General features: G+C 39.5%; 2 protein-coding genes and 1 non-coding gene across 3 annotated transcripts; 2 read left to right on the top strand and 1 right to left on the bottom strand.

The window, feature by feature from the left end:
• Positions 1–25,923: 25,923 nt before the first annotated feature.
• On the top strand, positions 25,924–25,996 carry TRNAG-UCC (transfer RNA glycine (anticodon UCC)). The gene has a single exon. It is a non-coding gene; the product is annotated as a tRNA-Gly (tRNA).
• Positions 25,997–38,733: 12,737 nt separating this feature from the next.
• Positions 38,734–92,563, bottom strand: ZC3H6 (zinc finger CCCH-type containing 6). The gene is made up of 12 exons (XM_060027362.1): positions 91,880–92,563; positions 72,774–72,954; positions 65,873–65,995; positions 59,758–60,034; positions 57,152–57,285; positions 52,093–52,209; positions 51,356–51,467; positions 49,020–49,129; positions 47,760–48,013; positions 45,402–45,913; positions 44,847–45,080; positions 38,734–41,974 (listed from the first exon to the last, which is right to left on the bottom strand). The coding sequence occupies exons 1-12, from the start codon at positions 91,909–91,911 to the stop codon at positions 40,509–40,511; spliced, it is 3,552 nt and encodes a 1,183-aa protein (XP_059883345.1). The 5' UTR covers positions 91,912–92,563; the 3' UTR covers positions 38,734–40,508.
• Positions 92,564–100,581: 8,018 nt separating this feature from the next.
• On the top strand, positions 100,582–134,197 carry ZC3H8 (zinc finger CCCH-type containing 8). Its single transcript, XM_060027367.1, has 9 exons — positions 100,582–100,745; positions 103,886–103,982; positions 112,639–112,876; positions 113,770–113,909; positions 115,963–116,085; positions 116,485–116,598; positions 117,609–117,716; positions 118,974–119,023; positions 133,590–134,197. Exons 1-8 carry the CDS (start codon positions 100,603–100,605, stop codon positions 119,001–119,003), a joined length of 993 nt encoding a protein of 330 aa, XP_059883350.1. The 5' UTR covers positions 100,582–100,602; the 3' UTR covers positions 119,004–119,023; positions 133,590–134,197.
• The last annotated feature ends 9,982 nt before the right edge of the window (positions 134,198–144,179 follow it).

Genomic DNA, 144,179 nt, shown 5'->3' with positions numbered 1-144,179 from the left:
AGCACTTGGACTTTTTTACATGGGCTTTGAGGTGTGGAGATTCCAGAGAGTTTGCTCCACTTGTGGCATATTTACAGGGTCGAGGGACACACATAGTGCAGGTGATGAGCAGGTATGTGGACCAAGATCGAGATCCTATTTTCCGGAATGGCCTGAGAGTCTTGATCCAGCAGCTGGAGCAATCCTCCCGGGTCCTGGGTGAGGCTGGGGAGCACTGTTCAGGCGGGCACAGCTCTCAGGACACAGATGCGCTATTAACCTTGGCGAAACATGTGATCTCTTCAGCTCAGAGCATCCGAGAGGGGCTGGATGGAACTAACCACCCAGATATCCTCAGTCCCCTTCGGGACCAAGTCCAGAGGTTTGACATGGCTGAGAGACAGCCTTATTTCATTCTCTCCAGCCTCCAGGATTGCACAGCTCCTGCACTGAAACACCAAAGGGAGCCTGGGTTGAGGAAAAGCGACCAGGGCACCTCCTATCCACCTAGGGATCATCTTTTTTGCCCCTTGATTTTTGACACCGGTCTACAGAAGGTGGGCTCTCCACTCTCTGCCATCAGCAAACCCATGCTTGCTGTAGACAGCCTGAGCCACCAGGGAGTGACCTCAGCTCACACCATCCTGCAGGACCAGGATGCAGCTGTGGAGGCAGCTCAGGAGGCCCTGGCTGGAGAGGGACCACTGGGGTCAGAGACGATGACTGGACTCCAAGAAATCCCATCACTGGCACCTTCTATTATTGACCTAGCAAGGGAGATAGAACATTGCACAACTGCTAGAACGGACAGGCTGCTGGAAGTGGCTCTCCAACTGTCTGGGAAGTCCAGGGAAACCAGGCAAAGTTTGGTAGCCATAGCTGGTGACTGGTATTCTCTGTGTCAACAGCTGTTTTGCAACAACCCAGCAGCTGATTTTCAAGAGAACATGACAGTGTTCATGGAGCTTCAGCAGAACTTAGCCTCAATGGTTCAACTAGCAGTCAAAAGTGGACCCATGGATTCGGGTAAGAAGGATTCTGACTCAGCTGGGCACCCAGAAGCGCATTTACAAGTGCAAGGCAGATTGGAGGAGGCGGAGACCCATGCCAAACAGCTTTTGGACAAAGTTCTGGCCTCTGATGGTTTCCAAGCCCCCAGGTCGGGGGAGGAGAGCATTGAGGATGGGTGCCTTCTATGGTCAGTGGCTGTCCAAGACCTGCTCCAGTGCCTGGAGAGGCTCAGCGGGAGACAAGGCCTGTTCCTACTGCCCCTGCGACAGGCTGTGAAGGACCAGCAGGGGCTGCAGGAAGGGTTGGCTCAGGCAGCAGATGTTTCTCAAAGGCTCCAAGAGGCTGCTAGGCTGTCTTCTCTTCTGTGTGGGGATGAGCAGGTAAAGAGTGAGATCTCCTTTCTGTGCAGGGAGGTTCATGTGCTCACAGATGCTCTGCTGGATGTGGCACAGATCCTGGCCTCCTTCCCCAAACCATCTCCCAGCCTGTCCACCCGCTTTGAACTTCTCTGCTTGGAGCTCACCCTTCAAGCCAAGGCCCTGACTGGCCACCTCAGCAGCATCAATGCAGACTATGAACGTGTCCTCCAAGGTGCCTTCTGCCCGAGGCTCTCTGTGTGCAAAGACCCCCAGACCCAGCCAGAAGGCTCTCTGGAAAGAATGGTGTCTGGTATCCAAGCTGTGCAGGGAATTGTGGCTGGAGGTCAGGAGTCTGGGCCCTGCCAGGAAGACCTTCTCATGGCTCTGGAGAGCATTCTCATCCTCACCAAGGAGGTAGCCCAGCGGGTCCCTGTGCTCCGAGAATGCCCAGAGGACTGGCTTCAGCAGGAGTGGGCAGCCAAGGCCCACCATGCTGTGGCCCAGCTCCAGGCCTGGAAAGGTGGTCACACCAAGGCTTGGAGACTCCTGGCCCAGTGCTTGAAGCCCAGTGATGAAGAGGACCCCACCCAGCCCCAGCTCCACCGTGGGGAGGGTGCACCAGGAGCCGCTGAAGCCAGCAGTGTAGATTCCCAGGGTGCTGCTCCAAGAGACACTGCAGGGAGCTCAGTGGGGACCTGTACTCCGGATCCAGGCATCACCGGGACAGCCGCAGACCTGGGCACGGTAGGAATCACCGGGACAGTCGCAGACCTGGGCACGGTAGGAAAGTCAGCATCTCTCCTTCTCCCCCACCTCAGCCTTCTTTCTGGTCACCAAAGCCCCCCGTCAAGTTCCAGAAAAAGCTCTCTTGGTGCCCACGTGTGTCATTCACATCTGGCAGGCAGCACAGGGCACCCTTTGAGAATCCAAGGTCAGGAACCACACTGCCTGCACTGTGTCTGCCTCTACCATTTCCAAGTTCTGAGATCTCAGAGAAGTTTCTTAGCTATTTTGGACTTTAAGATCCTAGTCTAGAAAATGGGAACATTGATACCTTCCTGGCAGAGGGTTGATGAAAGCATCCATGGAAAATACTTGCACTTGCCTGGAACATAATTAGTACGCTGTGGTAGGGCCTGTAATGATTGACTTCCATGAAGTTTTTCCCATGGCCCCATCTGGAGGGGGTTCCCCTTGCTGTGACTGACAGCACTCCTCCTGTGGATCCGGCTACTTCATGCCACCTTGACCTCCACGATGTTACCTCCCTGCTCCAGTCAGGGGTTCTTTGGTTTGCAAGTGGCCGGAGTCCAACTTGAATCCTCGTAGGCAAAAAGAAAGATCTACCGGAAGGCTTCTGGGTCTGTTGAACACCTTCCACGTATAGTCGTTTCCTTCTGGGGCACCAGACAATGTGAGGGATTGTGGAGCCCAAACATTTGATTTACTTAACATCAACCGTGGGAGATATAATAGGTTGGCAGTGACCGCCCAAGAAGTTCCCAGGTAGATGTGCTCAGCCCAGCGTTTTGTGCATAACCTGATCTGTCCCCTTCGTGACCTTATGCTTGGCTGCCCAGACTCCCCCCCAAACCTTTCCCTGGGCTTTCTCCCAAGATAAAGTGGACCAGACAATGTGTTTCTCCACCCCATTACCCTTTACTTCATCTTTCTCATTAAAATGTCATTACCATGAGAAAGGCCCTGTTCCCAGATTCGCTGGGAGCCCGGCAGGCACAGTTCCCTTGCCCCTGCAGCCTAAGCCCTCTTTGCTCTGCCTCCCGCTGTCTTCTCATCTCTCCTGTTCTGTGGCTCCTGGTCTCATGAGCTCAGACATCCTGCCAGCTCCCCCTGATCTGTGTTTCCACAGGGCCTTTCTGACACATACTTAATGCCGCTGACTTCACTGACAACACATTCTGTTTCTCTCTCAGTTCAGCTGACACAGTCCCTTTCTCAGCAAAACCTCCCGACACGAGCATTTCAGAGAACTGAGCGCCCAGGTCAGCTGGCACCCGGAATGGTGAGAAGAGCAGGCTCATTCAGCCCCCATCACCCCTCCTGTCCGCGAAGGGGTGTCACCTCTCCTGTTACAGGCTGCTTTCCTCTGGGTGGAGAGCAAGGCCTCACATTCCAAGGTTCCTACCCCAGGGAAGCATTCTCCTTCATACACATAATTCCAGTGCATAGAAGGGGACAGTGGGGACAGTGGTCCTGCTGGGCTACCCCCGGGTGGGAGGGCAATTGGAGAGGGGAGAATCACCATCCATGGTGTGTGTCTGCTCCACTGTCCCACTCCCTGGGGCTCCTGGGGGGTGGAGACACCCTCCACACAGCCCAGAACAGCACCTCAGACTGTGAGCCCCTGAGGGAGGGCATGGCCTTGGGAAGGTGCATCTTTTGGGCACTTGTAAGTCACAATCTGGAAATTCTTTATTCCAGTTATGGGCTCTCCAGCAGAGTCCTAGCCTCCTTCATTACTGAAGAGCCTGGAGACACTGCTAGCTTTGGATGTTGAAGGTCCCTGACAGTCGAATACGAGGCATGAGTTGAAAAGAATATTTCCTAGTTGCCTATCCCTTGGCTCAAGGCCCACCAAATCCCACATTTGCCATTTTCACCCTGGTTTTTAGTCACTATGGTTGAGTCTTAGTCTCAGCTGAGTTCTCACCTTTCTCTTCACGTCATATAATCCCGGGCCCTGTGGGCAGCCTGCTGGACCTGAGTGTGTTGGTCCTTCTCCAGAAAAGGCTCCGACTTGCCCCTCCCAGCAGTCAGGGGGCATCCCAACCTGTCTAAAACGAGGCCAACAAACAGTTTTCAGAAGGTGAGGGATTATTTAATTGCAGACATAATACAAAAAAAGCCAGGTGACTTCTCAATATGCACTAGCACAGAAAGTCTAAACTCTCAGCCGCTGAAGTTCAAGGGCTTCATTTTACTCATCTTTAGATCCTTCAGGACAAGCACGGTGTCTGGGGCATCGCAGGTGCATGGTAAGTGATTTAGATTGCTTGCTGGGATGCTAAAGACAGCCTAGAAGGGCAGAAGGGGTACAAATCTGGGGCAAAATGGTAATGGGAGGGATAAAGCAGATATTCTAGATGTCTCCTGAGAGGAGGGTGGTCTTGAGTTGAGCTTCAGAGGCAGTTTGGGATTTGTATTTGCCAGGGAAGAGAAAAAGGACATTGCAGGCAATAAGAGCTCTGAAGTGAACTTGGTTTGCAAGTGGCTGTGAGCCCGGGGGGCGCATACCTATGCTCAGATGTGCTCCCAATGTGGAAGTGAATACTTTATGGCTGGAGAGGAAAACAGCCTGCAGTTAAGCCTTCACTATGGATGCCCTGTGCCACCTCCAGCCACCCACCTGGCTGGTTGCTGTTCTCGGCATCTGGACAACTTCTGAGTCAAACCCACATGATCAGGGCTTTCCCCACATGCTCGGCGGCTGTCGCCTCTGCTTGCTCCTGGGCCAAGCTTGGGGCCAAGCACCACGATGTGGAGCACCCACACCCCAGGGCAGCTCACTTAGATCCCAGCCTCCACGGTCTCCTGGTCCCAGACTCACATACGTCCCGTCCCCTTGTCTGTCACTTGGCAACCGCTCGCTTAAACACCCACCTGAGCTCTAGAGCTACCGCCAAATGATGTGATTCATCCAACCCCTTCCTTGGATCATTGGTCTCCTGATTCCACATCTTTAGCCCAGCACCCTTCCTGCGTGCTCGGCAGTGAGTGAAGCATGACAAAGACTGGACAGTGGCCAACAAGGTGGGGGTGGAAGGGACACATGCCTGGAGCAGTTATCCTTTGATTTCCATTCCTCTCCTGGTGAAATATTTGCTACATATATAGCCTCAGACCAAGCAGGATCGTGAACTTATGTCTCCCAATTTAGATAGAATTTGCTATCACACTCATACTTCCAACAGCTACGTTATGACCCTTCTGAGACATCAGTATGCTACGTTGGGGTCTTGGGGGAGAAGTCAGGGTGTAGGAAGGCCCAGAGGTTCCTCCCACCCATGTTCTCCTTCCCACCTGCACCCAGGGCACAGGCCCTACCCCCAGGAGCTCAGGATCTGGTGCGTGAGGCCAAGAGATGATCAAGGCCACTCTTGACACTTTGTTATTGGGTTTACCTTCAAGGGCAGTACACCTGGTCTCGATTCCAGAGTCTGGAAAAGGCTTAGCGGAGGCCTCATTTAGGGTCCAAAGAAGAATAACATGGTCTCGCCCACTTCTGGTTGGCAGAAGCTGCTGTTTTTCTCACTAGAAAATAATAAGCAAGTTAATGGGGGAAAAATAATTATTCATACCAGAACTGTAAAGTCCTTTCACATGGAATAATTGATATGAAACTGTCCCAAAGTAGGGACATTCAAGGATTCCTGAATTTCTTCAAGGAGCTAGAGATTCTCCCAGGTAAGCCCTGAAAATTCACCAAAGGAAAGAAAATGTGATATTTTAACTATACTGGGGATCTGAGTCTGCCCGGTTGCAGTTTATGCAAATTCTGGGTGAAAGGAGCACAGAGCAATAGGGATTCATTGTTTCCTCTTCTCACTTTTTTCCTAGGTATTTGGAGGAGAGTGTCAAGAGCTGCTGTCATGTGGGGATCAGGAAACCCTCTTGATTCCCACTCTTCTTTTAAAAATGCTGAAGAAGCCATTAACATCCCCACTGCAGTTAAAAGATCTGAGCATCTTGAATTTCATCAGTTCCACCCTGTCTTCTTCTTACAGCACCAGCATAGCGGCACCCCTGGCAGCTCCCCCGGCTGTCCAGCCTGGCCGCACACTGAGGTGGACCTGCCTCTCCCAGAGGATGGTAGCGTGAACAGTGGGAACAGAATCACCCAGGTTACCCAGGAGATGGCCAAGGAGGTGTTCCTGATGGCACAGAGTCTGAGGAGGAGAGGATGCATCCTGGTACTTGACCTTCAGTGGGTGGTGGGAGGATTGGGCACCACGGGGGGAAACGGGTCTCCCAGCTGCTGCCCCGCAGGAGCCAGGACAGAGGGGCCACGAGCAGGGGCCATCGGGCACATAGCATTTTTCAGTGCTGTCTTCTCTCTCCATCTGGGCGTATCCTAGAGCTCACTTCATTTTTCTCTTCCCTCCTCCTGTGGGCTCGTTACTAAGGCTTTCTCTTAATCCATCGGGGAAGATAATTTACTGGAAGCTGCAGTTTAGTAAAATCAAGACCCATTCCTATCGCAGAGGATGAACTGAAGGGAGCCATTTACGTCTTTAAAAATTCCCCAAAATAGAGGTAACAGGGCTGCAAGCTCCTGAAGGATGGCCATTCAGGGCCAGCACAGCCTGGACAGGATGGGGGCTACTTTCCACTGGCTTTGGGGTGGGGGCAACTTCAACCACAGGTCACCTGTTCTGATTCTCTGTAGCCATCTCCCTGATTCAATGCAGTTAAGCATCACTTACCATCCACACACACATCAACACTGAAAAAAATAAAAGAAGTCCATTTACTGAGTGTGGGGACCAGAGGAAGAGATCGAAAGGCACCGAGAGCCATTTAGAAAATGTCTCCTAGCGCAGGCCTGCTGGGTACTCGTGGCCCCCACACCCGTGGCTGGGCCACACGCGGTAGAGGAGCGGGGCCCAGAGAGAAGGTTGGATGTCAGGGCACCTCCAGACGAGGTGACTGCAAAGCCCTGCCCAGCAGCCCTACCACACCCAAGACTCAGGCCTTTCATTGGCCTCTTCTTTCTCCCAACCCATGTCCACTTCAGTTAGTTTCTCACTGGAACGGTTACCCCAAGGTCATTAGGTCAAAAGTGGGAGCAGTTACCACTTCTTGCTGACTTCCGTTTTCCTTCCAAACATCTCAGATATTCTAATTTATATAGGACTTGGGTGCTGATGGGGCCATGTGGCTGAGGGCCCAGGAATATGCAAATCCTCCAGCCCGTGCTGTTCCCTGGGGAAATGTGCGCTAAAGGGAAATGACAAAAGGAAAAGCAAATGGTGGTTTTTAACAGTGAGGCTAGTGCCTGGTAAAATGCAGTGACTATGCAGAATTTCCCCCCGAAACCTCCAAATCTCGACCTTAATACCAAGCAGATTTTAACAACCAAAGTCCCTGGTGCTCTTGAGTAAAACAGAGAAAAGAGTTTAAAATGGCTGGTTGGGGGGTAACAGGCAGCACAGGCATGGGGGCAGAGCAGTAATCTTGAGCCAACCGTATTAGCAACTCTTCAGCCCTGAGGCTGGGGGCAGAATTGGAGGAAGCAGGGAGGAAGATGGGGAGAGTGGATGAAGGTTTCCCTTGGAGAGGCAGAAAAGGTAAGCATCTCCTTTCCTGGCAGAGATCTACAAAAGATTATTCTCATGTGGTTTGAGTTTCCTCTGGCACCTTTGAGACCTAGGTTATGAGTTCTGGAATATTCCAGCTTGACCTCCTCAGTGGAGCCCTCCCCCTTCACACATGGAGATGTTCTTACTAAAGACTTTCCAGCATCACGACCTTCATCAGCACTGTCTGTGTGCCAGCAGAGAACGATAGCCATTCCTCGCGTCATTATCTAGGTCAGGGAAACTGTCGCAGTAATGTGTACAAAATAAAATGCCCACAGGAAAAAAGAGGGGTTCTCTCACACTCCTCTCTCCTATTTCTTTAGTATTCCTTTTCATTCTTATCCTAAAGACCAGTAATCTGAAATCAGGTCATCAAACCCACATTTGGTACAGGGAGAGAGCTGACAGATGCAGAGCTTGCCTAAACCCAAGCCTTATCCAAAGAGAAGTAAAGTACATATTTTAGGACTCATTTGCTAACTAGGGTGGCATATCATAAAGCAAAAGCAAATTCTCGAGGGTGTGAGGACTCATGTCTTCTCCTGGGACATCATAAAGAAGTGTGCTGCCTTGGATGTTTGGGATGGGGCTTGGTTTGGGGTTGCAACATCAGTTTTTTGGGGTTTTTTGCGGTACGCGGGCCTCTCACTGTTGTGGCCTCTCCCGTTGCGGAGCACAGGCTCCGGACACGCAGACTCAGTGGCCGTGGCTCACGGGCCCAGCCACCCCGCGGCATGTGGGATCTTCCCAGACCGGGGCACGAACCCGTGTCCCCTACATCGGCAGGCGGACTCTCAACCACTGCGCCACCAGGGAAGCCCGCAACGTCAGTTTTTTAAAAAGAAGGAGCAACAGAGTGTCAAATGACCTGGCACAGATTTGGCTAATTTAGGACTGGCTGCTTGAGTTCTGTGTTTCAAAAAGGCTGTCCCATTTGAAAGGGAGCTTTCTCGGACTGGTCTGCTGTGGAGCTTGGAATTGCTTGAATTAGGCACTGGACACATCTGTACCCACTCCTTTCTTATCTGGAATTGCAAATACCTCTAATAAACTAAGCCTCTAACATAGGTTTTTTAGGATTGTTTTCTTCCTTACAGGAGAAGCTGAGACAGCATGATACATGCAGGAGAGGGACCCAGAAGTGGCTCCCCACCAGGGCTGGCCATTACGAAAAGTATGGGGCAGACAAAATTAAGTTCTGTCCCTTAAGTTAATGTCCATCCTCATGGAATTTAGAGGCCCCTCAACAGGGCAGGTACAATAAATAGTCTGACTCCATTTTTAATGTTTGCTGACAGCTTTCAAGCCCCGACCACTCCTCCTTCTTCCCCTTGTGCTACACATCTGGGCAAGCCAAAAGGTCCAGGCACGGTCTCCTTTGGTGCTAGTGGGAAGCTCAAACCACACAAGCCCTGACTGTTGAGTGGAAACTCCCACCCTGGCCCCATTCTCTGACCACAACAAAAGCCAGGGCGGTCTCCTTTCCTTGTTCTCTGAAGCCTTTTCAGACCTGGTTAGGAAAAGGCTTCTGTCACCAACCCATTAATTATCAGTTCCCAACTGGGAAGCTCTACATGTGGCTATAGGCCTTTGACCGTTTGGTCAAGCCAAGACCTCCTTCAACCTGCACGTTCCTCACACCTGGCCCTTCTTAGGGGCCTTATCTCTGCCCCGGGGCTGCTGAAAACTCTCTCTGAGCCACTGCAGGCCACAGCTCCTGTGCAGAACATCTAGCCCAAGACCAGGAGGCTGGGCCACCTTCCCTTCAGCAGTCCCCACGGACAGATGGGCCTAGACCACCTCATTCTGTGGTTTTAAAGAGAATAAGCTTCTTGCTAACCTAGAGTGTCTGGTCTTGAAGCCTCTGGAGGAGGTTCGGGACATCACAGTTTTAGACCAAGCCACAATATGTTCATTCCGGGGCTGAAATAAGTTGTACCAAGCAAGTTTGGGATGTTTACCATTTGCTGCCGATTTCTTAGGGAAAACTTGCGGAGGCGTGGTTCACCTACTGCCAACTCTTTCATTTCTTTTGGTATAGACCAAAGAACAGCTCATTACCTCTGCCAGGAAAATTGCGACTTCCGGACAAAACTTCGCCAGACTTATCCGCATCATTGCTAAGAACTGTGTAGACCAAAGATGTTCCCAGGAGCTTCTGTACATGGTAGAGCAGATTCAGACAATGAGCAGCCAGCTCCGCATCATCTCCAGGTAGGAAATGCCTTTGAAGGGAAGTTGCTGTCTTCTTTCTCGAGACCCAAAGGGAGGGCTTGGAAGGGGGAATATAATTCCTTCTTTTGTATACTCCTTTTAATGTTTTTTATCCTCTAAGAATCTACATTTATTTGAGGAATATCAAATGTTAAAAATATAGAGTATAATTACAGAGCACAAAAAACACATTTAGGCTACTGTCATTTCTCACTGTATCACAAACATATCTGATAATATACTTAAGAAAGAAAAAATATTTAACATGGAAAACTAGTTCCTGAGTAGGTGTGAGGATAAAGTAACCATAAGGATTTTTTTTTAATTTTTTTCTATTTTTTTGGCGGTGTTGCATGGCAGGTGGGATCTTAGTTCCCCGACCAGGGATCGACCCTGTGCCCCCCACAGTGGAAGCACGGAGTCCTTGAGTCCCCATAAGGATTAAGAATCAAATACATCAGAACTGAGGCTCTCCTTCAACATCGGTCCCTCCTCCCTTCATAACAGTGACTCCAGTGGTGCTGCTGGGCTCACAACACTTCAGGGTTACTATACAAGCACAGATGACTGATCTCTACTTTACAATCGTGTTTACGTTTTCACCATTAGCTCTCTATTTGTTTTTATACAAATCATATCTAACAAACAAGCTGGTTATCTCTAAAAATACACTAATTGCAAAGTGAAAGCATTTTAAATGTCATTTGCCTAAGAAAAACTATGCCAGCACAAGGCTTATGTTAAGATTAATTCATTTAATGTGCCCCATGAATTAATCTTAACATAAGCCTTGTGCTGGAGTTGAACAGTTTTTGGTCATTGTCTCCATATAACAGTTTTCACGTTGATAATATAGAACACCAGAATAGAAGTATAGGATGGTTTCATTTCCACCCAAGTCCCTTAATACCTGCAGTGGCATATTCATCAGTAACAAACGTTTATTAGTAATATATTATGGGAAAGCTTGGTAGTTAAGACTATTATCAATTATTGTGAGGCATAAAAATAACATCGCCAAGACCAGGGTATATAAATTGTTTTTAAACTAAACACAAAGCCTGGTTACTGTTCTCTAGGAAATAATATTTCAGGCACAAAATCATCTCACAATTAGCTACCAGATTTTTTCTACTTAAGATACAGGAACTGTAATTAATTTTAGCATTTCAAATATGGGTATTGCTGTAAGGGTACTCCGGATTTGTTTAAATCAGGTATAGTAGGACATGCAAACATGGATGTGACAAGGAAGAAGGAAGAAAACAAGGAAGACAATCCCTCACGGACCCTTAGAAACAGGAACCATGTCGGTAGGACCACATAGGGAAGCACCAGGGTCAGTCAAAAAGCAGAAGGAGTGAGGGGAAAGCATGGACAAATCCTTTACTGTGTTTTCGTGGGAAGGAATGGACAAGTCAGGGGAAGTAGGCTAAACAGGTTTAGGATTGGTTAATTTGAATTTGGGCTCTGGAGTATAGAGATTATCTCTAGCTGTCTGGCACCTGGCTCTGGGGTGATTAGGGCAGGGGAATAGTGGCCCAGAGTATAAGAGCGCTATAAAGGAGAAGGTTGGGGGTGTGAACTTCGGATTGGTTGGTTTGCATGTATAAGTGCACTTGCAGGCAAGTGGTTTACTCTAAGAATTGGCTAACCCTGGGAGGGGCAGTCTTTCCAACATCAGATGGCCCTAAGATAGTGCATCAGAAACACAGAAAATAAAAAGGCATGATTAATACAGGTACATTTATCAAGTTCCCAGTTCTCTAAAGGATCTGGAAGTCTTGAGATTTTACCAAAGTTAGTCACTTAAGTTTCACAGCATCTTCATTTTCTTTTTAATTTTTATTGAAGTATAGTTGATTTACAATGTTGTGTTAGTTTCAGGTGTACAGCAAAGTGATTCAGTTTTATCTAAATCAATCAATCTATCTATTCTTTTTTATTTTAAATCAATTTATTTATTTTTGGCTGCTTTGGGTCTTCGTTGCTGCGCACGGGCTTTCTCTAGTTGCGACGAGCGGGGGCTACTCTTTGTTGCGGTGCGCAGGCTTCTCATTGCAGTGGCTTCTCTTGTTGCAGAGCATGGGCTCTAGGCGTGCAGGCTTCAGTAGTTGTGGCACGCAGGCTTAGAGCACAGGCTCAGTAGTTGTGGTGCACAGGCTTAGCTGCTCTGCAGCATATGGGATCTTCCCAGACCAGGGATTGAATGTATGTCCCCTGCACTGGCAGGCGGATTCTTAACCACTGTGCCACCAGGGAAGTCCTATCTATCTATTCCTTTTCATATTCTTTTCCACTATAGGTTATCACAAGATATCAAACACAGTTCCCTGTGTTATACAGTAGGTCCTTGTTGTTTATCTATTTTATGTATAGCATCTTCATTTTCATTGGTGAAAAACAACTTGTCTCACTAAATTCAGTTACACTCAGTTTAAAGCAAGTATCATTGAGGTGTGTGATTCTATTAAGAAATAGCAGTCTGATCTTTGATTAGAACTTTTACTTTAAGTCCTGAATGCAATTCTAGACAACATTTCTTGTTCCCTTTCATTAGGTATGGATGTTGGCATTTATTCTGCTAGGTCTCTTCAGTTATTTTCATTAAAAATACTTCTTAGCAGACTCACGGATATACAGAACAAAATAATGGTTACCAGTGGGGAGAGGATAGTGGGGAGAGGTAATATAAAGGTAGGGGATTAAGAGGTACAAACTATCATGTATAAAATGAGCTGCAAGGATATATTGTGCAACATGGGGAATATAACCAATATTTTATAATAACTATAAATGGAGTATAAACTTTAAAAACTGTAAATCAGTATATCGTACACATGTAACATATAATATTGCGCATCAACTATACTTCAATAAAAATTTTTTAAAAACATACTTCTTGTTAATTTATAGATTCTATATGAGTCATACTTTCTTAGTATCAAAATATAAATTTTATGTTAAAATGTTAAATTACACCTTAAGAACTTTCTTTCTCTGAATAGTCCCTACAAAGGCATCCCAGCTTTCTGGAAGAGGCTCACATTGTAAAACCATCTGGTATTTGTTTATTTGAGATTATGCCTCTTACCTGGTATAATGTTAACTGCTTTCCTCCTGTCAACTCCCAAGAGTAAAGGCCTCCTTGGCAAGAAGCAAGTCCTCTGAAGAGCTCCTGGTGGAAAATGCACAGCGGCTCCTCCGTGCTGCCTCTAAGACTGTGAGGGCTGCAGAAGCCGCCAGTCTCCGGGTAAGTGCTAATCCCAAGGGTGGACACTGGCACAGACATGCACAGGACCATGACTCAGGTCACAGGCTGAGAGCAACATTGCAGACATTCATGAGGCAACTCTACCTGCTTCTTAGCTATTAAATTCAACTGCATTTCTTACCCAAACCTGTCACCTGATTTCTTGTGTATTTTAGTTTGGTTAATTTCTATCAACCTACCTTCAGTTCCACTGATTCTTTCTTCAGCTGTGTCCAATCTGATGATGAGCCTGTCAAAGCATTCTTCAATCTGTTACCACATTTTTTCTTATTTTTAGCATCTCTGTTTATTTCTCATAGTTTTTGTCTCTCTGCTAAAACTCACCATCTGTTCATGCATTTTGTCTACTTTTTCCACTAAAGTCACTAATATATAAATCATAGTTATTTTTAACTTCCTATCTGATGGTTTCAACATGTGCCTCATATCTGAGTTTGGGTTTCTTTTTTTTTTTTTAAATTATTTTATTTTTGGCTGCATTGTGTCTTTGTTGCTGCGTGCGGGCTTTCTCTAGTTGTGGTGAGTGGGGGCTACTCTTTGTTGCAGTACGCGGGCTTCTCACTGCAGTGGCTTCTCTTGTTGCGGAGCACAGGCTCTAGGTGCACGGGCTTCAGTAGTTGTGGCACGTGGGCTCAGTAGTTGTGGCTCACGGGCTTTAGAGCGCAGGCTCAGTAGTTGTAGCGCATGGGCTTAGCTGCTCCACGGCATGTGGGATCTTCCCAGACCAGGGCTGGAACCTGTGTCCCCTGCATTGGCAGGCGGATTCTTAACCACTGCACCACCAGGGAAGTCCCATGAGTTTGGGTTTTTTGATTGCTTTGTCTCTTGACAGCAGATCCTTCTTCTTCTTTGTGTGTCTTTTAATTTTCCATTGAAAACTTGACATTATGCATAGACTGGCAGAGACTAAATGAATACTATGTATGCCTGAAAATGGGCCCACCTCTTCTTCTAGGCCTTTAGTGTGTGTGTGTGGTGGGAGGTGGGGGTGTGAGTCAATATAGTCAGGAGTTGAGCTGAGTTTGGTTGGCATTGTTACAGTCATCCTTGGGTAACCACTGGATTCAAATGTTCTAGCATTACTTTGTGTTCAGTGTGGGGTCTGGGTTACCAGAGGGTTTTCATCAATGTTCCTGTTCCACTGTCAGCTTGAGGCTTTCCTTGTGAGTGTGCACCTCAGGGGTGTTCTCTCTCAATGTTCTTGCCTCTCCATAGCCTACTTGTTACTTGTGACTCGATGATTGCTGGTCTGGAGAGGAGGTGGTAGTGTTCATTGTTGTTCTCACTCAGCCTCAATTGTAGGCAGGCCCTGTTCCTCCCTCAGCAATAGGAGACTTTCGTTGTGGCCTCTCCCGTTGCGGAGCACAGGCTCCGGATGCACAGGCTCAGCGTCCATGGCTCACGGGCCCAGCCGCTCCGCGGCATGTGGGATCTTCCCGGACCGGGGCACGAACCCGTGTCCCCTGCATCGGCAGGCGGACTCTCAACCACTGCGCCACCAGGGAAGCCCAATAGGAGACTTTTAACAGTTATGGATTCAGGATGGTTTTCTGCTTCTTCCCCCGAGGTAGAGGGCTGTATTCTGTTTTCTTTCTCCGCTTGCAGTGGTCTTGACCTGTGCCCTGGGGATGACAGGATTTGCTGTCCTTCCTTCAGTGACTTGAGCTTTTGTGCCATGAAGAGGCAGATGTGGGCGGAGATCTGTGCCTTTGTTGCAGTGATGGCTGCTCCTCTTCCCAAAGCCTGCTCCACAAGGGAGACAGTCCCAACCTCCTGCCCTGTCCCAAATCTTTGTCATGAGCGCCAGGAGAGGTCCTGGAGAAAGCCTGTGAACAGGTGTGGATTTTTCTTAGTTGTGGCTCTCATGGGTCCTATACACTCACACTCATCTACAATTGGCCACAGCAATTTGTTAAGAATTTTAGCTAAAATCTTCTGATCAGGTATATGATAGTCTCATCTTCCTCCCATGCTCTATCCTAAGGAAGCCAGTGCTGGGCCCCTGCCTCTCCCTGAAAGTGGCTGTCTTTTCTTAGATTTCAGTCCAGTGAGTTGCCCTTCAACCTCACTCTCTAATAAGTTCAAGAAAAGTTATGATTTTGTGGATTATCTGACTTTTTCTTGTTGTTAGGGTGGGAGCAACTCCCTTTCCAGCTTTCTATGTCCTAAGTGAAGGCAGGAAATGGGAAATATTTGGGTTCCCAAAAGAATACCCTGCCAGGGCCTTCACATGTGCTATTCTACCTGTGTGAGATGCATTTCTGCCCCTCCACTTCTACCAAATTGTCTCATGTCTGTCTCCTTCTTATCTTTTAGGCCCAAACTTAAATTCCACCTCCTCAAAAGGGATGAAATACCCCCCACTATATCTAAATGAAATCGCACCAAGTGTCCCCTGCTTTAGTACCTTGTATGGTTCCTTCGTAGCACTTATCACATTTTGTAGTTGTCTGCTTCTTTTCCTCACTTTTATGTGTTTGTCTGGCTCTGTTATTAGAATGTATACTTCATGAAGCCAGAGACCTAGAATAGTGGGCAAGTGCATGGAGGCACTAAATAAATAGAACGGGAATTTTCATTTCAAGTTTAAAGAAACTTTGTACCGATTAAATTCAAAGAGTACATAAAATAGACACACCCAGTGAAAAGCATTTGGAAAATGTGCATACCTGAACTACAAGTCCCAGAATTTCTTGAATATAAAGAAGGCTGAGAGAAAAGCTCAGGACTGGCCCTATGGATCAGTGAGCATCTCTCCCGCCAGCACGCCAGCGTGGCCACAGCCACAGCCTCCCGCAGATCCTGCAGTACCACCCAGGGCAGGGCCAGTCCCCAGGTCCCAATGCCCAGGCCATCTGAGTGCAGGAGAACCTGAGGGCCAGGCTGAGTGCTTGCTGTGTACACCTGTGTCCTGGCTCTGCTTAGGCCGCTGGCTAAAGACCCATGGATAGTTTGCATAAAGCAAAATGAATAAAGCAAGATCCAGGAGGCAGAATTTGGGTTAGAGAGAGATTTTTTTTTTTTAATTAACTACAGTCCCAGAACATTCTATCGTGATAGACAAGATCCTTTGTCCTGTTGTGCTTGTCCTTTAAGAATGAGTGGGCTCCAATTCAGAGGACCTCTCCAAACACGATTCCTTGCTCTCTATTCAATTTAGGGCTAAAATATCAGAAAACCAGTCCCAGCATCACTCAGAAGAATCCCCTAGGAGCTCCAATGAGCTGACACTGGGAGAGAGTGCACAGCGCCTCCTAGTACTTAATCATCTCTCTCTCCTCCAGGGTTTGAGACAGCCTTCCCCAGATCCGGAGGAACTGGAAGTTGCTGCCTTCTGCATGCAGTGGAGAAGAAAACTGCGAAGGCACAGACTTCAAGAAACCTCAGACCTCGACTGTGATGAGCTGGGCCTGCGAAAAACAAGCACTAAAGGGCCCCCGACACTCGTGGCCCTGGTTCAAGAAGCCTTATAAAAGCTGAGCAATATTCTCCAAGTCAGACTCTCTGTTGATGTGTGCACTGGCCCTGAGACTCTGGGAGCCCATGGAATGTGCCTTTTAGGCCGAATCAGCCTGTGGGGACACAGGGGGACACGGTGGGTTGGGTGGGTGCAGGGCAGCCAGGGCTGGGCCTTGAACAGAGCTATCCCGACAGTATTCCCAGTCAAGGGGACAGCTCTGGGCCCCTGGTGAGACTGCTATCTTCCTGGGAAGGATACTTAGCTTTCTGGGTTTAGAAGGAACATCACACATAGACTGGGCAAGGATGGGGTAAAAAACACCCAAGCCCTATTAGCTTAAGCCTATATTAAGATGTTGCAATGTGAAAACAGTCCCAGCACGTTCTACAGGGATCCAGGAACTGAAAGATTTATGGATTAGATTGGTAGTCAGTCAGAGTTCACCTTGCTTGAGTAACTTGGCACTGTTCAAATTTTCAAGGTGTGAGGAAACTGAAGATGTGCTACTTGGGGATACAGTGCAGGAGCTGCAAGTCTGAAGGCCCTGAGCTGTGATTTGGTGAATTTGGGTTTAGCATCTGGGATGGAGAGGAACAGTTGGGCATTAAGGTCTTGGAGAGTCAGTGGAAATTTTTCAGTTCTCAGGATCTTTCACAAAACCTATTTGGTAAAGGAATGAGGAGACCAGTGACCTTCACCTCAGGGGTTGAACTGCATGGGCCAAAAGTGGAGAACTGGGTCTGGAGGAGGGGAATGTAGACAGGGACTGGGTACGTGGTCTCGGAGCAGGGATGCCCTGGGGGCTGGGGCCTTGCTTGTTTGGGGGACATCGTGCCACCCTCTTATATTCTGGTACAGCCCATAGGGAGGAGGGCTGACACTAGATGAGGCAGAATTTCCCACAACCCAGTGGGATTGTGGTTCAGATTTACAGTAAATAAAGATAGGGATTTCTTTCCACTTTAAAAAAAAAAAAAAAACAGAATACAATGTGATGTTTTGCCTTGTATACACCCATTAAATCATCACTACAATTGGGATAATGAATATATGCATCACCCCAAAAGTGTCCTCACTCCCCTCCGGGGTCCCTGGAATGACTGATCTGCTTTGTCACTTAATGATTAATTTGAGGGACTTCCCTGGTGGTCCAGTGGTTAAGACTCTGTGCTCCCAATACAGGGGGCCCGGGTTCGATCCCTGGTCAGGGAACTAAATCTCGCATGCCACAACTAAGAGATCTTGCATACCGCAACAAATATCCCGCACGCAGGAACCAAGATCCCACGTGCCACAACTAAGACCTGGCGCAGCCAAATAAATAAATAAATATTTTAAAAATAAATAAAATTTGTCAACCTAACCCGTTTTAAGAAAAAAAAATTAGTTTGATTAGTTATCTGCAAATCAATCAATGTTATACACCACGTTAACAATTAGAATAAAAATCATATGATCATCTCAACAGATGCAGAAAAAGCTTCTGACAAAACTCAACATCCATTTATGATAAAAACTCTCAATGAAGTGTGCATAGAGGGAACATACCTCAACATAATAAAGGCCATATATGACAAGCACATGGCTGTCATTGAAAAATTAATCAGTCAATCTAAGAAAGAAATGGAAGATTTTATTTGAGCCAAATTGAGGATTGTTACCTGGGAACAGCCTCAAGGAAAGTTCTGAGAACTGTTCTGCCCATTAGAGGTCAAAGCACAGTTATGTAAGTTTTTAAGACAGAGGCTGTACATAAATAACGTATTGTTGACAGTTTATACAATGTAGTGAATAGTGGGTCATGGTTCATCGTGGTCCCTTACAAGATTAAGAAGGAATGTTATCTTTTAAGTTGCCTTGTTGGTGCTGGGAGAATGTTGCTCTTTATGGTGGAGCAGATATTCTGCTGATTGGAAAATGTAATATAATGCAGGTGCACAAAGCACAGCAGAGAGGAGAGAGGAGGCCAAAGTGCAGAGAAAATTTTTGATGTTTAAATTTTTCTTGACTTGTCATAAAATATGAATTTTATTTCACACAGCTAACATCATACTCAATGGTGAAAAGCTGAAAACATTTCCTCTAAGAGCAGGAACAAGACAGGGATGCCTATTCTCACCACTTTTATTCAACATAGTATTGGAAGTCTTAGTCACAGCAAATCAGACAAGAGAAAGAAATTCCTTTTATCTAAATTGGAAAGGAAGAAGTAAAATTGTCACTGCTTGCAGATAACATGATACTATATATAGAAAATCCCACAGATACCACTAAAAAACGATTAGAACCAATACATGAATTCTGTAACTTGCACAATACAAAATTAATATAACAGAAATCTGCTGCATTTCTATACACTAACAATGATATATCTGATAAAGGGCTAATATCCAAAATATACAAAGAGCATATACAACTCAATATGAAAGAAAAAACAAATCAAAAAACAAATTTAAAAATGGGCAGAGGGGGACTTCCCTGGTGGCGCAGTGGTTGAGAGTCCACCTGCCAATGCAGGGGACACGGGTTTGTACCCCGGTCTGGGAGGATCCCACATGCCGCGGAGTGGCTGGGCCCGTGAGCCATGGCCGCTGAGCCTGCGCGTCTGGAGCCTGTGCTCCACGACAGGAGAGGCCACGACAGTGAGAGGCCCGCATACCGCAGAAAAAAAAAAAAAAAGGGCAGAGGACCTGAACAGACATTTTTCCAAAGAAGACATACAGATAGCCAACAGGCACATGAGAAGATGCTCAACATCACTAACTGTCAGGCAAATGCAAATCAAAACCACAAGGATATATATCACCTCACACCTGTCAGAATGGCTATTATCAAACGACAACAAATAAGTGTTGGTGAGGATGTGGAGAAAAGGGAACCCTCGTGCACTGTTGGTGGGAATGTAAATCGGTGCAGCCACTATGGAAAACAGTATGGAGGTTCCTCAAAAAATTAAAAATAGAACTAGCATACATCCAGAAATTCCAATTCTGGGTATTTTTCCAAAGAAAACAAAAACACTAATTTGAAAAGCTATATGCAGCCCTATGTTCACTGCAGTACTATTTATAATAGGCAAGATATGGAAGCAACCCAAGTGTCCATCAACAAATGAATGGATAAAATATACATACACAATGGAGTATTACTCAGCCATAAAAGAAGAACGAAATCTTGCCATTTGCAACAACATGGATGGACTCAGAGGGTATTATGATAAGGGATATAAGTATGACAGAGAAAGGCAAACACCACATGATTTCACTTATATGTGGAATCTAAAAAACAAAACAAATAAACAAAATGAAAATAGCCTCATAGATACAGAGAACAAAAGGGTGGTTGCCAGAGGGAAGGGGTGAGGGGATGAGTGAAACAGGTGAGGAGAATTAAGAGGTACAAATTCCAGTTGTAAAATAAATAAATCACAAGATTTAATGTGCACAATAAGGGATATAGTCAATAATATTGTGATAACTTTGTATGGTGACAGATGGACACTAGACTTACTGTGGTAATCATTTTGTAATGTATAAAAAATTGAATCACTCTGTTGTACATCTGAAACTAATATAATATTGTAAATCAATTACACTTCAATTAAAAAGATTAGTTTGCATTACCTAGGATTTGTGTAAAAATGGAATCATACAGTAGGTGTTCTTTTACCCCTCTAGCTTCTTTCATTCAGCATAATTATTTTGAGATATCCATGTTACTATGTATATCAAGATTCATTCTTTTTCATTGCCTAGTAGTATTCCATTATATGGATATAGGACAATTTGTTTATCCACTCGCCTGTTGATGGACATTTGTGTTGCTTGCAGTTTGGGGCTGTAACAAAAATATCTGCTATGAACATCTTATGTAAGTCCTTGTACACACAAATGCTTTCATTGCTTCAGGAACATTTCTAGTAGCGGAATGGCTGGGTGGTAGTGTAAGTGAATGTTTACATTTTTAAGGAAACTGCCAATTTTTTTTTCAGAATGTCTGTAGTGTTTAACATCCCTACCAGCTATGTGTGAGAGTTCCAGTTCCTCCACTTCCTCTCCAATACTTGGTATGGTCATTCTTTTTCATCTTAGCCTTGTAATAGGTGAGCAGTGGTATTTCACTGTGGTTTTAATTTGCGTTTCCCTAAAGACTTATGATGTTGACATCTTCTCATGTACTTATTTGCTATCTACACATCTTCCTTGCTGAAGCATCTTTTCAAATCTGCTGCCTATTCTTTTTTTCTGTTTTTTTTTCTTATTGTTGAATTTCGAGAGTTCTTTTCATATCCTAGATACAAGTTCTTTTGTTCAGTATGTGATTGCAAATATTTTCTTCCAGTCTGTAACTTGTCTTTTCATTCATTTAACAATGTCTTTTAATTTTTAAGTACAATTTATCAATTTTTGGGGGGTATATGGATTATGCTTTTTGTGTGCTAAGAACTCTTTGCCAAACTTAGGTCACAAAATTCTCTATGTTTTCTTCTAAAAGACTGAGAGTTTTACATTTTACATTTAGATATATAACACATTTTGAATTAATTTTTGTTTGAAGTGTGAGGCAGAGGTCAAGATTTGTTCATTTGGGTTTCTTTTTTTCGTATATGAATGTCCCATTGTTCCAACACTATAACTTTAAATGACTATCTTTTTGCATCAAATTGTGTTTGCACCACTGACAAAAACCAACTGACCATGTTTGTGCAAGTCTGTTTCTAAAATCTCTATTCTTTTCCATTAATTTGTATGTCTATTCTTTCATGAATATCACACTGCCTTCATTCTTGTAGTCTTATTGCAAGCTTTACAATCCAGTAGTTTAAGTCCCCCAACTTTGTCCTTTGCAAAATGATTTTGGTTATTCTAATTTTTTGGCCTTTCATATACAAGCTGATTCTAGAATCAGCTTGTCTGTTATCTCCAGAAAATTATGCTGGGGTTTTGATTGGAATTACATTAAATCTATAGATCAGTTTGGAGAAAACTGACATCTTAACTATGTTGAGACTTACAATCCATGAGCACAGTGTATCACTCCAGCATTTTGTAGTTTTTAGCATAAGGTTCCGTGCATATTTTATATATTAAACCTCAATATTTCACTTTATAGAATTGTTGTAAATGGTACCATTTAAAAAATTTTTGTTTCCAAATTTTATTACTAATATACAGAAATACAACTGATTTTTAAAAATGTTAACCTTGTATCCTGCTACCTTCCTAAACTCACTTATTGCTTCTAGGAGCTTTTTGTAGATTCCTTAGGATTTTCTATGTAGATATAACTGTCATTACTGTAAAGTTTACTTCTTCCTTTTTAATCAGTCTGTCTTTTATTTCTTTTCCTTGTCTTATTGTGCCGGCTAGAACTTCCAATATAATGTTGAAGAGGAGTGAGAGTGGACATTCTTGCCTTGTTAGGGGGAAAGCATTCAGTCTTTCACCATTAACTATATTGCTAGCTGTAGGCCTTTTTGGTGAATGTCCTATATCAGGTTAAGAAAGTTCCTTTCTATTGTTATATGTGAGAATTTTTATCATGAGTGGATGTTGAATATTGTAAATACTTTTAATGCATTGCATTAATTAATATAACTACGTGGGGGGTTTAATTTTTGTTTTGTTTTTGTTTGTTAATATGCTAGATTACATCAATCAACTTTCAAATGTTGAAACAACCTTGCATTCCAAGGATAAACACCACATGGTCATGACATATTATTCTTTTGATGTATCGTTAGATTCTATCTGCTAGTATGTTTTTGTTGAGGATTTTTGTGTTTGTGCTCATGAGGAACATTGGACTGTAGTTTTTGTTTGTTTCTTTGTACTGTCTTTGGTTTTGGTATTAGTGTAATACTGGCCCCGTATAATGATTTGGGAGGTGTTCCCTTCTATTTTCTAGCAGAGAATTGGTGTTATTTCTTTTTTAAATGCTTGATAAAATTCATCAGTGATACTTTATGGGCCTGGTGTTTTCTTTATGGGAAGATCTTAATTAAAATATTATTTTTAAATAGGTATAGGATATTCAAGGTGAATACTGGTAGTCTGTGGAGTTAACGGAATTGTTTATTTCTTTTAAGGTCAAATTTATTGGCATAAAGTTATTCATAATATATTATTATTCTTTTACTATCTATAGGATCTGTATTTATGTCACTTCTCTCATTCCTGATATTGGTGATTTGTCTTTACTCTTTTTTTCCTAATAAGCCTCTGTAGAGATTTCTCATCTCGATTTTATTTATTTTTTTATATAACCAGCTCTTGGTTTTGCTGACTTTGTCTTAGATTTATGTTTTCTATTTCATGAATTCCTTCTCTTATCTTTAACATTTATTTTCTTCTGATAACTTTTGGTTTAATTCTCTCTTCTTTTTCAAGTTTCTGAATGTTGATGGTAAGGTCTTTGTTTTGTGGCATTCTTCTTTTCTAATATGGGCATTTACTGCTGTACATTTCTAAGCCCTATTTTTGCTTCATCCCACCAATTTTGATATTTTTTTATTTCTCATTATACATTCTAATTTCCTTTTTAAATTATTTGTTGCCCCATGGATTACTTGGAGCTGTGCTATTTAGTTTCAAAATATTTGGGGGAATTTCCAGAGATTTTCTGTTTTGACTTCTGATTTAATTCCTTTGTGGTCAAAAAACATACCTTGTAGTACTTGAATCCTTTTAAATTTATTGAGCCTTGTTTTATGGCCTGGGTTATAGTCTATCTTGATAAATGTTCCAGGTACACTAGAAAAGAAAGTGCATTCTGCTGTTGTTAGTTGGAGTACTCCATAAAAACCAATTAGGTCAAGTTGACTGACACTGTTGCTCAAGTATTTGATGTCCTTACTGATTTTCCTTCTACTTGTTCTATCAGTTTTAAGAGTAGGATATTGAAATTTGCAAATGTAATTGTGAATTTGCGTGTTTTATAGTTCTATCAGAGTTGCTTCATTTATTTTAAAGCTCTGTTATTAGGTGCATAAACATTTATATCACTTGGATGAATTAACTCTTTTATCATTAATAAATTAATCTCTTCATTCCTGGCAATATTATTTGCTCTAAAATTTGATTTTTTAAATATTTCCTAAGCTTTTACTTAACTTACGAACATGTGGGATACCATTCTAATAATTCTTTTAATGTCTTTTTCTCTACAAATTCTTACATCTGTGCCCCTTCTGGGTTGCTTTCAATAGATTCATTTTTCTCCTCATTATGGGCAGTATTTCCTGCTTCTTTGCATGCCTGGTGATTTTTTTTACTGTGTGCCATACATTGTGATTTTGCCTTTTTGGGTGCTGGCTATTTCTGTGTTCCTATAAATATTCTTGAATTTGTTCTGGGAGACAGTTAAGTTACTTGGAAGCAGTTTAATATTTTCTGTCTTGCTTCTAAGATTTGTTAAGTGGGATGAGAGTAGAGTTCAGTCTAAGGTGAAATAATTCCTTCTGAGGCAAGACCCTTCTGTGTACTCTATACAATACTGTGTACTCTATCCAATGTAGATTTTTGAAAAGGCTGTGGGACCTGGGAGTGTGCACCTGTGGCCTCTGATTTGGAACCCCGGTCTGTCCTACACCATAGTGAATATTCAACGAGCTCCTGCTGAGGAACAGACACTGTGTGAGGTCCTGGGGAGATGGAAGCAAATGGGAAGATAGTTCACAGTGCACCTGAGAAGACAAATTTGTAGCTCATTAGAATGGAATGTGATTGATACTATGGGAGCACATAGAGAGACCGATTAGTTCTCTGCAGAACCAACTGGGTCTGGATCTGTGGATCTAGGGGTGTGACAGCCAGAGTCTGGAAGGCACTTGGAAAAGGAGCCTCGATTGCAAAGCCAAGGAGTTTGGACCCGTCGTACAGATAAGCGAAGTCCCTGTGGGCTTTTAAGCCAATGAGTGGCGAGGTATTCGCTATGCTTTATGAGAACTGGTTGCCCTGTGGGGGACTTGCTCCTTTGGGGTGATTCAAGTGTGGGATCCAGCACCCCACCCCAACTTGAGCCAGGATGTCTCTGCTTTCATCCATTTTGTAGGCTGGATTTCACATACATTTTTCATTTGAGAAACGTAGGATAGAAACTCCCTGAGGACCAGGTCTTTTTGTTCACAAATGAGCCTAGAATTGGCAGAGAAGCTGATAAATAAATATTTGTTGAATGAGTATGAATGTTTGATACAGAGAATTGATTCAAGTGTTCTGATAGTTTAGACTATTATTCAGCAATTTCTCACCCCACTCCCCTTCCCACTGTGGACAGAGTGTATTTCCCCAGATTAAGATGTTAGTTTTGGCCACGGAACTTGTCTCAGCAATGGAATGTTGTTGATATGATGTGTTAGTTGAAATGTGCTTATATAGTTGGGTTCATCCTTCTGTGCTCTTGCCTTTTGTGATAAGAAGAATGTGCCTTAACTAGACTTATTGTGGTGATCATTTTTCAATTCTTACAAATATCAAATCAATACGTCGTACAACTGTAAGTAATTTAATGTTACATGCCAATTATACCTCAATAAATTAAAGGAGGAGGAGGAGGAGAAGGAGGAAGAAGAGGAGGAAAAGGAAGAGGGGGAAGAAGAATGAGAATATGCCTTAATTAGCTGCTGGCCAAGGAGAATAAGATGTGGACCTGAACTGCCGCTTGACAAATGTATACACCTTGTAACCACGGTCACACTATAGAATATTTCCCATCATCCCCCAAAGTTCCCTTGTGTTCCTTTACAGTAAAATTTCACCCATCTCTGGGCCCAGGCAACCACTGATCTGTTTTCAGTAACTACAGATTTGTTTTGACTACTCTAAAACTTCACATAAAAGGAATCATATGGTAAGGACTGTTTTGTGTCTGAATTCTTTCATTCAGCACAACCATGTGGCTTTGTGTATCAATAGTTTGTTACTTTTTATCACTGAATAGTATTTCAATTATGGATATAGCATAGTATCTTCATCCATTTGCATGCTCATAGCTATTTGGATTCTTTTCAGGTTTTGTTATTTTGGAAAAAAAATGAACGTACGAGATTTTGTGTGGACATGTATTTTTATTTCTCTTGAATAAATACCTAGGAGTGGAATTGCTGCATTGGATAGTAATTATACTCTTACTTTTATTGGAAACTATGAAATTATTTTCAAAAGTGGTTGTACCATTTTATATTCCCACCACTTGATATTGTCAGTCTTTATAAATTTAGTCATTCTCAAGGGTGTCTAACGGTATGTCACTGTGGTTTTAATTTGCATTTCCTTGTTCACTAATAATATTGAGCACCAAGGGACTTCCCTGGTGGTCCAGTGGTTAAGACTCTGCACTTCCACTGCAGGGAGCATGGGTTCGATCCCTATTCAGGGAAGTTCCAAGTGCCACATGTGGAATAAATAAATATTTATTTATTTAAATTAAAAAATAAAATAATAATAATATTGAGCACATTTTCTGGTACTTATTGGCCATTTGTATCGTTTTCTTTCATTGCCCATATTTTTTGGTTAATTTTTATTAACCAGTGAGTTATAACAAAGTTTCTTATATATCTTGTATACAAATCCTTATTGCAAGTATTTTCTCCCAGTCTGGGGCATGCCTGTCTGTGTTCATAAAGATATCTCCTGAAGAGCAGAAATTTAAAATTTTTAGTGAAATCAAATTTACCATTTTTTCTTTTATAATTCACTCTTTTTGTTTTATATCTAAGAAACCTTTGCCTATCCCAAGATTGCAAAGATTTTCTATTTTTTTCTATAAGTGTATATGTAATTTTAGCTTTTACAATTAGGTCTAAGATCCATTTCAACTTACTCTTCGTGTGTGGTGTCAGAAAAAGGTTAAGGTTTATTTATTTATTGCATATGAATATCCAGATGTTCCAGCATAACTTGCTGAAATGACTCTTCTTTCTCCATTGAATTACTTTAGCTTCTTAGTGAAAATCAGTTGGACATATATATATATATATATATATATATATATGGGTCAACTTCTAGTGTCTCTCTTCTGTTACACTGGCCTATATGTCCATCCTTAAGGCAATCTGACTCTTGATTATTGTGGATTTATAGTGGCTCTGACAATCTCTGTAGTTTAGGTGGAGTGTTTAGACCATTTACATTTAATGAAATTATTAACAAGGTTTGTTTTCCTCCTTTTTCTCCTCTTTTCCTGCCTTCTTTTGGATTACTTGAACATATTTTTATGATTCCATTTTATCTCCACATTGTTTTATAAGCTGTACTTCCCTGGTGTATTTTATGCTAATTGCTCTGGGGTTTACAATATTCATTGTTAATTTATCACAGTCTACTTTTAAATGATATTATACCACTTCATGTACTGTATATCTCTCTCTCTCAAAAAAAACAAAAACAACAACAACAAAAAAAACAACCTTCCATTTCCCTCTCCTTTCCCATGTGCCACTGTTGTAACATATATTTTATAAACACCACAATCCACAGTTATAATATTTTCTTTAAATAGTAATTTTTCTTTCAAAGTCTTTAAAAGTTAAAATTTTTAATATTTTCTTACATATCTACCATTTCTGATGCACCTCATTCCTCATTTATTCCTGCCCAAAGAACTTCCTTTAACATTTCCTATTGTACAGGTCTAATGGCAACAAATTCTCTCAGCTTTTGTTTGTGTGAAACTGTCTTAACTTTTTCCTGATTTGTGAAAGGTATTTTCACTAGTTACCTAATTCTACATTGATAGTTTCCTTTAGTACTTCAAAGATGTCTTTCCATTGTCTTATGGTTCATTTGGATTCTGAAAAGAAATTTGCAGTTATTGTTAGGCTTATTTCTCTGTACATGTCTTTTGTTTCTGTCTCTCAAGTTTCCCTTAATCACTGATTTTCAGGAATTTGATTATGTGCCTTGGAGTGTTCTTCTTTGTGTTTATCGTGCTTGAGGTTCATTGAGCTTCTTGCATCTGAACTTATAGCTTTCATCAAATTTTGAAAAGTTTCTACTATCTCTTCAAATATTTTTTTCTGCTACTCCTTCCCCCACCAATCCTCCTCCTGGGAGTCCAATTACATGTATGACAGACTTCTTGGTATTGCTCACAGGTCACTGAAACTCTTGTTCTTTTGTCGTTTTTTTAAATTTATTTTTTCTTTGTGCTCCATTTTGGATACTTCCTATTGCTACATCTTCAAGTACACTAATATTTTCTTTTGCAGTGTCTTATCTCTTTTTAATTGCATGAAGTGAATTTTTACTTCTGATGTACTTTTCAGCTCTAGAAATCTCATTATTTTCAAAATTATCTTCCATTTCTCTCCTCAATATGCTAATATTTTCCCTTAAGTATGTAAACTTATTTATAATAGCTGTTTTTATATCCCTGTCTGCTAATTTCATCATGCTATACTTTCTGGATATGTTTCTACTGACTTACTGTCTCCTAGTAAAAGACAATACTTTCCTGCTTCTTGGCATGTCTACCAATTTTTGGTTGGATGCGGGACATTGTAGATCTTACGTTGTTGAATGTATGGATTTTACTGTCTCACTTTAAAGAGTGTTGAGCTCTGTTCTGGCAGACAGTGCAATCACTTGTGGTTTAGTTTTATCCTTCTGAGCCTTATTTTTAAGCTTTGTTATATCAGACAGAGAGTAGTCTCTACCTTAGGGATAATTTAAACCTACTATTAAGCTTCAGCCTTTCTGGAGTCTCTGCTGCATACTCAAGTGATCAATGAGAACTCTCCCCTCTGACTGGAGGAAGCCTGAACAATTCCTAGCGGTGGTAAGAGTTCCTAGAACAGTATAACTCACAGCTCCCCAGCCACTCTTTATCCAACCTTGTGGAGTTTCACTCCACAAATTCACATTTCAGTGTTCAACAAAGGCTCAAGGGGACCCCTACACATATTTCTGGAATTGTTTCTGCTAGCTCTCTCCTCTCCAGAACTCTGCCACACAGCTGCCTCTGCCTCCTGCTTCCATCTTTGCCTCCATTTAGTGAGACTGCTGTGCACTGCCTGGGATCCTCCTCCCTACTCTGTGGTCCAGAAAGTAATGACAGGCAAAGAGCTGGGGTGATTGCAGGGCTTCCTTAGTTGTTTTTCTTCTCTTAAATATCAATGTCTTTCATGGACTATGGTCCAATGTCTAATAGAGTAATTTCATGTATTTTAATCCAGTTTTCTAGTTGTTTAAAGGAGGAGGATAAATCCAGTCCCTGTTACAACATTATGACCAGAGCAGAAGTCATGTTCAGTAGTTTTCACTGGAGGGATATAGCACACATGTAGGTGAAGTTGCCGCCATACAGAGACTGAACAGAGAAGGGATGCCTGGAAAAGCAAATCCTTAGGGGAATGAGGAGACAAATCAAGATTTGAAAGTGGGGAGGTAGGATGGACAATCCCTTCTCTAAAACAAAATGAAGTAAAAACTGGTAAAAACCTAGGTATGGCTGGAGATCAAAAAACAGAAGAGGGCAGGAGGAGGGGACTTAGAAGGAGTGGACAGGCAGGCCAGTCTTCCTCTTCCTCACAACCCTGCACACTGAAACTGGAACACTCAGGAACTTGTATGTTGAGGAGATAGAAAACATTCTTTTCCTTCTACATTTCTTAACATTATCATGGGACTTAGTAGCCTCCTGAGACAATTTACACTTAATTCACAGAAGAATATTAGGGTGCTTCTCTTAACTTCCTACATTTAACTCTGAACTGAGCTGGTACCTTGTCCTGATTATATGGACCTAATAGGCAACTGGCACCGATTCCAAAACTAAACACTGGGACATCTGGTATGTCAGCACAACACACACACACACACACACACACACACACACACACACACTTAAACAAAAAATGGACACAGAGACCCAGAAACATACATATTTATAATTTTGAATCTGGAACAAGAAGTTTCATTCCTCAAATTAAATGCATCATTTTACTGAGGAGACAACCCAATCCCATAGATGGGGCCTTGATAGAATACCAACTTAAGATTTCCAAACCAGTCTTAGAGCAGTTGTAACAACGAATGCAAACCTTTGTGAGGCTGTCTCACTGCTTCCTAGGTCAACTATGTCCATTTTAGTTGTACTTAAACTTGTATTCAGTTCATTAAATGAAACCACAGTTTAGCCTTATCCATAGCCTTTATTTTTCCTCTGAGACTCATTTAAATTAATTTTCTATCTAACCTATCTTACAACTATGCTTGCTTGGCCTCACCCATGACACTCTTCCTTTCTATGTATACTGAAGCCCTCTTGAACAACACGTTGCCAAATTTCAGGGTCTGCTGCCTTCCTGGAAATGGATGGCAGTAACTAAACTGCCAACACCACCTCCTGGAACATGTAATGAGATATTGTCTCAGTAAACCCTTGGGTTCTGTGTAAGAATTGGACATCTGGTGAACTCTCTCTGAGCCAGTGTTCCATGGAAATAGTGGACGAGGCCTCAGAGTAAACACTGAACTTCTGTTGCCCCGTCTGCTATCGTGAGCCTGGGGGAACTACAAACTCCAGATGCTTGATGGAAAGTAAGCTGCTCTTCAGTAAGTGTCTCTTGGGTTGCAGATTTTAGCTCACACAACTCAGATATGGAAAGGTTTTTTGTTTGCTTATTTTGTCCATAACAAAATAGACTGTCTGGCCTTTCTCCTGAGTTCACACCCAATGATCAGCAGGAGAAAATTAGGTGTCCAAGCTGGTTTAAAACTTAGTAGGATTCAGTCTCTCCTAAGATGGCATCTAGGGGTGTGTGTGTGTGTGGGGGGCGGAGCGGGGTAGGTGGGGAGGTTCGGTAGTGAGCCCTGTAGTTTGCACACACATTTTTTGGCTTGGGGGTAGGGGTAGTGAGCCCGGCAGCTTTGTGCTGATCCTGGAGTGGCCACTGGTTGAAATCCATTGCTCTGATCACTATCCACAACACCTACTGGCCTCTCATGCCGTATCTACACCTGGGTAAACTATGGCCCTTTCTTCGGCTTGGGAAGTGCTCCCAGGGAGCATAAGACAACTGCCCTCACAGCCTTTTCTTCTCCTTGGCTCCTAATGGCTTAAGCTCTTAATGACCCCTTCCCTGGCTTCTGCTGTGTGGTCACCACATCTTATCACAGAGGGCACCCATGGACACACAGGTTTGAGAGTGCCCCAGGAGAATCAGGACATCCTGAGCAAATACTTCCATGTAACCTTGGCTGCCCCACATCAGTGATGGGACCTCTGCACTACAGTCTCCTCCCAGAATCTCAGACAGAAATCAAAGCTCTCGTTACCCACAACCCCCAAGAAAACAATTCTGGACACCCATCTGATCAATCCCCTCTTCTCCTTTCCTCTTATGCTTTTTCTTAGAATTCTCCAGGGATAGAAAGAAAAAGGCTTCCTTCCTCCACCACATTTCTCTTTTGTTTGCCCCCTTTTTAAGCAAAACTCTGGTCATTGATATATTGCAGGGGTGATAAAGGAATTCAGATAATTATTTCAAACCAGGTTATGATATTGCTGCAAAATCCCATTTTTGAGTGTTAAAGCTGAATATTACCTTCATTCTCTTTGTATTCCTTGTAACAAGCCATAATGGTCTCTTCTCTTTCACTCCACTATCCCAGTTGGATGGCTGTCACAAGCCAATGAGGCAAGAGTTTGCAAACTCCAAAAGACAAAAGAGAAAGTCCGTTAATAATGTGAAAAATGACACATATTTTAATGACTGTTTCTGATGCTACTTAGGGGGAGGAGGTAGATATCAGGGATGTAGAGAGGCTTGGCTCACTTTTGGGAAATGAGCTTCTAAGGATAATTAAAAGCACTTAGGGATCCTTGAGAGACCTGCCAGGTTACATGCCTGTAAGATCAATGGAAACATGTGCTCGTCTGTGGTTATGGCTAATAAATCCTATGCTGGAATTTTGCTTTGTTTTATAGGAACACTTTGGTCTTTTCACTTCCTTGGATGCCATCAATGTGACAGTGGTGACCATATTTCACTGGTCTAATTCCAGCTTCAGCAGCTGATTGGAGATCTGAGAACAAGACCAATCTGCATTCTTTCTCACTCACTAGGTACTCCACATGCAGGAGAAGATAACTGCAAGTGTGTGAGTCTTTCCAAAGCCTTTCTAAGTTGAAATTAGTCCATTCAGTCAATAAATATTTATCGGCCATCAACAAAATGAAAAGGCAACCTGCAGAATGGGAAAAAATACTCGCAAACCATCCATCTGATAAGGGGTTAATATTTAAAATATATAAAGAACTCATGCAACTGAATAGCAAAAGAAAAAAAAACCAATTTGATTAAAATATGGGCAGAGGATCTGAACAGACATTTTTTCAAAGAAGACATACAGATGGCCAACAGGTACATGATAAGGTGCTCAATATTGCTAATCATCAGAGAAGTGCAAATCTAACCCACGAGATATCACCTCACCCCTGTCGGAATGGCTACTATCAAAAACACAAGAAATAACAAGTGTTAGTGGAAATGTGGAGAAAAAAGAATCATTGTGCACTACTGGTGGGAATGTAAATTGCTTCAACCGCTACGGAAAACAGTATGGAGGTTCTTTAAAGAATTAAAAATAGAACTACCAATGGTCCAACAATTCCACTTCTGGATATTTATCTGAAGGAAACAAACAAACAAAACTAATCTGAAAAGGTCTATGCACCTTAATGTTCACTGCAGCATTATTTGCAATAGCTGAGACATGGAAGCAACCTAAGTGTTCATCAATGGAAGAATGGATAAAGAAAATGTGGTACATATGCATAATGTGAAATATTTTTCAGCCATAAAAGAAGAAGGAAATCCTGCTATTTGTGACAACATGGATGGACTTGGAGGGCATTATGCTAAGTGAGGTAAGACAGACAGAGAAAGACAAATACTGAATGATCTCACTTATATGTGGAATTTAAAAAACAAAAACAAAAAGCCAACTCAGAGATACAGAGAACATATTAGTGGTTACCAGAGGCAGGCTGGGGCAGGGAGGGGTGGGGTGCAAAGCTGGTGAAGGAGGTCAAAAGGGACAAACTTCCAGTTATAAAATAAGTAAGTCCTGGGATGTAATATACAGCATGGTGACTACAGTTAATAACACTGTATTGCATATCTGAAAGTTGTTGAGAGTAGACAAAAAATTTGTAACTGCGGGGTGATGGATGTTAACTAGATTTATTGTGGTGATCATTTTACAATACATATATAAATTGAATCATTATGTTGTACACCTGAAACTAATAGAATGTTCCATGTCAATTATATCTCAATAAAAATATTTGTTGAGTATTTTATTGATGGGGTATCCAAGAATATATTGTAGTAGAAAAAAGTAACCAGCGTGTTCGTCACATGGTGAATATTTAATTAATCCCCAAGCACACTGCCCATCATTTATTGAGGTTTTACTGTAATTATCATAAACACTTTTGGGCTCTAAAATGTTGGGCAGACGAATGTGCCATTGTGGAGGATGAAGTTTAAGGGGCAGAGCCATGACCAATGTGAGGATATTAGAGACGGGCATGGTTTGCTTTGAAAGAATTATGTAACATTATGTCCACCATACTTTTTTTTTGTTCCTTGTCATTTTCTAAAACATATCCTTGTGCACTTGATCATTTGATATTAGCCGCAAAGCACTGTGACTTCACTCACTTTGTAGTAAGTCTGATTTAAAAAGCAGTCTATCTTACCCATCTCTGTAACTCAAAACATAATAGCAAATGCTAAGTGCTCAAACAATCTTTCTTTAATAAGTGATGAGTCCCCATTTTGTCCATGAGGAAAGTGATACTCACTGAAGTCCTAACTCGCCTCGCGTTGCACTGCTCAGGAGAGACTGCACCAGGACCAGATCACGCTAGCTCTCAAGGAAGAAGTTTCTGATAATCTGAGTTGCTCCGTAATTAAATCCAGTAATCTACTAGGTTCCCTTATTTGAGACAGGGTGCCCTTGGCCATTGAACATACTAGAACAGAAGTCAGAAAACACCTTTTAATGATACTTCCTGACCTTTGAGGGAAGCGTGACTAGCCACTTCTTTGTTGCTCCTGATCTTGGAGGGAAGAATGACCAGTTGCTCTCTGAGAGCCTTTCCTGCAATGAGATCCTATTTTGACCCTGAAGAGCTCTTGTTCTACACCAAAGCATTACATTTGCTAGCAACCTCTCAGATTCAGATCTTTTAACAGAAAATTGATTTAAGCTAATGTAAGGGGTACTCCCTTACGCAGGATAGGGCCTTAAATGCTGTTAATCTCTGTGGTTAAGTGAAGCACACTCTCTGTGCACTAAGGATAACCTGAAGGACAGTTTACTGCTGTCCCCTTCTTTCAGGAAGACCTGGAGGTGTTCCATTTACAAACTCTCATACGAGTACACGGCTCCCCAATGCCCTATCTTTAACTACTGAAGATTTATTAAAGCAAAGCAATGCACTGCCAGACAGATATTATTAGAAACATTTTTATTTAAAGTCAGACAATAGAAAGATGTCACAGAAGAAAACTACAGAAACTTGCAACAACAGAATGCAACTTGGAAAAGTTTTTAGTAAATGAGAAGGGGAAAAAAAAGATATTCCTGATGCTACCAAGGGATTTGTTAGTCCTCGTGTAGAATAATTTATCAATTCAGCCAAGTACACCCTTTGCTGGTGTCTTTTGAACAGACAGTAGGTTAATAATTTAGTTAATCTACTAAATTGGCATCTATTAAAACCCTCCAAAGTGAAACAGTCAAGGCAGCATTTCCCCACCATTTGAGATACAATGTGGGGAACTGAAATAATTAACAGTAGGAAGTTTAAAAAAACCCACTACTTCATACTGCATAGGTTTAATCTGGATTTCAGCCTACCTTACAGATGGTGCTTGTAAATCTGATAGAAAGTGGGCGACCAGGAATCTGGACACAACACCACCTCCTACCAAACACACAGACACATGACATCCTAGGACACAAGTGCCATCAATGCCCTTACCATGTGCAAGCACAGCAGCCCTAGACTAAAAGCAAAATGGCCTAGAACCCTGGCTTTATACTGAGCCCTTTCTGAATCCTTGGTGGAGGAGCACTGGGTTTACGGTAAGAAACATAAACTTTTTAAAAACTTTGGCAAGTAAGTATAGAAATGACTATTTCTTGATTGTCACTTTTAAAGGAAATTTCATTCTACTTCAGGAAAAGATATTCTCCTATCTTATGTGACTTCTCTCTCAAACATTTGGAGGGCAAATTCCTATAAAATATAGGTGGACTAAGACCTCTTATCTGCAATACTAATTATTTTTCACCTTCTCTACTTAAAAAGCACATAAAATGTATAGTCTATCACGGACCACAAACCCCAAGATCTTGCTTGTAATGGAAGTTTGGGAAGAACATGACTAATTTTCAAAAATTGGGTCTGTGTGTATTTAACTCCTTTACAATAACCTATATATCACATCACTGACAAAATAATATTATCTAACACAAATTTCGCCATTCCTCTCAACCTTTAAAACCTCACAGAGGTATTAAAATCAGTAGAGTAATGAGCCAAGGAGCGTGGAGCCGGAGATTTTCTTCTAAAATGCCATAACAAGCTATATATTAACTTTTTTCTCATAAATTCTAAGTTTAAAAAAACAAGAGATCCAATGATAAACCAAGCTACAAGATATTGTTCCAAGAACTCATAGTTGTTGGAAAAAACGGATTTCCTTTATGCTCACAACTGTAGCACATGACTGTTCTGTTCTAAAGGGTAAGGAAGGGTGTTTAAGGACAAGACACAAGACCCAGATTTAGAGTCCAATTCATGACCTGAAAGGGTAAGTTAATGGTCTTAGGATAAAATGCGATTGGATATTCACTAGGTTAGGCATATCTTCATAATTTTGGTTGAATTTTGAGGAGAATAGGAGGGGGAAATTAGAGAAATATATTTTAACATAAAAACATAAGACTCTAGCATGGAGTTCTTTCAGATTACAGAAAGAACCCTTCATAGATCTATGGGGATAAATTACTGATCTATTCAAACTTCCACAATGAAGTAGTAAAATTATCTTGTAAGTCTGGAGGACTCATAGAATTACGAACTATTGTAGAAACATATAACTCCTAAGTAAAGCTGCCATAACCCTACTTTCACATTGTTTGGGTGGGAGGTGGGGAGGGGAGACAAAAAAAGAGAAGGTTGGTGCCCTGTGTCCACTGAAGGAGGTATAATTTATTATTGTACTCTTTCTAATACGATCATGGAATGGCTCTGTCGCATCTACTCTAACAGATGACAGCACCTGCAAAATCTAAACTTGGATGGACGTTGGGAACAAAGCACCCACGGTGTGCGTAGCACTAGGCTTGCTGCAATGGGAAAACAGAGAAGCAAGGAGACACATATGGGTTCTGCCTCCAAAAGCATAAAATACAGTTTAAAATGTGCTTTTTATTTCTTATTTTAAAATAAGAAATTCTAAATGTTATGTTGACATTAACTTAAAGTCCTTTCTTAGGTATGTGTCCTTTCCAAGAAAGGCAGGTTAATTTGGACTTTGTTACAACTGGCAGACGCTGCTAATAAATAACATACTCGAAAACATAACGCCAGCAATAACAGCGATTGGTAGCTACTGGCGCTGGTTCTGCAAATCACGTAAGCTACTTCGGGAAGAGACATTACATAAACACCAAGTCCTAACACATAAGTGAGAAAAACAGCTTTAAACACTCAGACCCTGTTTGGTTACATTTTGTCAAAGCTTTAATTTCCTAAACTCAGCCTTATTTAAACTAATTAAGTTTACTAATGACCACTAAATTTTGAACATAACAGCATCAAGTGCTGCCAAACCATTTCTGAAAAGATAATTACAACCCTTCATTCTAGAAATTCACAGAAAGCCCAATATTGAAGGTTGCAGGCACCCTATCAGTGGACTGCTTGACTGCAGACCACCTCGCCGAGGTACAGCCTTTAGCACAGACAACCCCTCTGAGGTGTAGCCCTCAGCCCAGAAGGGTGAGCTCAGGGAGAACATCTCCACCGTAAGACTCTGTCCTGTGCAAATGGAAATACATTGACAAGCCCTCACATCTAGATCCGTAGGAACTTCCAACGTCAAGATGCCATTAACCAAAGGAAAATGTACCTTTATCAATATCAAGCAAATGGTTACTAAGAAAGACCTCAATGTCACATGCTTGCAGAAATATATATTAAGAGGTGGGAGTAAACATCCCTAGTGTTTCTAAAAGCCAACAGCCCTTATACTGACTGAGTTGGCCACTTCGCCCACAACACACGTGCTATGATTCAAGCAAATACGTCATACGACACTGACTATCAGAGGATTTTCACCCTCCATCAATATCCAACTTGCATAAAATGGGCAGAGCGGTCAGATCTTGAATAGACACTACAAGTCCATAGAGCTCTAAAATAGGAAAGTCCTGTGTTTTACTGATACACAAAATGTTTAAGGAAATTGCCAACTTGATGGGTTAATATTCTCTGAAACAACTTCTCAGGCAATTCTACTGTGTCTCAAATGTGTATCGTCTGAAACTTCATAGAACTGGTGCATCACACAAACCATATCATGTTATTTCGGAATCTGTACAACTTAATGCAAACCCAGTGGGAACGTAATGATTACGTTTGTGAAAGTCATAAAGCAATTTTATATTTACAAATACTTAAAAATGATAATTACTTCACTCCTTACATCAAATCTGTAAACAGTCAAAATTATACCCATTTCACAGAAAACGAACTAGACATTAAGATAAAACACCTATAAATCAATTCAGAACAAGAATATGAATTCATTGTCATAAACCTCTAGCCCTCATAAGTTCTCCTTTCCTCCCTCTCTCTCTTCTAATTAATTCAGCAAGTAGCTTATACGAACACTCATACAGGATTTTTTTTTACTAATCAACTATTCTTCTACTCTTAAAGTAAGTACGACTAGCAAGGAAAACTACTAAACTCCTAAGGCAAGTTAAAAGACAAACAAACCTAAGCAAACATCATTTCATAATTAGGCTACTTTGGTTGCAACCTAATTCTGGGGTTTAGTGCATATGGCTGGGTAACACAGAGGGTCTGTACAGCAACAGACCTAACTGCTGAGGCAGAGTTTGAAATCACTCCAACATTTGGTTCATTTTCAAGATTCAGAATGAGGTCCTAACTAGGAAACCTCCAGAGATAGGAGTTGGGAGCAAACTAAACAAGACATGGGAAAGTAGCTGCTCAATCTAAATTATGATCATCTGGATATCCCAACTCAACACCCTGATATATCCCACTCTATTCAACATCAAAGGGAACAGGTATAAAACTCTCACAAACCAGTATGAATAGTTAAGTTACATCTCAACCAATGAGTCTAGCAGACTCTTTAAAGACAGTTATTTCTGTTATCTGTAAATGTTTGGCTTCTAAGAATAGGGACATAATGTACTTTTCAGTGTAATAGTGTAAATCAAATTAGATGGATTCTAAAAACACCAATTCACCTTACAAGGAGCTTATTAATTAGAGAGAATGGCTACTTATTAAATTTTGGTAAAAAAATGGGAAAAAAGGATATTAAGATAATCCAGGTTGATAGGATATAATAGAATATTCCCTAAAGTTATCTCAATTAAAAAGCATTACAAATAAAAAATCATTATTTTAAACATAAATAAAACATTTTCATAAAAAATATATTGTTAAATTTGAAGGTAAGTTCAAACTTTCTTGTAAAATAGCCTCCAGGCCACTAGCCGATGTAATAGGGGCTCAAGAATACTAAGTAAATGAACTTACTTAGTAAGTAAGTATTAATGGTTTTTAAATCTTACTTTTAAATTAATCTTTTAATATCTCTCTTAGTAAAAAGGATCTTCTGTTAAGAATCTGGAAAAAAATTTGGATTCCATTTTGATCTTTAACATCCAAATTATCTTTTTTTGTGTGATATTTTAAATGTAAACAGCATCACTTAACAATAATTACAAAATCATGAATTAAAGATTTGCTAAAATTTTCAATTTAATTACTAAAATTCAGCAATTTTACTGATTTTATCCTGATAAAGGAATATTATTCTTAGGAATATAAATGTGTCTATATTTTTTTTTGTCAGTTTTATCCATTTTATTGACTTTTCAATTAACAATAAAGTTCGTTTGGATAGTAAGTCAAAAAATTCTTTCTATCATGGCTTTAAACTGCATTTTTTAACCCCAAAACATTATCCAGAACCACTTTAGGCTACAAGGTAACCAAAGTATAAATAGTAGGAACTCACATTCCCTTGAACAACTGTCCTTCCACTTAGAACACAATGAACTTCTTAGGTAGGCAGGCAGAATTCTTGTTCACTTAACTGCAACCCCATTTAAGCACGGAATCAGGGCAAAAAAAGTAAAAAGTGAGGAAGGGAATAGAAAGGATATACATTAGTATTAAACCATATGCTATCTGAGTGTTAGGTTCCCACATAAATATTTTACTGTATATTTTAAAAATCACTTCTCAAGGACTGATTTCCTCTACTTCCATTATTTTTATAATGAAATACTCCTTTTCAAGTTACTTATTAGAGTTGTTACTAGCAAATACTGTCACATACCTCTAGTTCAAGATATTAATATATACACTTAGCCTGAAACTAAGTGTACTACTTAGTTTTAGTTATCAATAATATATGTATAAAACAGGTAGGGTTGCCATTATTTATATACTGCAATAAATATACAAGAATGAGTACAAATTATTTTTCATAAAAATACAACCTCTAATCAATTCAGGAGGTTTCCAAACTATGACGACATTGAATACATTAAAACACCAGGCAGTCTCCTCTGTTATAGAATGCCAGTCAGGTGAGATCTGAAAGAGATTCTTTATTGGTAGCCATATACAGTTGACTATACCATCTCTGTGTTTTCTCGCTATTTAAGAAAAAATATAGAACCTGGACATTTAAAACATTATCAATGAAATAATCACCACAGACTCACTGGATCTTTTAAAATTTTGTTAAAAATTGCCAAAGTCATGATGAATACAATTATTGCAGCTACATCATTTGAAAAAGTAATATAAATTATGCTGCTAAAGACAAAAAACATCGAAACGCATAAACATCATAATGTAACACAGCAGTAACTCATAACTATTAATATGAAAAATTAAAAAGTTATGTTAGAGAACTCGGGAATTTTTCATTTTAGCAAAACATTCTATTTATATATCTCCAACTTCTATGATACAGTATACCATAAAATACTTTTAAAAGGTACAACATTCAAATGCTTCATTTACACAAATAATATTGCCAGTACTAATAAAAGTGATGCCCTTAAACATGAACTGCTCTGCTAATTATGATTTTAAAAATGTTTTACTTCATTTTACATTTTAGCTAGCAGTCAGCATTACATATTAATCAGTTCTGTGTTGACAAATAGGATCCTAGTCAAAATACTGTTTCTGAAAAGTAATGTACATTATATTGCTTGAAACTAATAACCATATAAAAGTGGTAATCATTTATCTAAACACTGATTATGAAAGACAACTGGCATATATTCAGGCAGAGTGTTGAGTTCATGATGGTTTATTTACAATAAAAGTACTTTTACTGAAGCTAACGTGATATATAGGTTTCTATGTCAATTACTACAGTCTCTTAAAATTATAAAAATATTATATAAAATACCACAGGCTTTAGAGGATATAACTTCATGTGGTTCTGATACTAGCAGCTGAAAAGTGTTTATAATTTAAAAATAAATAAACTATAGAGGTAAACCAGTTACAAAACAGCAGGGGACTGCAATAGTCACAAGAGTGAAAAGAACTGCTTAATTACACAATAGCTAACAAAACGGTGAAGCAGTTGGATCAAAAGTTTTAAAAACCTCTTTCAGAGATTTGTCATCTGTTGCTCTACGAGGGTCATCATCTGGGGTGGGGCTCACCTGACCCGGCTGCTTTGACTGTCTTGGATCGCTGTACTGGGGTCTAATTAAGCCTGTTAATGCCTGAATCGGAAGACTGTGCACTGCTGGGACCTGAACGGTACCGGAACTCCCAAGAATATCTGCCTCTGGGTCAGCTGGCCCATCAACAGGGACGTCCACGTTTGGAGCGATTTTCTGTGGTAGGACTGCTTCTCCAGTAGGAGGCTCGTTTTTATCACTACTTTTTAAACCACTTTTTTTCTGGCTCTCTGCATTTTCTGTTGCTGGCTCTGATGTAGATGATGAACTATGCTCCCTAGGGTCATACAAACTAATAGCACTAAGGACTGAACCTGGAGTTCCCAGGGGAAGGCCAGCTGAAGATGAGAGTTTAGGGGCATATGGCGGCAAAGCCCCAGGACCAGAATTGCTAGATACTGCCCCTAAGGGCTGTGATGAACCAGAGTTTGATCTGGCTACATGAGGGGCACCCTTTGATGTATGTGAATCCTTCATAACTGCTTGATGAGACTCTGTACTATGCAGTCTGTGAAGTCTAGGATCAAAACTTTTTTGCAGCCTAGGGTCTCCTAACTTACTTCCTGAACTATGTGCGTCTCCAAATTGTTCTAGGTAGCCTTCTCTGTTTGCTGGGTTAATTTTGGCCTTGCCTGCTAGTTTTGCATCAGTGGGCACTGTGCTTTGACGAAGATCACTTTTTGTATTCCACAACCTACTGAGCCTCTGATCAGCTATAAGAGGGGGCAGAGGTAAATTGATTGAAGATACTGGGTCAGGTTTAGGTAAAGGGACTGGAAGTAAGTCTTCTGGAGCCCACACGATGTGTTTTGCAAAGTTGGGTTTGGTTAGGGTAATATCCATTTTAATGTGACTAAACTGTCTCAGTTGTGACCTTGGATCCTGGAGCATTATACCAGGGGAAGAATCCAAAGGTATTAAGAAAGCTTTTTCTCTCAGTTCTCTTTCTGTATCTTCATCGTCATCGTCTCCTCTTTTGTGTTTGACATTAGGGCCAGCATTTCCATGATGTAAATCAAACTTTGCTCCACCAACAGAAGAACCTATGTGACCACTTCCATTCCCTCTTAATTTCCTGGGATCCCACGCAAGTCTAAGATCCAGTGGGGTAGACTCAGAAGATTTTCTAACGTCTTGCCTTGAGATAGTCCTAAGTCTAGGGTCAACCACTTGGCTTCCTTTATTTTTCTCTTTAGCAAGTCTTGGATCAGTAGGAGTGCTGAGTTCTGTGGAAGGTTGTTGACTCCTTAAAGTTTCTGTTTGTTTCTGCAATGTTTTCAGTATTGACTTGACACTGCTTCCTTCTTCCTCTTCACTACTGGAATACCAGTTAACAGTATCATCTAAATGCAGACAAAAACTATGGTAAAGAATGAAGCATTCATATTTGGCCTTAATTAAGATGAAAAAAAACACATATACTATTTCTGAATAAGTGTAGTCTAACTTCAAGAAAACGCATCATAGAAATGACAGAGTTTCAACACTGGAACAAGATAAGATGTGGTATAACAATCAACAATTCAGTCACTATACTTTATAAAGAAAGAAGTATGATATTAGAACATGTGTAATGTCCTACTAGTCAGAGAACAGTCTGAACCTTTAATTCCAACTGATCAAAGGGAGCTCAGAAATGTGTGGTAAGACAGAGCTGGGGGAGAAGGGAAAACACTCTTGAAAAGGAATACCAAAATGTTTTGGCTCTCTTTAATTCATAGCTCTGGATTTAACTTCATAGCTTAATCCCTTAAACTTCATAGCTCTGGATTTATCAGGATAACAAGGGAGAGCTATAAAAAAAAATACCTGGAAAGAAAACAAAACACTAACAATTATGGTTAAGGAAGCAAAGGGAACCGAGCAAGTGTGGGCTCAGGTGGGGACTTTTCACTCATACTATATTTTTAGATGTTTGACCTGTGTGAATATATTAATTATTCAAACATTAAATTAAAAACAACAAAGAAGCCTAAAATTTATATACTTTAACTTTACGAGAACACTTTGGGCCTTACTCTTAAAGCCTATGTAACCCTAGTGTATTAGGCACAATGTTAAGACGCTTAACCATCAGAGGTCTTCTCTCTAGTAGAGAAGGGAATAAAAACTGATGCTTCAGGAGGGCGAGTCTCCTTCCTCGCCATTAAAACACACATAGGTTATCTCTGAATTGGCCATATGTATATATGTGTATATATATATGTGTATATATATATACATATATAATACATATACACGAACATATGTACACATACTCACACGTATCCTAGAATATCTTGGATCAATAGAACAGCATATATATTCTCACTTTTACCTCATCTCACTGCTCACTAATGTGTTTCCACAACATCGAACTTTAGTGCTACACACTTAGTTTGAACAGAACAGTGCTGATAAAACAAGCACTCGGGAAAGCAATTATACTCCAATAAAGATGTTAAAAAAAAAATACGTAGAACAGATCCTTCCCTCACAGCCCTCAGAAGGAATCCACCCTGCCGACACCTAGATCTCAGACTCCTGGCCCCCACAACTGTGAGACAATAAATATCTGTTGTTTAAGCCAAAACCAAAACCAAAACAACAACAACAACAAAAACAAGCACTCGTATTTAGGGTGGGGATGTGGCTTAAAATAGTATATATCAATATTATATCACAATGGCAAAAAGTTTTACTCATATCTCGGTGTCTGAAAAAACTACTTCTAGACACCGGATCTCTTTTCTTTTTTTTTTCCTTTGACTTCCAGGAAGTCTAGAGCTAGACTTGTGATTCACTTTCAGCTGTTGTAGTTATTTTAAATATTTCTGTATAGGAGCTTCACTCCTCATAGAATTTGGTACTTGATCCAGATAGGTAAGACAATCCAAATCTGATCCAAATAGGTAAGATGCTATTTTATTTTCACTTTCATATCAATGTATTTTATAAGCAGTCTTAAATTCTTTTTGGAATAAGAATGAATATAGAGCAGAAAGAAAGTAGAACAGTAGAGAAAGGTCAGTGGAAAGCAGATATTAGACAGAAAATGATAGTTAAGAGGTTTCTATGAGCATTTTATCAAAGGACAAATAAAATTTATACAGGCAATAAAATTTCTAACAATGAACAAAAACACAAAAAACCTAGCTGTTTAAGAAGTTTTCTGTATTCCGAGAAAACAAGCCTCATAAAACATTACCAATTTTATAGTATTATAGTATAAAATTTTGTATCATGTAGAAAAGTTTTAATTTTCTTATCTATGAAAACATAAAGCTTTGTTACTTTAAAGAAAGATTACCATTAAAATGGCTGCGTATTAAAATTAGCACCTAAAAGAGTACACATAAATTTTACAGGAATTAACTTATTAGAAATTCCTCATTTCCCTGTCATGCTAAATAAATGAAGAGTTAATAACACCTTTTTTGAAAACATAACAATGTTTATATAATAGCTTGTAGCTACCTAGTGTTATCTAGTTTTACATAGTTATTCATAAATTTCATGGGGCTTTGTTTTTTGGCTGCACCTCGAGGTATGCAAAACTTCGCAGACCAGGGATCAAACCCGTCTCCCCTGCAGTGGAAGTGCAGTCTCTTAACCACTGGACTGCCAGGGAAGCCCTAAATTTCATGTTTAAGAGTGGCCAAACATCAATTTTGTAATTCATAAGAAGAACTGGGTGATTTAAAGTTCTCTGCCCTTAACTGAGTTAACTAATTGCTGTACACATATCAATATCAAAAATACTAAGGGAAACTTAGTGTCCCCACGTAGTCTTTTAAATTAAAAATAATATTCCTTAATAACATAGCAGAACCTGAAGTATACAGCCTCTGCCCATGAAAATCTAATAATCAAATAACTTTGAGCTTGAGTTACAGGTTAAAATTCCTGAACTGGAAGGTATCTTGTTCCTGTTCTATTTATTTTCTTTAAAAAAGAAAAAAGAAAAAAGGCATAATAGCAAGTCTGCTTGCCCAGGCCTCACACTCCAGCTTCAGTCTCTTTATTGCTTCAAATCAAACCCTTTGCAATTAACTACTAATGCATCAATGGCACTGGAAACTACAATCAATCCCAAGAAGATAGGAGCTATGAGATAAATTGGAAATAGAATAGATAGTTCACAGGAACTCCTTTTTCAAATTTTAACTTATTCAAGACCATTTCAGGAACTGAGTGATCCAAATAGGTAAGATGCTATCATACCACCTGACACACCTTCTTCCTTGCTTGGTGCCCTCTGAGGTTGGGTGCTGCCTGGTTCTTCATCTTCTTGGTATTTCTGAGTAAGTCTAACAAAAAGAGCTCTCTGCACTGCAGGGAGGAGACCTGGTGCAGGCAGGGGGCCATGGCCTGTCACATTACTGCTGCTGTCAGACCCACTCCCGCGGGTAGGTGAGTCTTGAACGATAGGAGGCTGATGCTGGGCAAATTCACCATGCCACGTCCCATCTACATACATAACACGGAAAGAGACACTGATTTAGCGTAAAACTCCACTAGACAAGTACCACTGTGAGTTGTAAGAAATTGAGTTACAGTAATATCACATTTGATTATCAGATTATTATGTGATTGTAAGCACTTTTCAAGGTTATCTAAAGGTCTATTGTTACAAATATTTGGTTAAATTTAAATCATATTTTAATGTTTCAATTTCATCACATTTTACGTTGCTTTATTTAAAACATGCATTCTTTCCATGCTTTTAAAGAAAAATAGGACTCCAGATATTTTAAATTAGAAATGAGTTATTTCAAAAGGTAAGCTTACCACCAGAGTTATTGGGTGGCTGAAAATTATGTACAGCATGCTGTGAATAGTAATTGTCATAAAACTCAGCTGGGTTTTGTAAGGACTCATAATTGGTATTGAGCTGCATTTCACCAGGACTTTGCAGGTGTGATGAACCTGGAGAACAGTGATTCTCTCTAGGTACTTTCATCATGTGTTCTGGAAAGCCAGGGCAATGGTAAGCACCACTCATATTTGGTGGTGTCAAAGGTGTATCCGGTTGAACAAGTACTCCCGCTTGACTGTGAGGGCCTACAATTCCAGGTGGACCAGGCGGCAAAGGTGGGCTCTGCGGCATTGGTAGACCAGGAGGTCCTGCGCATGGATGATGTCCAGGGGAGCCTGGGTGCATCACAGGACTATTGTGTCCCTGAGACATATTAGGTCCGGGACCTGGACTTGACCCAGAACTATACATATGTTGAGTATGTGGGCTGCTTTCCTGAAATTGTGGTCCTGGTGGTGAGGCACTGTTATAAAATGCTGGTGGCCTGTAGACAAAAGAATAATATTTCTTAGTTCAAAGAAAAGAGGCAAACAAGAATGTTACATTTCTAAATAGATATTGGTTGAATGTGTTACAGTATCAGAAGAGAAAACTATATTTTTAAGAAGCAATTTATTCCATATTATCTATAAGTAGAAACACCAACATATGTATCTTGCCTTCATTTTAGCACACAAGTTTTCTAAATTGCTGCTTACTATCATCTGTTCTAAAACTTAATATTGATGTTTTCAAAAATATAGAAAAATACAAAGATAAATATGATTCATCTCTAATCCTATCACCCAGAGATAAACTTTTTGATTGGTTCTCTTCTAATCCTTTTTCTAGGTACACACAGACCTTTTTATAACAAAATTAGAATTATACTATATAAACGTACTGCTTGTATTATAATTTCTAATTGGTTATTGCTTGACATGAAAAGATTTTAGTTTTTGAATGTTGCTCTTCTTTCTGGGCATCTTACTAATTTGATTACAGTTGGGCCTCCATATCGGCAGGTTCTGCATCCACAGATTCAACCAACTGCAGATCGAAAATATTCAGAAGAAAAAAATTGCAAAAAGTTCTGAAAGCAAAACTTGATTTGCTGTATGTACTCCAGCAACTATTTACATAGTATCTACATTGTATTTACAACTATTTACATAACATTTGCATTGTATTAGGTATTACAGATAATCCAGAGATTATTTAAAGTATACGGGAGTATGTATGAAGGTTATACGCAAATACTTCACCATTTTAATATAAAGGACTTGAGCATCTGTGGATTTTGGTATCCATGGAGCTCCTGTAACCAATCCTCCTGAGACACCCAGGAACAACTGTACAACTTCTAATAGTTTTGTCAGTGATTCCTTTGGGTTTACTAAGGGAAAATGCCCAAATAATGAGTCTGCCCCACCATTTCTAATCATATCTATTCTATCTTTCTCTTTTTGCATTGACTAGGATCTAATCTATAATATTTAGCCAAGCAGTGGACAGACTTGTCTTCTTCTTGACTTTAATAGAAACACTTTTTTTTTTTTTGCGGTAAGCAGGCCTCTCACTGTTGTGGCTTCTCCCGTTGCGAAGCACAGGCTCCGGACGCGCAGGCTCAGCTGCCATGGCTCACGGGCCCAGCCGCTCCGCGGCATGTGGGATCTTCCCGGACCGGGGCACGAACCCGTGTCCCCTGCATCGGCAGGCGGACTCTCAACCACTGCGCCACCAGGGGAGCCCAATAGAAATACTTTTAATGGCTCATATTAACTGTGATATTTGCTACAGATTTCTTATTCCTCAATTGCTGAGATCTCATTGCTTCCCCGAGTCTTCAGGATTAAAAGAATAATCAACAATGGGACTTAGAGCCCAGGTGCACAGACCCTGGTGGATGGGAAACAGGACCGGAAAATGCAAACTTGGATGCAGCCTTATCCAGAGGTTTTCCTCTAACAGCCCAAGGAACGACTTCTCTAAAAGAATGAATATGCTGGAGACATATTACCCACTATTTGAAGATGTTATCAGTGACAGTCCTGCCTCATAACAAGGTGGTAGGAATGCCAGTTCCATCCACCTGGCAGTGCCCTTCAGGATTAGTGTGTGGAGAGGTTTCTGAAGCTGTGTTAAGGATTCTGTACAGAAAAGCACTGATGGCATGGCAGGCAGCAGAGGGTGGGGCAAAAAGGAAGTGGGAAGCAGCAGTTGGGGTGCATGCCAGACATCTGCTACCTCTACCTAAGTTTAATTATATGATTGACATGGAATACAAGTTAGTTTCTTAATAAGAATTTTTAGGGGGAAAATGCAGCCATTTTTTGAAAAATTTAACTTACTTCTTCCCAATTTTATGTGCTAAATCCACAGTAGGTTTTACAACTATTTCAAAGAGAGATGGAATTTTCTTGAAATCATCAGAGAGATCTGTCTGAAAATCATCTTCGGGATCAGAAAAGGGAAAATGCTCTGGTGGGGTTGGCAGAAGCCCAACTCCTGGAGGCGGTTTGGGAAGAGGAGTTATGCCACGCTTTCTAAGTTCTTCTAACTCTCTTTCATCTTCATTTGTAGCTTCTTCTTCAGTATTCAACACCTAAAAATAATCGGCAAGGATTACTATTTCAAAACGAGCTTTCTTCCTCACATTTAAAACTGTGACGACTTGAGTAAACTAGTTTTGTTAATAGAAAAATACAGTATTAAAGTTGAAATAGATCAGAGATAGCTAACTACTTTTTTATAAAGAATATGAGGTTCAAAGAGGTAAAGGATATTTCTTAAAGTAAATTAGCTTTTTTAGAGGTCAAATTTTGTGGTTGCCAAGGTAGTGGGAGGAAGAACTGGATGAAGGTACTAAAAAGGTACAAACTTCGAGCTATAAGATAAATAAGTACTAGGGATGTAAAGTATAACATGGTAAATGTAATTAACAGTGCTGTATATTATATATAAAAGCTGTTAAGAGAGTAAATCCCAAGAGTTTTCATCACAAGGAAAAAAATCTTTTCTACTTCTTTAATTTTGTATCTATGTGAGATGATGGATGTTCACTAAATTTACTGTGATCATCATTTCAAGATGTATGTAAGTCAAATCATTATGTTGTACACCTTGAATTTATATAGTGCTGTATGCCAATTATATCTCAGTAAAATTGGAAAATAAATAAACTGCATTTGAACAGAAGCTCAACTGAGAGAAATAAAATTTATGAGGGACTGGTTCAAAAAATTAGGTTTTTTAATGGCAGAACAATGATAAGAACAAAAGATTCTGTTTTTTTTTTAAGGTTAAGGCAATTGTATTACTTACTATCATTAATAAGTAAAGGATACTATAACAGGTGCCACTATTGAGCATTTACTATTTACTAGGAGTGGTATGAAGTGTTTCATATACATCACATAATTTAATCTTTTAAGAACAAAAGATTCTTAATTCTTAGTCCAATATTCCTGCTTTTCTAACACATTACATTAACAGAATAAAACATAAACTAACAAGTCCTTGATCTCTCAGCAGAGTTTTATAAACTATGACTTATAAAACATGATTCAAGTCAAATGAATCTGTAATCAAGGTACAAAAATATTACTCACTTTGTCCAAAAGTTTCTTTGTTTCTTTAGTGAGATCATCATGTGAAAATTTACAGTTGTCTCCTTGGTAACATTTTGCTCCACTATGATAGAACTTGCATGGAAATTCATGTAAATAAAAATATTAAGGAATAGACCACGTAAAATCAAACTCTCATATTTTTATACCCAAAAACATAACTGCTGAATCAATGACTTTATTACTAATACTGTACTAAATTTTCTATAATCACACAATTTTTTAAATTTTAAATATTTTAAATACATGGCAAAACATTCAAAAAATTTTAAGTCTCCTCTACTCTATTAAAACTAGAAAACATTTTTTAAGAGCTTAACTTTTGTATTTAGAAAAAACTTGACTGTACAAACTATATTACCTGTTATTTTTTTCTGTCAGTGATAAATGTTTATATCTTCTATCATAACAGAGTTAGTAATGTGGGTAATTAACACAGACTTCCTTAGAAAGAGCTTTGGGTCAAGATTTTACAAATCATCTCCCAAATTACCATAATATAAATTATGCCAAAAATTCTGTGCAAAATCTAGATGCCTTCACCACTGATCAAAAGAGTCATGTTAAAGTTTCAATAGTTTGTTGAGAGTACCATGATACGAAATGTTAAGTATAAATGTTAAGCTTGGATAATTAGCTAATTCCATTAATATTCTTTTTTCTCAATAACCATTTTTTTAATTGAAGTATAGTTAATTTACAATGTTGTGTAAGCTTCAGGTATACAGCAAAGTGATTCAGTTACACATATATGTATCTATTCTTTTTCAAGAAAACAATTTTTTAAAGTAAAAATATTTATGATGGCTATAGCAAATATTATAGTGTAATTTAATTATGTAAACTCTGTTACTTTACTCAATAAAATAAAATATAGAACAAATAAATTTTGTAGCAAGAGCTCATATCTATGAAGAAAATAAAGGGGTCTGATATGTCAAATATCCCAAAAATGAAAACTACAGGCTAATCTTACTTAAAATTTTAGAGATAAACTTCTAAAGAAAATATTAAATCTAGAAGTATAGTGAAAAATATACCATTTTCAGGTAGTGTATGTTCTGGAAATTTCTGGGTAGTTTTAGGAAATTTATTATTGTAATCATCACATTGATAAGGTCAAGAGAGAAAAATCATGTGATCATCTTAGCAGATACAAAAGGCAACTGATAAAATTCAAGATCTTTTTTTGATATTAAAAACTGTTAGTAAAATAAGGATATACATACTTGAGTTTTAAAAAAAATCAATATTAAATCTACAGCCAAAGCAAAAGGGCATTATCTTTGAAACATGTATTATGCTGCCACAATCACTATTATTTAACATTTTTCTGGAAGTATGGACAATACAGTTGAAATTGTCATCCCACAGATGGCATGACTATGGAGAAAAACATAAGAATAGATGGAAAGCTTTAAGAAACAGTTCAGTAAGGTATCTGGTTTCTAAAGAAGTACGTCAAATCTGAAAAAAAATTTTCTTTGATTGAATAAGACAAATTTATCATAACATTTTGATAAAGAAAAAAGGAGTATCTGCCCTAGTAAATATCAAATATAATATTACAGAGGGGAATGGTCAAAGAGCACAACGTGTAACAGTAGTATAGAAGCAGAATTATGCACAGAGGAAAATTTAGAATATGGTTAAGGTGATCTTTTAAATCTGTGAAGAGGGGACAATGAGCTAACCATTTGGAAAAAAATAAGGTCCTTACTGAAGGACAGTATACATATATATATATATATATATATATATATATATATATATATATAATTTATTTATTTATTTATTTATTTATTTTTTTAAAGGACCATATATAGTGAAATGCCATAGGGGTGGAGGTAGGAATACAACTGAAATGTATAGATTTCCAAAGGGAGAAGTAGGGAAGAATATATAGTGCTTATCATTAGGTGGTAAGATTTGATAAGACTGGTTTAATAATTTCCAACAATGACAATTTATTACTTATGAACCTAAGTAAATAATCATTTAGTCACAGAATAAATATGTTGCGAACTACTCCTTCAGGAAGCACAGTCTCTTGAAATACTTATAAGCTGAGTATATTAAATATGAAGTATATTTATTTCATAGATTTTTTTCCAAAGGGAAGTTATTTCGTTTCCCTAAAGAAAAAAATTCAGTTTGCCCTTTTGAAGTGCAAAGGCTGATTAGACCTGGTTTATATAACGTGCTATTTTAAATTTAAAACCAAACTAGGCTTTCTGGGTTGTACTTATGATTTTTAAAGTCTCAGTGATGCTTGAAAACTACAATATTTTGGTTAACATGTTTTTAATAAAGGATATTATGCATATAAATGCAGTTCTCTCCTTTGGTACAATATCCTTGTAAATAAAATTTGCAGATCTCTTTTCTCTTCTCCAACTCTGCATCATGATCAAATTTACATTGATCTCCCTGTTCACAAAAAAAGAAAAGAAGAAAGAGGGAAAAAAAAGAAACCACTGAATTGAATTTTCTCCATGGTGTTTCATGGTAGAACTATGGTCATATCTCCAGTCTTTAAATAATGAGCTAATAATAATTCAAACAGTCCTTAGAATTCTTGCCCAAGACAGTGGATGTGGCTCTTTGCAGAGAGCCAGCACAGTCAGCATGACCTCAGAGGATACTGCCTGGCTCCACCAGCACTCACCATTTGTAGCTGAGCTACTCTGGGGACTTATTTAACCTCCTGGTTTGGCCATGTTAAAAATGAGGATAATAACAGTGACTACAATTCACTGTGTCACTGTAAAGATTAAAACATTTAATATTAGTAATCTACTTTGAACAGTACTTGCCATACAGTCAGCATCATGTGTTTGTTAAATAAAATCTCATTTCAACAAGTTATATTACTGCCCCAGAATATAATTAAATGAGTTCTGATATACAGTATTCAATGCAAGATACATTTTGAAGAACCAGTTTTATTACAAGTATATGAGAAATGAAAAAACTAACCACCCCCTAAAATGACTTTACATTTTAAAGATTATTTCAGAAGTTAAAATGATTTATGATACCCCTATAAATTTACCTTAATACATCTCCCTTCCAGAAAGTATTTACAGATTTGTTTTCCTTTATGTTCCACTGTGTGCTGATTAATAAATTCCTGAGTCATAACCTTCCATTTTTTCCCTGGTTTACTATACTGCAAGAAAAAAAATTATTTAAATAAAACATATGAAGTAGTAAAAAGGTATTAAAATGTATAGTCAAATGAATCTAGAAAGCAGTATACATTGATTATTAAAAGTAGTGAAGACTGGACATTCTGATGCTATTCATTTACTTGGAGAGAGATATGCTTCTAGAAAAGTGCTTATTGCTATACTAGTAGTTGCAAAGAACGCTATTTCTAATTTAATGAGGACATACAACTACATTTTTCAAAGTAAAATTATGAAAATCTTGAAAATTAACAATAATACTTTGGCAAAGGTACAATAAAATATTTACTCTCGTGTACTGTTGATGGAAGACGTACAATATCCATACTGTTTGACACAAAATTTGTACTTTTCAGGATTATTCTGAAGGAATTATCCGGAAGGCACACAAAGAGTTATTCACAAAAATAACTACTGCAGAATTATTTACAAGTAAAACAAACAAACAAAACAAAATCTAGAAATACTGTACCCATCCAAAACTAGGAGACAAGTCAAACACATTATGATACACTTAGGTGGTAGAATATTATACTGTCATTAAAAAATCATGGGATGGAAAGACAATTTGGGGACATAAGAAAATGTTCACAATACCTTACCAAGTGAAAATGTGACCCCAGTTTATAATAATAAAGACAAAGAAAAAGACTAAAAGAATATACCCCTACCTTTAACAGTGTATGTCTCTAGGTATATCTCTAAAAAATTATAGATTGCTTGCGTGTGTGGTTATTTTGTACTTTCTATAGGAAAAAAATGGAGGATGCATTATCTTTAACTTTTAAATTAAGAAAAATTAGTATGTGGTAGAAAATCTCACAGCCCTACCTGTTTTTCTTAGTTCTTCTCCTCAGTCTCCTATTCAACTTTTGCTACAAGTATAAGAGGGTGGAGTAGCAAGAGAGTATGAAGCTTAGCCAAGCTAAGGACTTCCACTCATGAGTGCTATAAAATATCACTGTTTTTCAGGCTCTTAGCATGCACAGTGCCTTGAACATCGAGGAGCTTAATAACTATTGATATTTGCTCTTCTGATGTGATATCAGTTTTCCCTTTTCCCTCAATTTGTTAGAAGATGGAGAACAAAGCACAATCTACTGAAAACAGGAAACTGCCTCTCAGCAAACACTTAAGGAAATAGATGGCTAAACTTAAATCTGACCCTCAGGGCTCCCAACTGATGAAATATACATTTTACTAGAAGGATTCTGAAAAAAAGTACAAGAATACCAGGAAAATAGAGAATCTTTGAGGTTCTTTTAAAAAAATACATATATATACCCAAATTGCCCAAGGAAAACGCAAAGAAACTGCTTATACTCTACTCTGATGGGATCATTTAAAATGTCTTAAATCTACGTAAATTTTACTTACAAACATTTTCTATTTCTAGGCTCACTTAGAACAGGTAGATATAAATGACCAGTTCACATATGCCTTCTGTACAAGGAACTGTGGCTGTAATAAAATAGGCAGCCAAAGAGAGTGCATTGTGCAAAGTCAATGAGCCAACCTGAGGAATATAACTCTGAAATTAAAAAGTAAAAATATTAGGTAATCACCCTCCCCCCCAAAAAAACGCTGAAAAATGTACCAAGTTGTACCTATGTTTCATTAATAACTTACTCTTTCTATGTTACTTTCTAATGATACACCTCGTTGTCTTAACAGAGGATCGCTGGGGGCTGTTTTTTTCCAGTTTAGTTCTGTTTAAACAAGTAGCAAGTACTGCAGTACCCATAACTATGGGAAAACTATGGGAAAAATCAAGGTATTCTAGAAAATCTAAAGCAACTTGAACAAAATTTCAGGATAAAATAAAGTGCCTAGAAGGTCTTTTAAGCTTGAGCATACAGAAGAACCACAAATGTCCTCTATACATTTAAAAAATTTTTAATTTAATTTTTATTTTATATAGGAGTATAGCTGATTCACAATGTTGTGTTGTCCTCTATCCTTAAGATCTTTTATGAACTATAAGAGCTGGAAGAATGACAGAAGTAATCTAGTTCATCACCCTTACTGGACAAATATGAAAACTGAAGATTAGTGAAGTTAGTGACTTGCCAAAGTTTACGTTTCATGTTAGGAGAATCAAGATAGAACTCTTTGCACTGTATCACACTGTTTCAAAGAAAACACAATTCAAGAAAGAGGGAGAAGGAATTCCCTGGTAGTCCAGGGTTAGGACTCTGCGCTTCTACCGCAGGGGGGCATGGGTTTGATCCCTGGTCAGGGAACTAGGATCCCGCAAGCTGTGCGGTGTGGCCAGAAAAAAAAAAAAGAAAGAAAGAAAGAAAGAGAGAGAAGGAAAAGACAGAGAAAGGGAGGGAAAAACCAAACTACCCACTTGGTGATTTTAAAATTTATTTACTCTAGAGGATGTATTATATTGGTATAGGGAACAAGAGCATAAAAGATTTTTTAAATATACTAAAAGGAGGAGGAAATTAAAGGATCTACTGGGAAAAGAATATGTATTTATAAAAAAAATTTAATAGCTACTATAAAGACTAAAAAATTTTAGGAGTTTTATGGCCAAAAGACTGAATAAGGCTTTAAAATCCATCAAAAGTTTGCATGTTCTGTGACTATACTTGAGTTTTCAAGAAAATTAGTGTGGACATGCAGGTATTCCTAAATTTATCTGGCCTTTGGAGGATATTATACTCCTTGAAAAGGCAAGGGTAAAAATGGGTCTATGTTGGCCACTCCAAGTATGTTCACTCTACCCTGGATGGGCCTCCACCAAAGCACTCCTGAACATGAGCTGCTTCCTTGGACTCTGACACGCTCCTGCTTGTTTCTGGAACCGTAAGAAGAAATCTCTCATGAGAGCCAATAAACTGACATAGTGTTAATAACATATTTTAATCTTGATAAAGAAAGGAAACATATTCTAAATCTGATAAATGTAAAAGAAAGAATTTATTCTGATTTTCTACTACATGATAAAGAAATCTTTTAGTTGCAGCCCAGATCTGCAAACATCTAAAATGTTAGTGCTTGAAGAGGCCATTAGAATTAATACTGTACTCTAATTTTACAGATCGAGCAAACTGAAGCTCAGAGATAGGCAGTAACATGATCAACGCCACACTTCCTCGGAAGCTAATATTTTTTCACATATAGGGTATAAGTACTGAATATAGAAGAAGACTTACTTAGAAAACATTCACACTAATTTCGTCTAGTGAAAGCAGCACATCCTAGACATCTACACGTGTCTAGAAAGATGGACAGGCAGGTTATAGTCACCCAGAAATTCTAAGTTTGTTTCCATGGAGCGGTGAGTTAAGAGTAAATGTTAGTAGGTGTGTAGGAAAAAGAGTTCATGGTCAAGTAAATTTTGAAAATGATGGGTTGAACAAAGTAAAACAGACTTCTTTATGCCTAACCTGCTCAGAGTGTTTAATACATTAATGTTGACTGAGAATCCCCAAGAGTAGCGTAGCATGTGCTGGGTTTCACAAATTCATTTGGGCCCAAACTTCTTTTTTCTGTTAACAACTCCCTAAGTAGTACCTTAATGAGTACATATTAAGAAATCTTTGCCCATTATCTTTAAACCCAGAAATGAGAAAACTGAGCATTTTCCAATTATAATATGTTACTATCCCTTTTCTTTTTTTTTTAATTTTTAAAAAAATTTTGCCCGCATTGGGTCTTTGCTGCTGTGCACAGGCTTTCTCTAGTTGTGGTGAGTGTGGGCTACTCTTCGTTGTGGTGCGCGGGCTTCTCATCACAGTGGCTTCTCTTGTTGCAGAGCACAGGCTCTAGGTGCGTGGGCTTCAGTAGTTGTGGCACGTGGGCTCAGTAGTTGTGGCGTATGGGCTTAGCTGCTCCGCAGCATGTGGGATCTTCCCGGACCAGGGCTCAAACCCGTGCCCCTGCATTGGCAGGCAGATTCTTAGCTACTGCACCACCAGGGAAGCCCCTACTATCCCTTTTCTATCAATCAAGGTTGCAGCTACTGATAACCCACCCTTGCTCTGTACAATTCAATCAAATCTTACTGGAACAGTGGCAGAATACAGGAATTGGACCACTCTAATCCAGAAAGTCGCTACAAGGTTGAAATGTACTGTTCAGAGTTCAGTTCAATTCAACATGTATTTATTCAATACCTACTATACACATAATTCATAAATTCATCTTTCCAACCATTTATACCTCCTTTTTTCTCTTTTAATGATTTCAACTGTAATAAGTAAGTGAATTTACTGCTATCTCCCTTCTTGGTCCTGCTACGTATTGAGCTATTAGCATTTTATTGCCATTTGCATCTAGGGACCGTGACTCCTAGGAAAGGAAAGTACAACAGAGAACTAACAGAACAAACATTTTTGCTTTCAGACATATCAATTTTATTTTGAGGTGCTTTCCAACTTACCGATTTTATTTCGAGGGCACCAAAACGTGCATCTGTGTGCTACTATCAAAACTAATTAAAACAATACTTCTTTTCTGGAGTTCATCTATACTCATTCGATCTGAACTGGAAAATTTTCATTTACTAGGAAAGTAGCATTAAAATCACAATGCTGGGCTTCCCTGGTGGCAGAGTGGTTAAGAATCTACCTGCCAGTGCAGGGGACATGGGTTCAAGCCCTGGTCCAGGAAGATCCCACATGCCACGGAGCAACTAAGCCCGTGCGCCACAACTACTGAGCCCACGTACCACAACTACTGAGCCCGCGCACCTAGAGCCCGTGCTCCTCAACAAGAGAAGCCACCTCAGTGAGAAGCCCGCTCACCGCAACTAGAGAAAGCCCACGCGTGGCACCGAAGACACAGTGCAGCCAAAAGTAAATAAATTAAATAAATAAATTAAAAAAAAATCACAATGCTTTCTTTTGCAGCCAAATAAGTTACAAAACGGAAAAGCTCCTCTCCTCATTATATATAAATTCTCAGTACCTCTTGAAAGTCATCCGTTCCTGAAAACACATTAGGCCCTTTATTGGCCCTTCCTCCACGGTCTTTGCGTTTGATTTTCTTCGGCAAGCCGCGTCCACGAGCAACATTAAAACTTTTAACCCTCTGTTCAATACCTAAAAAAGTTAAAATGTACTTCAGATAGTTAAAAAAACAGCACACTAGACAATCTACTAGTTTACAGGGAATAGCTTATTTTAAATAGTCTATAATGTACAGTGTATTCTTTTTTTCCCTTTAGATTCAGTGAAAACAATTAATTCAGTCTTTACATTTTACTTCGTGGGTACTGCTCCTTATTGTTTTGTTTCTTAAGGGATGTTAACAACATAAGGAAGGCAAGAAACAAGGACATATACATGGCTGGAGAGGTCAAATCTAGTTTTATTCTTCTCAATTTTCCTTAGAATAAGCAATTAACAATGTTTTCTGTTTTTAAGAGAATTAAATATTACACTCATCTCTAAGGAAGACACTGTAGGTATTCGTGATTAATTTGTGGCAAATTGAGTTTCTACTGATAATGTTGAACAGACATCACATATATCTCCAAGCAAAATTTATACTTGTCTTTTACTTTTGAAAAACTTGATATTTAAAAGTCTCTAAAGAGATACTCAAATGACTAAAATTATATATTAGGGTAGTAAGTTACAATACAAAGTGATTTCTCATTATATCAAAGTCATACTGAACTAATAAGTTTTCTAATGATATTAAACCTACAAAATAGCCAATAGATATATAGAAAAATGTTTCACTTCATTAAAGAAATCAAAGAAATTAAAAATTTAAAGATAACATAACTATTTTCACCTCATAGAATAATGTTGGTAGGGATTTGGAGAAATTGGCATTTGCACACACTGGCAGGGGTGTTATAAATGGCTACATCACCTTTTTGGATATCAACTTTGTATATGGATCAAAAATCTTCAAATGTAGCTATGTCTTTTGACTCAATTCTATATTTCAGCATTTACTCTCAAAAAAAAAAATGTTTGCCAAGATGTGTATAAATATGCAGGGTTAATCACAGAATTTTTAAAAATGGGTGCAACTTAAATCCCAAATAATTACTAACAAACAAACCTAACAGTTTAGTAGACAAATTATGGCATATCTATTTAATTGAATAGAATGTAGACATTAAAATCTACTCATTAACATCAGAATGACTGAGGTACAATTCACAGTTAAGGGAGAAAAACAAGTTATAACAGTGTATATAGTTTTTTGTTAAAAAATAATTGTCAAAAAATTCTAGATGAATGTATACCGGGGAATTCCCTGGCAGTCCAGTGGTTAGGACTCCGTGATTCTACTGCAGGGGGCCTGGGTTTGATCCCTGGTTGGGGAACTAAGATCCCACAAGCTGTGGCACAGCCAAAAAAAAAAAAAAAACAAAGTATACCAAAAATATTAATAGTAATTGTCTCTGGGAGTAGGGATTCAAACTGCTTTTGTTTTATCTTTGATCTTTGCTGGGTTATCTTTTCTACACATAGAAAAAGTTTTCTACATTTGACCATATACTATTTTCATAATTCTGGGGGAAAAATGAAAGTCAAAATAAAATGCAATACTCAATTCTTTAACAGAACAAACAGAAAGAGTTTGAAAGGAAGAACCCCAGGTGGGAAGGGATGAACAAGGCCTCTACATTCCCCTTATTCCCCAAGTGGAATGATCCCTGACACCACTATGTCTGGACTCCAGGAACAAACTTACTAATTACAATAGCATATGCATAGACAAATTCCTGTCTCTTTAGTTCAACAAAGCCTAGATCCACATTTTTCAAAGGAATTTTGCTTGGAAATCAAGAAAAAATAAAGCCATAAAAATAACCAAATTTACTCGTAACTGATTCCTTTTTTCAATGATAATTAAATGATAGTTACATAGGGCTTGGTGCTCACTACTTCACCTCAGCCTCATCTCGCTCCAGTTTTCTTGAAGCAGACATATTGACTGGACAGTTCTTAAGGCTGATTTGACCCTGATGTTACCCATAATTTCTATGGCAATCTTGTACTGGTCTCTCCAGGGACGATGTACCTCAATATAGCAGATGAATAGGTTATCACTCCAGAAATTTCTTTAGATTATGTTCTTATTTCTGATCCTGAAGGATGTCTATAGTCCTGAGTACATTTACATAGTGAAGATGATCACTACATTTTAAAGCCTAATAAAAGAATAGCTTCCCAGGATTCTGTCCTTAACAGGTCTAAAACATAAAGTAACCCAGAGTAACAGAGACAGCTGAAAAAAGTAGGTTATTTCTTTCAGTATACTGATACCATATAGAAGGGAGGGGAAAAACATAACAGGAAAGTTGTTTTACATTTTTATACACTTTAAAAATATTAAGAAATCTTTTAGATTCAAATTTTAAAATATCATGCAGATTGAAATATTTGTAGATTTTTGTCCTCAAGGTCTACAAATAAAAAAAAAAACGAATTCAGGAAGCACAGGAATAAGCTGATCATGAGAAAGGGCAAAGAAATTTAAGATTTTACTTCATATTTACCTGTTTTAATAAGGTTCTCATATTAAAAAACAGACAATTTCAAACTTACCTTGCTGAATCCCTTTCAATCTTTGTTTTTTCCCTGGTTCTTTAGAAAAGGATGATCCTAAAGCAGTATTTGAGGTTTCTTTAGCTTGCCTGTATTGTTTCAGCCGACTGGCAAAATCTTCCTCTGTTTCCTGACTGTAGTTACCAAAGTTGTCATCACTGTAGTTACCAAAGTTATCATCACTGTAGGTACTGTACTCATCATATTCTTTACTTCTAAATTTTCTGTTATGTTGACTCTTCTTTGATGCCATGTAGCTTCCTGATATATGTCCATGCTAAGTGAAAACGCACAACCATTACCAAGATTTTTCAGTTATATATAGGAATTGATAGTAACACAGGACATCTTTTCCCCCCCAGAAAGCTGGGAGAAAGAAGGGGAAAAGACAGTTATTAGTTCTGCCTCTTGGTTAGAACTTATCTATGGCACTATTTAAAACTAAGTTCAAAAAGCTAAATGCTACTCTGATGTTATTAAACATTATAATGTTCATAGAACATTGCTGGAGAGTGTGTCTTGTTCACTTTTTGTTTTCCATGCCCATGTCTTATGTTTCTCATGCTCCATGCCTCGATATTTATACACATAAGAGTACTTTAAAATCCATACTGTCATACAAAAATTCCGTCTCCAAAAAACTGAAGAGGTCTTTTTGAAAACAGAAAAAAAAAATAGTGAAATAGCTTGGAGCAAGGGTAGAAAATATATAGAGTCTCCTAAGATTCAAAAATTCCCACATGACACGTTTAAGCATATTATATTTAATTAAAAAACTGTATGTAAAGTCAAATTTGTAAAAAGAAAATATTTATATTTGAGGTCTAATAGAAAAAACAGAGATTTCCCTAATAGTAAAAAACATCTAATGAATAAATTGCTCATTAGAAACTATTTATTGCACTTATACATTATTAATTTTATTGCTTTTTACTAAAGCATGTAAAAACAAAAAATACATTGTAGTCCTAGAAGTTCATTTAATGACAGTATTCAAGTATATCTCTATTTACTGAAATATTTTTATTACTTCTATCATATCTATTGTCAATTTTTTTATAAGAAAGCAAGAAAAAAATTGCACATAGGGCTTCCCTGGTGGCGCAGTGGTTGAGAGTCCGCCTGCCGATGCAGGGGACACGGGTTTGTGCCCCGGTCTGGGAGGATCCCACATGCCGCAGAGCGGCTGGGCCCATGAGCCATGGCCACTGAGCCTATGCGTCCGGAGCCTGTGCTCTGCAATGGGAGAGGCCACAACAATGAGAGGCCCGCGTACCGCAAAAAAAATTGCACATAATTACAGCTTGAGGATCTAGAAAAAGTCAGACCATGACTCATTTTCAGTTTAGTACATTTTAAATGTGATATAAAAACACTGCCCTGGCAGAATACCAACACGAGACTGTGTTTTTAATAAAATGCAGAGAACATACAGAGTGAAGTAAGTCAGAAAGAGAAAAACAAATATCGTATATTAACTCATATATGTGGAACCCAGAAAAATGGTACAGATGAACTGGTTTGCAGGGCAGAAATAGAGACACAGATGTAGAGAACAAACGTATGGACACCATGGGGGGAATGCGGGGGTGGGGGGGCGGGTGGTGGTGGTGGTGGTATGAACTGGGAGATTGGGATTGACATATATACACTAATATGTATAAAACAGATAACTAATGAGAACCTGCTCTATAAAAAATAACAATAAAATAAAATTCAAAAAAAAGTAAAATTCAGAGAAATATTAAGTCCTTTTCAGCAATTATAAAATAGAGAAAAAGTATATAAAGCAATCAAGAAAATCAATTAGCTCATCAGTTTTAAATTTTGAAGACATTATATTAGATTTCCAAATTTTTTTAAGCAACATTTTTAAAGTTTATAAACTGTTCTCAGTCCAGCACTTCAGAAATTCAGAAGGGGATCTACAATTATAGCCAAAAGACTGTTTCTTACATTTAAAAAAAAGCCACTATGAAAATAAAACAAAAAATAATTGCTTTGATTAAGTTGAAGATTTATTAGTTGAGTGGTACTTACATTTCCTTTTATAAAAAATGTGATTACATTAATTCTTCAAAAATATATTTCAATGCCTAATGAGCAAGGATTACTCTCTGTTAATGGGCGAGTATGAATTTTTCTCTAGAGATTAGATGCTTTTCACAAAAGCTTTAAGTCTTAATATTAATCCAATTCTCTGATTTTTCACAGCCTTTACAAAAATAATCTCCATAATTCCTACTTTTTCAAGCAGAATTATCCCTAAACTTTCAATCCATCCCTCCCTTGTTTTCCCAACTGCAAATAATCCTAATAGCCCTCTAATTATGCAAACCTCAGGGCTTCTTCTGCAGTGACAGACTCTAATGTGGCTTGCTGCAGTGCTTAGTGTTTGCATCAGGGCACCACCCATGCGGTGCAAGCTCTCCAGGAAGCGCTAAATGAATGAGGGGTTACAGAGCAGCCCCAGTTCTCTAGGAGAGTATCTCCTCGTGCTTCACATGTTCACCATTTGGAATGAACAAAATGTACTCACCAGCAAGGATCTAGCAAGTATTTTTAAAAGCCCTCCTAAAGATAAAAGAAATGAAAAAGACTATAAATTTTACTGAAGGATATAGTCTCTCCAATCACTTTGCTTATTGATTATTAGGCTATCTACCTGCTAGAATGTCTGTGGGGGCAGATTTGGTTTCTGTTACACAGGCTGTCACTCTAAGCATGAAATAAGAGAACAGGAGACCCTGAACAAGGATGAGGAAAAAGGAGATATATTAAGTACTAATTTAATAGCTAATTTAATAGCTAGATGCTAATACTATATTCTATTGTCGGCCTATAACTGTAGAAGTGTCATACAGTAGATACTCGTTATCTAATCAAATGAGATTTTTAGGATATACTTTCTAACCTCAGTGAGTCAACACTAAACCATATGTGAAGGAAATGATCCTGAACTTTCTCTTCTAATGGCAGACTAGGTAATTTAATTCAGATCAGTCCTCCTCCTAAAAAAATGCAGCAAAGATAGACAAGATATTTCTTTCAGACCACTGTAGACATCAGAGAGCTAACAAATTAGTGAAGGATTACTGAACCGTTTCCCATGGAGTAGATGAAAATCCCCAGAAGTGAGCAGTACTTGGAGCTGTTTTTGCTCTGAAAGCATCAGCCCAGCATGAAAAATCATCTGAAAAGGTTCAACAGCACTTTTGACTATCCTTTCAATCTTTGGGAACAAAAGGAGTCCAGAGTCTGGAAAAAGCGGAAGCCTTAGCGACCCCCACCCACCAGAACTCAGAAAGTCTGGGGTTTTTCAGATACATGCACACTGACCTGAATACTCCTCAGTGCTCCTGAGAGCATCAGGATTTTTCTAGCACAAAATAATATTCAGATTGAAGATTCTGTTCATACAGTGCAACATATTTAAGGAAGACATAAAGTATATCATGTTGTTTTAATTTTTTTTCTGTTTAAAACACATCAAATAATGTTTGCACTTGAAGAGGTAGGTGGCACAAAATTCATATACTGAAGCCCTCACCCCCAGTACCTCAAAATATGACAGTGTTTAGAGAAAGGGCCTTTAAAGAGGTGATTAAGTTAAAATGAGGATGTTAGGGTGGGCCCTGATCCAATTGGACTGCTGCCCTTATAAGAGGAAATTTGGACACACAGAGACACAAGGAGTCCACGTGCACAGAGAAATGACCATGTGAGGACAAAGCAGCACGAAGGTGACCATCTACAAGCCAAGGAGAAAGACCTAAACAGATCCTTCCCTTGTGGCCCTCAGGGGAAACCAAACCTGCCAGCACCTCGATCTTGGACTCAGATCTAGCCTCCAGACTGTGAGAAAATAAATTTCTGTTGTTTAAGCCACCAGTCTGTGGTATGTTGTTATGGCAGCCCTAACAGACAAATCCATGACATAGTCTTTATTTTCAAAGGTTTAAAATTTGTAGCATATGTCTTATAAAATATTTTTTTAATATCAGAAAGCAAAGAATGAAATTGAAAGTTTAATTTTTCTCTTTAAAAAGCAGTAACTCAAAACCACAGTGAGATATCATTTCACACCAATTAGGAAGGCTGTTATCCAAAACAAAACAAACAAACAAAAACAGAAAATAACAAGCTTGACAAGAATGTGGAGAAATCAGAAAAATCTCATGCATTGTTGGTGGAAATGTAAAATGGTGCAGCCTTTGTGGGAAACAGTTGGTAGTTCCTCAGAAAGTTAAATGTAGAAATAACATATCATCAAGTAATTCCACTCCTAGGTCTATACTCCAAAGAACTGAGAGCAGGGTCTCAAAGAGATACCTATACACCCACGTTCATAGCAGCATTATTCACAATGCGCAAAAGGTGGAAGCAATCCAAGTATCTATCGACAAAATGTGGTATATACATATAATTGAGTACTATACAGCTTTGAAAAGGAAGGAAATTCTGATACGTACTACAACACAGATGAACCTTGCAAAAATTATGGTAAGTGAAATAAGCCAGACACAAAAGGACAAATACAGCATGATTCCACCTATATGAAGCACCTAGAGCAGGCAAATTCATAGAGATGGAAAGTAGAATAGTGGTTACCAGGAGTGGAGGGAGGGGGAAATTAGGTATTATTGCTTGATAGGTACATGGCTTCTGTTTAGGAAGATGAAAAAGTTTTGGAAATGGACAGAGTGATGGTTGCACAACATCATAAATAAACTTAATGTCATTGAACTGTATATTTTAAAATGGTGAAAATAGTGAATTTTTCCAAAGACATACAAATGGCCAACAGACACATGAAAAGATGCTCAACATCACTAATCATCAGGGAAATGCAAATCAAAACCACAAGGATAGGGCTCCCCTGGTAGCACAGTGGTTAAGAACCCGCCTGCCAATGCAGGGGACACGGGTTTGAGCCCTGGACCAGGAAGATCCCACATGCCGCAGAGCAACTAAGCCCATGTGCCACAACTACTGAGCCTGCATGCCACAACTACTGAAGCCCGTGTGCCTAGAACCTGTGCTCCACAACAAGAGAAGCCACTGTGCACCGCAATGAAGAGTAGCCCCCGCTCCCTGCAACTAGAGAAAGCCAGCACACAGCAACAAAGACCCGATGCAACCAAAAATAAGTAATTAATTTTTAAAAAGCACAAAAACCCACAAGGACATATCACCTCACACCTGGCAGAATGGCTATCATCAAAAAGACAAGAAATAACAAGTGTTGGTGAAAATGTGGAGAAAAGGGAACACTTGTACGCTGTTGGTGGTAATGTAAACTGGTGCAGTCGCTGTGGAAAACAGTACAGAGGTTTCTCAAAATATTAAGAATAGAACTACCAAATATCCAGCAATTCCACTTTGGGGTATTTTCCCAGAGAAAATAAAAACACTAATTCGAAAAGATATATGCACCCCTATGTTCACTGCTGCATTGTTTATAATAGCCAAGATATGGAAGCAAGCTAAGTGTCCATTAACAGATGAACGGATAAAGAAGATGCAGTATATATATATATACATGCAGTATATGCAGTATATATACAATGGAATATTACTCAGCCATAAAAAAGAATGAAATCTTGCCATTTGTGACAATAAGGACGGACTTAGAGGGCATTATGCTAAGTGAAATAAGGCAGATAGAGAAAGATAAATATCACTATTATTTCTCTTATATGTGGAATCTGAAAACCAAAACAAATGAGCAAACATAACAAAACAGGAACAGATTCACAGATAGAACAAACAAGTGGTTACCAGAGGGGAATGGGGATGAAATAGGTGAGGGAGATTAAGAGGTACAAACTTCCAGTTGCAAAATAAATGAGTCACAGGGATGAAATGTACAGCATGGGGAGAACAGTTAATAATAATGTAATATCTTTGTATGGCGACAGATGGTAACCAAACTTATTGTGGTGATCATTTTATGTACAGAAATATTGAATCCTATGTTGTGCACCTGGAACTAACACAGTGTTGTAGGTCAATTATACTCCAATTTAAAAGAAAAAGAGAGAGAAAAAGAAATAGTTAAAATGGTAAATTTTATGTTCTGTATATTTTATGACAATAAAAATAAAGGCAATACCTGAGGAAATGGAATGTCATAATCCCTGTAGAAACCACTTCTTTTTCTGTGGGAACTTTCTGTATGTTCGACCTCTGAATCAAGGCTGTAGTCTGAACTATCATCACTGGATGGAGAATTATGCTAAAAGAAGGAAAAACCAAAAATGTTACATTTACAAAAGGAAAAAAATTTAACTAGTATCTAGATAAGCTTGTTTCAGCCAGAGGTGCCAACCAACAGATTATATTATCCTAGTAGGTTCTGAAGTATTAACTGGAAAATTCTTGTTCCAAAGACCACCTCCACCCCAACTCCTCTGAAATTTTCTGAGGAATAGTACATCTTCCTCTTTTCTCGGGGATTTTAATGGCAGCATTTTCCCCATCATCCCTTTGGCCCAAGGACTTCAAATAGAAAATACTGCACCTCTATGCTCTAAAGTGATCTTAAATTTAAGTTAATCTTTATTTTTAAAATCTTTGGCTGCGTTGGGTGTTTGCTGCTGCGTGCGGGCTTTTAGTTGCTGCGAGCGCGGGCTACTCTTCGTTGCAGTGCACGGCTTCTCACTGTGGTGGCTTCTCTTGTTGTGGAGCATGGGCTCTAGGCACGCGGGCTTCAGTAGCTGTGGCACGCGGGCTCAGCAGTCGTGGCTCGCGGGCTCTAGAGCGCAGGCTCAGTAGTTGTGGCGCACGGGCTTAGCTGCTCCGTGGCATGTGGGACCTTCCTGGACCAGGGCTCGAACCCGCGTCCCCTGCATTGGTAGGCGGATTCTTAACCACTGCACCACCAGGGAAGCCCCTAAGTTAATCTTAAAGGAAATAAAATTGGTTCCTCATCACCAAAAAGAGTCCTAGAACATGAATAGAGTATGAAGTAATTTATTTTTACCTAAAACAGCTTTAGAGTTCTTAATCTATTGCGTAAGTACCCTAAATCTAAAAGATATCAAAACATTCCAAATTATAAATATAACATAAATCCAACCCACAAAATTGAACAAAGATGAAATGCAAACCACAAGTAATTGACAGTGATTGACAAATATCAAGAATAAGCTTTTTCAAGTATGAATGCAATTTCAAAAAAAAAAATCACGAAATATCCTCCATCTAGCCAAAATAATTACCTTCCCAGGTTGAGCACCCTCTTTAAAAAAATTTTTTGAAGTTCTTATCAACAAAGACACTGACTCTGTATTTTATCATCCTTGCATTCCCAGCATCTAAGACTAGAACAAACTCAGTAAAAATGTGCTGAACTAAATTGACCTCTTGATACTTTTACAGTAGAAGGATCTGTTTTCTTCTACTCCATTCTTAAATGCTGGTTTAAGAAGACAAACTGTTTTCCTCCACCTTGTTCTTAAATGTTCTGGGGTTTAGTTTTGGGGTGCTGTTAATTCTGCTTTTGTTGATCTGATAGGTGATATGAAGATCTTTTTATAATTATGCTATGAAACGCTTCAAGCTTAACTACCTAATCTTTTTGGTTAGGACTGAAATAAATATTGTCCATTTAAAAGCCAAGTTTGCTCTGTTACTAGCAGAAGTCAGCTCTGGCTCAAAAGAAAACCTTTACCTTGAAGAACACTAAAGGGGTAAGGCTTGCTTAAGAAGAAGTTCAAACAGAGGCACTGCTTCAGGAAGAGCCATCAGAGAAGAGAAGATTCTGTTTAAGGGAGAAGATTCTTCAGGCTAGCCCCCAAAAATGAGTCTAGAACACAGACGTTAAGAAGTCATTAGGAAGGCTATTATAAAAAAATATGTATGTGGCTCACCTACAGTAATAAGAAGTAATTATTAACCCAAAATTAAAAATAGCTGGAAATAGTAGAGAGTAATTAAAAATTATTAAATTTTTAAGTGAAAAGGATAGTATACTTTTTTTATTTCAGAATTTTTGAGTTTCTTTTTTTTGGTTATTGTTTGGTATCTGTTTGGTGTTTGAAAGTGTTCCCTTAATTTTGTTATTTTACCTATAATACACTGGTGGATTATTTCTTTCAATACACTTGGTTGGTAAGTACTAAAGTTCAAGTCTAGGGACTTTCCTGGTGGTCCAGTGGGTAAGACTCCATGCTCCCAATGTAGGGGGCCCTGGTTCGATCCCTGGTTGGGGAACTAGATCCCTCATGATGCAACTAAGAGTCCGCATGCCACAACTAAAGATCCTGCATGCTGCAAAGAAGATCCTGCATGCCACAACTAAGACCCAGCCCAGCCAAATAAATAAATGTTTTAAAAATAAATAAAGTTCAAGTCTCAGTGATTATGCTTTCTGTAGAACTCTTAACAAACATGACACCACAACGTGGTGAGTAAAGAGGGCAAAAGACATAGTCAAGAACTAATTAACAGGATAGACATTTAGTGACCCCTTTAAATATTCAAACAGTAACAGAAAGAATTTAGGGACTTCAGTGACTTCCCCAAACCATGCCAGCCTTTTCACACCTTTTTGCTTTTGTATTCTCTGTGTCTCTTTGGTCAACGAGCTAATTCCTACCTGTCCTTCAAGATTTATCACAAAAAATCTCCATGTCCAATAGTAAGAGAATGATACTAAAGTATAATACAATACAGAGCAATCAATTAAAATGGTATTTTAGAAGATTTTATAGAAACAACAAAATGTTTATCTGTACTATTAAGTGAAAATGCAAAATATAAAATCAATTAAATGGCATTTCTCTAATAATAATTGTCCACAAATTCATTATTACTCCTACCCTCAAGAGGTGGAGATTAATTCCTCTCCCTCTGAGTGTGGACTAGACTTAGAAGCTTGCTTCTAGCAAACAGAATTTGTCAGAAGTGATTAGGTTATAAAAAAGACTGTAGCTTTCATCCTGGGTGCTCTCTCTTGCTCTCTTGCTTTGGAGGAAGCCAGCCAAAGCACGAGGTCAAAGAAGTGGTATGTAAAGGGGTCCACATGGTGAGGAACGGAGGCCTGCCAAGAGCCACATGACCGAACTTGGAAGAGGATCCTGCCTTAGTCAGGAGATGACTGCAACCTCGCAGGAAGCACTGAGCCAGAATACCAAGTTAAGCCGTGCCCACGTTCCTGACCCACAGAAACTAGGAGACAAACTTTTGTTGTTTTAAGCTTCTAAGTTTGGGGTAATGTGTTGCGCAGCAATAGTTAACTAATACAGGTTTTGGTATCTGGAAATGCGGTGCTGCCAGTACAAATATCTAAAAGGTAGAACTGGTTTTGGAACCAGACAGTGGATAGAAACTGGAATGATTTTAAGAGGGCACTAGTGAAAGCCTAAGATCACCCTGAATTATTGTTAGTAAAATTTTGGACTTTGGGGCGACTTAAAAGGAAAGTGAGAGAGATCTTATTAAAACTGGAAAAAGGGAGATCCTTGTTATGCAGTGGCAGAAATCTAGCAACACTGTTACATTCAGCAATATGGAAAGTAGAAAATGTGTCTAATGAACTAGGTGATCTAGTTAAGATTTTCAAGCAAAATGTTGAAAGTACCTATCTATGAGGAAAGATAGATGAATTAAAGGAAGAACTGTTAAAAAGGAACCAGGACTTGATGGTTTTAAAAGTTCTTAACCTCAAAATATCTAACTTTGTTTTTGTGCTTCCCTTTTTTCTTAATTAGTTTGGCCAACCCGTGCTGCAGGGGGCACAGGTTCGATCCCTGATGGGAGAACTAAGATCCTGCGTGCCGTGCAGCATGGCCAAAAAAAAAAACAAACTACTGACTTTTCATTCTAATTTGTTAAATTCTACTTATAACTTTATTAAGCCCTTCCTTTTTGTTTCTGTCTTACTTTGCTGTTTTCTAGATTTTAATACTATAATAATTTTTCTTCTGATAATTTTTTAGCTATCTTCCATATGTCAAATTCTATTATTATTTTCATGTAATTCGGCAGATTTAGTCTGCATTCAAAAGTGTTTCTGTTTTTCGACTTTGTTATTTATGTCTAGATTTATTGCATTGTGGTTTGAGATTGCTCTTTGTACTATTTCTACTCCATCAAATTAATTGGAGTTTTCTTTGTTGCCTATGACATGGTCTATTTTTATGAATATTCCAAGTATACTTGAGAGAAAGATATATTCTCAGGATTCAGAGCTTACTATATATTTATAATATTTATAATACTATATATTATAATATTATAATATAATATTATAATATTTCTTTAATATCCTTACCACCTTTTCATCCATTTGATTAATCTCCTTGGGTTAAGAGAGGTATACTGGTGTATCTCCTGTTATTACTGTATTCCTGTCTATTTCTTCTCATAGTTCCTATAGTTCCTGCTTTATGAAAACTGATGTTTAAGGGGATATTAAATAACAATAAATAAATAAATCTTCACTGTGAATTATAACCTTAACATTATAAAATGCCCTTCTTTGTTTCTTTCAATGCCTTTTTGACCTAAATTTGACTTTTTCATATATCAACACTGTGATTTCTGCCTTTTCTTTCTTTGCATCTGCCTGGTATAGCTTCACCCACTTTTCATTTTTTTATTTTTTTTAACATCTTTATTAGAGTATAATTGCTTTACAATGGTTTTACCCACTTTTTAAATCTTTCTCTTTTACATAGCTTAGAGTTGGATTTTGCATTGTTGGGAGGTATATCTTTTGGTATTAGAAAGATTATATTTTTGTTTCAGTTATTTCTTTCAAGTTGTCTTTTTCCAATAACCTTAGTCCCTATCCCTTCTTTGCATACTATTTGTTTACTAGTAGGACCAATATTGAAATTAGGCAGTAACCTCTTCTTCTACTTCCTCTCTTTCATTCCCAGGATAATAATTTGAAGTATATTTAAAAAGTCTCAGTTAATAACTAAAAAACTACCAAGAAGGTTATCCTGCTTACCATATATTCTTCTGCTTTCCCTGACGTTTTTTACAGCTGTAATGTTTCGATACATAATTTACTGCCCCCCATGTCCATCATTTAGTCTTAGCTTTACAGACTAATACGTAGTGTATGTAGATCACTCTCACTTTTTCAACCAGTCATTTTGGTTATCTGAACGTGTGCTCTAGGAGATTCTATGAGAAGTCTTATGATAATATTTCCTGACTTCTATTATATACAGCTTTTCTGAGGACTTTATATTTGAAGTTCAGTATTTAGCTGGATATAAAATGCTTGGCTTGCATTTTATTCAAATATGTTACTCCATTATCTTCTGGCATAAAATGTTGATATCAAAAGTTTTTCTATAAATCTGACTTTCCTTTCTTAATAAGTGGCTTGGTCTTTTTGCCTAAATGACCAAAGGATTCCCTTTTCCCCCAGTTCTGCTGATGCTGTTTGATCATAGTCTGTATTATTTTCTTAATTTTTAAAAATCATTTTGAAATGTTAGGTTAAGTTTTTCATGTTTTGTGGGCATTCTTTCCTTTCTGGAAGAATATTATTCTCCCCAGTTTCCTCTTTTTTTTTTAATAAGAATAACGTATATGGAATGTGGTCATGGTCCAATCTTGTTGCTCATGTGTCAAAGGAGGAATGAGCCAGGAAAACTTTCCTAGCTTCACTCTCTAGGGTTATTTCTTCTGTCGTTAGCACATGAGGTATTAAAAAACATGCTGTGTATCTTCTGAGATATGCCACCCCTGCTCCCTTCCCCCATTTTCTTTCCTTGGCCCTAGTATTCTTGTCCTCTCAACTTAGATTCTACTCCTAGCAGTTTTCTCCTCAGGGTGGGACTCTGTCCTAGAAGAGATTTAGTTGATGAGTATTCATCAGGCACAGACCATTCTAGCACCATACAATCTTACGTGGTCACCTTATACTCATGTGGGAATTGGGAGCTAGTAAAGCCCCCTCTCAGTTTCCATTGCTGTTTCTCAGTTTGGCCGACAGGCTTTCCATGTTCACTGCGGACTCCTGCATTGAGATGAATACCTGTTGGTAGTTTGTTTTCTGGAAGTTCTTTTTACCTTTCTTCTGCTTCATTTCACACAATTGCTGATCCTACTCTGGTCTTGTTGCTGTCTGTGGTTGCTGTCTGTGGTTTTTTATTTTTGAGGTTTGTGAAGATAACTTGTTAGTTCATTTTTTGGTAGATGCTGCCAATGAATTTTTGGTTTTGCTATTCTAATTGCTCTGTTTTTATGGGGGAAATTCAGGGAGTTTCAAAAACTACCCCACCACTGCTGCCAACTTTTCTCTGATTTCTCTGTCAGTATAGGTTTCCCTTCTTCTCAACCGCAATCCACATTATTCTGTATCCAGCACCCAAGTGCTCTCTTGATAGCATTTGTTTTTCAATTGTTTACAGCTCTCTCCTTCCCTTTTCAATGTAATCTCTATAACAGCAGAGACCATTTCATTCATTACTATAACCCCCAGCATACAGCACAGAGACTTCCACAGCAAGCACGCAATAATACTTACAAATGAATAAATAAATGAATGGATGGACAATGCCAGTGCTGTTAATCTACATCTGTAGAGAATGAAACTTTCTTTCCTTAAGCTTTCAGTATTCTTGCATACAATCTTCCATCAATTTAAAAGATTTATTCTAATTTGCATTAAAAGTTACTTTGATTATTTAATTTTTTTATTGGAGTTGAGTTGCTTTACACTGTTGTGTTAGTTTCTGCTATACAGCAAAGTGAATCAGCTATACGTATACATATATCCCCTCTTTTTTGGATTTCCTTCCCATTTAGGTCACCACAGAGAACCTAGTAGAGTTCCCCTGTGCTATACGGTAAGGTTCTCATGAATATTTTTTAAATCTTTAAAACATTTCATATAATCTTTATGTTCATAAAATTTCTTAAGCACATAAAAAGATCTAATCCATATATTTTATAAGAAAACAGGCAATGATTTATACTTTGTAATTTTCAGTGTTTTATATTTCATAAAAATTTACCAAAAGAATAAAAAGTAGATTCTAACTAACCTTATGTTTCTCACGTTTTCTCCTTTTGGACTTTTTCTTCTCTTTTTCTTTCTTGTGTTTTTTCCTTGATTTTCTGTAGGCTTTCTCATTTTTCTGCTTTTCATCCTCTTTTGCTTCCTGTTCTTGTGTTTCTTCAAATCCTGCATCATCTATTTCACCATCTTCTAATTCACCATCTTCTCTGTAAAAGACAATGAAAATTTTAATTTTCAAAAGTCAATTCTAAAGAGAATCTTACAGAAACAGTTCCAAAAGAAAAAAAAAGCATGAGCCAAGAATTTAAGTTATACTCATTTAGATCAGGGGTTGGCCAATTTTCTATAAAGGGCTACACAGTAAACATTTTAAATTTGCAGGCCACATATGGTTTCTGTTGCAAAATCTCTCTTTTTTTACAACACCCTTCAAGAACATAAGAAGCAATTTCAGCAGCCATAGTTTGCCAACCTCTGATTTAGAGTAAGAGCATTGACTCTCACTCAGTAAACGAATGAATGCATGAATGCAATAGTATCCCAAGGTAATACAGCAATAGTTACCATCTATAATACTAAGCTACCATAAAAATGAAAGAAAGAAAGAAAGAAAGAAGAAAGAAAGAAAAAGAGGGAGAGAGGGAGGGAGGGAGGAAGAAAGGGACGAAGAAAGAAATTAAAACACTTTAGGAAGCAAACATTCTAACTACAGGAAGGAATTTAACTTAGTGACCTGTAGACAGCTATAAATAGCTTTAAAATAAAAGCAATGTAATATATTAATTCTCACCATAAGAGTAAACTTCAATAAGAAGACAAATTTCAATAGGTAGATAAGTAATCTACCTACTGAAACCTGAACCACAAAAGCAGAATAATAAATTCCTCAACTTGAATCTGTAAAAAATATTCAGAGTAAAACCCCAAATCTACAAATCTTTATATTAATTATGACATTTTTATAGTTATAGAAGCCCCAACGTTCACTAACAGTATTTTAAATGCAAATTAACCAACTGATCTACATGGGAAGATAAATACATAAAATAATTTTAACATTTTATCCTGTTTCCATACAGTTTGAAAAAATGCAAACAACTACAAATATTACATGGTGATACAGAAAGATAAATGTCTTTTGTGACTGGAAGCAAATGAGAAGCACACAAACTATGGTGTGTGCATTTTAAAGATACTTTTAAATTACTAGAAATGTGTGATTTCTAAAATGCAAAACTGATCATGTAGCACTCTCCTGCTAAAAATCTTCAATGATGTGATATCTCAAATTTGCTTCAAACAATCCACTGAGGATGAAGGAAGTGGTCTCAACAAGACTGGCCATGAGTTGGTAATTGCTGAAACTGTGGGATGTGTATATAAGGATTCATTCTACCATTCTATCAATATGTGTTTGAAGTTTTCCATAATAAAAAAGACAGTATCAGTGATTCCCTTCTGACCTGAGGATGATGTCAACACTCCTTGACTCCAAAAGGCCCTTTATAATTGAGTCCCTGATTCACCAGCTAATTTCAATTCAAGTCCCCAAGCCTTAAACATTGCCTTAAAAACTCTCATTGCCCTGCTCCTCTCAACATCCACCCTCTCACCTCCTTCACCGGCTAAGTCCAATTCAATCTTTAGGACCCGGTTTAGATGTCCCTTCCTGCAAGATGCCTCCACTGACTACTCAGGATTAGGTGAGCTGCTCCATCCTAAGCACTCCCCTAATAATTCTCATTTCTTTATCTCTGCACTCTACACGTTATGTCTGAATGACTTGCTTATTGGTTGGTGAAAGCAGGGTATGGGACTGTCTTTCACAGCTGTATCTCCTAATCCCTAGCACGGTGCCCTGCTTTTTACTGAATGACTGAATGTAAAATACCCATAACCCTTGCCATTACAGAACAGGCACACAATATCACCCTGTATTGACTGTGAAGTCAATGTTGTTTTTCTCCAGTTTCCATCATAAAATCAGAGGTATATGTCTATTTAGGTGGACTTGAAAATTTCATGTGAGGCAGGTTCAGCATACTGGCTGTTTTAATTTAAAAAGTTTTGAGCTTTCATAACACTATAATACCTATGGCCCAAGAAAAATGAGTGCATATATTCACCCAAGGACAAGTATAAAGAAGTTTTTTAACAGCTTTAGTCATGATGGTAAAAAACTGTAAACAACCCAAATCTCCATGAACACGTGAATGGATTAATAGTGTTTCATTTACATAATGGAATACTATAAAGCCAAAAAACTTAACTACTGTACTGCTACACATAATACGATGAATGTTACAGACATAAGCAAAAGAAGCCAGACACAAGGGACTACTGTCTGACTCCATTTATATGCACTTCAAGAACAGGCAAAACTAATCTATGGTGATGTGAGTTAGAACAGCGATTACCTCTTGGAGGGTTATAGCTGACAAAAAGGGAGTACTAAGAAGCCTCCTAGGTTGTTAAAATATTCTCTATAGATGGGTATGGTGATTACTACATATACACGTGTGTAAAAATTCATCAATTCTTAAAAATTCATTTAAGAATTGTGCATTTTACTGTCTACATGTAAAAATCTAAATGCAAACAACAACAAAATCTACAGGTGTTCATCCTTTCTTTTACCATCATTCTCCTCCAGTTTGAGCTCCTTAAATCATACCTTAAAACCACTAATTCATAATTAGCATTTTTGACTAGAGCTATTTAAATAAAATACTCAAGCTGAAAATGCTGCACATGATTATGTTCTACTTTACTTAAATTCTTTACCTGTGACATACGGGAATTTATATTTGTTATTAAACATAAAACACTGAAAGTTTAAAATTTTTTCTTTCTTTTCCTTTAGCCTCTTTATCATTTCAACATTCATACAATAACACATTTAAATTTGTAAATTTATGTTTGGTTACATAAAGGAGAGTAAAAGGAAATGAAGAACAATGATCCACACTTCTATGAGCTGCTTCCAATGCTTTAAAAAATCACCTTTGGGCACAGATGGAAAGCATGTGTGGCATAATGGAAAAAGGAGACTTAGTAGGAGGAAAACTGGATTCTAATTCTAGCTCTGTCAGCAAAATAAAATAAAGCTTTCTTGACTGAGCACCTACCAATGTATCAGATACTAATCCAGCTCTGTGAAAAATCAAAAATAGAAGAGATAATAGAAGTAATTAAGAGTGCTTGCCATTCTCTAGATTTTGAATTAACACTATTATGAAAGCTGTTGTGGTTATTAAACCCAAGATAATTTGTTTTTTTTTTTGTTTTTTTTTTTTTTGCTGTACGCGGGCCTCTCACTGTTGTGGCCTCTCCCATTGTGGAGCACAGGCTCTGGACGCACAGGCTCAGCGGCCATGGCTCACGGGCCCAGCTGCTCCGCGACATGTGGGATCTTCCCGGACCGGGGCACGAACCCGCATCCCCTGCATCGGCAGGCAGACCCTCAACCACTGCGCCACCAGGGAAGCCCAATTTGTTTTAATTTAATAAATAAAAAATAAAAGTTCCTAAGTCAACCATATATGGGTGACTTTTTATTAATGTAAAAATAGGGGGCTTCCCTGGTGGCACAGTGGTTGAGGACCTGCCTGCCAGTGCAGGGGACACGGGCTCGAGCCCTGGTCTGGGAGGATCCCACATGCCGTGGAGCAACTAGGCCCGTGAGCCACAACTACTGAGCCTGCGCGTCTAGAGCCTGTGCTCCGCAACAAGAGAGGCCGCGATAGTGAGAGGCGTGCGCACCGCGATGAAGAGTGGCCCCTGCTTGCCCCAACTAGAGAAAGCCCTCGCACAAAAACGAAGACCCAACACAGCCAAAAATAAATAAATAAATTTAAAAAAATAATAGAATGATTATGTCCTTTTTAGAAGGAGTCATATTCATGTCACAGACATGTACATAACCGTCCAGTTAATAAACAAAATTATCTTTAAAAGAATTTCTCTCAGGCATATCCATAAAGACAGTTAGACTAGAGGAAGAATGGGGAATGATTGCCAATAGGTACAGAGTTTTTTTTAGGAGTGATGAAAAGTGTTCTAATATTAGATAGTGGTAGCAGTTGCATAACTCTGGAACATCCTAAAAATCAGTGAATTGTATACTTTAAAAGGTGAATTCTATCTCAATAAAGCTGTCATTTTAAAAAATAATAAAATAAAATTTTAAAAGATTTTATCTCTAGATTTAAATATCTAGACTGGAGACAACTAGAGAAAATCATAATACACTGTAGTATAAATTAAAGACTCTGAAACTGGTCAATGCCCTCACTGTTCTTATTCTGAGGTAACTAGTCACTAAATCCTTACAAATTGATACGCCTCAATAGAGAATTCTACTTTTCTCCATTTTGATATTGTTGGCTATTAAAATAAATTAACCTGAACCATTCAGTCTTACCTCCACAGGTAGTGTCTGCTTTTTCTTTATGCTTGCCTAAAGGCTCCTGTTACAAGCTATAGATCAGAAACTGAGTCTTCTGGAAGAAACACAAAAGCCTCAATAAAAGACTATACAGGGCTTCCCTGGTGGCGCAGTGGTTGAGAGTCTGCCTGCCGATGCAGGGGACATGGGTTCGTGCTCCGGTCCGGGAAGATCCCACATGCCGCAGAGCGGCTGGGCCCATGAGCCATGGCCACTGAGCCTGCGCGTCCGGAGCCTGTGCTCCACAACGGGAGAGGCCACAACAGTGAGAGAGGCCCGCGTACCGCAAAAAAAAAAAAAAAAAAAAGACTATACAAGTGCTCCTGATGGATGATATTACAAAGATATTACTCATGAACACAAGCTTCCTGGGATAAGCTGATAATGATCACTACAAAAAAGACATTTTTCAGAGTAGACAAGTTTATAGAAGTAGACTGCTTATCCTAAAACCAAGAGAACACAAATTTTCTAGATGCTTGAAAATGATTGCTTGTAGCACTTTTCATGCTTTGTTCTAATTCATCCTGTCATTTCTCCCTTACCATGGATGATAAATGTAGAGGAACTGCTCTGTACCAGTGCCCTGGCAACCCTACATGTCTCCGCATAGGCCACACAGGCAAGGCTCAACCACAGGCTGACCTAAACCTTAGCAGATGCCCTGTGGTCCCCCCGAAGTATGGAAAGATAGGTGCTGCTGCAAGGCTATTTCTCACCCACCTCCTTATTTCGTGGGAGGCTGCTATAAGGCAATTTCTCACCCACCTTCCCTGCTTCCGGTGAGGACTTAGATTTTCCACCTTGCCCACTCCTAAGTGTACAGCTGCAGGCTGAAAAAAACTGCATAGCTGCAGTATGGAAACTGTTCCTCAGCAACAAGAGTGCCCTACCACTCACATTACCTATGATCCTCTCGTCTCTTTGATTTCAGTGTTATCCTGTAGGACAAGGGACACGAGAAGCTGACCCGATGCTGATATTGAATTTGTCGTCTATGTATGAAATAAACTCTCTGAATCTTACTCGCTGAACCTGTAAGCAGGTGTCACAAAAAACTTGCTTGGGTCTAGGATTTGCCCATGCCTGCTCTGATTGTTTCCCTCAATCTGTATAGCTTATGTGTGATCCTCTTGATTAAGCCCTAACCTAACTCCCTACCTTATACCTCCCAAACTAGGTATTTCCCCTCAAGGAAAACACTGGCTGGCCATATTGGGGTCATGGAAGAGCTACCTAACTTGAGTTTCTGTGCTTTTATGTTTATCCCAAACTGGACCTTGAACATTTACATCCTAGATGGTTTATCAGCATTTGTTTCAGAGAGTTTGTCTTTACAAATTACCAGTGGTAAAATCTGGATACCTACCAGCCTTCAAATCACTTTTTATCCTTATCCTTTACCCAATACATTCTTATACCCTCTGGAATGTACTGGTTTGCAGAAACTCAGCTTATCCCTTTAAAATGACTATCTACAGCCACGGCAATTTTCACTTGGTTTGTTTTACTCCCTACGCCTGTCTTAGAACTTAGTCAAAGTCTCAACCCAAATACAAATTCCTTCAGGAATGGGATTTTGTACAAATATATGGGCAAAATTATATATTTTAACTAGCCTAATAGCCTTCATAGTCCTATGACAATCTTTGCAAATTTTGTTTAATTCTATGTATGTTATCTGTACCCCAGAGATAACAGAATTCCTTTGTTACTTTTGTTACAAGTAATTGCTCTTTTGTTTTTAAAACTATATGTGGCCCTTCTAATCTTTATTTCCTGAATCAACAACATGGTTTCACATATTTACTTCATCAAAACCTAACTTGCATATATAAATAAAAAGTATATATAACAATGTAATAATTAGACATTTTTAGATATTTCCTTCCTATCTCCTTCAGGAGACCATGCTTCTCTGGGAGTGTCTGAAGGGACACTGATCTCCCTAGAGAAAAAAAAAAACAAACAAAAACTGTTGCTCCCTTAAAGCTAGAATCCTTAGGGCTCTATCTTCAACTAAGGGGGTCATATAACTTGGAAAAATATATCAAAAATGTGTTGTTAACATTGACTGAAAGAATAAATAATACTGTAAAGCCCTAAAAGTACAACAAACTAAAGTCATTGATCCACGTGGTTGTAGATCACAGCATGGCCCTGGACTTCTTCCTGGCAAGCCAAGAAAAATATACAATATGGCTGATACTTCCTGCTTCTTATGGAATAATTCCATAAGGAAAGTTGACCAATCTATACTCAAACTAAAAGACAACTTGGCTATCAAATGTGGACTCAGCAGGAGCCTTAACATCTAACCTCCTGGTCAAGTGAGGAATCTTTGGTCATCATTCTCAAGTGCCTTCCAGTTTCTCCTTTTAACAGTCACGGCTACTCTTACTTTTCTTTCAATGCCTGGTCTCCAGAGTCAGATATGCTACTGCACAGCTGTTATTTCATGAGATGGTACAAAAATTTATTTTTATAACAGAAGGAAAACAAAGGGACTCAGTTAAGCCAAGGCCTTTTTAATCAGAGTTCCTACAAGATCGTAGCGTACACGTTAACTTGCTGTTTACGTGAGTAGGACAAGGGGAGACTGTTAAAGCTCTGCCAAGTTCCCAACATGCGCATACAAAAAAAGTGCTGTGTGTCCTTGAGCCTAACAGACACTTTCATATCCCTCCTCAGACATCGTCATAAAGCAATGCCTGTGCTTTTGTGACAGAAGCAGAAAAAAATCAAAAGGAAGAATTTCTATTTCCCAAATGAACCAATCAGAACGTAATATCTCGAAGTCCTCCCAATATGTAATAAACATTTTATACTCCTCTTTATCCCTTCCACTTTCAGCATGGAGAGACCCACTGAACTTGTTTCTTAGCCAGCAAGCAGATTAACAGATTAATTTTGCCTTTTTTTTTAAGGTTCTGATAGAGTTCTATTATTCCTTGGAAGCTATTTATAGAGACTTTTATTGAACAAACTGTAAAATATGTAAATAAATCACAGTTAAAATTCTAAAGCTTAAAACAGTGCTAAGACTAAGATTAGTTTACATAGCGGCATGCCAGAAATCCCGGACTAATTTCTAGATGTAAGCTGCAAATTTGACCCTGAGCTTTAGGAAACAGGATAAGGTATAAGACAACAGTGCTTTTAGGACAAGAACAGATCAGTTGCTCAAGAGAAGCACAATTTTGTTTCTGGGAGAAGGGAGAGAAATTTCTCCTCTGAGTCCTTATAAATATTATCAGATACAATGGGCAGTACTTGATACAATGGACACTATCTTCAATAGTGTCCATACAACAGTTTATCACTTACAGCATACCCCAATTTGAACCAAGGGCATGATGCCAAAGTTCAATTGAGAAGAAGCAATTATATGAGGAAACAAAGTAATATTGTCCAAGTACACAACTGTCTGGTGTTCTGATTTAATCCAGGGATGAAAACCACAGCATCTAGAGCAGCATTTCTCAAAAACTATATGTTTATAAGAATCTTCTGCCCTCCCAGCAAAAAAAAAAAAAAAAAGTGCCATTCATTCATTTAACGTATTTATTCACTACTAACTGGGGATACGATGGTAAACAAAAAAGACACGGCTTTCTTCTCTCATGAAGTTTTCAATCTAGTGATGGCGGAGACAGACATCAAAGAATCACACAAATAAATATAAAATAACAACCATATACGAAGGAGGTAAAAGTGCTACGAGTGTACACAATAGGGAAAAGTCATGTCAGGGAAGTCTGGAAGGCTTTCCCTGAGGAAGTCATGAATGAACTGAGATGATGAGTTAGCCTAGGAGAATAGGGGTAGGGAAGGGCCTCTGGCAGACAGAGAAAATAGGATGAGCAAAATTTCTTTGTATGAGAAGTGAGGCAGGAACGGAGACAAGGCCAGTGTCACTGGATCATAGAGGAAAGGGGAGAAGCTGGTTCATAATTATACTGGAGTGATGGGTAGCACTAGATCATGCAGGGCTTTGGGCATGTTTGGAGTTTATCCTAGAGAAATGAAAAAACACTGAACGTGTTTTTTCCAGGAAAGGAGGCATTGTAATTAGATCTCCATTTTGAAATACAAATTTTGGCATTGTAATTAGATCTCCATTTTGAAATACAAATTTAATTGAGAGTGAAAAACAGATCTAGAGGAGAGACAAAACAGATACAGCAAAAGCAGGATGCCACTGCAACAATCCAAAAGAAGAATGGAACAGACATGGAGATGCTGATACTAGACGCACTCCACTCGAATACAATCACTCTGTTACTGATAGGAATGTTTTTTTCTCCAACAGTGTTGAGGCAAAAAAAAAAAAAAAAATTAGCTGAAAGCTACTAATATCGAGAAATGAATAGACTATTATCTTTCAGGCAATCCTCTGTGAATATTACAAACATTCCCATGATTTATACCTTTAAAATGTCACCTCATTATTGCTGAAGTGACCATTCCTTTGAATTGGGTCAAGATTTCCCTTAAAAATAGTAAGGATATGAATGAATAATATGTTAATATTCTCTATCATAGCAGCACGTAATCCCAATCATTTAAGCCTCAAATTATTCAAAGAAGGCATTATAATTACCTGATGCAGTAATGAATGTATCAGTAGCATCATAAAGAAACATCTAAATTCAAGCAATGTAACTTCCTGGTGAACTTCCCAGTATAAATTTTGTGCAGAGTACACCATGAAGTTATTAAATTAAAAACCTTTTGAACAAAGAAAAGGAGTCCTTAGAGGGAGATTTATGCTTTTATTTAAACACATTTTCAGGAAATAACAAAGATTAAAAACAAATGATCTATACATTCAACTAAAGCACTTGGAAATGGGTAAACTGAAAAGAAGAGTGAAAATAATACATAAGAGGACATAAATCAACAAAATAGAGAAAAACAATAGAGGATACAAATAAAACTAAAGGTTATCTTTTAAAGAAGCATTACAAGTCCCCATTCACTACAGTACCAGGTTGTCTTAGTCCTGCAAGCATTCAAATCTAGATATGAACAAACAGAAAGTGTAAATGATTCAATTTTAGCTGTAGTAAGTTAACTCTGTTTCCCCATAAAGGCCAAAATATTGCCTGGAACCTTTCAAAAGCTTGGGGCCATCAGAGGATTATGGATATATGACTTAAACAAATAGTTTAAAAATATTCCTCAGGGCTTCCCTGGTGGCGCAGTGGTTGAGAGTCCGCCTGCCGATGCAGGGGTATACGGGTTCGTGCCCCGGTCCGGGAAGATCCCATGTGCCGCGGAGCGGCTGGGCCCGTGAGCCATGGCCGCTGAGCCTGTGCATCCGGAGCCTGTGCTCCGCAACGGCAGAGGCCACAACAGTGAGAAGCCCGCGTACCGCAAAAAAAAAAAAATTCCTCAGCAATTTTTCGTCTATACTTTTCGTCATCTAATTATTTCACTATTTGTCTATCTTCAATTCCAGCTAATGTGTTCATGATAAACTAATATTAATTCTGAAGTAAAATAACATCTCAATCCAAATTTGTAGTCAAAAAATAAAATTATTTTTATATCATCATATAATACGATTGTCAACAATTACTGAGCACTTACTAGGCTGCCAGGCATGTTGGGTCAGTTCATTTTACCCTCATGTTAACTCTATGAAATACAGGTGACCCTTGAACAACATGTGGGTTGGGGTGCCGACCCTCCACGCGTAATTTATAGTCGGCCCTCTATATCTGAGTTCCTCAAAACCATGGTTCCGTATCTGCAGATTCAACCAACCCAGGTTCGTGTAGTACGTAGTCTTTCCTATCGGGAAAAAAAATCCAAGTGGAAGTGGACCCAGGCAGTTCAAACCAGTGTTGTTCAAGGGTCAACTGTAACTATTATTATCCCCATTAAACTGGTGAAGAAAGGAGACAAAAAGCTTAACTAACTCTGCTAGTAGATGACAGAGCTAGAACCCAGCCTAGGCCGTCTGATTCCCAGGCCCATCTTTCTTAACCCTGTTGCTATAATAGTCACAACATGTGTTTAGTCTTAGGAAGAAAGTGCAAATAGCTAAACCCCTTAATAGTAGCTGATACAGAGATTAAGAATCATACCAAATGGTGGCTAACACATGAGGGTGTTTACTGTAAAATTTTTTTCAACATTTTTGTATGTTTAAAGTAATAAAATTTGGGGAAAAAAACTTCATCAACACATGATTTGGGTGGTATTTTAAGAGATGATACAGAGAAACTTGCGGTCTGGAAGTTGCATTTCTGACACGTAAAGTAAATGTGCTATACTCCAATAAAAATTAATTAAAAAAAGAGTAAATGTGAGTTACTTAAATTCCACAGGAGTTATTTTAAGATCTGTCAGGAAACAGAGCTACCAGGCTAGACCAGTTGGATTGATGATATAGGGTTTTCTTTTTAATGAACAGTCTGTTTTTAAGTGCTCAAAGGAAAATTTTTTTATTGAACAGATTAAAAAAAAGACTCGATCAAATCATGAGAGCTGGAAAATGGGTCTCCCTATTTCATTTCAGGGTTCCAAGCAAGCTGATAAAAAGGAGTGCAGTCCAGGTAACCGCCTACCAAATGAAATTCTCTACATCAAAGTCAGAGAGGGGAAGAAAAGAGAGGAATGTTGCAAGAAACGAAAATTGCTATGTTATTACTAAGGCTTGCCATTCAACTAAAACAAGACGGGGCTAAGCACCAACATCCAGAAAAGAATGTGTAATACTTAATAAGGTAGTTGGCTTTGACCCAAACCAAAATCAAACAGGCAAAAAACCTCTCTTATTTAATGAGGACCCAGGGCTCTGGCAAAGTGAGGTCACCTGAACCTGGAAATTAAAGTAGGAGTGTTAAACAAGTAACCAACAACAGATTTCTTAAAAGGACTATATAATGCTTTAAACTTGTGATATGTTAAAACTGAATACTTAAAAATAATCATAGTAGGGCAGAAGAAGAAAGGTTCTAGAGCCAGAAGGATGTGGCTTCAAATTCTGTTTCTAGGTATATAACCTTGAACAAATGATCTCAACCTCTAATATTCAGTTTCCTCAACTACAAAATGTAATGAATCAATTTACCAGCACAGAGTTAAGGAGTAAGTGAGATAAAGTTAGGTAATTACTTAGCACTGTACCTAGGAGACAGCCCTCAACAAGTTTCCTTTCTTCTTGTGATCTACTTGAAATACATGCATTTGAATAAAATGGGTATGCTAGACTACAGGTACTTCCACAGAAACTGGGAAAGGTTATAAATCCAAGGAGCATGGATTGTAACGGGAAATTTCTCTTATTTTCCTTCAGAGAATAACAATGAAAAACTATCTGAAACAAGTAGAAGCAGAAAGGAATCTGGGGTAGACTAACTTTGGAGTCTGCTCCTGAGGGCATTTCTACTTATCATTAAGCAACACCTAGCAATGACAGTCTGTGTGAAAGCTTCCATATTTCCAAAGTCTCCTGAATGCAGCAAGACACAAGATGGAGTATAATACCTAGTATTCAGAGGGATTATGATGACAATACATATTCATGATGATCCTAAGTAACTAAGAAAAAGCTAAATCAGTAACTATTTAGTAAGACAGGAAGGCATGCCATGTATTTTAAGAGTTCCTTCAAAAAAATTCACAAATTTGGTTTCTGATAAAATCTTTGCTAATGCTTAATTCCCTGCCCCCATCCAATGCCAGCTAGAATAGGTACTGCTGTATATCAATTTATGAAATTAAATTTATTTAACACATCCTTAAACTTGTATGTTTAACATCATGAAGGAAAACCATACTATTCCTCAAACATCCTTTATGCCATGAGCAGAGACTATAACATAATTAAAACTGAATTAGCTTGCCATAGTTTTTTTTGAGACTACATTTAAAAAATTCCTTTTTTTTGGCCCCGCCATGTGGCTTGCACAATCTTGGTTCCCCGACAAGGGAATGAACCCAGACCACGGTAGTGAAAGCCCAGAATCCTAACCACTAGGCCTCTCCCTAAAATTCTTTTTTATATTTCATTCACTATCTTTGCTATCTCACTAAGCTAAAATTCATTTACTTTCATTCCCTTTCAATTTATCCTTTTGATTTAGGTCCTCTGATGTTGACCAGAGAAGCTAGAAATCCAACTGAAACGAATCTCAGCAAATAAAATACCCTTAGAATTTGAAAGCCAGAAAACAATCTTCTAAGCATCATGATATCAAAACAAAAGTTGAAGAAGTCTTGAATGAATCTATAATGAGCTGGGTAAAACTGCGTGTGACCCAATAATATCCAAAAAGGATACTTGGTATATAAGTGTCCAATATCCCAAATTAACTGATAACCACATTAACTATAATATGAGGAACTGGGGCTCCAGGATTTGGGGGATGTGGTGGGAGTATATATATTTTTTAAATCCAAAATAGGCTTTGCCTGAAGTATCCAACTAAAGTACCTTTCTTCGTTCTACCTTGGCCTGCTTCAAGTCAGCTCTGGTATCCCTGAATGTGACATGATCAGGGATTGTGTGATCATTAGTTTAGTGTAACAAGGTCATATATTAAAAGGCTGTATCAAGTGAATTTACTGTTAGTATCTGAATATTCACTTTCCAAGTTAAGAAGATATTCTAGGTGCAATTTAGAACTAGAGTCTCCTTGTGTGCTTCATATATTGACAATTTATGAATTAGATGAAGTATAAACGTACATTATTAATGCAAGAGAAAAATGTCACAATTGATGATTATGAAAGCTATTTTATGTACAAAAGAAATTTTCAAATAGTCAAATAGTGTAATAATATTGCAAGAGTTAGCTGATGACTTTAGAAAGAATATTATATCCTTTTTGAACTGACAAATAATTATAAAAATTTAAATAAAAAATGCAAAGTAGAATAATAGAAATTACGTCATAATTCTAACTTTGTTCAATTATTGGCATACTAATATCGACATCATTGAACAAAATAACTTCTAAAGACTATGTTTAGTTTTTAATTATTTAATTCTATAAATCTTTCAAGAAAAAAATGCCATTTGGGAATTCACATCTTTTATGGATAAATGAAAAACAGAATGTTAACTTTGCTACCTCAAAATTTCATGAGGAGAAAAAACTCCAGTTATGTGCAACGTAATCAATCATGTTTGCCCCAGAGAGTTAAAAAATATATAAAAAAGAAAACGTTAGAGGAAAAAAAATTCCCTCAACTATCTTGAATTCCACTAATCTCAGTTGAAAATGACCCTCCATTCACTATCATGTGCATTACAGTAAGCACAGGAGCACCTAACAAGAGGCAGTGCTGAAAATTATTGTTACTGTACTGTAATGTCCTATTTTAAAAATTAGATCTCTAAAATTTCTAATAATAAATTGAGGGACAATATTTCAGATTTATTCACATATTTCAAAAGTTTAATCTATGGCTTCAGCCCTAGCGTTAGTCAAATACTGGTTTTCACACTTGGACATTTGGCATTCGGGGAAAAAAATGGTGTGTGTGTGTGTATATATATATATATATATGTAATATATATATAAAGTCAAATATGTAGGTATTTCTAACTTAGATGCGTTATTCTATTTCATTTTCATTTGCTTGCACAAAACATAATTTTAAAACAGACTCCTATGTACTCCAAGGGTGTAGAAAAGAAATCAACCCACAACCTCCTTTATAGGCCAAAGAGTAGAGGTTATAAAGAACTTAACCCCACACACAAGTACCAGTGAGCTAACATTTTATTGTCAGCTGCAAGTATTCAAGGAAAATCCAAGCAAAGAGGTAACGGTTCTTCTGACCTCTTACGAATTTTCAATGAATTCCCTTAACAGTTTGAAACTTGTGTTTTCTATAGTTAAAAATTTGTAGATTTAAGTTAATTTAATTGATTTCATAATTCCTTTTAAAATAATGTGAAAAGTAATATTCTTTATAAATTCGATTTTAATGTTTTAAGATTTAGAAAAACCCTTTGTCATATAAGATGAATTTATAATGAACTACAATGAAATTGCCTGTGATCAATACCTCAAAAAAAAAAAAAAAACTTTTAAGTGTCCCAAATCCAACCCAGCATCTGCTATCAGATTTCCTACCTTTATGACAAAATGGAGGCAACATAAAGAGTACTGAAACCGAATGCCGTAAGACACAAATTGTGCTTCTCAGCTGCTTAGCCACCTTGGTCAAGTTATTTACGCTCTAAATCTATTTCCGAAACTATAAAATGAAGACATTAATATCTGTTCTTTCTATATGGACCAAATGAATTCAAGTACATTAATTATAAACAGCAACATATGTATAATATTGAGTATCATGAATTCTAAATCTAGGTTCATTTTTGTACCACTTTTATAAACAGATTGTTATTTTTATGTGGTTTTACGTTATAATTTTAATGATAATTAACTTAGGACACCTTAAAAACTCGTTTTACGTGACTAAATTGGCATTCTGATATACATATACATCCTCATGTGATGAAGATGTCTATTCTACCATAAAAGTGTGGGCTCTGGAGTCATTATTTGAGCTCCCACTGATTTACTCTGTGAATTTTGGAAATTTACCAATCTCTCGTTTACTGGAGTCAATGCCTTCCCTCACTAGGCAATTAGTTAATTTATTCTTCCAGTTTCATTGAGATATAATTGACATACAGCACTGTGTAAGTTTAAGGGGTACAGCATAATGATTTGACTGGTTGTTTGTAAAACCAGACATTGTGTAGGAAATCAAAGTGAACTCTGATGTAAGAAAAGGCATCTGCAACTTTTTAAATGAAAATTATTGACTTCTTAAAGTAGGAAGGGAGATTGGAAGTAATCTAGTTCAACTACCTTATTTCACAAATAAGAAAAATAATCATGAAAAAGAAGAGAGCATTAACCAAGCTAGAGGAAAAACTAGGATCACAACCAAGGTTTCATTCAGAAAACGGAGCTCTCTTAAATATACCACATTTCAATCCCAAACAATTCAAGAAGTAAAGGCTAGAATTTACTGGATTACTTCCCCATGCAAACTTAATGAAGAGTTAAAACTAACACTGCAGGTAGGAGTTTGCATTCTGGATTCTTACCTAGGCTCTATCTGTGGGATCTCAGAGAAATTACTGAACATTGCAATGCTATATTACCTCATGGGATTAATGTGCGAATCAAAGGAAAGCCCTGTTACAAATGGAAAGTGTAATCATCTTCTTCACCCTCACCTCTTCATACTCTCCCGTGTAAGGTTTCAATCGCTATGTGGGGGAGGGAAAAGAAGGGGAGGGAAAGGAAGGGGAAATATAAACTACTACAATTCTGACTAGCTGGAGTTTTGGTGATCTCGGTTTACATGAGGAAGGAAAGCGGGGAGAGGAGGGAAAGAAGGTGGTAAGGTTGTTCATCATGGGCAAAGAATAACTTCCTCCCAAAGGAAAGTATTACCCATACCTCCTATCAGTTAGACTCTGAGAATCACAAGCTCTCATACTGATCATGTTAAAATTATCCTTTTCCCCAGTGTAGGCCCTTAAAACTTTTGACCTTTAGCATATTTCAAAAAATATGTAACAATTACCTGGGCATATATTTATCTTTCCTTCTCAACTGTACTTGTGTCCAGAGCAGGGCCTCATACTATTTAGCCTTTAAGAGTTATCTGTGAGTTGTTTTAATTAGGTCAACATCCAGCTGAAATATAAAGCTAGGTGGCTGGAGCTGTGCCTAAGAGAACTGGCTGAAAGGGAAGAACTGAATGCAAAGAGAGACAAGACCTTTATCTCCCTTTGACTTGCTCCAACTCCTTCTCCACCTCTATTAATTCTAAAGATCTATGCATAAGTCCTCTTCTAACAGTCTACATAGTCACAAGTTCATTTATAGGTATTTTTATATTAATAACACTTTATAAAAATACAATGTTTTCACTCCAGGCATGAAAATATTTAAAGGAAAGTACAAATGGGTATTTTTTTTTAAGTTAACTAATTTGGCAAACAAATCTTATGCAAAATGTTCACCATATAAAACACGTACAAGAAAACAATTTTTTAAAAGAAAAAATTGTTCATTCTGTGAATTTCCATTTACATGTAGAATCTCATTCTCATGTAAACCATCATAGTAATATTTTAATTTGTATAATTATAGCAGTTGTAAATAAAAATCATAGATTTAACTTTTTTCCTGTATCTTTTTTTCCAATATCTTAATTTTCAAAAATGACAAAAAAAGAATATCCTTGAGACAATGCCAAGCTCCAAATACCAGAATTCATATATCTTCTCCATTTAACTCATGGAAAGTTTTATCACAGTATAAAGTAACTATAGTATGAAAGCACAGAATATTTTGGGATTCCACAGATTAGTCCATTTTTTCCCAAATTTCTTAAAAATTACCCAGGGAGCCCATTAAAAATACAGATTACCACAATCCTCCCCTAGAGATTTCTTTTCCCCCCCTAGAGATTTTGATTCAGTTGCTCTGGACAGGACAAAAATCTTTATTCCGCAAAGTGATTCTGATGATTAGCTAATATTGACCTAGTATAGTGGTTCTCAATTTGATACATGTTAGAATTACCTGAGGAGCTTTAAAAAAATCTTAAAGCTCAGACCAATGGAAACGATTTCAACATTTTTTAAAAACCTCCCCAGAGAAGGTTGAGAACCACTGATCCTGTAGAAGTCGAAAAATTCTTATACAACCCTCTTAACAATTAAGAAACTAAGCCTGCTCAAGTTCACAAAGCTAAGTAGTAGCAAAGCTGGAGCCAGAACCACTTCTCCTGAATCCTAGTTCACTTTGTTTTTAGATATAGTTGTTTTGTTTTTCATGTAGGTTGACTTAAAAAAGTGTGAAGAAGATAAACCTTCTTGCCTCAGAATAATACTGCCACTTAACAAATGGATAAATTAAAACAGAGCTAATCTTTTTGCTTCAGAAATCACCAGAAAATAGTTTTCTTACTCCTAATATAAAACAAAAAAAGACTAAATACACTACTGCTTAATCCCTACTTCCTATCGCCAAGCTGGTTATATATCTTACAAAGAATTATTTAAATTTTTATTTTTAATTTCTAATTCAGTATTTTAAAATTTCAAATTCTTTTTAAAGTCCAGCATCACAGTTCCTTACTAGAAAATTAATTCGATATCTGAATTTGGCAACATGGTTGCTTCCTTAAGTAGAATACATAATTCTACATATTGAAGTTTCTCTGTGAACTAACAGAGAACAGATTTCCTTCTTTCACACAAAGAATGAATTTTAGGCTGCATTAGCAAAACCCCATCATTGGTTTGTCCACAGATACTCAGAGTGGGAAACTTCGCAGGTTATTAGTTAACCCATTCCAAGAATTTTCTCATTTTAATAACAGGATAATGTAAAATAATCATGAAAAATGTGTCAAGTGCAAGCTTACATACCCATAATTTTTTTAAGAGCATTTTTGACTTTCTAAAAATTACGACACGTTTAATTAACCTGCCTTCTAGCCGTCTACATTTATTATTACGGTACCAAGGTTGTTAAAATAACATTTTTATCCCTCTCAAAGTTGCCAGATATTTCGATATTTCAAATTTCAGTAATGTTTGTGATTTCTGCTTTTGGATTTAAAAAAAAAAAAGAAAAAGTGTTTGGTATACTTTACCAAAGCAGGTCACATTACTTCACAGGTAAAACTTCAGCAATTTGTATACAGCCTAGAGTACAATGTATACTTCTGATTAATGCTATTCACAAGGGAGTAACTGCCGGGTTCTGGACCTTTTAAATATTCTAAATAAGAATCAGATGCAATGGGTTTTGTTCCAGCAATTTTAATGAATGAAAGCCCACCCTTTCTTTTCTAACGATTAAGATGGATATCAATATGAATTCAAAACCTAACCGAAACTTAAGGATGCTACTTGCGCTATTTAAAATAGTAAATACCTGCAAACCGTTAAACGGAACGAAGAATGGGCCTCTTAAGCCATAGTAAAGATAAAAAATCAGAATCTCAGTTAAATGTTCAAATGATACATCACAGCATTTAGAAAATCGGGCTAGACTGGACAATCCATGGAGTTTTTACTTTAGGAGAGATCTGTGCTACACTCAGGTTTGCAAAGTCTAACTATTTTGTGTTAACATTTGAAACTTGCCATTTCAAATTGCGAGGGGTAAGCCTGTACAGATACACGGCCTTTAGGAGCTGCTTAAAATTTTCCTAGAAAAAGACCGAAAAACCACACATGTTTATTTTTAGGAGTGTACTAGGGTAGTAGTCAAATAAATCACCAGTTATTGACAATTCTTGGCGGGTCCTCGTCGGACGGGGACGCCGGGCCCCGCACCGGGAACCGCTTCCTCCGAGCGCGGGCTAGACCGCAGCCCCGAGCCGGCGCGCGGGAACCGCCCGGCGCCGCCGAGCCCGCCCGGGGGCGGGGGGCTCGCACGTGCGGCCGGGGGCGGGGCCGGCCGGGAAGGACCCCGCGCGGGGAGGCGGGCGCGGCCGGGCCGGCCTCCCCGCGGCCGCGGGCCCGGGCTCTCCATCCGGGCGCACGTCATGGGACGGACGGAGCCACACAGAGACGTCTAAGTCATGCAGGAGGCGCGCGGCCCCGGCCCGCTCCCGCCGCCCCAGACCCCTCCTCTCAGCCGACAGAAAGACAGACAAGAAGGGTTCCCGACCTGTCGTGCCCTGCATGTTCAGAGTCTGTCATGTTTGGTCAAGAACGGGGCGGGGCTGGAGGGCAGGTCTGCGAGGCCGGCGGCGGCGGGGCGCGGGGAGGATCCCTGCGCCGCCTGCGGGTACCTGCTCCCGGCCGCCGCCGGGAGGTGACGAAGTGGTAAAAACTCACGGTTACTAGTGAGCGACACAGACACAGACTTTCCAGTCTATTAACAACCACGCCAGAGAGGTGGGGCTCTAACTGCAAACACTGGGCCACGGCCCCGCGCTGCCGGCGCTGCCGCTTTAGTCTCTATTCGCCGCCGGTGGCTGAGGCTTGGGAGCGGGCGGGCGGCGCGCAGCGACGCGGGGATTTGGACAGTGGCCGTAACGGTGATTTCTCCTCACCAACATGGCGGCACCCGCGACAGGCGACTCGGTAAAATGGCGCCTGCCGCAACACCTAGCCCGGGACTAAAGGGCAGGAGAGATTCCTCCGCGTGCCGCGGCCCTTGCCCAGCCCGCCGGGGCCGAGCGCGGCGCCCATTGGAGGAGACGCCCCGTCAATCACCTCCGGGGGCGAGCTCTCACGCTTCCCCTGCGAAGCGGCGGAGGAGGCAGTCTCTGATGGCGATGCCGGGCGGCGCTTGTAGTTCAGGGGGTGGGGGTGGCGTCCCGCGGGACCTGCAGTCCTTCCGCGCCTCCGGGGCCGGTCCGCGCCGGTCCGAGGTTTTCCCTGCGAGACGCCGCCTCCCAGTGATGGGGAGTTTCAGACGTGCCCTAACAAACGGGCCCTTAAAGCCAGCGGTTGTGAGCCCGGGTGGGGTAATAACTCGCGGCTGCTGGGTCGTCATTTATTCTTTTTTTTGAGTCGTCATGAAAAAACAAAAAACCTTGGTTGCTTAAATAATGGGGAAATGTACTTTCTCGTTCAAGGTTGTAGCGAATGTCTCTTTTTGTAATGTTTAATACTCAGAATCACGTTGTGAGGAAAACTTGGCATGTAACTTTTTCTGTTATTTAATACTAAATTTACCTACCCGGTTATTAATAATGACAGAAAAATCGTTAAAAGAATCATAGGTTTTGAATGATTTCATAAAAACGTTGATATGCAAAATACATACGAATATTTTATAAATAAAAACAACTAGCTATTACATTTCTTTGCACTTATGAACGTGATCTTCAGAAAAAGAATTTTTAATGACAACATTTTGGCCTGTTTAGTGTGCTACCTTAGTTTTGAAGGAAGGTCCTTGTTTTTTATTAACGTGATGGATTGATTAATCCTCTCAAATATCTGACTTCCTTTGAGTAAATGTGTTTTGCTGATGCATAAGTGCAGTGCATTTAGAAGCAAATGCAATTAGATTAAATTTTCAATTAAAAAATATGGTTATGTGTATTGAAAAAAAATCGCACTTTCTTTTTTTCTAAGTTGAATGCAGCCGTTGACAGGAGATGTACACTGATGGATAATTCTGGAGGCACCTGCCACGTTTGGACATAATACATTTCTAGGAAACTTTCAAAAGCAGCTATATGAGCGTTTGGAGTTGCATTAGAATCTCTACTTTGTCTCTTGTAGCTGTGTTACTTAGATCTTACTGTAGCTAATTAGGAGAGACACTTCTTTGCAGTTTTCCGAGGACGTTTGAGGTAAACAGTTGCTGTTCCTTCTTTGCACTTCAGTTTTTCCTCTCCCCTATATCTGGGGGCATCAGGATCTCTTTCGAACTTTAGGGCCTTTGGTTTGCTGTGGTGTGGAACAATGAATACAGTTCTCCCTAGATGAAAAGACTCCTTCCTAATCCTTGATGCACACCACTTAATAGGGCATCGGGCCCTGGTCTTTTCTTTTCCCTTGGGTAGCTGAAAGGGAGTGACAATGTGGGTGGTATGGAGGGCGGGAGGTGGTGCTCCTTTGAAGCTCTGTGTTTCGAATCTAAAAGTGCTCAGAGATGTTAGATAAAATATATTTAAGTTGAGGGCTAATCCAAGCTCAGCATTCCTCACCTTTAACTGCCTAAATTAAGAAGGCATGCATTCATCACAGATTAAAAGAGATCATTAGTTTTCAACCTCGTAAATGTTACCTAACATTGAAAGATGGACTATAAGAACTGCAGAACTCTCTGTGCATAACAACTCCAGGGAAACCTCTGCCCCAAGAGATAGCTATATTCTAGCAAGACTTCTAGCAGCATAAGACCAGACCCTTAGGAGGACTCCCACCTCCCATTAAAACGCCCGTCTGAGAAAGCTCAATGCTGCCAGGAGAATTACTGTTTGTTCTCGCCAACACCTGACACAGGCCCCTGCCCCCTGTACTTTTGTTTCTCCTCCAATTCAGGACTGTCTTTCTCAAGGACCTAAAAGCCATTCCTTTGAAATGTAATCATCAGGAAGATAAGAGCCTGTCTCCCAGTCTCTGGCAGGGGGGTGGGGTGGGGTGGGGGCTTTACAAATAAATACCTGTTTTAATCACATTCTTCGGAAATTTTCCAAAGAAAAACAAGCACCTGCATATTAGCCCAGGCTTTGCAAAAGTGCTTTCAAAATGTTGCCTCCAAATGAGATTAAGATACTGACACAGATGGCAGGCTCCATCTCCAGAAAAGATGGCGGTGGTCCCTTCTCTAGTTCATGCTCTCTGATAGCCTCAGATGGAAAAGGTCAGGATTGGTCCATAATACACTTCAGGTGTCTGTCTCAGACGCAGAATTCAGAGGTCAATGAGTCATATCAGGGGAATTCCCTGGCTGTCCAGTGGTTAGGACTCCCAGCTTTCACTGCTAAGAGTGAGGGTTCAGTCCCTGGTCGGGAGACTAAGATTCCCAAGGTCCACAGTGCAGCAAAAAAAAAAAAAAAAAAAAAGTCATCAGAACTTCCTTAAGCCTGTTTCTTAAATACTTGACTCCAAATTCTTTGTTATTCTTTCCCAAAGATAATGAACTCAGAGGCAGCTCTCAGCAGTTGTGAAAGCATTTTCTGATGCAAAAAACAAAAAAAAAATAGTCTTTATTTTAGGATATCACTTATGTACACCTGTAGTAGAAATGTGGGTTTGTTTCTTTGTTTTTTTTTTTTCCAGTAGTAGGAATGGTATGTGCTGAGCTCTATATATCCCTGACCCTCACCTTTTAATCTTAGAAGAATTGATTCACTGATATGTTTATTCAGCAAGGATTTATTGATCATGTCAGTATGCTTTAGATATTGTGCTATTTTCTGAGCACAGAGTTGTGGATAAACTACTTGGGATGTCTGTTTTCATGGAGCTTAGCGTCTAATAATTTGCACTTGTGAAGTTTGCATTTATCAAAATACTAATTGGGGTCAAGGGTGCTTACTCAGTTAAAATTGAACTTGACTGCATATAATGAAAACTCAGCTATATGGCTTAACTAAAAACAGGTTTTGAGTTTCTTTAATAACAATATATCTGGAGGTAGGAGTCCAAGACTGATGCAAGTGCTCACAGAAGTCATTATAAACACAGGCTCCTGTTGGCTTCTTGCTCTGAAATTCATAGCCCAAAGCTTTCATCCTTAACTTCTAGCTCAACTATCATGTGTTCTAGGGCATGGTCTATATAATATCTATTCTTTAAAATGTATTGATGTTTTATGTACATGATTAATTTTTATAAATACTCCATGCATGCTTAAGAAAATATAAATTCTCTCAAATGTCCGTGATTCTGTTTCAAAAAAGTTTATTTTTTATTTTCTCCTCCCATGAACCTCCCAAGCTGCCCCCATCCCAAGCTCAAGACAACCACCATGGACAACATTTCAAAGTAGCACCTCCTCCCGCAAACTCCATTACCCTTGGATCCCCAGTGGTTTCTCACAATTTTCTGTTTCTTGTTATTTTGTTAATATTTTACTCTATTTGCTTTAGTGTACTACTAGTTATCTATATTTCCCTCTATCCATCCATCAATCCATCTAATTTTTTGACACATTTACTTGTTTTTTCTGTGGCTGATTTAAAATTTTTCTCTGCTTTTCTGCAGTTTCACTATGATGTGTCTAGGCGTGAATTTCATTTAATTATTTTGCTGGGTATTTGTTGAGAGTCTTGATGTGTGGATTGGTATGTTTCATCAATTCTGGAAAATCATAGCATTTTCTCTTCAAACATTTCCTCTGCCTTGTTCTCTTTCTCTTCTCATGATTAAAGTTAATTATATTTAGACATTTTGAGTTATTATTGCTATTTCTAATAGTCTCTTTCATAGATTCTTTTTTTAAAGGTGGGGAGGTCTCTCTGCATAGTTTCTTCTGACTTGTCTTCCAGTTCACTAATTTCCTCTTCCACCCTGTCTAGTTTTCTATTAAAGAGTGTCTTATTAATCAAGTTTCAGTCAGAGAAGCAGAATCACTAAGAGATAGATAGATTTACAGGCAGTTGGTCTTATGCAATTGTGGAAACTGTTTAAAATAATCTCTGTAGAGTTTTTGTCTGAGTCTAGAACTTAAGATCTTCAAGGCAAGGGTTCAGGAAGGGAAGTTGGATGTAAAGAAGGAGAGTAGAAATGAACTGGAATCCTTAAGGACAAACTAGAACCTGTATTAGTCTCTCACCACATCCAACTTTTATGATGTGGGTGCTTTGAAGGAGAATCTTGTGCCTTTTACCATGGAGCTAAACATACCTTGCCCAGAATTTGGAGAAGCTGAAGGAAGATCTGTGACAAGGTGTGTCAGCTGAAGGTCTGATTGTTGCCCCATTTCAGCAAGGTGAACTAGCAGATAAATGATTATATGCATGTGTTGCACCAGCATCTGTCACCCCTGCAGTAACTTCCTGAGTATAAAAACAATATGACTGCTGTTTCACTTCCACCTTCCAAATTTTTGCAAAAATCTCTCTGATAGCCCATTCTAACTGGAAACATGCAAGGATAGGAATCCTGTAAAACGTAGAGCAGCCCAGCCGAGATGACACACTAGAAAACCACCAAGTACACACTTTTCAACTAGGCACCCATATGTACCACTTTAACTCATACTTAACTTCCATCCAGAATAAAAACAATAGCAAAGTCATGCCTTTGCCTATTATGATGCAGCTACACAATGTTTAGCCAAAAACATGTTAACCCTTTCCCCTAAAAAGGTAAAAACTCTCTTTTCCATCTTTGGGTGATGTTTATTCTTCTAGTTTTTCCTTTAGCTCAGTCACATTCCTTTCATATCAAATACTTGAGTAATGAGATATAAAGTTAACTACTATTAATATATCATGTGTTAGTAGGAGAATGGGAGAGGGGAAGATTTCATATATTATATAAAATATACATATTTATATTTCACACACATGTATGTGTACACATACACATATCAAATTGAGGATGAAATATTCATAACCACTACAATCATTTTTGCTACTGGCCATTTGGGAATCAATCTACCACAAACATATGTATAGCTTTTGATAGTCTTTATCTGAAAAGTCTAGTATCTGATGCCTTTGCAGGTCAGTTTTTCTTGCTTGCTGATTTTGCTGTGCTTTTTTTTTGTTGTTGTTTTTTGTTTTGTTTTGTTTTTTCTTTAGCGGTACGCGGGCCTCTCACTGTTGTGGCCTCTCCCGTTGTGGAGCACAGGCCCGAACGCGCAGGCTCAGCAGCCATGGCTCACGGGCCCAGCCACTCCGTGGCACGTGGGATCTTCCAGGACCGGGCCACAAACCCGTGTCCCCTGCATCGGCAGGCGGACTCTCAACCACTGCGCCGCCAGGGAAGCCCCTGTACTTTTTTTTTTTTAACCTATCACTTTAATTTCCTTTGGTTGCCTGGTTATGTTTTGCTGTATGCTGGACGTTTTATGTGAAAAAGTATGTATGGTAATAATTTTTTTTTTTTTTAACTTGGGATCTTAGCTCCCCGACTGGGGATGGAACCCGCACCCCCTGCAGTGGAAGCATGGAGTCTCAACCGCTGGACCGCCAGGAAGTCCTATAATTTGAGTTTGGAAATACAGCACTTTCCTCCAATGAAAGGATACTAAAGGTAGCTTAATTCAATTTTTCTCTTAATTTTTAGTAATGATTCATGTACAAAAGAAGGTGACTGCCAATAATAGAAACAACAGGGGAAAGTACAACTTCTCTGGGGAAGATGTCTGGCTTCAAAGAATTCCGTTGTCTTATCTGTGAAGTGGACCCTGATTCCTGCCAGGAGTCAAACAGTCCTTCACTAAGAGAAGCAAGTTAGGCTCTGTATCATTGGTCCAACCTACCTTGTGAGGGTTTTTTCCCACGATTCCCTTATACTGGCATTACATTAAGCAAAACTAAATAATTCCCCATTTTTCAAACTGTACTTTATTTTCCTGCCTTGATACATTTCTCTCCACATGTGATGCCCATTTAACTTCATCTCTTCTAATGGAAATTACCTCAAGACCAAGCTCAAATATACCCCTTTTAAGAAGCCTTCCCAACCAATGTGCTTTTTTCTCTTCTGAATCCTCTTGGCACTTAGTACCCACCCTTTTTTCCCTCAACTAACCCTGGGCATCTTCATTTCAGAAAAGCCCCCTATCAACTGTATTTTTTTTTTTTTTCCGGTACGTGGGCCTGTCACTGTTGTGGCCTCTCCCGTTGCGGAGCACAGGCTCCGGACGCGCAGGCTCAGCGGCCATGGCTCACGGGCCTAGCCGCTCCGCGGCATGGGGGATCTTCCTGGACCGGGGCACGAACTCGTGTCCCCTGCATCGGCAGGCGGACTCTCAACCACTGCGCCACCAGGGAAGCCCCTATCAACTGTTTTTTAATAGACTTTGTTTAGAGCAGTTTTAGGTTTATACAAAAATTGAGAAGTACAAAGTTTCCTTGCCCCCCCAAAACACAGTTTCCCCTGTTATTTACATCTTATGTTAGTTTGGTATATTTGTTACAATTGTTGAACCAATATTGATACATTAACATCCACAGTTTACATTGGATTCACTCTGTGTTGTACATTCTATGGGTTTTGACAAATACATAGTAACACGTGTCCCTCATTACTGTATACAGAATAGTTTCATTGCTCTAAAAATCTGCTGTGCTCTACCTGTTCGTTCCTCCTTCCCTACCTTACCCCCAACCCAACACGTGGCGACTGCTGATTCCAAATAATTGACAAAAAATTCTGGAACTAACAAGCAATTAAAGCAAGGTTAATATACAAAAGTCAATTGCTTTCCTACATACTAGCCATGAACAACTGAAATGTGAACTTCAAATCATTTGCATTAGCACCAAACAAAAAAAACCCTCACGCGTAAAGCTAACAAAATATGTACATCATCTATATGAGGAAAACTACAGACCTCTGATGAAAGAAATGAAAGAAAATCTAAATAAATTGATATTGCTTCATTGAATTTTAAAAGCAAACTCTCCACTCAGTGAGAATCAGTGACTGGCAGAGCAGAGGGGCAACCACTCATTACAGTCCTTTATTCGCTTGGGCTGGCTACACAGGACCCACCTCAAGTCAGAGATTTAGAAATGCCTTCCTTCACAATGATGGTTAACAAAAAATATCCCCCAAACAAAGGTAGCCCCGCAGGTGTGCAGCTTCCAGTGAAGAGCCCAGGGCCCTCACCCCTGTTAGTTGCAGCAGGGAAAGAGGCACCAAGATAAAATACAAACAAGCCTTTCGTATATATGTATAAGTCCTAAATATTGCCTGGAACGTACTCATACTAAAATGTAAAAAAGTTATTTGTAGCTTAGCCAAAATTCAAATGTAACTGTGTCTCCTGTATTTCTATTTGTGATATCTGGCAACCCTACTCCAAGGCCTCACTGTGGCAGGACTTAGAACGAGGAAAAACAAGTATCTTAGGTGTATTCTGTGGTTGACATTTTTCAAAGCCTTTCAACTCTTTTCTCTCAGGATCTTACTACAAGTCTGGGAGGAAAGCAGAACAAGCATTTCCATTCTCATTAACCAGATGGGAAAAAAACCCAGACACACCTCCACCCACCCAAAAAAAAAAAAACAAAAACACACAGTAAAATAACAAAACAGGGAACAAGAAATGGAGGGACGCCTACCCAGGTCAGGAACACAGCTGGCTCTGATCATTCTTAAGCCCACCTGTTGAATTAGCCCAGGTTCAACCTTGGAATCACCTAGGGAACTGCCCCAAACCCGCTGATACCCGAACCCCACTCCTAAAGTCTGGGCGTCTTTTAAAAACATTTTACCTATCTACTTATTTATTAATTTAAATCAAAAAAAATTTTTTTTAACCTTTGGACCCTCTCCACCCATTTCTCTTAGCACGTGGTACTTTCAGTGGACTTTTCGGCCTTAAAGTCATCTTTATTTTAATTTCATTAGATTGTAAAGAGTCTGCAAGTCGCAAAATCAGTCCACCGCTCTGGTTACTCATCTGAAAATGTGGGAGGTAATAGTGTATTTCTTAGAGGGCTGTTAAGATTAGGTGAGCGAAAATGTGAAATGATTCCTGGTACAAAGTGAGCGCTCAAATAAACGTCAGCTACCATGCCTTAGAAACACTGTGACTTCGATCGAAGAGTTTTCACTAAAGGGAAATAAAGGAGGACTACGTTTTAAAATTCTACTAAATACTTGAGATAACGTGTCGAGAAGCATACACGCAAACGGCCAAGAGGACGGCGCCGGCGCCTGCGCAGGGCCGGGGGGGAGGGGGCGAGAGCGGGCGTGCGCAGAGCCGGGGATGGAAAAGCGCATGAGCGGGGCGTCCTGCCCATGCTGCGCGGCGCCCTCCTCACGCCGTACCTGTTTCTCGGTAGCTGTCGGGCTCTGACGAGAATGATGGATTTTGAGAATCTTTTCTCCAAACCCCCCAACCCGGCTCTCGGCAAGAAGCCCGCCACGGACTCTGACCAAAGGTGAACCCCGGTCTTTTTCATGCTTTGAACGCAGGGGATGCAGTTAGGTTCCGCCCCTTTGTTCCTTCGGGAGGCCGCGCTGGCAGGGCCGCCAGGTCCCGCGGGGAGCGCGTCGGGCCGGCCGGGCCGGTGCGACGGCCGGGCGCCCACAGGTCTTTCCGGGGCAGGGGTTAGAAGCCGGGAATGGGGCCCGGTTCATAGGCCGCCGGGGCCAGCGGTGCCGGGAGCCTGGGCCTGGGGGAGCGGCCCAGACGGCGAGGGAGGCCCGGGATGCTCCCCTTTCTCTGCGCCCCGGCCCCTCCGGCCGGGTGGGAACCCGCCTGCGGCCCCATAGCGCTTTGCCCTTGCAGGCAGTCAGCTCCTAGGGGACAGAGATATTTGTCATTCTCACTGCACGTGCTAGGCCCTTTTGGGTAGAAAAGACGTGCGGTGAAGGATAGAGTCTCCTGATTTACATCGGAAGATCCTAAAGACAATAATAGAGCAGCGAACTCCATTGGGATATACTGTTTCCTTTAGGTTGAAAAAGGCGTTGAGACTGCCACGGAGAAAATGGAAGCAGGTTAGGGAGGTAAGAGAGGATGGGATGGTAGGGAGGAGGTAGATCTTTTAAGTAAGGGAGGTAAGGAAAGCCTCACTAATAACATCATTAATATTTGAGTAGGGACCTGAAGGAGGTGAGAGAGGTTGATTATCTAGTGGGAAGAGTATTCCATATAAAGGTCCTGAGGTGGAGTGAGCTAGATGTGATGGGGTGTTGGGAGCGAAGTAGCCAGAAAGACAACTGGCGTGGAGTAAGAATAGTGGGACTGGTAAAGGGGAACTCGAGAGGTATTGGGATGGGGGGCGGAGGGGGAGGCAGCTTGTGTAGGGACTTGCAGGTGCCGTAGTAAGGACTCTGGCTCCTACTCTGAGTGAGGTGAGAGGTCTTGGAGGGTTTTTAGCCGAGAGTGACATATTAGCAGGACCATCTCGTTATGTGGCGAGTAGAACGGAGAGGGGGCCAGAGTAGCTTGGATCGTAGTTTTAGCAACAAGAAGTGGTCAGGTAAGGATATATTTGGAAGATAAACTATTTCCTCAGAGATTGGATGGGCAGTCTGAGAGAGGAGTTAAGGTCAACTTCAAGGTTTTTGGTTTGTATCATTAGAAGGTTGGAGTTGCTGTTTAAGATTGCAGGAGGATTAGATCAAGAGTTCAGTTATGGGGAGTTCCCTGGTGGTCCAGTGGTTAGGACTCGGCGCTTTCACTGCCATGGCGCAGGTTCAATCCTTGGTCTGGGAACTAAGATCCCGCAAGCCGTGCAGTGCGGCCAAAAAAAAAGAAATAAAGTTCAGTTTTGGATATTTTAAGATTTTGTCTAGTAGATATCCAGGTGCATATTTTGAATAGGAAGTTGGCTCTGCCTGCCTGGACTCAAATCTCAGCTCCACCATTTGCTAGATTTGAGGCAGGTTACATAAGCCTTCCGTATTCCGTTTTCTTATCTGTAAAATGGGCTTTTAAACCATAGTATATATGTCATAGGCTGTTGTGATGTGTGTAATGTGCATGGAGCAGCGCCTGGCACAGAGTAAGTGTAATGCAAGAGTCAGCTGCTGCTGTAATTGCTGCTGTGGTCATTATCGCTCTGCCTAAGGAGAGGTTGCTTCCTACTCCGTAAGATGATTCATTACTGAAAACTAGAACAGTGAAACTCCACAGCATTTGGTTTATTGGCTCTTGTAACGATGGCCTCTGTAGAAGGCGCACACCTTGGTCTCCCATCTGATGGACGTGACTGAAGCTCTGACTAGGGACAGATCGGCGTCGTAAACTGTTGGATTGGATGAGGCTGTGAAGCCTGAGCTCCTCCTGTAACTTTGAAAGAAGCACAAAACCACTCTTCACATTCCAGTGCTAGCAGTGCCTTTCGCAACATGTTCTTTTGAGAACATACACATTGCCTAGTCCTTGCCTTTATCTGGCATGCAACTCAGATCTTAAGCTTTTATCTCTTGATCACTACTTGCTGAGACACAGTTGTCTTCAGACTTCTGTGTCTATAGCATCAACCATTATTTAGATTTACCTGTACATTTTATTGGCTTCTTTGTTTCTTTTATTCCCCATCTTCATCTTTCTTAGGTTATTTTTAGTTTTGCTGGAATAACCTCAAGTAGTCATCTCAGATGGTATCTATGCATGCTCAGCTTCTCAGTCCTAATGACCCTGACAACAACTTTTCTTTTTCATCTTCCCACTTGAATATAAGTTTAGTTCTCTCTGGACCTCGGAAGGCACCCTGCATTCTACCTGAAATACTCTTCTCCCTGACATTCCTCTTTGTTTTTAATTCTTACATATCTTTTTTTTTTTTGCGGTACGCGGGCTTCTCACTGCTGTGGCCTCTCCCGCCGAGGCTCCGGACGCGCAGGCTCAGCAGCCATGGCTCACTGGCCCAGCCGCTCTGCGGCATGTGGGATAGCGCATGGGCTTCAGTAGTTGTGGCTCGCAGGCTCTAGAGTGCAGGTTCAGTAGTTGTGGCGCACGGGCTTAGTTGCTCCGCGGCATGTGGGATCTTCCCGGACTGGGGCACGAACCCGTGTCCCCTGCATCAGCAGGTGGAGTCTCAACCACTGCGCCACCAGGGAAGCCCTTACATATCTTTTAGGTTAGGAAAACTTCTGGCCCCCAAATCTAGGTTAAGTGTTCCTCATGTATGTACTGATACTTAGCACACCATACGGAAATTGCTTTCTTTTTTTCTCCCAAGTAGATAGAAAGTTCTTAGAAGGCAGGAACAAGGTCTTTTTCATTGTTGTATTCCAGGATTTAAGGTCCAGAGCCTGGTGTGCGGTGGATACTCAGTATTTGTTGAATGAATGGATGATTTGTATAGCTGCTAATAGTTGAACATTAAGGTTATGTAATATAAAGTTTCAGCTTTGCGGTTTACTCATAAATATGTGTTGACATTTACTACTCATCATTGAGTAGTAATGATGGACTGTTTCTCTGGAATATTTGGGGTAGATTTTGAATTTGGAATTTCTTTGAGGGCAAGTTGAAGGTAAACCAAAGCAGTGAATTTTAATGTTGTGGTATGAACCCTTTTCATGTTGAAAAACCCGTCTGTGTTATTTGATATTTTTGCTGCAGAATCGATGGTGGAATAGATGATACAGAAGTTGAAGAAACACAAGAAGAGAAAATAAAATGGAAAGTAAAACTGAAGTGTGAGCAAATTTCCAAAAAAGTAAGATTAAGTTGGTGTATTGAAAAAACAGACAGAAATGGCTGTGAGAAGTTGATTAGGGATCCTATTTGTCTCCTTTTAGTCAGCATTTGAGACCAGGTTACTTATATCAAAGGAAACCTTGTTATACTTAAAAAAAAAATTAATCATTTAAGAACTTTGTTGTTTAACATGAACTGTTTCTAGTGCATTGTCTGTATTTTGGTTTCCCCTATCTTTGAAATGGTTGTTAACGGTTTCAAAATCTTCTTTCTTTTCAAATTAGATTAAAAATTTTGATTTGCTGAACTTAACTAACCGTAGTGATTTATAGCTTGAAGCTTGTATTCAGTTGCTAGGAGTGCCATAACAAAGTACCTCATACCGGGTGATTTAAACAACAGAAATTTATCGTCTTGTGTTTCTTGAGGCTAGAAGTCCAAGAGCAAGCTGTCGGGAGGGTTGGTTCCTTCTGACAGCTGTGAGGAAGAATCTGTTCCGTGCCTCTGCCCTAGCTTCTGGGTGGTTTGCTGGCAGTCTTTGGTCTTCCCTGCCTTGGCTTCCAGAAGCATCATCTTGATCTTTACCTTCATGTTTGAAGGGCGTTCTCCCTGTGTGAATACGTCTGTGTCTACATTTCTCACTTTTATAAGGACACCAGCCATATTGGATTAAAGCCCACCCTAATGGCCTCATCTTAACTAATTATACATATAATGGCCCTATTTCCAAATGAGGTCACATTCTAAGGTACTAGGGGTTAGGACTTCAACATAAGAATTTGGGGAGCACACAGTCAACCCACAGCAACGCCAGTATCTGCATCTTTCTTGCTTTTTCTCTTTTTGAACTTTTTTAATTGTGAATTTTAACGCACTGCAAAAGAATGGGTTCAAATTGACAATGAGACTCACAAGACACACATGGGCTTTCATATGATATTCTTATACTCAGCTTTATAAAAGGATACAGGACAGAAAATCCAGCAGGTACAGCATCTTCATCTCCTCAGGAAGTGTCTCAGCTACCCAAGTACATAACTTCTTTTGCCCTTTGGGGCATATATGGCTGCTGTGGACGAGAGCTGTGGTGGACACCAAGAAACTGCAGTTTGGGTTTCCCACACCTTTTTTATGCTATTTTAGTCATGTAGGTCCCAGTCTTTCATGCCCACTTAAAGTTCCCCAGTCCATGTATAACCCCATACAGGAGATAGACAGGTACAGCCTTCCACGATTATCTTGAGGAGTTTCCCAGAAACAATACTGTGAGAAGATGGATGCCTAGATCATTTCTAAGTAGGCTTACTCCAGGCCAGGCTCTTTACTTAGGAGTGTGTAAAACATAAATGTATAGTATCACAGCTAATTAGAAAGAGAACACCCAAGTAGACACTGTGCAACAAGAAAGCTTTACCCACAGTGCCTCTGATGCCTCCTTTTTCAGTTGTATTCCCTTTTCTCCTCCTGGAGATAACTACTGTCCGAACTTGTGTACTAATCACTTCCTCGTTCTTTACAGTTTTACTACTAATGCTGTCACGCCTCAGAATGCAGTTTTCTCTTGCCTGTTTTTGCACTTTATAGAAATAGAACAGTGTTGTATGCGCTCTTTGCTGTCTTATTTTTCTCAATGTTACGTTTATAAGAGTCATAATATACACGATATATACATGTAGTATATACTCAAAATTAAACTTTTGAGTTCTTGTAACATTTCTGAAAATATCTTGACTTTATTCTCATAGCTGACAGGTAATTTGGCTGAAATAGAATTCGGCTTGAGCTTATTGCCCCATTTTCTTCTACTGTCCAGTGTTGCTAGCGTGAAGTCTTGGCAGTCTAATTCTAGTTACTTTGTTAAGTATCCTGTTCTCCCTGGAAGCTTTTAGAGTCTTCTCTTGGTGGTGTTAGAGACTGAATCTTTTTTCATTCATTGTGCTTAAGTGTTTGGTGAGACTGTTTACTCATACCCTTCATGTACAAGGAATATCTTTTATTTTTGTTCTCTTTGCCTTTTTTCTTTATATTCTAAGACATTTCCTCTATTTCTATTTATCTTCATTTTGTAAATCATAATTATCAAGAGTTCTTCCTTGTTCTGTTGTTATAGCTTTCTAGCATTTTTAAAAAATATACCATCTTGGGGCTTCCCTGGTGGCGCAGTGGTTGACAGTCCGCCTGCCGATGCAGGGGACGCGGGTTCGTGCCCCGGTCCGGGAGGATCCCACATGCCGCAGAGCGGCTGGGCCCGTGAGACATGGCCGCTGAGCCTGCGCGTCCGCAGCCTGTGCTCCGCAGCGGGAGAGGCCACAGCAATGAGAGGCCCGCGTACCGCAAAAAATATATATATACCATCCTGATATCTTTGTTTATTTGTTTAAAAATTTTTGTGCTCTTTTCTTTTCCTTGAATTGTATTTGCTTCTTCTGGATCAGGTTTTCTCTTTCTCCTGCTTTTTTGTTTTATTCTCTAGATTAGGAGTCAGTAAATATTTTCTGTAAAAGATAGGCTTTGCAAGCCAAAAGCAAAATTGAGGGTAGAATGTAGCTACTGATATAACAAGTGGGAGAAAACAAATTTCCACAGCATTTTTACTGACAGAATTTAACATATAATAATTGAGTTTTTTGTTGTACAGGTTTACTAGTGAGAATGAGGGGATTCTTCTTTTGGGGTAATAATTTGTTTAACTGGAGTTCAAAGTTAGTGTTTCCTATCAAAATTGATTGCAAAGATTCATCTGTTAGTGCTGATCTGTAATTAGACTCTATACATTCCATCTTTAAAGGTGTTTTTTTTACTGCAGGTGCTGCAGAAAACACTTATCAGTTCACCAGCATGATTGTTACTGAGTATATTCATTGCTTGGAAGGCGTTTTTAAAACTTTATTAGATTTTTCTCTTGAGATTTGTCTTTTAGCCTGTCATTACATTGCAGATTAATTACTTCCAATTGAAGGTTAGGTGATAACTCCTCAGTTGCACAGTTAAATGGATTTTGAAATAGCGATTTCGTCTGCATATACATTAAAATCTGAAAAACACTGCTGGAACTGTAGTTTGAGCCTGGAAGATAAATCTACTGCAAATTTGCGTGAGAATGGAGCTCTTGCTTCTTGTTGTAACTTTGGACAGCACAGTGATATGAGCGATGTCAGTAACATCTGTCAACTCATCAAGAGCCAAGGAAAACCACCTGATATCATTTGTCTTATTTTTTTAGTTGGCAGAGTTTCTCCCAGTTCCCTCACGTCTTTGAGAAACTGTTGTCGCCAAAAGGCCAGTTTTCTTAAACAACTTTTTCTCTGGACAGTTCTTCAATGGCTGCAATCAAACATGATTTAATTAACTCACTATCAGCTTTCTTTGGCTAACAACTGAGCCACTCAGAAACTTACTTTGATTGCAGCCTCATTTTCATTTTTGATTTTTGTGAGGAAATAATTTTGTGATGAGATATTTTGCTTATATTTTCTAATTTTTCTCACCATGGCTTTCCTGTGAGTTGGGATTATTGTGATGAATGCTTAATATTGTCAACATATATTGTGTTCCTTCAGCACTGCTGTAGTATCATTGTGTAATAACCGTAATGCTTTGCCACCTAATTTGACAGTAAAATAATCCACACTTTACTGTGTCTTAAATGCATGGCATTCAAAGTCTGCTTTTCATGTTTTGACATGGTGGGTGTGCACTGGTAATGAAACAAAAAAGTATCATGACTTGGTGATATGTGACGTATTCAACATGCTGTCAAGTTATAACGGTCAGGGTTTCCCTGGTGGCGCAGTGGTTAAGAATCCACCTGCCAGTGCAGGGGACACGGGTTCGAGCCCTGGTCCGGGAATATCCCACATGCCACGGAGCAACTAAGCCTGTGCGCCACAACTACTGAGCCTATGCTCTAGAGCCCACGAGCCACAACTACTGAAGCCCGCGTGCGTAGAGAGCCCGTGGTCCACAACAAGAGAAGCCACTGCAGTGAGAAGCCTGCGCACCGCAACAAAGAGTAGCCCCTGCTTGCAGCAACTAGAGAAAGCCCGCGTGTAGCAACGAAGACCCAACGCAGCCAAAATAAAATAAATAAATAAATAAATAAGTAAATTTATTTTTTTAAAAAGTTATGGGCTTCCCTGGTGGCGCAGTGGTTGGGGGTCCACCTGCCGATGCGTGGGGCGCGGGTTCCTGCCCTGGTCTGGGGGGATCCCACGTGCCGTGGAGCGGCTGGGCCCGTGGGCCATGGCCACTGGGCCTGCGCGTCTGGAGCCTGTGCTCCCCGGCGGGAGGGGCCACGGCAGTGAGAGGCCCGTGTACCGCAAAAAAAAAAAAAAAAAAAAAAAAAAAAAAAGTTATACTGTCACAAATTCATGGTATGCTGAGCATGAGTGTAAAGTGATGAGAGAGCCACAGCCACACCTACGGTCTCTTCTGCTTCTGCTCAGCTCTCAAAGCAGCCAGTGTAATACGTAAATGAGTGAGCATGGCTGTGTTCTGATAAAACTTTATGGATGCTGAAATTAGAATTGTATATAATTCCCGTGTCATGAAATGTTATTTCATTTTTTTTCCCCCAACCGTTTAAAAAATGTAAAGACCATTCTTAGCTTGCTGACTATTACAAAAACAGGTAGCAGGGTAGATTTGGTCCTTGGTTATATTTTAATGACCACTGCTCTAGATTTCATCATTAGCTTTTGTTTTTCTTCATGTCTCTTGATTTAAGAAAGGCCTGGAGAGCTGATGGATGTTCTTTGCTGGTCTTTTGGTAGGTCTGTGTCTCCATAGGCCTTTCTTCTAAATGGAAAGCCTGATGGGGCATTCGGTACGTGAGTGGGCCGTGTGCATCTCTAGGTGTCCAGCAGCATAGTAGTTCTTAACCTTCTTTGTGCCATGCACCCCCTTTGGCAGTCTGGTGAAGCCCATGGGCCCCTTATGATAATGTTTTTTTTTTTTGTTTTTTTTTTTGTGGTACGCAGGCCTCTGACTGCTGTGGCCTCTCCCATTGCGGAGCACAGGCTCTGGACGCGCAGGCTCAGTGGCCATGGCTCACGGGCCCACCCGCTCCGCAGCATGTGGGATCCTCCCGGTCCGAGGCACGAACCCGTGTCCCCTGCATCGGCAGGCGGACTCTCAACTACTGCGCCACCAGGGAAGCCCATGATAATGTTTTTAAGTGTATAAAATATGTTAGATTACAATGGAAATTGATCTTACTGAAACACAGTTATCAAAATATTAAAGAACAAATGGGGTAAGAGTAATATGCTCTTTATAAATGCACTAAATAGTAAGATCCAGCGTTAGGTCTAATTATTGTAATTTTGACATAGTGATGACACAAAAGATATTTTGAGGTCTGCAATAACGATAATATATGAAAGTGCCTGTGATTTCTAGTGGTGACAGTTGCAGCTGCTGCTAATACTACTGTGGTTTGTTGCTGTAGTTCAAAGCAGAAGAAAATGCCAAATGTCAATTTAGAGGTTGATGAAAATAATGTGTGATTTTTATTACTATCCAAGTTCATTGAATTCTATCCATAGACCCTTGGCCAGAGGCAGGGCGGGGTGGGGCCATCTCTGGACAGCAGGTTAAGAACCCTGATACAGAGTGAGTGGATAGAGTGTTTTTCTCGTGGGAGTTGCTCCCAAATGTCAGAATATGGAGGAATTCACTCTGGGGTCTTAGTACCCATACAAGAAGACTTGGCTTTTATCAGACATTTTAATACATTTCTTTAGCGAATAGCTCTCTTTTTGCCCAGGGTAAATTTTTTTTTTTTAATAAATTTTAAAAATTTATTTATTTATGGCTGCTTTGGGTCTTTGTTGCTGCGTGCGGGCCTTCTCTAGTTGCGGCGAGAGGGGGCTACTCTTCGTGGCGGTGCACGGGCTTCTCATTGTGGTGGCTTCTAGTTGCGGAGCATGGGCTCTAGGCATGCGGGTTCAGTAGTTGTGGCACTTGGGCTCAGTAGTTGTGGCACTTGGGCTCTAGAGTGCAGGCTCAGTAGTTGTGGCACACGGGCTTAGTTGCTCCGGGCATGTGGGATCTTCCCGGACCAGGGCTTGAACCCGTGTCCCCTGCATCAGCAGGCGGTTTCTTAACCACTGTGCCACCAGGGAAGTCCCCAGCCCAGGGTAAATTTTTGTTTGATTGTATTCTGCGTTGGGGGTGGGTGGGCAGAGATAATTTGTTACAATAGCTTTGTTTGTTTTTATGTAGAATTTTAAGTCATTCTCATTTATAGCCCTATTTCTCACACTGCACCCTAAGCCCAACCTCCAAATTATAACTTGCTTTTTGTTTGTCAAAAATTTGCCAGGAATTTGTTGAACTTTTCTTAATTCCTAATGAGTGTACTTCATTCCCTGTCTCCTATACACACACTATTTTAGGACTATTAATTTTTATATTTCTATACTTTTATTTCTGTGGAATTTCAGGAGGCCATATGAGTTCTATATACCATCCTGAATCAAATGCAAGAAAATCTTTTACTTAAAAAAGAAGAAAAATACTTTATGTAGACTCCTTTATAAAACATAAAAAAGTTGTAATATCGTGTTCTTATACTTTCCAAATTATATAGAGAACAACAGACATCGAAGCAATGAGTTTATAGTTAGCTGCATGAAGAAAAGTATTTAAGCAATCATTTGTATATTGTGTATTTCGGTGCCCTCTGAAAAGAATCATATCAATTAGGAATACTTCTCTATAGTAAAACAATGTAGTTGATGATTGTCCTCATTTTATAATGTTGCCGAGTCATCTCATCTCTTCATTTAATACAAATAAGTCAGTTTTGTTACTACTTGTAGTAAAAGGGATCTGCTTCAGTACTGCAGGCCCCCACATCTTGTGCGGGGGAGGGGGAACACATACTCACCCATTTGGATCCTCGTAATATTTTGATTCAGATGCACTGAATAGAATCTCATGTTTGATTGAGCTAAACTTCTTGTGAACTGTTGCATATTGAATGATTTTTTGGTTCTCCCTGTGCCTACTAAATAAAATTAAAGGCCAAAACCAAGGTAAACATAATAATTATGACAGGAGTCAGCCAACTTTTTCATAAAGGACCAGATAAGTGCATCTTTTTGACTTTGTGAGCCATATCGTCTCTGTCACAGCTAAGCAGCCATAGATTAATGAATGAATGAGTGTGACTGTTCCAGCAAAACGTTATTTATAAAAGCAGGAGGCCAGGCCTAACCCCTAACCCGAAGCTGTTTACAAGTTGGTATGTTGGAAAAGGGTGCTCTTTTCTTGAGGACTCAGAAATGAGAAACTTGGAGGCTTGAAGATTGGATTGGTTGGTAGTCTTGTCTGGTGTAATGAAAATAAGATGTACAGTGAAGCCCTTGTCAGGTTAGGCAACCTTCTCAGCTTGTTCGGATTCTTCAGGCAGGGGGCAAATTCATTTTCTAGGCCATAGTCAACCCTCCAGTGGTACAGCTTCTAGCTTGGAAGTTAAACATCAAAGGTAAACCATTAAACTGGACCACCTAGTATATTTTGTGATTCTCCTTTGCTGCCTTCCTCGGTTATGTGAGGGTAGATGAGACCAGCCCCAAAAGCTCTGGAGCAAGGTAATTGGCCAATTTAATGACAGACATATCATCTCTTCCTGAGATCAGAATAGGAGCCCTTTGGCAGTTGGGCTTTTTTAAAATAAACTTTTTAATTGAAATGTATTGGTTGTAATTATACAGCTTGATACATCTGTGTCACCAAGTATAGACACCTCTGTAACCAGTACTTGGAAATTTTTATATGCAAAGTGCTTTAAGTTGTCTGCTTTGATCACCTCGGGCTGCTTCAGGGTCAGCTGCCATACCTGAGTTCCTGTTCCAGTGGATGCCTGTGTTTGTAGCTGTCACCTTGGGGCAGCTCCAACAACAGAGTTAGAAGACTATTTCTGAAAGTAAAATTAACTTAATTACAGAGAATGGGGCAATTCTTTCTTCTCATCATTGCTGCCACATCCTATGCCACCAGTGCTGTGAGTTATAGGGAAAAAATAGGCTTTGGTATGTGTGATGTATCTCACTTAGTATAGCGGATTTTCAATTGGGCCATTACAGTGTACTTGTTCTTTTATGAAATGACGATCTATTGAGTTAAACCGTTTAAAAGTATAGTCCATGCAAAGGGAGAAATAAAATGTGAACTATAATTCTGTAGTTCCTTTATATCAAATAATTAAGACATAGGGCTTTAGTCTTTCTTTTTTCTTTTCTTTTTTTCTTTTATTGGGGTATAGTTGTTTTACAATGTTGTGTTAGTTTCTACCGTACAGCGAAGTGGAGTTCCCCGTGCTATACAGCAGGTTCTCATTAGTTATTTATTTTATACAGATTAGTGTATGTATGTCAATCCCAATCTTCCAATTCATCTCACCCGCCGGGGCTTTAGTCTTTTAATTCAGTAAAGTACAGTATACAAATTCAGAATCTTCCCTCAAACCATCTTTAAGGATAGATTTTTTTTTTTTTAATTCTGGAAAATTTCATATACTCAAGAACGGAAAGAATAGCATATGAAACCCCTACGTACCCATCTCCCAACCTCAACAATGATCATGGCCAGTCTTTGCTTCTTCTTTATAACCAGATTGTTTTGAATCATGCTAGGTTTTAAAAATTGAAAATGTTATTTTCACTTAGTTTAGGCACTTTGGAAACTCTACATCACGGAAGAATTTGCAACGTAGAAAATCAAGAAGTAAGGATTATGATGTATATAGTGATAATGATATCTGCAGTCAGGAATCAGAAGATAATTTTGCTAAAGAGCTTCAACAATATATACAAGCTAAAGAGATGGCAAATGCTGCTCAATCCTTATCGCTTCCTGAAGAATCTGTGAAGAAAGAGGGAGCAAAGGATACCCAGAAAGGTAAAGGTAAGAGTCCAATTATTTTATCATTTAAAGTTATCTATAGAAGCAGTCACATTTGTCCACATATGGATGGGGGGGAGGGGTTCGCTTGCATTTTATCTCATGATAAGATCACGTTTTCCTGGATCTTTACACCAAATGTGAGCTGGTCACTTGGTGTACAGATGCTTAGTTTGCGGGAGGAGCGGAGAGTGCAGGAGGGTTTTCAAAGGACGTGACTACTTTGAAAGGGAGAATGCTAAATCCCTGTCCTCAGCATGTGTGAAGGACAGGAAATACCTGTTTGCTGTCCTCTAAAGAAGAATGGGTTTAATTAATTTCTGGGATGGTAGTGTGGCCGACTAAACTCAGAAATATATTCTTTTAGATGACTAAAATGAAATTAAGCCACAGATAGGAGAATAAATGACAATTGTAAATGAAATTCTTAATCTTCTCATTTTATTTTTTTTCCCCTCTTTAAATGTTCTTCTATTTAAAATGGATCTATAGATAAACTTAATATATAAAATGTTTTCAGGGAGTAATCTGACAGCCATATATGAGGTCATTTAAAACATTTGAAGGTTTTACTGTTACAGTGCTATAGCAGTTCCTACTTAGATCCACTGTACTCTGAACACTTCGGAAGGATCTGGCTGATGGCTAGCAAGATTGATTTCGTGAATTATCTTGTTTTTTTCCCCAATAATACCTTATATATTTTCAGAAAGAGTTAATTTGGGATCCACAGTATATTAATCCAAGAGCTTCTAGAAAGACAGGTCCGCATCATCCTAGTTATTACGCTCCGAGCAGTGGAGAAGTTTTCCTGGATTATTAGAGAATATACTTCTTAAGAGTAAACTGCTATTGGACTTTCATATCACCTTTAAATTGAACTTTCTTGCTTTTAGCTGTTAAACAAAAGAATAAAAATAAAAACCTTAAAGCTGTTCGCAAGAATGGTAAACAGAAGAAAATGAAGCGAAAATGGCCTGGCACTGAAAACAAAGGATCAAACGCTTCCCTGAGGAAGAGTGGCTCACAGGAACAGGTATGAGAATATACGCCTGTCTGTCGGAGGGCACTGCCTGCCCTTGGATTTTTATCTTGCACCCCAATGGGATCTCCTCTTACCTCCAGTGGGCTCCGTGGGTTCTTCTTTCTCACTGTTGGGTGGCCTTCCCTCACACTCGTTACCTGCCAGCGCCCACTCAGGCCTTAGTGTCGTACCTGTTGCCCCTGTATACACGCACACAAGCCCCCTGATTTCTGAGGGCTGTGCAAAAACAGATATGGGAGGCAGGGAGAATATAAGATAGCCATGAGGACATTCCAAAGGCCACAGAGTCTTACAGAGTTTCTACTCTTAAAGTCCCTGGTCTGTTGGTTTTTGACTCCCTCTGGAAATTAAAAATGAATATTTTTGAGCTTTGACCTTATCAGACAGTCCCTACCCTCCTGGAATTTTGATTTTGCTTTGTAGAAGTTCCTCTTCCTTGGTCTGCAGATGTAATCACGGTAGAACAATAAGTGAGTCCTCTGGACTCTGCTTTTCTGAGGGCTTCTAAGCTGGATGGCCACCTTTTTGTTGTTAGGCTTGGTTCAGGAGGCAAGAGTTGAGGGTGGTAAACTGTTAGAAATACCAAATATTATAGATTGAAATGTATTTATATAAAATCTGTTTTACAAAGGAGGAATCTGAAGCCCTAGGGTTTAGGTAACTGCCTGTAGTTACAAGGGCCAGGGCAGGGCTAGACCCAGGCAGTTTCCCTTTCCTTTGTTTTTTTTTAAAATATATATTTATTTACATATTTATTTATTTATTTGGCTGTGCCAGGTCTTAGTTGATTCATGCGGGATCTTTAGTTGTGGCATGTGGGATCTAGTTCCCTGACAACCTGGGCCCCCTGCACTGGGTGCGTGGAGTCTTAACCACTGGACCACAAGCAAAGTCCCCCCTTTTGTTTGGTTTAGATTGACTCAAATGATTATTCAGCCAAAGCTGACAGCCCTGCTACATGAGGAACAAATGCAAACATATATGTTAGAATTTAATAACATAATCAAAATAAAACCCAGAGTTAAAACTGACATTTATTAGACACATAATTTTGATGGTGCTAAGTGGAAGTCTGACATTATTGCAAAGTAGATCACATAAATATACAGCCAGCTCCCTTCTTTGTACTTACTGAATTCCTAAGACTGTATGTGGGTATATGGTACGTAGAAGCTGTAAGTTGTACCACAAGTTAACACACTAAAAGTGATTTATGTTTCTAAAGACGTAAAATGAAATTCCCCTTTTGTTTTCATACCTTTATTGCCATTTTTGAGGGTATATTTCTAATTATGTTTGTTAATTTGAGCTCGTCAGTACACTCAGCTCACACGTAGTGAGCATCTCGCTGAAATGAAAGATCACACTACTTTTGCTTTACCTTATGATTTTGAGGTTTGTCCCCATTGTTCTAAAGAGCCTTGTTCTTAGACTTCACTTTTTAATCAGAAGTAGTGGTACTTTCCTTCTAAAATTTTTAAATTAATTTTTTAAAACGAGTGATGGAATGCTGTTGAAACTGACAGAACGTTAATTTTTTTCAACTGATGTACAAAAGTCCACATCTTACCTGCAGGCCAATTCAGAAGAGTTACTTTTTAATGTTGTTAAAGGTGGTTTAAAATAATTTTGTACGGCCTTCCCTGGTGGCGCAGTGGATAAGAATCTGCCTGCCAATGCAGGGGACACAGGTTCGATCCCTGGTCTGGGAAGATCCCATATGCCGTGGAGCAGCTAAGCCCATGCACCACAACTACTGAGCCTGCACTCTAGAGCCTGCGAGCCACAACTACTGAAGCCCGTGTGCCTAGGGCCCGTGCTGCACAACAAGAGAAGCCACTGCAGTGAGAATCCCGCGCACCGCAATAGAGAGTAGCCCCCGCTCGACGCAACTAGAGAAAGCCTGCACACAGCAACGAAGACCCAATGCAGCCAAAAATAAATAAATAAATAAATAATTTAAAGAACACATTTTTTTGTACAATGGAATAAAATATTTAATTTTTTATTTCTCACATTTAGTTTTTTGTTTTTGTTTTCAAAGGATGGTAAACCTAAAGAGAAGCAGCAGCCTGTGAGAATGAGTCAGGGATTCATCAACCAACATACGGTGCAACGCCAGGGAAAACAAATTTGTAAATATTTTCTTGAAAGGAAATGTATTAAGGTATAAAAAATGTGTAAGCAAAAATATACTAAAATGTAAGATATAGCAAAAATGTACTAAAACCAACTCCTCTTTCCATTAGACACTCCAAAAGCATACCTGTGCAATTTTAGAACTGTTTCCTTCTGGGAAAGTTTCAATTAGGAAATTTTACTGAAATATTCTTTTATGTTTAGGAGAGAGAGTAGATAATTTTTTTTAAATGCTTTGTGTTAAAAATATTAAGGACTTGACAGATTTTTAAGCAGATATATATATGTGATGTGGTTATGATAGCTCGTTAAGAATTAGACTGTACTGCTTCTAAGACTTTGTTTTCTTCTAGAATCATTAAGTAGGAATTGTAATGACTTAACTATGAGGAATAATGCTTTTTCCTTGTCCCTTCTTTTGGCCCAGGGAGACCAGTGTAAATTTGATCATGCTGCAGAGATAGAGAAGAAAAAGGAAATGTGTAAGTTTTATGTACAAGGATATTGTACCAGAGGTGAAAACTGCCTGTATTTGCATAATATCCTTTATCACAAGGTACAGTAACTTTACTTTTCATAAACATTTACATGAATGTAAGATTTTGAGTGAAACCAAGTGTTTTAGCCATGGCAAAATTACATTATCCAAGCTCAACTCAGTATTGAAGTGATTAAATTGTACACACATTTTTTTTCTTTTTCCCCCAAGCAAGAGTCTTTAGAAATTCTCTCAAATGCACATCCTCTCAACCTGGGTAGTGTAACAGCTTCATGAGACCTATTCAGACCTATCCAGAAAAACTTCTCTGAATTTCTGCTGTGACCTCCACTAATTGAATCTATATTCATGTAATCTACTTCATAAAAGAGGCAGGAATTGCACAGTTTGGGAGTACTCGTTTTCTGCACATTCAGTATTGTATAGACAATTGTATATTGTCCGTTAATTTGAAGAATAACCCTAACTCTTCAGTGTAAATGGTCTAGACGTGTTGTAAAAATACAAACATAAACATTTTAGGGTAATTGGACCTTTGATCAACACAAAAGTTGTTTTCCTTCAGTCGTTCAATAAAAGGAATCGCAAATTCTAACTTGAGAAATTTTTCCTAGAAAACAATATCGAAGCTGTATAAATTGTTCCTATTTTATACAAGCCTAATATATGAAGGATCCAGATTTGTAAGACATATCATTGTCATTGACTTTAATCCCCCCACCGCAAAAGAATGCTTTAAAAATAATCCCATTTCTCAAAGTATTTAAAGTACACATCCCTCTCTTATATTGGTGAAATATACCTGTAGTTTATTTTAAGAATGGATATGAAGGAAAAAAGTGTCCTGTGATAGCCAATAAACTTTATAATCATCCTAAAATTAGATTTTTCTTATAACCCAGTTAACAATTTACTGTCTCATATTTTAAATAGAGAATTTGTTTCTACTAGTAGAAAAGAACTTTACATAGGAAAAATAAAGTTACTAAATTAATAACAAATTATTTTAGTTGGATTACGGTTGTTCTTTTCCTTAACATTTGGGTTAACATGAATATCCTTGCAAGTTTTACCATACAGGAGCAAAATGTTATCAGGGAGAACATTGCAAGTTTTCACATGCTCCCCTGACTGCTGAAACACAAGAACTGTTGGCTAAAGTAAGTATAATTTTAATTTTTCTTTCTCTCTCTTTTTTTTTAAATTTTTTAAATTTTTTATTTTATTTTTGGCTGTGTTGGGTCTTCGTTGCTGTGCACGGGCTTTCTCTAGTTGCGGTGAGCGGGGGCCACTCTTCGTTGCGGTGCGCAGGCCTCTCATTGCAGTGGCCTCTCCTATTGTGGAGCACGGGCTGTAGGCGCACAGGCTTCAGTAGTTGTGGCACGTGGGCTCAGTAGTTGTGGCTCGCGGGCTCTAGAGCGCAGGCTCAGTAGTTGTGGCGCATGGGCCTAGTTGCTCCGCGGCATGTGGGATCCTCCCGGACCAGGGCTTGAACCCGTGTCCCCTGCATTGGCAGGCAGATTCGTAACCACTGCGCCCCCAGGGAAGGCCCTGTTTTTCTTTTTTAAAGAATACTTTTGAACTAAGGGTGGAATTTGAAAAGACACTCACAGTTTCTTAAGGAGAGTGCCTCATAGGGTAGCATGTGGGTTATATTAGGACTGATAATCTAAGGATTTACTTCAGTTTAGAAAATTCATTTGTATATTTTTCCTTGTAGCTTAAAGGAAAACTTATACTTACTGCTGGTGTAAATTGGAATGTTCTTAAAACCTTCAGTGTAGTTAGCAACCTTAGTAGCTAAGTTAACCAGAGGAAAACAAAGCAAATAGGAGAAATAGTACTCCTGTTATACTCTTAGAAGGAAAGTTAAGGATCATCAGTTGATAAATATTTTAGGGTTACATCAAAACATACTTAAGTAGTTATTTCAAAGTTTTCTTCAAATATTCTTTCAGGTGTAAGAAAAGATAATTGAAAAATAATAGTCGTTATGTTCTTTCATTTCCCATGTATTAATTGGAGCTAGTCTCTTCAAAATTAAACTGAAATATAAGTGAAAATAAAAGATTCTTTTAAAACCAAACCATTCCATCTTGTGGCAGAAGTTCCCTTGACTATATTGCAAATATTAGAAAGTCAAAGGTCCTTGTTTCTGGATATTTTTAGTTGTGAAATATGAAGGGTTACCCTGGAATTAGAAATTATACCAAATATTTGGTTGTTCATTAGCATGAATGTATGTGGAAAAAATGATAAATGTAAAAGTCATTTTCCAGTTCCACTTATAGTAAATATTATTCGATAATTACTAGGATGAATATTGTTGGAATCTTTAGAAAATTATAAGAGTATGATGATGTACCTGAATTTAATGCATAAAAATGATTGCGTGATTTTTTTTTCCCCCAAACTAGGCTTTGGATCCTGAAAAGAAGTCGTCATGAAAGTAAAATGCATAAAAAAGGTAAAATTAATGATTTAACACTTTTTTCCCCCTCTGAAATGTCTCTAGAAATTGGCATGAGGACATAGGCCTTTTTACATTTTCTCAAATAGAAGTCTTTTTCTCTCTCCTACCCCACTAAAAACTTATCAAATATTTGATACATATAAATAGATATATATGTGGATCTCCATGGACCTGCTTCCCTTTCTGGATTTGTCACTGTCTTTTTGTGTTTTTATTCTTCTGTTTCGTTTCTTTGTAAATTTACCAAATGTGTATGATTCACCAAATATTATATTTAGTTTTGCTTGGGTTTGGATATTAAACAGTATCACATTCTATACTTATTGGTGACTTGCTGTTTTCATTCAGCATTGGGCTTGTAAGATTCATTCACGTATATGCATGCAGCTGTCATTCATTTTTACTCTTGTATAGCATTTATTCTATGAATATGTTACAAATTATTTAGTCATTCTACTATTGACGGACATTGAGGTTATTTTCAATTTTTAAAATATAAACTGTTATTATAAATAACTGTTTCACATGTCTTCTGATGAAAATGTGGGTGAGTTGTCCTGAGCGTACCAAGGAATAGAATTGTTGTATCATCTTAAAACTTAAGATAATACCAATCTTTTCTGAAGTACTTATAATAGTTTTTATTGCCATCAACTGTGTAAAAGAATTTCTGTTGCTCCCCACTCACTAATGCTTTATATTGTCACGACTTTAAATTTTTGGACCAATTTAGTGGGTGTAAAAATGGTGCCACATGGCTGTATTTTCATAAAGTTCAGCATTTTTTCTTAAGCTTACTGGCTTTTGAGCTTCATCTCCAGGGAAATGCCATTAATGTCTTTTGCCTATGTTTCTGTTGGGCTGATTGTCCCTTATAAATTGATTTTTATATACAAATTGTTTGTGATGTATGTGTGACAAGTCTTCTCCCATTTTGTGGGCTGTCTTTTCACTTTTTTAAAGGCGTTTCAGTGAGCAGAATTACTTGTTTTGGCGATCTTTTTCTTTATGGTAGGTTTTGTGTTTTGCGTCTTACTTAAGAAATCCTTCCCTATCATGAGGCTGTAAAGTACTTTAATTTTTTTTAGGTTTTTGGAGTTTTGCTTTTTACATTTATATTTTAATCCTTTGGAAATTCTGTCAGTTAACAGTTGTCACAATAATGGTGTTTAAAACCAACCACAAGACTCTCAGTAGCATATAAAAGTAAACATTTCTTTTTCCATGCATCTGCAGGTTGGCTGGGAATAGGCTGATACAGGCTGGCTCTGGCTGGGTTGGTTGTGCTTCATAAAGCAGAACCACTGGGATGGTTCTGCCCCACATTTGTCTCACTCTCCTCCTGGGACCAAGGGGCTAGCTGGGGCATGTTTTTCTCATGGCATTGGCAGAAGGACAAGAGGGCAAGGCCCTGTTTGTATCACATCATGTTTACTTACAACCCATTGACCAAAGTAAGTCACATAGGCAAGCCCAAAGTTAGGGTGTAGGAAAGTATACTCCACTTTCTGTACTTTCCATGTGGGAGGAGTTGCTAAATTACATGAAAATTTTTCTGAAGGGACCTTGAGGGAATTGTGCTAAGCAGAATAAGTCAGAGAAAGAAATATACCGTTACGATTTCACTTATGTCTAAAAAACAAAACAAATGGACAAATAAAACCAAACCAAAATCATAGATTCAGAGAACAGAGTGGTGGTTACCAGAGGGGATGGGGATTGGGCAGTGGGTGAAACAGGTGAAGAAAGGGGTCAAGAGGTACAGACTTCCAGCAATAAAATAAATAGGTCATGGGGCTGTAGTGTACGGCATGGTGACTATAGTCAGTAATGTTGTAGAGCATACTTGAAAGTTGCTGAGAGAGTAAATCCTAAAAGTTAAGTATGTATGGTGTTAGGTGGTAACTAGACTTACTGTAGCAATCATTTCTCAATCTATACAAATACTGAGTTATTATGTTGTACACATAAAGCCAGTATAATGTTATATGTCAATTATACCTCAATAAAAAAATTTTTTAATTACACGAAAAAGAGGGTAGCTGTGGGTATAGGGAAAAGGGAAGAATTAAGACTAATTGATTTTTTTTTTTTTTTAAACAGTGTGCTATAGGGACTTGATTTTCTTTTTTTACCCCATACGGATAACCAATCTCCCAGAACCATTCAAATGAAAAGACTGCCCTTTCCCCACTGATTTGTAATGCCCCCTCTGGTATATATCGAGTTTCCTTCAAACAGAGGTCTATTTCTGGGGTCTCTGTTCTGTTCCTTTTGTCTTTTGCTCTAGTACTCTACTGCCTTAATTACTGGAGCTTTGTTGGATTTTGATATAGTTTGATAATTTTTCTAATGTTGTTCTTCAGGAGCACCTTGACTGTTTTGGACCCTTTTACTTTGTTAGTTTTTTAAAAAACAGCTTTGTTGAGGTATGATTTATATATCACTTGTTGTAAGTGTGTAATTCAATATTATTTGGTAAATTTACAGAGTTGCATAGCATCACAAAATCTAGTTTTAGAAGGTTTTTGACACCCCCAAAAGATTCCTTTTACCCATTTGCGGTCACTTCCCAATCCCACTAATGAATTTTCTAGATTTGCCTTTTCTGGGTATTTCATATAAATTTCAACATGTGGTCTTTTTTTGTTTTTGTTTTGTTTTTTTTATTTTTGGCTGAGTTGGGTCTTCTTTGCTGCGCGTAGGCTCTCTATAGTTGAGGTGCGTGGGCTTCTCGTTGCAGTGGCTTCTCTTGTTGCGGAGCATGGTCTCTAGGTGTGTGGGCTTCAGTGGTTGTGGCACACGGGCTTAGTTGCTCTGCGGCAAGTGGGATCTTCCCAGAGCAGGGCTCGAACCCGTGTCCCCTGCCTTGGCAGGTGGATTCTCAACCACTGCGCCACCAGGGAAGCCCCAGCATGTGGTCTTTTGCTTCTGGCTCTTTTCATGTAGTGTAATGGTTTTGAGATTCATCAATGCTTTAGCATATATCAGTGATTTTTTAAAAAAATAATTGCTCCATTATTCCATTGTATGGATGTACCACTTTTTTAAAATCCTTTCAACAATTGATATTTGTGTTGTTTCCAATTTTTAGTTATTATGAATAATTCTGCTGTGAGCATTTGTGTATGAATCTTTGTTTTGTGGACATACTTTTTTTTTTTTTGGAAAATGAGAATTCTAAATATATTGTCAAAATATGCCTTGGAGATAGCACACAAAAGCAATGTTACGAAGGTACCAAATGCGTAAATGAATGTTCTCTTGAGGAACTTCTCATCTAAGGACTTTTTTCCCTTTTGGTGGTACAATTAGGAACAGGTGGGTTTTTTTTGTTTTTTTTTTTTCTTTTTTGCGGTACGCGGGCCTCTCACTGTTGTGGTCTCTCCCATTGCGGAGCACAGGCTCCGGAAGCGCAGGCTCAGCGGCCATGGCTCACGGGCCCAGCCGCTCCGCGGCATGTGGGATCTTCCCAGACCGGGGCACGAACCCGTGTCCCCTGCATCGGCAGGCGGACTCTCAACCACTGCGCCACCAGGGAAGCCCAACAGGTGGGTTTTGTGAAACTTTTTGGTGCTGGTGGGTGGATGTCAGTTCAGGGTAGGTTTGGACCTGTGTTATTTTGAAGTACTTTTTCCTCAGGCAGGGATGACTTATTTCTAGGTCATGGGATCAAGAGGTGACTACTTGAGATCACAGAAAACCTTAGGTTGCATCAAGGAAGTATTGGTAGACGGAAAAATCAGAATGAGCTTGTTATTAGCTTTGCAGACATACATTTTTATTTATCTTGAGTAGGTTACTACTTTAGTGGAATTTCTGGGTCCGACAGTAAATACATGTTTAACTTTTTAAGAACTGCCACATTGTTTTACAAAGTGGCTGCATCATTTTACATTCCAGACAGCATTGTAGGAAGATTTTAGTTTCTTCACATCCTCACCAATGCTTGTTATTGTCAGCTGTTTTGATTATAGCTTTTCTGTTAGGGGTGAGCTGGAATCTCATTGTAGTTGTAATTTGCATTTCTCTAATGGCTAATGGTGTTGAGCATCTTTTCATGTGCTGTTGGTGGATTCAGATCTTTGCCCATTTTTTAATTGGATTGTAAGCTTATTATTGAGTTGTAAGAGTTCTTTATATATGTTGGATACAAATCCTTTATCAGATATATAATTTGCAAATATTTTGTCTCAATCTGTGGCTTTGTCTTTTTGTCCCAATTTGTGCTTGCCTTTTAAAAAGAGTGTCTATTGAAGCATGAACGTTTTCATTTTGTTGTAGTACACTATCAGTTTTTTTCCATCATGGATCATGCTTTTGGTGTTTCATCTAAAAATTCTTGTCTAATCCAAGGTCACAAGATTCACTTTTATGTTCTAAATTTGTTTTAATAGTTTTAGCTCTTATATTTATGTCTGTGATTCATTTTGAGTTAATTTTTGGGAATGGTGTGAGTTAGGATCCAAATTTTTGTTTTGCATATAGATACCCAATTGTTCCAGCAAGCATTTAAAAAAACTACCATTTCCCCACTGAGTTGCCTTGGCACCTTTGTCAAAAATCAGTTGAACTAAATGTAAGGATTTATTTCTGGGCTCTCAGTTGTGTTCTCTTGATCTATAATGTTTATCCTTATATACTGTCACTGTCTTGATCACTATAACTTTATATTTGTTCTTTGGTATCCAAGGGGAATTGGTTGCAGGATCCCACAAATACTAAAATCCATGGATGCTCAAGTCCCTTATATAAAATGGCATATTTGCAAATAACCTAAGGACATTCTCTTGTATGCTTTAAATCATCTCTAGATGACTTATAATACCTAATACAGTGTAAATGCTGTGCAGATAGTTGCTGACGCATGGCAAGTTCAAGTTATGCTTTTTGGAACTTTCTGGAATTCCTTTTCCCAAATATTTTTGATCCACAGTTGATTGAATCTGTGGATGCGGAAGCTGCAGATATGGAGGAGTGACTGTACTAAGTTTTGAAATAAGGAATTGCAGGCTGTCTAGTTTTGTTCTTCTTTTCCAAGATTGTTTTGGCTATCCTGTATTTTGCTTTTCCATATAAATTTTAGGATCAGCTTGTAAATTTCTGCAAAAAACGTATGCTGGACATTAAAAGGATCATACACCATGATCAAGTGGGGTTTATTCCAGGAATGCAAGGATTCTTCGATATATGCAAATCAATCAGCGTGATACACCATATTAACAAATTAAAGGAGAAAAACCATATGATCATCTCAATAGATGGAGAGAAAGCTTTCAACAAAATTCAACACCCATTTATGATAAAAACCCTGCAGAAAGTAGGCATAGAGGCCTCAACATAATAAAGGCCATATATGACAAACCCACAGCCAACATTGTCCTTAATGGTGAAAAACTGAAACCATTTCCACTAAGATCAGGAACAAGACAAGGTTGCCCACTCTCACCACTCTTATTCAACATAGTTTTGGAAGTTTTAGCCACAGCAATCAGAGAAGAAAAAGAAATAAAAGGAATCCAAATTGGAAAAGAAGAAGTAAAGCTGTTACTGTTTGCAGATAACATGATACTATACATAGAGAATCCTAAAGATGCTACCAGAAAACTACTAGAGCTAATCAATGAATTTGGTAAAGTAGCAGGATACAAAATTAATGCACAGACATCTCTGGCATTCTTATACACTAATGATGAAAAAATCTGAAAGTGAAATCAAGAAAACACTCCCATTTACCATTGCAACAAAAAGAATAAAATATCTAGGAATAAACCTACCTAAGGAGACGAAAGACCTGTATGCAGAAAATTATAAGACACTGATGAAAGAAATTAAAGATGATACAAATAGATGGAGAGATATACCATGTTCTTAGATTGGAAGAATCAACATTGTGAAAATGACTCTACTACCCAAAGCAATCTACAGATTCAATGCAATCCCTATCAAACTACCAATGGCATTTTTCACAGAACTAGAACAAAAAAATTCACAATTTGTATGGAAACACAAAAGACCCCGAATAGCCAAAGCAATCTTGAGAGAAAAAAACAGAGCTGGAGGAATCAGACTCCCTGACTTCAGACTATACTACAAAACTATAGTAATCAAGACACTATGGTACTGGCACAAAAACAGAAATATAGATCAATGGAACAGGATAGAAAGCCCAGAGATAAACCCACGCACATATGGTCACCTTATCTTTGATAAAGGAGGCAAGAATATACAGTGGAGAAAAGACTGCCTTTTCAGTAAGCGGTGCTGGGAAAACTGGACAGGTACATGTAAAAGTATGAAATTAGAACACTCCCTAACACCATACACAAAAGTAAACTCAAAATGGATTAAAGACCTAAATGTAAGGCCAGAAACCATCAGACTCTTAGAGGAAAACATAGGCAGAACACTCTATGACATAAATCACAGCAAGATCCTTTTTGATCCACCTCCTAGAAAAATGGAAATAAAAACAAAAATAAACAAATGGGACCTAATGAAACTTCAAAGCTTTTGCACAGCAAAGGAAACCATAAACAAGACCAAAAGACAACCCTCAGAATGGAGAAAATATTTGCAAGTGAAGCAGCTGACAAAGGATTAATCTCCAAAATTTACAAGCAGCTCATGCAGCTCAATAACAAAAAAACAACCCCATCCAAAAATGGGCAGAACACCTAAATAGATATTTCTCCAAAGAAGATAAACAGATTGCCAACGAACACATGAAAGAATGCTCAACATCATTAATCATTAGAGAAATGCAAATCAAAACTACAATGAGATATCATCTCACACTGGTTAGAATGGCCATCATCAAAAAATCTAGAAACAGTAAATGCTGGAGAGGGTGTGGAGAAAAGGGAACACTCTTGCACTGTTGGTGGGAATGTAAATTGATACAGCCACTATGGAGAACAGTATGGAGGTTCCTTTAAAAACTAAAAATAGAACTACCATATGACCCAGCAATCCCACTACTGGGCATATACCCTGAGAAAACCATAATTCAACAAGAGTCACGTACCACAATGTTCATTGCAGCTCTGTTTACGATAGCCAGGACATGGAAGCAACCTAAGTGTCCATCAACAGATGAATGGATAAAGAAGATGTGGCACATATATACAATGGAATATTACTCAGCCATAAAAAGAAATGACATTGAGTTACTTGTAGTGAGGTGGATGGACCTAGAGTCGGTCATACAGAGTGAAGTAAGTCAGAAAGAGAAAAACAAATACCATATGCTAACACATATATATGGAATCTAAGAAAAAAAAATGTCATGAAGAACCTAGGGGTAAGACGGGAATTAAGACACAGACCTACTAGAGCATGGACGTGAGGATATGGGGAGGGGGAAGGGTAAGCTGTGACAAAGTGAGAGAGTGGGATGGACATATATACACTATCAAACGTAGGGTGGATAGCTAGTGGGAAGCAGCCGCATGGCACAGGGAGATTAGGTAGGTGGTTTGTGACCACCTAGAGAGGTGGGATAGGGAGGGGGGGAGTGAGGGAGATGCAAGAGGGAAGAGATATGGGAACATATGTATATGTATAACTGATTCACTTTGTTGTAAAGCAGAAACTAACACACCATTGTAAAGCAATTATACTCCAATAAAGATGTTAAAACAAAAAACCAAAAACTATGCTGGGATTTTGACAGAGTTTGCATTCAATCTGTGGAAGATTGCCGTGTTAATAATATTGAGTCTTCTGATCTGTGAACATCTTCATTCATTTAGATTTTTTATTCTCTCAGTGTTTTGTAGCTTTCATTGTACAAGTGTACTGTTTACACTTTTTCTGTTAAATTTATTCTTACAGATTTTATTCTGGTTGATGCTGTTGTTGAATGGAATTGGTTTTTAAACGTCATTTTTCGGTCATTCATTTGCTGTATTTAGAGAGAGAATTAAGTTTTGTTTATTGATCTTGTTTCCTGAGACTTTGCTGAACTCACTTATTAGCTCTAGTAGGGTGTGTGTGTGTGTGTGTGTGTGTGTGTGTGTGTGTGTGTGTGTGTGTGTGTGTGTGTGTGTGTGTGTGTGTGTGTGTGTGTGTGTGGTGTCCCTTAGGAATTTCTACATGTAGGATCGTGTTATCTGGGAGTAAAGACAGTTTTACTTCCTCCTTTCTAATCTGTGTGCTTTTTATTTCTTTTTCTTGCCTGATTTCACTTGCCACAAACTCCTTTACAGCGCTGAATAGAAGTGAGAGAGTGGGCATCATTGTCTTTTTCCTGATACTAGGCAAAAGCGTTCAGTCCTTCATCATTGTGTGTAATTTTTGCTGTAGGTTTTTGAAGCATACTCTATTAATTTGAGGAAGCTCTCTTCTATTCCTAGTTTATTGAGAGCTTTTATCATGGATGGGTGTTGGATTTTGTCAAATGCTTTTTCCACTGTTGAGATGCTCATACCATTTTTCCCCTTTATCCTATTATACGACATCCTACATTAATATGGCATATTTGAACATGTAACCAGTCTTGTGCTCTTGAGATAAATCTGCTTGGGCATGGTGTATAATCTACTTTATATATTTTGGGATTTGCTTTGCTAATATTTTATTAAGGATTTCTATCTTTGTTCATAATGTGTATTCCTGTGTAGCTTTTTTTTCTTTGTGATCTCTTTTTCTAGCTTTGGTATTGGTAATACTGGTCTCCTAGGGTGAGCTGAGTAGTGTCCTTTCTTCCTTTATTTTCTGGAAGAGTTTTTGAAGGATTAGTATTATTTTTTCTTTAATTGTTTGGTAGAATTCACCAGTGAAGGCAGCTGAGCCTGAGCTTTTCTTTAACAGAAGATTTTACAAACAGATTCAGTGTCTTTCCTTTTTATAGGTTTATTCAGATTATTTTTTTCTTGAGTAAGTTTTGGTAATTTGTACTTCTTATTAATTTTTCCATTTCATCTAAAAGTTGTCTACTTTATTGGTATAAATTTGTCCATAGTATTATTTTATAATCCTTTTGATTTCTGTATCAAAAAGATTTTTATATCAAAAAAAGATTTCTATGTCAAAGATTTTGATTTCTGGGGGACGTCCCTGGTGGTCCAGTGGGTAAGACTCCATGCTCCCAATGGAGGGGGCCCGGGTTCGATCCCTGGTTGGGGAACTAGATCCTGCATGCATACTGCAACTAAGAAGCCCGCATGCCTCAGTGTACTGCAACTAAGATGTACTGCAACTAACGTACTGCAACTAAGATCCAATGCAGCCAAAATAAATAAATAAATAAATATTTAACATATAACAAAGATTGTATTAAAAAAATGATTTTGGGGCTTCCCTAGTGATGCAGTGGTTGAGAGTCCACCTGCCGATGCAGGGGACATGGGTTCGAGCCCTGGTCCAGGAAGATCCCACATGCCGCGGAGCAACTAAGCTCGTGAGCCACAACTACTGAGCCTGTGCTCTAGAGCCCGTGAGCCACAACTCCTGAGCCCATGTGCCGCAACTGCTGAAGCCTGCGTGCCTATAGCCTATGCTCTACAACAAGAGAAGCCACTGCAATGAGAAGCCCGTGCACCACAACGAAGAGTAGCCCCCTCTCACCGCAACTAGAGAAAGCCCGTGCGCAGCAGCGAAGACCCAACGCAGCCATAAATAATGAATAAATATATACATACATACATACATCTTAAAAAAAACAACTGTGTTAAAGTATACCTTACATGCAATAAATTGCACCCATTTTAAGTGTGTAGTTCAGTGAATTTTAACACATATACATACCCATGTAACCACTACCACAGTTAGCACCCCAAAATGTCCCCATGTGACACTTTGCAATCCATTCTTCCCCTCCATCAGGTCCCAGGCAACCACTGGTACTCTTTCAGTAAGGAAAGATTCATTTTGCCAGTTCTAGAATTTCATATAAGTGGAGTCCTGTAATACACTCTTTTGTGTTTGTGTCTTTTGTGCAGCAGAGTGTATTTCTTTTTATTGCTGAATTGTATTCTTTTGGATGGATATACTTCAGTTTGTTTATCCACGCATCTGTTGATGGCCATTTGACTGTTATCAGTAAAGCTTCAGTGCACACTTATGCTCCAGCCTTTGTGGCGGTACAGTTTTTTCTTGGCTGCACCGCACTGCACGTAGGATCTTGGTTCCCTGACCAGGGATTGAACCAGTGCCCCCTGCAGTGCAAGTGTGGAGTCTTAACCGCTGGACCCACCAGGGAATTCCCCTGCAATTTTAAATAAAAGTAGTGATAGTACACTTTTGTCCTAGATGTTAAAGGAACTGCTGTCAATACTTCCTCAATTGACTGCAATCTTTGCTGTGATTTTCTGGTAGATACTCTTTATGAGATTAAGGAAATTCCCTTCAAATGGTAGTTTGATAAAAGTTTCAGAGGTTTTTGTTTCTTTGTTTTATAATCGTGAATAGATGTAGATGTTGGATTTTTTGGAATTCTTTTGAGATGAGCACGAGTTTTTCTATTCTGCTAATGTGACGAATTATATCTGTGGGTTTAGAAATGTAAAGCTACCCTTGCATTCCTGAGATAAACAAAGTTTTCTAATTTAAAACTTTTTGAATGTTTTGGCATAATCATGATATTCTCTTCTTAATATCTGTAGCATCTGAAATTATAGCTGCCTTTTTATTCCTTATATTGATTATTTGTGCCTTTTATTCTTTTTTTTTATAAATTTATTTATTTTATTTATTTACGTTTGGCTGCCTTTGTTTCTTTGTTGCTGTGCGTGGGATTTCTCTAGTTGTGGTGAGCGGGGGGTGGGGGGGCACTCTTCGTTGCAGTGCGCGGGCTTCTTATTGCAGTGGCTTCTCTTGTTGTGGAGCATGAGCTCTAGGCACGAGGGCTTAAGTAGTTGTGGCACGCGGGCTCAATAGCTGTGGCTCGCAGGCTCTAGAGCGCAGGTTCAGCAGTTGTGGCACACAGGCTTAGTTGCTCCGCAGCATGTGGGATCTTCCCGAACCAGGGCTCAAACCTGTGTCCCCTGCATTGGTAGGCAGATTTTTAACTACTGCACCACCAGGGAAGCCCCTTTTATTCTTTTTGATCAACTTTTCTGGAGGTTTAACAGTTCTATTATCCTTTATAAAGAACCAACTTTGCTTTTGTTACTTCTGTTTTATATTAATCTTCCATTTCATTAATTTCTTTATTATAGCATTCATTTTACATTCTTTGAGCTTATTTTGCCTCAAAATTGATTGTTTCCTTTTGTAATACGTACATCTAAACCTATAAATTTCTCTCAATGTACTATTTGATTTATATTCTTGAAGTTTGTTTCATTAAATATTTTTTATCAAGGTAGTATATTTAGATAGTTTTAAAAGTCATGTAGTTTTACAAGGATTATCATGGAAAAACAGCAAAATGGAAGTCCTTCATTTCATGATTATTTCTGTAGATGCTGAAAAGGCATCCTCCAAAATTCAACGCTTGTTTCTTATTTGAAAATAAATACTTGAGAAGATAGGAATGGATGGATGCTTTTTTTTAAAAAATTGTGGTAAAATACACATAACATATTTACCATCGTAACCATTTTTTTTTTTTTTTTTTTTTTGCGGTATGCGGGCCTTTCACTGTTGTGGCCTCTCCAGTTGCAGAGCACAGTCATCCAGACGCGCAGGCTCAGCGGCCATGGCTCACGGGCCCAGCCGCTCCGCGGCATATGGGATCTTCCCAGACCGGGGCACGAACCCACGTCCCCTGCGTCGGCAGGCGGAATCCCAACCACTGCGCCACCAGGGAAGCCCCATCGTAACCATTTTTAAGTGTAGGATTCACTGGTATTTGAGTACAGGCATATTGTTGTGCAACCATCGCCACCATGCATCTTGCAAAACTGTAACTTCATACTCCTTAAAGAAGAACTCCCCATTTCACCCTTCCCCAGGACCTTGGCAATCACCATTCTACTTTCTGTCTTTATGATTTTTGACTACTCAGAGTAAGGTACCTCTTGTAAGTGGAATCATACAGTATTTATCTTTTCGTGACTGACTTATTTCACTTAACCTGTATCTTCAAGGTTCATCCATATTGTAGCATATTTCGGAATTTCAGTCCTTTTTAAGGCTGAATAATATTCCATTGTATTGGGACTTCCCTGGCGGTCCAGTGGTTAAGACTCCATGCTCCCAATGCAGGGGGTGCGGATTCGATTCCTGGTCGGGGAACCGAGATCCCACGTGCTGCACGGCGCAGCCAAAAAATTAAAAAAAAAAAAAAATTCCATTGTATGTATCTACCACATTTTGCTTAACCACTCCTCTGTCAATGGTTACTTGGGTTGCTTCCATGTTTTAACTGTTGTGAATAACGCTACTGTGACCATGGATATGCAGGTATCTTTTGGAAACCTTGCTTTCAATTCTGAGTATATACCCAGAAGCAGAATTGCTGGATCATGTGATAATTCTATTTTGAATTTTTTGAGGAACCGCCATACTGTTTCCCAAGAGGCTGTACCATTTTTACATTTCCACCAACAGTACACAGGGTTCCAATTTCTCCCATTCTCATCAACACTTGTTATTTTCAGTTGTTTTGACAGTAGCCTACCTAATGGGTATAAAAGGTGGTTATCTCATTGTAGGTTTGATTTGCATTTCCCTGATTAGTGATGTTGAACACCTTTTCATGAATACTCTTTTACTTGAAAGAATAACTCAGAGGCAGGGACTTCCCTGGTGGTACAGTGGTTAGGAATCCGCCTACCAGGGCAGGGGACACGGGTTTGATCCCTGGTCTGGGAAGATCCCACATGCCATGGAGCAACTAAGCCCGTGTGCCACAACTACTGAGCCTGCTCTCTAGAGCCCACGAGCCACAACTCCTGAGCCTGCACACCTGGAGCCTGTTCTCTGCAACAAGAGAAGCCACTGGAATGAGAAGCCCGCACACCACAGCGAAGAGTGGTGCCCGCTCAACAGAACTAGAGAAAGCCAGTGTGCAGCAACGAAGACCCAACACAACCAAAAAAAGAAAAAGAAAAAAAAAAAACTCAGGGGCAAACTTTGGTTTTTTCAGATGTGGATGTTTGGCAAGTAGATTTTCACAAATGAATGGAGTGACCCTGTCACTTCAAGAAAAACAACTGAAAGTATATGTTATTGATGATAAAGTTCTGGCTTTTGAGCAAAAATTACAGTTTTGGAAGATTTGATCTGCCTCTGTGAGCTTGAAAGCTTTCCTGTACTTAAAGACTTTTTGGTAAGATTGGTTGGTGATGATATTAAAGAATGTGATTCTTAAAATGCTATAGAATGAAGCATTCGAAAGATCTGCATAAATTAGTAAGGTAATATTTTCCAAATAAATAATGCATGATATTATAAAGTATGCCTGTGTAAAATACACATCCAGCCTACAATGTAGATTAATAGATTTTAATGTAACAGTACAGAAAATTTCTTGTTATGGTTTCAGATTCTACATTGCAGCCAGAGATTTGTTTGCGCTTGCTTTTAATATTCATTGGCCCATCATTTTATTTTTAGCTTTCCTGAGTCAGTTTAGGTTTGTTTCTTTAATAGTGCATAGTGTTGGGTTTTGCTCTGTGAGCCAAGCCATAAATCCATTTTTTTCTTTTGGTAAGTGAATTAATCCGTTCACATTTATTGAAATTACAGAATGTTTGATTTATAGTTACTGTGTATATTATGTTATCTCTGTGATGGTTTTTCTTTTTTTTGCTCTTCGTTTTACTTTCTTCATCTAATTTTTATTCTTTTTCTTCTTCCACTTTTGTCCATTTACCCTTATTAAGTTTCCATTCAAATCTGGTCTGTATTATAGTCTTCATTTTTGATGTGATTACTGTTTCTTCTGTCATTTCTGGGGTCAGTCAACTCTTGTTTCATTACTTTTTTAAAAATCTTTATTGGAGTATAATTGCTTTAGAATGGTGTGTTAGTTTCTGTTTTATAACAAAGTGAATCAGCTATACATGTACATATATCCCCATATCTCCTCCCTCTTGCGTCTCCCTCCCTATCCCACCCCTCCAGGCGGTCACAAAGCACCGAGCTGATCTTCCTGTGCTATGCGGCTGCTTCCCACTAGCTAGCTATTTTATATTTGGTAGTGTATATATGTCCATGCCAGTCTCTCACTTCGTCCCAGCTTACCCTTCCCCCTCCCCATGTCCTCAAGTCCATTCTCTATGTATGTCTGCGTCTTTATTCCTGTCCTGACGCTAGGTTCTTCAGAACCTTTTTTTTAGATTCCATATATATGTGTTAGCGTATGGTATTTGTTTTTCTCTTTCTGACTTCCACAGACCCTAGGTCCATCCACCTCACTACAAATAACTCAATTTCGTTCTTTTTTTATGGCTACTTCCATTTTTTTGGTTCGGTTTTGGACTTAGTTTTTGAATTGCAATTCAAGTTGTTGTGTGTTTTTTTTCATATACCTAAACTGGGATATTTAATCCAGCTTGGATTTTTGTGTTAGTTTTCTTCCGTGCATGTTGTTGTTGGTGGAGTCGGTAGCTAAGTTGGTAAAATCTTTACCAGCTCATGTGTTTTTGTTTTCTCTTTTCTTCTGTAGCTTTGTATGGATGAAGAGTGCTTGTGTCTGCCTGTTGAAGACTATTCAAGACTTGATTTGGAGTGGTTTACAAGATTCCTCACTTAAAGCGCCCTCTTGTGTCATTACAGTGATGTGCACCTCTTCAGTGGGTGGCGCTGAGGGATGAATGTAGTGTCTAAGTGAAGGGTTGGTCTTCACCAGGATGGTTCCAGCCATTGAAACAGGGGAGGAGCATATGTGACAGAGATGCTGGCTGGTGGGTAAACGTTGTGGCAGTAGATTGCAGAAGTCTCTTCTGATTGATTGCGTTTTCTCAATAAAATAGGAAGAAGGTTAGGCTGAGTGAGGATGGAAGAGAGAAAACTATGTTCCACTGGGAAGACATTGGGATAATAGACAATGAATATACAGCTAGATCTTTTCATGTCATTAAATACATTCACAACATATTTTTATTGTTTGCTCGCAGTTCTGTTTTATGGCTTAAATTATGGTTCTGTGATCTTTTAAAACCAGTTTCCTATTGGTGAACGAAAAAGTTGTTTCCGATTTCCTACTGTTATAAATAAAACGGAGCAGTGTCTCTTGCTATACCATTCCTAAACCTGGAGTTCTTAAATTTTTTGTTGTTAAAATATAAGAATGGTTATCTTTTTCATTGGTTCATAAACTGTAGTCACATTATACACTTGTAGAAGATAAATTTTAGGAGTGTGGTGATATTTGTAATATAATATTGCAATACAAAAATTTCCAAGCATGAATAATAAGATTCTAAATATGTACTTTTATATAGTGGTGCTGATTATTATTAGAAAAATGAAATTGAAACTATTATCATAATATTGTTTTATTGCTGGGAAAAATAATAGCATCACTAACTTGCTGTATACATTAGAGTCCACCAAAGTTAGTGACGCTTCTTACCAAAGTCTTTTCTGAAAATATGAGTCAGAATTATTTTGGTTGTAACCTGATCCCACAAAAGCAAGAAAGGGAATTGCTTATACTCAAGCAAAGGTATATCAGACAAGACCTGGGAAAGTAAGAAACAATGATGGATCCTGGGCCCTTAGCACCAGGAGTATGTGAGCTGAGAGTGAGTCATCTCTCAGCGCCCACTGCAGTCTTCCACGTTCACTCCATGGCTGTGATAGGAAGGAGGGAAAGATAATGCACTAGAATCGTCCAGAGGAAGTCACAGGGGAGAGGGGCTGAGTTGATGCTTTAAGAGGGTTCATTACAAGAAGATTCAATAAGTTAATGAAATTGTGCAAGGGAGTGGTTATATTACCTGTAGAATTGATACTTCATATCTTCTTTAAAGATCACATACAGTGTAAAGGAATTCACGATCTTGTCATAGGGCACAATTGTAGAAGGTACATTTTATGGCCAATCTGTACATAAGCTAACATTGGCTGACATAAAGTTTATGTATGAGAAAAAAGTAATTCTTATATTCCAAGAGGCAGTACCCATCTCACCTGTAAACTTAAAAGACCAAGCAGAGATTTGAGGGAGTGAGAATCAGAGAAGTTTAAATAGCTACAACTATCATTATTTTGAAGAGGCAAACATCGCTGTGTCAGTGAAATCTCTTAACTTGTGTTAAATCAAGTTGAGGGAGAGACGTTTTCCCTTAGATGTGCCCTGTGCACCTGAAGCAGCCATCAGGCTGTGGGTCTCTAGTCTGTGGGTTATTACAGCCCTTTCTAACTGGACTCCAGCCTCCAATTTCCACTTTCTTCTCTACAATTCTCTAAAGAGAGCTTTTCCTCAGAGCAGATTTCCCAATGTACTGCTTCAGTCATGCCTCCACTGTGCTGTACCTTGAATCAGGGTCTGTTTGTCTGCCTGGCTGTAAGTGCTCTGAAGTCTGGCCATCTCGGCCGTACGAGGCTTTAGTGCCCATTGGCCTCTGCTCCTCTCTGCTCCCTTGGGTTTCCTCTTATGAAGTAAATCTCACTGACCCTTGATGCAGCTCCCAGCAAGTATGAGTATAATAATACCATAGGTAAAAAAAAATCTGAACCAGAGGAAATATAAGCAAGAAAGTTGTAATGGGGAAAGCCGTACATGGATTTACATGTCATTTGGTCAGCATGGTTATCATGGCTGTATTAAATTTATCTCTGATCTTTTTAAAAATTCTTTTGGCTGCACTGCGTGGCATGCAGGATCTTAGTTCCCCGACCAGGGATTGAACCCATGCTCCCTGCAGTGGAGACATGGAGTCTTAACCACTGGACCACCAGGGAAGCCCTATCTCTGATCTCTTTTGGAGCCAAAACAAAAAGGATGAAGTGGTTATCTATTTACCTCTCATTTTCAGAAAAGAGGGAGGGTGCAAAGCCTAACTCTTCTAATAATACTTCATAAAAATGGTTCTTACGTAGGTCTTCATTATGGAAATCACTGAGTAGTATGGAGAGAATTCTTATTTCTAAGATTCTTTGTGACAGGTTTCATATAACTTTTTTACAGTCAGTTACTGAAAGCCACGTGACAGCAAAACTCAATTTTTGTCATTTGGTAAGAGAATATAAGTCACGTATGTAGTCTTCCAGTGTGTTAACTTGATCTAGTTGTAGAATGTCAGGAATTCAGGCGCAGAGGTATTGAATGACCTGCTCCCTGTCTTAATAGGATTCCTGACTTCCAGCACAGGTACCTCAGTTCACTGACTGGTTTTAATAAACATAACCATTGAGGGGTTAAAAAAATACTGATGCCTGGGGCCCACTCCCAGAAATTGTGATTTTGGGGAGTTTGGGGGGAAGGCTGGGATGTGGACATGAGATTTTTCAGTAGTTCCCAGATGGTTCTACATACAGCCATTGAAAACCACTGGTCTCAACAACTAATGGGAGTGCCATTCTTGCCAGTAATTGCTTTAAGCTTTATTTGTTGTTGTTTCGTTTGTTTGTGTTTTGGCTGTATTGGGTCTTCGTTGCTGTGCCCCGACTTTTTCTCTAATTGTGGTGAGTGGGTACTACTCTTCGTTGCAGTGCGTGGGCTTCTCGTTGTCGTGTGCGGGCTCCAGAGCGCAGGCTCAGTAGTTGTGGCGCACGGGCTTAGTTGCTCCGCGGCATGTGGGATCTTCCCGGACCAGGGCTCGAACCCGTGTTCCCTGCATTGGCAGGCGGATTCTTAACCACTGCGCCACCAGGGAAGCCCCGGTTTAAGCTTTAAATACGAATTCGTGTCCTCTGGTGTGCTTCTGGAGAAGCTAACATCTCTTGAGATAGACGGGAAGAGGTTAGACGTTGCCATGCCTAAATAGACTCCCAGAACTGATGCAGCTGTCTTAGGGACCTCAAGGGGAGCCAGCTAAGCAGCTGAAGACGACAGAGAAAAGAGATGGGAAGAAGCTGGGTCCGTGAGAACAACTGAACCATGGAATTCTCCGCTCTTAGAGAGGAGATAGCCAACCTTCAGATTTCATGTTACGGCACATGAAATCATATATTCTCCTTACTGTTTAAGCCATTTTGATTTGGGCTTTATATTACTTGCAGCCAAAGGCAGGCTAATACGTGTGAGCCAAGGATAAGCGACTTTTGTCCATCCGAAGGCCATGGGTCCCCACTCACCGCCCTCCTCACCGGAGGCTGTATTCACCGTCTGGGCTCCTGCAGGCAGCGCACAGTAAGAAACGAGTGTATTTATTTTTGTGGTCGACATCTCTGAAATTGGGATGTACTTTACAGTTGATAGAATATCATATTTTCATTGGCAGGTTAGTTTTTCTTATTGGTGCATTAAAAATGGTGGCTCTTATTAAGTTACTGACATTTAGATTTGGTTGAATGTAATTTTTAAATGAAATTACATATGTGTATAGGGAAAAATTTACTGTGAAATAAAATTTGTTATGGGATTTATTTTGGATTAATGAATTACGAAAACATAAAAAGGTTTTTAATGAAAACAAGTGATTCCCTGTATCCTCCCTTTTTCCCACCCCCTTTGTGGGAAGTTGAATTCTAAGACGGCTCCCAAGATTCCTCGTCCCCAGTGAACACAGCCTGTATAACCTGCCGAGTGTGAGCATCACTGTGAGTAGGATGGACTTCACTCCCATGGTTAACTTATATTATATGCCAAAGATGAAGTGGTTTTTACCTTTGGTGTAACTAAGATCTCAAATCAGTTGATTCTGAGTTAATCAAAAGGGAGATGATCCCAGGTGGAGCCTAAGTAATCAGATGAATCCTTGGAAGAGACTGGGCTCTTCCTGAAGTGAAAGATTAGAAGCGTCAGATTCCCCTACTAGCCTTGAAGTAAGCTGCCCTGTTTCGAGAGGGCCGTGTATCCAGAACTGTATCCAGAACTGTACCCAGAACGACAGGGAAGAAACGGGAGCCTCAGTCTTAAAACCACAAATTACTGAATCCTGCCGACAGCTTTAAGAACTTGGAAGAGGTGCTCCAGGCTTGTTTTGTATGTTCCTACCTTGGCCCTTGAATGGGCCATTTCTCTAAGGAGCCCAGATTCCTTTTAATTGAGAAGACAGTCCCCAACTTAAAATGGTTCCACTTAGTGATTTTCACACACGATGGTGTGAAAGTGAATGCATTCAGTAGAAACCATGCCTGGGTTTTTGAGTTACGATCTTTTCCCTGGGCTAGCGGTATGTGGTAGAACGCACCCTCATGATGGGCAGCCCTGCAACATGAGACTAAACAACCGAGAGCTTAACGACCATTCTGTACCCAGACAACCTCCTGTTTTTCACTTTCAGTACAGTATTCAATACATTACATGAGATAGTCACCACTTGATTATAGATTAGGCTTTACGTTAGATGATTTTGCCCAACTAACTATAGGCTAATGTAAATGTTCTGAGACATTTCAGGTAAACTAGGCTAAGCTACGATGTTCAGTAGGTTAGGTGTATTAAATGCATTTTCAGCTTATGATATTTTCAGCTTACAGTGGGTTTATTGAGACGGAACCCCATCGCAAGTCGAGGAAAATCTGTAGTAGTTACAATCCAAGATCTGGGTGCTGGATGTGCTTACTGCTTTTGAGTCTGGTCAGCTGAAGACAGGCCCTGAGGATGTAGTGTGAACCGTCATACAAATCAAAGACAATTTAGGGAGGAGTGGATACGGCTTTTGAGGAGCTCCCCATCTCTTCTGCCTGGTCTGGGGGACTATGGGTCCTGGTCTTCAGTTGTCATTTTGGGGCTCTTGATTTTCAAGGCTGCTGTGGAGCTGGGGAGAGGAGAATGGGATTAGGGCAAGTCATTGTCACGAGGCGTTTTACCCAGATGCAGCTGTTTTTCATGAGTAAATTCTCTTTGAATTGTTGTAAGGCTTTAATTTCCAGAATTCTGCAAAAGTTGATTTTCACTGTTTTTGCCAGTGTTCTCTCATGCCTTTTATGGAGTAGTAGGTTTCAGAGATTCTTAGTCTGTCATTCCAGAAGTGGTAACAACAGTTCACTTTCTTTTTTTAAAGAAGACGTTGCGGGTAGGAGTTTATTAATTAATTTATTTATTTTTGCCGTGTTGGGTCTTCGTTTCTGTGCGAGGGCTTTCTCTAGTTGTGGCAAGCGGGGGCCACTCACTATCGCGGCCTCTCTTGTTGCAGAGCACAGGCTCCGGACGCGCAGGCTCAGTAGTTGTGGCTCACGGGCCTAGTCGCTCCACGGCATGTGGGATCCTCCCAGACCAGGGCTCGAACCCGTGTCTCCTGCGTTAGCAGGCAGATTCTCAACCACTGCGCCACCAGGGAAGCCCCAACAGTTCACTTTTAAGTATTTGACTTTTTTTTTTTCATGCCTGTACTTTAGAAATATTTATCTTTGATATGAAGACTGACTGTGTGCCATTTTCCTAGTCCTTTTATTTCAGAATCCCCCTTTCCTGCCTGGCGGTCCAGGAACTCATCTTCCTGGCAGGATGCTCCTCATTCCTGAGTATTTAGGGCCTTCGTTCCTGCTCCAAATGTTTAAACTGCCTTTTTCAGGGGTTCCACAGAAGTGGCCTTATTTACCGTTCACATAAGTCTTAAATAAATACGAGTTTTGTATCCCAGCTGTATCCTGCGCAAAAAGATTTCCAATTTATTTGCCTGGATGTGTTGCTTGGCAGGTAAATTTGTTACATAATAATATAAACTGGACTTTAATCTTGGACTTCCTGAACAGATTTGTGATTCAGCCCATATCTGCTGACACACCAGCTCTTTCAGCCTTCTGTGTGCCTGAGAACTGCAAGCCAACTTCAACTTCCTCATGGAGCTGAGCTCAGTTAGGTGAACCCGGAATCAACAGAAATGCTCCTTATTTCAGCCAGAGGCACATAAAACAGTCATTTCAGTCCATGAAGAAGGAAAACCTGGTCCCAGTGAATTCCTGATTGTCTCGGGGGCTGAATGGCTGTCCTTGTGCAGCTGTGAAGGGTTCTATGTTCTTCCCAAGCTGGGGAGGTGATGCGAGCCGCCCCTCAGGAAACAGAAGCCGCCCAGCCTCCCGCAAGACCGCCAGCAGCTCTGCAGGGCTGTGCTCTTGGGGATGCGCCTTCCAGCTAGATCTGCACCAGAAAAAAGAAGGGGGAAAATGACCTTGACTTTCGAATGGGATGTGCGGGCCCCTCCAGCTGGGGGTTCAGAAGGCAAGAGGGGAAGGAGGAGCAGACGGGGAGACACTGCTGCTGCCCTCGGCCTTTGTTCTGTCAAATTTCAGCAAGATGCCGTGGCTGAGGTGCTGCAGCTGCATGAAGGACCATGGAACCGGCCGCCTGGGCCCACCCACGAATTAGCGAGGGTCTGTTCAGAACTGTCCAGGTCAAATTACAGGAGTGGGGAATGGGGGTTCAGGCCAGCAGTTGTGTCCATGGCCTCAGGCCCTCACTGGCCTTCCCTCTTTCCTCTGAGGCCTCACCCACATTTTCTCTGTGCCGGGGGCAGCTTTAGCGAACTTAAGGCAAGGGCATCCCTCGCCCTCCACCCTCCGTTGGGCTCAGCAGCCCTCACACCCCTTAAATTGCCCTCCCTGATATTCTGGAACTGTTACAGGGGGTGTGCGGTGTCTCTGTCTTGTTGAAGGCTGTACTCCCTGCAAGGGTCAGGCACAGAAAAGGCCCTCACTCACTAGCCGTTAATCATTAAAATATTTCCCCCAACCATAGGAAGAAGGGTGGCCCTTTAGGTGAAAAGAATGAAAGTGATTTCTTAAAATGTTTAAGACTTGACATGGTAGAGGCCAAACCACGAAGCAGCGCAGATGGGGATGATGGTCCTTCTGCTCAAGTAAATCCCCAGACAGGCAGAAAGGAAGGCGGGTGGCCGACAGCAAGGTTCCCGTGCGTGTCCGCCCGGCGTGCACGCACCTCCCTCTGTGTGACATTCGCATGTGCGTGTGCACGGGTGAGGGGCCCTCCACGCTTGGCACGGTTCCTTCTCATTTCCACACTTGGGCCTCTTAACTAGTACCAGCCGCCAGCTACCTCGCACACGCCTCCCAGCTGGTCACCGCCTACCGGTGTGTGTGGATCTGGGGAGCAGGTGGATCCCTGGTTGCTCACGTTGGAGGTTGGTGCCCATCAGTCAGAGACCACCCGGCACCCCCTTAGGGTCCACAAAGCAGGTTTATAATTTGCTGCATCAAGACAGAGATTGCATTTCTGGGGACTGGGGGCAGCTCAACAGGAGGGAGTGAGGGAAAGATAAACAGAGTTTTTGAGTCAGTCCTGGGATGGCCTTGGCGGGAGTGGGGCAGAATTTGTCAAGTACAGAGGTGCTGGAAGAGCCGGCGGTCTTGTGCCTGTGAGTGAGCTGGTGTTAGGAGTTTACACTTAAGAGTTTGCGGCGCTCACACTCTGAATGGGTGCAGTTTCTGGGTGGCGTGAGTCCCAGAGCAGCCTGTTTTGAAATGCTGTGGCTTCTGTTTCAATTTTCGGTTTCCCCCTAAGGTTGGCTGGCAGCCGAGCAGTTTTTCGCTCTTATCAAAGTGTGGCAAGTAAGAGATGGAGGGATGCTAGGAAATGACCTTCCTGTCCAGCAGTGGGAGGGCGTTGCGTGCATGATGCCCGAGGACACGGCAGGATGGTTTCTCAGATTCAGGAAAGGCCCCGACTCTGAAGGAACTTCTGCAGAATTCCTGTCCTTTTTTTTTTATAAATTTATTTATTTTATATATATATATATATATATATATATATATATATATTATTTTTGGCTGTGTTGGGTCTTTGTTGCTGTGCGTGGGCTTTCTCTATTTCCGGCAAGCGGGGGCTACTCTTTTTTTGGGCGGGGTGTATACTATTTTATTAACATTTAAATTTTACCAAGAGTTCAAGCATATGCTAGTCATTTGTTCAGATTTTTGAAATAAAGACAAAATGGGCAAACAGCTTTAAGGGTGCGATGTACTTAACACTGCACAATATATTCACCAACTAGACAATCTAAGGGGCGGGATAACTATACACTTTGGAGCACCAAGTATAGGAACAAGCCCTGGAACTGGAGGAAAAACCCGCCTTTCAGGACTGCACAGAGGTCCTTGGTTGCCAATAGAATCTCCCCTTGACTTCAGACTTGAGACAAACCGAGGGAGCCTGTCAGTATACAAAAACCACTGCCTTCAGTAACAGGATGGACTGGCCAGGGCCAATTCAAATTGCGGGGGCCAGTCTGAAGCAGGCAGGGTTGGCTGGAGGCTGGACATGTTGCAGCTGAAGTCCAGCATCGGCAGATGAGAGCAGCCATGTTCTAAAAAATCGCTGATTTCTACACAAGTCGGGGTGGGGGGGCTGCTCTTCGTTGCGGTGCGCGGGCTTCTCACTGCGGTGGCTCCTCTTGCTGTGGAGCACGGGCTCTAGGTGCGCAGGCTTCAGTAGTTGTGGTACACAGGTTCAGTAGTTGTGGCTCGCGGGCTCTAGAGCGCAGGCTCAGTAGTTGTGGTGCACGGGCTCAGTAGTTGTGGCTCACGGGCTCTAGAGCGCAGGTTCAGTAGTTGTGGTACACAGGTTCAGTAGTTGTGGCTCGCGGGCTCTAGAGCGCAGGCTCAGTAGTTGTGGTACACAGGTTCAGTAGTTGTGGCTCGCGGGCTCTAGAGCGCAGGCTCAGTAGTTGTGGTGCACGGGCTCAGTAGTTGTGGCTCACGGGCTCTAGAGCGCAGGCTCAGTAGTTGTGGTACACAGGTTCAGTAGTTGTGGCTCGCGGGCTCTAGAGCGCAGGCTCAGTAGTTGTGGCGCACGGGATTAGTTGCTCCGCGGCATGTGGGATCTTCCCGGACCAGGGCTCAAACCCGTGTCCCCTGCATTGGCAGGCAGATTCTCAACCACTGCGCCACCAGGGAAGTCCCCTGTCCATTTCTTTGGACTCAATTTTTTTTTTTTTGGCCGCGTCCCACCGCATGGGAGATCTTAGTTCCCCCACCAGGGATGGAACCAGTGCTTCCTGTAGTGTTAGTGCAGAGTCCTGACCACTGGACCGGCAGGGAAGTCCCTTGACTCACTATTGATCTAGCTTATAAATTGTGTTCCCCTTCTGTGTGTGTCAGAGGAAAAGGAAATGCAGGACTTGCATTCCGGTTTTTAGGGCAGAACCTGACTTTATCTGTACTTCACTTGCTCCACGATGTCCCCTGCTGTGAACGACAGCAGTTTCATACACTGTAGACCATGGGGGAGGGGACTTCTGAGGCTGCACTGTCCTGGTGGGTGGAGGGGGGAGAGCCGCATCTCCTGCTGCTGCAGGAATGTTGCTGGAGAGGTGGTAGGGCTGCGGGGGACCCAGGGTAGGGGCTGTGGGGAGGGGAGAAGCCCTGCGAGAGGAAGCTTTTGATCCTGCAGACCCTGAGGGGAGAATGGTTTTGATTTCATGTCCAGTCTTCTAGGCTCATAATCCAGGGTTGGGATTAAGAGTCCATAAGTCCTTCCTTATCCCTGGACTCAGTGAATCTCTTTATGAAATATGCTGATTGAGCCCCTTGTTTCAGCTCTTACTGCTGAAATAAGTAGAATTATGTCACTGCTGGTTATAAAATTAGTCAACTTCTCTTTCAAAAAAAAGAAAAAAGGCCACAATGTTTGAAAATTAGCCTCCTGAATGTCCCCAGCGTGACTCTGCACTCATTGCAAAATGGTCTTCTCTGACTCTCAACTGAGCAGGAATTACACAAATAAGGTGATTTTTTTTTATCACTTTTAAGTGCTCCAAGGTTATTGACAAAGAAAAGGATGACCAGGCTGGGATGTGGGCTTTTGAAGAGAAGAGTGTGCTTGGCACTGGGTGGCTGTCCAAGTTCCCCAGAATGGAGGTGCCCCTCCCTCGGTGAGGTGGGATGGTTGACCCTCAGCAGATGCTCTGCAGAGGAGGCCAGGATACAAGGTGTGTTCATTTGCTGTAACAGAGGACCACAAACTCGGTACCTAGAACAATGGAAATGTATTCTCTCAGTTCTGGAGGCTAGAAGTCTAAAGTCAAGGGGTAGGCATGGCCACACTCTGAAGACTCTAAGGGATGGTCCTTCCTTGCCTCTATCTAGTTTCTGGTGGTGACTGGCGATCCTTGGCGTTTCTTGGCTGTGACAGCCTAACTCCAATCTCTACCTCTGTCTTCTCTCCCTGTGTATGTCTGCATCTGTT

Source organism: Delphinus delphis, chromosome 12 (assembly GCF_949987515.2).
Source record: "Delphinus delphis chromosome 12, mDelDel1.2, whole genome shotgun sequence".
NCBI classification, from domain to species: Eukaryota; Metazoa; Chordata; class Mammalia; order Artiodactyla; family Delphinidae; genus Delphinus; species Delphinus delphis.
This window is presented reverse-complemented; position numbering and strand designations above follow the sequence as displayed.

Excerpts from the sequence above, each read along its gene's own strand:
- ZC3H6 (XM_060027362.1), bottom strand. The coding sequence starts at position 91,911 with ATGACAGACTCTGAACATGCAGGGCACGACAG. Across the intron at positions 72,955-91,879 it reads GAACATGCAGGGCACGACAG|AGAAGATGGTGAATTAGAAG; the intron begins GTCGGGAACCCT and ends TGTCTTTTACAG. Across the intron at positions 45,081-45,401 it reads GCCACCCAATAACTCTGGTG|ATGGGACGTGGCATGGTGAA; the intron begins GTAAGCTTACCT and ends TTATGTATGTAG.
- ZC3H8 (XM_060027367.1), top strand. The coding sequence starts at position 100,603 with ATGCTGCGCGGCGCCCTCCTCACGCCGTACCTGTTTCTCGGTAGCTGT. Across the intron at positions 100,746-103,885 it reads GCCACGGACTCTGACCAAAG|AATCGATGGTGGAATAGATG; the intron begins GTGAACCCCGGT and ends TTTTTGCTGCAG. Across the intron at positions 112,877-113,769 it reads GGATACCCAGAAAGGTAAAG|CTGTTAAACAAAAGAATAAA; the intron begins GTAAGAGTCCAA and ends TCTTGCTTTTAG.